Here is a 144,179-nt window from a genome sequence, read left to right on the forward strand (position 1 = left end):
CTTAACGCTAAGGACATTCCGCTCAGTGTGGCATCCAAAAAACTGGCTCCCCGGTTTATTGGCCCATACGAGATTGAAAAAATTATTAATCCTTCTGCTGTACGTCTTAGACTTCCTCCGGCTCTCAAAATTCATCACGACGTTTCACGTTTCTCAGGTGAAACCGGTTGTCACCAGTATGCTGAGCCTTCCGGCCGTCGCCCCTCCACCCCCCCGGCTCATCGACGGCCATCCGGCCTTCACGGTAAACAGGATTATGGACGTTCGCCGCAGAGGTCGGGGGTTCCAGTTCCTGGTCGACTGGGTGGGGTACAGTCCAGAGGAGCGTAGCTGTATTTCGAGAACTCTTATTTTAGATCATTCTTTGATCCAGGATTTTTATAGTGGTAAACCTGGAGGACCGCCAGGAGGCGGTCATTGAGGGGGAGGTACTGTCATGTTTGGGGTTCTGTGTGCTATTCCATGTGTGTTTGTTTTGTTTTCCCTGTCTGTCTACTCCCTCTGTGTCTCCCCTTGCCTCTTAATTGGTGATTGGTTTCAGGTTGGCTCACAGGTGTTTGCACTCCAATCAGCGCACTATTTAAGCCGGCTCCTTCCATGCTGCCGGTGCCAGATTATTGTTCTTCCCTCATGGGTTTGTACTCGCCGTGTCAACACCAGTTCTCTAGTGACTCTGTGAATGCTTGTTTTTGACCTTGTGTTTTTTCTCCTTCTCATTGGTTACCCAAGCCTGCCCTTCCTGCAACCTCGTCTCCCCCCCGTCGTCTCGTTCGTCTACGTCTGGCTCAACTTCACGTGTGTTTTTGGACTCTGGGTTTTGGGATCACTTTCAACTCACATTATATTTCATGTAACACATTATAATCGCATTATATTTCATGTAGCACAGTCTAGTCACATATTTCATGTAGTACATTTACCGTTGTCACTCGCCGTTTAATAAATTGTTTGTATCTTCTGTCTCTGAGTCGTGCGTCTGGTTCCAAATTCATTCTTAACTGTAACAACAGGTATGACAAATGGGATAGAGGGAGATGTGGTAAAGACGGATAGGGATCCAGGTTTTTTAAGAGAGCTCTTGTGCTCCCAAAAAATGTGTGGTTAGTAACCTAGCCTAACCTAGATTCTTAAGGTGTCAGTTACCCGAGCTGTCAAAGCCGATAACAGCAAAACTCTTTGTTTTTAGGGATAAATAACTTCAGTCCAGTCTGAGTTATGTCAGTTCATTTTCTAATGTTCTTAAGGCATGCTTCTAGTTCACTTAACTTATTGGTGTCATCAGGCTTCACTCATACGTACAGTATTGTCTGCATAGCAATGAAAATTTCATTTTATTAACACGTTTCCTCATATTACCCAGAGGAGACGTATATAATGTGAAAAGAATCGATCCAAGCACAGAACCTTGTGGAACTGCCTGGTGAATTTTTGATGACTTGTCATGAACATTTAAAAACTGAGATTAATCTGATAAAAAATAATTTAAACCAGTTTAAATTAGTCTGTTTAGTTTCAATTCGAAAATAAAAGCCATAAAATACTTAAAAATAGGAATTACATTAAAAAGATGATTAAAAGGCAATAAGATATCAAATAAAACATGTACAGAATATAAAATTACATTTCAACAAATGAAAATGCCACTGTTAAAAAAGAAGATTACAGTATGTTCCACAGTGATTTTCAATGTGTCATGGCTTGGTTTTGTTATATTTCAGAGTTTTGACTTCCGTTTTATTTATTTCCTAGTGTTGCGTTACTTTGTGTCCTTTGTCCTTTGCCTCATGTGCCTTGCTGTCTGATTGTTTTTCCTCTCACTGGATTTGCTTTGGTTTTGCTCCTCGTGCATTTTGGACGTTTTGGATTAGTTTTTTAGGTGGGCTTTTGTTTTGCCTTTTGTTTAATAAATATTTTTGTTTGTATTGAATATTTTCTGCAATTGGGTCCTCCTTTCCTGTGTTTTGCACCCGTGACAGAATGTGAGGCGAACCATAGCTTGGGGTTCCGCAGAATAGGTTCCAAAAAATTGTAAAAGTTGAACACTGAAAAAGCATATCTACAAACTGGGACCTCTTGTACCAATAAAATAAGCTTTTTTGTCCATCTATACTCCAACAGTTTTATGCCAACAGATCAACTAGGATATGATCGTGACATGTCTGTCACTTCATGGTGACAATAGAAATGTAAAAAAAAAAAGAAATAACAGTTTGGAGCTAGCATTTTTTTTAAAAGATTATAAAATTACTTGGAAAGTATAAATGTAGCCTAATTCTATTGTTGCAAAGTACTCTATAGTGCATGAATACATTGTATTAACATAATGCTTATGAACGTTACAATATTGAGGGGTCCTTGGAAATACTCGTCACCTGAAAGGGGTTTATGGTCGAAAAAAGTTTGACAACTCCTGCCCTATTAGATGCAGAAGACCCTCATGAAACGTATCAACTTTTCAAAAACATTTAAATTCAAAGCCAGTCATATGTTTTTTTACCTTTCTATTATTTGCAACATGCAACACATTTTTTATTACAATACCATTCTTAAAATGCATCACATGGGTTCATTGAGTTTGTAGCAATATTTGGGGCATCTCACCCATTGAGCAGAAGTCTGAGCTGGAATCACAGCTCTGTATTTGGAAATTGCCTTCACAGGTTCGGTTTTCTTTGCGGCTGTGGGATAGAGAGCATCTGTGCCACCAACTGAGTTGACTTAAGACTGTGACGTGAAGTGTTTGTTTTTGCACTACATGGTTTGTTTCAGTTATATTTCCCTTCTGTAGCTTTTGAGCAATATGTTCAATGCCTGATTTTTTTTAAAGTGTTGCCAAGCAACTAAGGTTGCTGATAAATCAGTTGTATTCATATATATATTTTTAAAGTTTGTCAGGTTGTCGGTCCAGAAAACTGCTATGTGGGGGCTCAGGCTGAGACGAAAACCCAAACAGGGGTGGCATATATTAAATTCATGTAATTATGAATTATAAACTATTACTGTCATAATTGTTTGCAAAATAAGCAATTCCATATGTGATATGAAGTAACAAACAAGTCCCATTGAAGAAGGATCGCCTGTGGTAGATAACTGTCCATTTTGTGTGCATGGGACTTGAAACAACTTGTTTCTATAGATATCCTGTAATTACTAGCCAAATGTATAACACTAACAAGCACTCATACAAATGATGTATAATAATAGTCAACTTTTGAATTGAGCCAACTAAAAAGTAAAATTAGAGACCAAAATGCCACGGCCAAATTTTCTTCTGAGTACAGCAGTGGTTCGAGGGTTTCTTAAACAGTCAGAGAGCATCCAATTTGTTTCAGCCCTTTTCTGACACATCACATCTGTGTTTTTATTCCACATTCCAAAACTATAGTTGTGAGGGGGAGAATGCTTATGAAGTCATCTTTTCTTCATCTATTCTGAGTTTGATCTTGAAGACTGATTAAAAGGTCAATTTACAGGTATCGTCACAGAACACCCAAATGCACAACTCTTGAGACAAAAGGCAGTTTTAAAGGGTGTTTTAATCAGGTGAACTTCGGTACACAGTAATCCAAAACTCCAAGCAAAGGAAACGACTGGCTAAAGACGAGGTCACATAACAAAACAGGTCAAATCAGGATGGTTAGACTAAGAATGGTGGAACATTGACTCAACGGAATAAGATGAACTGTCACAGAGTGAGGGAAACACAGAGGGTCTTTTTCAAACCGTCCACTACACCCTACACCAGGGTTCCCCAATTAGTTCTCACTGAGGGCCAAATTATGTCCAGGTTGCCAAGTCGAGGGCCAATTTGTCTGATATTGTTCTTTTTTTCATTGGACCAGTTTGTTTTATGTGCAGCTGTTATTGTTGCTGCTATTATTAAAATACTATTATTGTAATGATTAGTTGTACCAGTGATAGTTAGTTGTAGTAGCAGATATAGTAGTCGTCATAGCTTGTGTTGAAGGACAGACGAGAAAAAATGCACACTTGAAAGAGAATAAGTCAGTATCAACACTATTTATTTAAATGCCTCGGGAAAATATTTTGATCAAAATAATTATGACCAGTTTGATCAACAACAAAAAACAACAGCACCACAGCAAGTGGTGCACAAGACAAACAAGAGTATCCTCAGCCAAAGATAATGATAACTTTTTTACAGACCTGGAATATTTCTGCAGAACCAATATCAGTAACATGGATGCTGATTGTTAAACAGTGTACCCTTCAGTAAAATGTGCAGATGGCTTTCAGCTTTCCACTCAGACAGTTGTCAGCAGCTTTTCTACAACTACAGTCACCTAAAGAACAGCCAGGTGAGACTTTGTAACAGTCAGACTGGAGGACATCAGAACACACACACACACACACACACACACACACACAGAGACAGACAGACAGACAGAGAGAGATTATCAGTTTGTCCCTTTTAAAAATAGATGAGATAAGAACACAACACATTTTTAGTAAAGCCTGTTTAAAATATGTTTTTACCAAATAACGGGCTGTAAACAACAAATATTTTCTTTTCTTGTGGCAAACAATATAATTTGGTTTTATTTATTTTTTTAATTACAATGATTTTGTTTATTTTATTGTTGCATGACATTTTAACAGTAAGTAATTGTGTTCTCTCATTTTATTAATTTACTCTTTTTGATTGAAAATTAATATATTTTTACTCACCAATCAGTGAGAGAAGTGAGAGCGACGGGATGAGGCAATCTTTCTGATGTTGGGCTTGTACTCTGTTGTTGCAATCCTGAGGCACTGTCCAAGATGTGTATTGGAGAGTCTGTTTCTGTCCTGACTCTTGATCATGTTCATTGAAGAAAATGATGACTCACATATATATGTGGTGGGGAACATTGTCAGTAAAAGCATTGCAACAGCTCTGGTGTTTCTGAATCGAGCTTGTGGAACCATGTTGATCCAAAAGTCACTTACTCCAACATCCTTGTGCTGTGCTTTGAGCAAATCAGAAGTTGCCATTTCCAAGACCTCCATCTGAAGAGCTGCCTCATCAATAGAAGGCACCAGTGTTTTGGCCTCTGCAGTCCACTGGCCATCAGCTGGAACAGAGAACGGCTGTCTCAGGAAGAGGAGGATGTCACTTGAGAGTTTAGGGGAGTTTTCAAATCGTTCCTTGAAGTTTTTTGCTAAACTTGACACAAAATCCTTCATCGCTGGATGTTCCTGCATGTCGTGCTTTTCACAATGCTCCCGCAGCCGTGGAAAGTGCAACTTTCTTCCGTGAATGTCTCTCTCCAGAAGGTTCAGCTATGACTGGAAAGATTCAACTGCCTCGTACATGTCAGCAACAGTGTGGTTTTGGCCCTGTAGTTGCAGGTTTAGGTGGTTTAGATGAGACATAATGTCACACAAAAAATTAACATCTGCCATCACCTTCTTGTCAATTAAAAAGCACCGAAATTCTTGGGCTTTTTTGCTTTGCAGATTGGACAAAAATAACACAATCTCCTCACGCAGGTCGCACACCCTCTCCAACACACAGCCTTTGCTCAACCAGCGAACATCGTTATGCAGCAGAAGATCCTTGTGTTCAGAGGACATTTCCTCCAGCAAAGCTCTGAAAAGACGATGTTGCAGACTAGAGCTCTCACGAACAAAGTTAACAAGTCTTGTCACTGTATCCATCAGCTGTTGCATTTCTCCGCTGAGTTTCCCGCACAACGCTGTTTTGTGAATGATGCAGTGAAATGTCAACAGTGCGGGGTTAGCGGAGGAGAGCCGGCTTACCAAGCCCTTGCGTTGTCCCACCATTGATGGAGCCCCGTCTGTCACCACTGATACGATTTTGCTCAAATCCAAGCCGTTCTTCTCAAAGAACTGTGTCAACTCGTTAAATACGATTTTTCCGGTTGTGCGCCCCGGTAGAGGAAGCAAACAAAGCAGCTCTTCCCGAAATGTCATCCCATCAAAAAATCTTACAAACACAGCCAGTTGCTCCATATCGGTTCTGCCACAGGACGAATCTACTGCTAGTGATATGTTTTCTGCTTTCTTCAGATCGGTGAGTAGAATGCAAAAACACTCCTCTGCTAAAACGTCTACTCTTCTGGTTGCCATGTTTGCCGACAGTGGCACTTGCTTTAACAGCTCCACAACAGCTTTCTTCTGTTTCTCATCATGACTTAAAACTTCACCTGCCATATCAACTGCACACGTTTTAATCAACTCGGCATCAGCAAAGGGCTTCTTAGCTTTAGTAAGGGTCCATGAAACCTGCAGTGATGCAGCTGTGGCGCTCTCTTGTGCGGATGTTGATTTATTTATAGTAGAAACGGACTGCTTGTACGACGTTAGCATGCTTGCTATTTTCAGTTTACGCTGATCTGATTTTGTTGGGTAGTTGGCATTGAAGCTAACTGCATGCATAGTGTTGAAGTGCCGCTTTAGATTCTCGACTTTACTCACAGCAACAGTTTGCGTGCATATTAAACATGTTGGTTTTGCATTGGCATAGTCCGGTAAAATAAAACAAAATTCCTGTGTCCAGTTAGCTTTAAACTGACGGTTCTCCTGGTCAACCTTCCGCTTCTTAACAGAGGCCATGTTGTTCTTGGTCCATTATTTATCGTCTCTTGCTGGTAATATTTCGCTTTGCTAAAGCGTTCGGCTAGCTGGTGATGACTGAGAGAAGGGGATTAAGCGTGTGCGCGCATACGTGTACGCATGCGCAGAAGGGCAGTAATACGGGTCAAGTGTACGGTGAGGGATGAGGTCAAAATACAAACAAACACTATATTTCAACTAATGTCAGGTTATTACATTGTGTCACTGGGTCCGCACGGGCCGGACACTGAGCCCTCGCGGGCCGGATTTGGCCCGGGGGCCGCTAATTGGGGATGGCTGCCCTAGCCCTATCCACTACCCCTCCGTTTGCGCGTCCACGCGGAGGGTCCGCCATATTAAGTCCGTCTCAAACCACTTAGCGGGGAGTGGTAGTGGGCCATAAAACCCTCCGCCAGCGAGTCTGCACCGATGCCCACTTGATGATCACGTGTAACGCCTATTGCGGCCGGTTGTCACGGCAGGAGTGACCTATACAAAAGTAAGTTCTGTGTGTAAGTGTTTGAACAAACCAAAACACTGCTCCAACTAAGATGGACATTTAATATCATCATACAGACGTTAACAACTTCACCTGTTTATTGTTTTAAAGGATCAAATAGAAGCCTCCTCTTCTTTTCTTCCTTCTGTTGACGTGTTTATTTCATTGTTTCATATTTAAAGGGATGTTGCAAAAACTAGAGAATATTAAATTATGTTGCAGACAACTTCTCACTGGTATTTATTTATCATTGTTTTACTTTCGACTTCTTTGTAAAACTTAATTTAACAACAAAAAAATAAATGTCTTATAGCTGTGATGTTCATTTATAGTCTCCTTGTCTGTGCTTTCATTGAAGACAACCTGTTCTTTGATATTATAATAAATTAACTTAACATTAAATTATAAATTACAATAAAGAATGTGGTCTCCATCTGATCGTTTTGCTATAATTCTACGCAAATGTAAATTTACTAGAGAAAAATAATCTACATTAAAACTTTTACAGAATGTATTACGTACATTAATAATAAGCCGTTCCCCCAGGATGCCGCTGAGAAACCATGGTAACACACTTCCTGTTTCCACCTGAGAGAGTGAAGTTTGTCCCAATGCCTGCTGCTGCATTTCTACCCTACACCTGGATGGAGGGGACTTCATTCAGCTGCGAGTGTGACTTCTGACGGAGTGCACTCCGTCACGGAGGGGGAGGGTGTAGGGGTTGGTTTGAAAAAGGCCCAGAGACTATATACTGAAAGGGGGTGGAGACAACAAGACACAGGTGAGACACATCAGGTAATCAGCAGAGTGGGAAACACTGGGGGAAGGGCGTGCAGGAACAAACCTGAAATTAGAGTGATCAAAGTAAAATACTAACACAAGACATGAAGCATGAGGGAAACAGAAATCAAACGTAACACTTAACTCAGGGATGTGTGTGTTAATGACCGTCCTCTCTGGGCCAACATGGAACTAGCTTCTACATCTGTCGCATTATGGTCAGTGGTTTGCTCACAGTTGCCTCTACCAACCAAGCGTGTCGCACAGAACTCTATTGTCTCTGAGACCTTAAAAATTTGGATTCAATTTAGAAAACTACACGCTCTACACGCCCCATCGAAACTAGCCCCAGTTTTTTGAAACCTTTTATTTTCTCCCTCTTGCTCTGACCTAGCATTTGAGTCCTGGTCAAATAAAGGTCTCCAACTCCTTGATGACCTCTATATCGATGGTACCTTCCCTTCGTTTGCGGACTTGTCGAAAAAATTCACACTCCCTCAATCTCACTTATTCCGTTTCTTTCAGATCCGTCATTTTGTGCAAAATCAATTTCCTCACTTTCCCAATAGCCCCCCTGAATCCCTGATGGACTCCCTTCTCTTGCTAAAGACTACACAAAAATCCCTGACTTCAGTCCTATACAATTCAATTTTCAGCATAAATCTGATCTCTCTGAATTCCCTGAGGGCTGTCTGGGATCAAGACCTCCATACAACTTTATCTGACGAACAATGGGGCTACATCCTTAATCTTGTACACACGTCCTCAATCTGCTCAAGGCATAAACTTCTACAATGCAAGATCTTGCACAGGAGTCACTTCACTAATGCAAGGCTAGCTAAGATCTATCCAGACAGAGCTGACTCCTGCAATAGATGTAAACTTGCACCAGCTGATCATATGCACATGTTTTGGTCTTGTTCCAGACTGTCTGAATTTTGGCGTGCAATCTTTGGTACATTGGGGAAGGTCCTTGGTCGCACAGTGAACTTTGAGCCGCTTGTCGCCCTTTTTGGAATACCTCCTTCGTTTGGTTGGTCCAAAACCTCACAACACGTTGTTGCTTTTGCTACCTTGCTGGCGAGGAGCCTCATTTTACTCAAATGGACGCACTCTTCCCCACCGACACACAACAGATGGATCCAAGAGGTTTTGCATTGTGTTAGACTCGAGAAGATTAGATTTTCCCTCAACGGCTCTCTGCTGGCCTTTCAAAAAACCTGGCATCCTTTTATACTTCATATAGATACCTTGCACATTGAGGCTGAAAAACAATGAACTTCTGAGCTTGTTTAGTTAACCCCCCCCCCCCTTCTCCTTTCTTTCCCTCTCTCCGTTTTTAGTATTGTATTGCACTATTCCACTTGTTTATATTTTCAGTCCTCTGTCTGTCTTGTCCTCCTTGTCGTTGTGATGTGATGTGAATGGATGTGAGTGAATGGGTTGTTTCCAGGGAAGGGGTACAGCCCTTTGATGCACTTTGGTTTGTTATTTTATGATTATGCTCCAATGTTAATGTTGATTTACTTGTGGGATTGTATTGTTACGCATCTGGAGTATTTTTGTGTATCCTTTGCCCATCCCAAAGAAAAGAATCAATAAAAATATTTGACAAAAAAAAAAAGAAAATGTGCATGAATGATGATAAGCTGTGTCCTCACGGGCACGGATGCTCAGTAGCGCACTCGGGCCATTGTTGTGCACCGTCAGCTGGCCAGCGCTGTGTGAGATGTGTGGATATATAAGCCCTTGAAAGAGATATCGAATAAGGCAGTACAAGCAGTGGTAAGGTCCCTCTACCATCTATTTTTCTGTCATTCAAAACATGTTGACAGGTGTGGAGGGAACAAAAGCGACCTTTACCCTTCTTTTATTGAGCCTACGTCTCCTCCTAACTACAACAACTGCAGCCTGTTATGCGTAACGCTGGGCTCCTAGATTAGCACGTTCCTTTCAAAGGTGTTACATTCAGACACTGTCTTAATCACCGCCGTTTTTGCCAGGCTTGGTAAATCTCAATGCGTGTCCTAACTTAACTTCATTGCATTTTCTCCTCCCAGTAAAGAGTGAACCTAAAACGTTTAGCCAATTTTTGGCTTATTACATGAAAGGAATCTTTAAGCAACTTGGTTCATCTTTTGGAGAGATTGTTACAGGATTTTAATTAATTTAACCAAACCTCTAGCTCTGGGTTGTTGTCCATCAACTATTGAGGAAAGCATCTGCAAATGTTTACATGTTTACATATAGTATAACATTGCATAGCTACACATATTGAGACAATGTTAATTAGCTGGCTGCCAGCTTAATTTTTCTGCCCTTTATTATCACACTGGGTTGGCTCAACCTGATCATTCATTGGACTTGGCCTGATACTCCTCACTTTTTGTCCTCTCTGTTTCTAAGGACCTCTGTTTCTTCTCACTGCTGACACATTTTCAGCCTGAACCGTTCTTGTCGTTTTGGAACTTTATGATTTAATTTAGGAGGCATCTTTCCAGGTTAAAGTCTTTATACTGCCTGTACTGTATGAGCAGCATAGCTCAGGTTGTACTCTCCCTGTGTGCAGTGCCAATAATACAGAGAATAAGAAGTTTATGTACTGTGAGACAGCATGGTTCTTGGCCAAAACACACAATCCCCATTGCTTTCATAAGATCTTTCTTCAGGGCATTGGTGAAGTAAATATGGTCATTTTCAAGGCTCAATATTGCCTAACCCTAAAACTTTAATAACAACCAAAGTAAAATGTGATCAATGTAAACATTTTATTCACTGTATTTATTAATTACAGTTTAGCAGAGACCTCTTCCATGTTCAGTGTAGAATACATCTTAATGACATTTTAAAAGAAATGCAAAAGAAAGAAAACGTCTTTGTTGAAACATTTATTTATGTAAAAGACAGAGCTGATACAGTGCTGCAGCAAACCCAGATGCTGTGACACAGAGAGCCACAAGTTATTTGGCGCCTCAGCTGTCACATTATGCTGAGGTGTGCTGTGTGAAAGAAGATATCAGGGACATACAGACTTTGGAGGAATCACAGCACCAGTGTCAGAATTATTGTGACAGCAGCCCTTGTAACATTAAGCAGGAAGTAGTTACCTCACAATGTACTTACCATAAGTTCATGAATTTAGTTGGAAAAAAAATAGATCTATTGTACAGCGTGTTACAGTGTAACTATTCACTTATGGGCTTAAATTTGATCGAATGGTTTAATTCGTCATAAGAGCTATGGTCGAATAGTTGTTTTTCTAGAACATTGTACTTGTATTTTCAATTGTGTAAAATGTCTAAATTAAAGAAAAAACATATGATAAAAGATGGAAGATTTGTGTTTTGAGGGACAGTTGAAGCTACAGCAACAAACAAAAAAAGGTTTACTTTGATCCAACAAGGTGATAATTTAACAATAATATATTACATTTGTTGACCAAATTACAAAGAAGAGTCAGTGTGCATAAATTGAAACAACCAACCAAGGTAACGCTGCAAAAAAAAATAAAAAATAGGCCATGCAGTTTAAGCACCAACATTAGCTTAATTTATCACATTGCACATGCCTGTATAGTGACTTCTGCTGCATTCATTTTTCATGAAAACACTTTATACCCATCATACTCAATTTTAATTAACTGGCAAAGAAAAAAAATAATTCATCAGGTGAAGGATAAGGTGTCAAATTTGAAGTGATGGTCCAATGTGTCTTCTCAGCAGGAAAACAACACATTTCAAGAAGTGCAATACAGGGGATAGATTAAATTAACATCCATGTTTTGTTTTTTTACAAAGCCTTTAATAGGATTCAGCATCTTAATTATGACCCTTGAAAAAAAAAATATTGCATTAGGCCCATTTGTAAACTGAAGTATGAAGAAAATCTGCAATTCCCTTAAGAAAAAAACCCCTCTTTATCTCAAAGCAAACAGTTCAGTCATTGCTTAAGGCAATGCTGTTTTATCAATTTAAATGCCATCTGTGCAAACAAAGTTGCTGCACATTTGTTTGTTTAAATGTATTTTTTGTTTGTTCAATTGAAAGACAGCCATTATGTGGCCTGCGTATGCTTGATAGGTGCAAAAGATGTTAATTTTGTGGTGCCCCAAAACATCATAGTGAGCAGGCGTCTTTGTTTTAGCTATTGGTCAAAGGTTATCGATATGAATGTTGTCAGAGAAACTACATAAAAACGAGCACTTTTGTTTCAGAGAGCTTTGGCTGTTATGCAGGAAAAAAGTGCATGTGGAGATTAAAATGAACAAACACAGGTTAAAAATAACAATACTAGGAGAAGGGGAAATTAATAAACATGAACACACACACTTGCATAAATGGGATTTAGCAGACTTGGTGCCGGGACTGGAACTGGCGACCCTTGAATTCCCAGCCCTAGTCCCTCCAGACTGAGCTACTGCCGCCCAGGCTTCTATTGGCTGTCATCCAACAATGATTTGTTTATTCAAAGACACCTATATTGAAATCTACGCTAAAGTATTTCATCACTAACCTCACCAGAAGCCTCCAAAAGTTTGCCATATTTATAGGCTTACACTTGGCTTATATACTTAGCAGCACAGTAGTATTTAGACCAAAGCAAACCCTGAAACCTTTTCACTGATTCCATGGAAAAAAAGGTCACCTGAATGTTGTTACCTTGATAAACACAGTTTCTTAAAAGAAAATAAAACACTCAAACTTCTCCTTAACGGCTGAAATGGGGAAAAATAGGGGGGGGTTTTCCAGTGGTCAGCGGGCCTGTGATGTGAGGCATTGAGGTCTGCTGTTGTAGGTGCTCTATTATCCAATCCATCTTTATTTATTAGGCACTTTAAAACAACCACAGCGGACCAAAGGGTTGTACAGAAGAATAAATATACTACATACAGAATTTAAAAAAAAAACTACATTTGAAATTCAAAATAAACTAAAAGGCACAAAACACTTCATTACTATTACTATTATTTATTTATTTTTTTCCATTTTTTATCATATTCTGGCCTGTGGAGTAATAATAGATGGTAAGGGTCAAATGCAGGGTTAAAGGCAAAAAAATATACTTTACCATGATTTGCTTGCAGAAAAGTGACTACGTTCAGCAAATATTCACCTTTTCGAATTTTTATGTAGCAATCTTGGGAGATCAGGGAAAGTGTGGTTTGCAGAATGTGGTTAATGATTTAGTTGAAAAATGTGATACCTGTTTAGTCCTAACACATTTATGAGATTTACTTTTGAAGGCAATATGAAAAAATAATAAAGTAGGTGATTTTGGCACTTCAACTCCTCAAAGACTTTTAAAGACTGTGCAGAGTGCATAAAAAGATTGAAAAAAAGACATTTATTGTATTGGGATGAAATGAAATACTTATGGCAATAAACTGCTGTTGATGCACTTTTGATTGTAAAATGTCTTCAATAAAAGAGGAGGATAAAGTGATTTTAAATCAACCATAAAATTGCAGATGGTTATCAAGTCTTAGCCAGTAAATATGTTAATTTGACTATCATCATTATCACCTCTCCCTGCCTGACCAATGGCATACATCATTACCTTAGCAATGAGATGGAACTTAATGTGTTTTGGGGGACTGTGTTATTTGAATTTCACAATAAGTCAGCTATTGTGGATTTTGGTTCACATGGCCTTTTAGCACAAGATAGTTCATACAAGATAGGTCAGTCAGACAACTCACGTTTGTCATGGTTTGAACGATTGCTGCAGCGGAACATAGTTTGTGTTTGTTGTGTAGGATCAAACCTCATCACTCCTTACAGAATTATTGTTACATGCAGAATTGAGAAGTGATGAGCTACTATCTCAAACCCCTAAGTGGAAGCCTGTAGGTTGATGCTGGCTTGGTAGCGCTGAATGAGCTGCACTAAGACAGTAATGGCAATGACAGAACATTGAGTAAGACTGGAAATATTGCAGATTAAATCTACGGCCAAATTGAGAGGCTACGTTGAAAGGTGATTGAGAGAATAATGTATTTCAAATAAGAAATCAGTCAAACTCGAATTGTCTGTCTGAACTAGATTATTACAATAAAGATGGTAAAATGTTTGTAAAATTTGTAAAATGGTATCTTCTAGTACCTCTAAAATTAAGGCAATATTCTTATTATCCTTCTTTATTTCAAGAACATTGTCCAGACAAAAATAGACACATCTGGCTCAAATTGATTTATAGACTCAGATCAAGTTAAGATATGTGAGCCAAATGAAAACAGTAGCAGCAGGATTCCGGTCAGTTAGACAATGAAATCAGATAATCTGCTCCAACATCAGATAAGTGTCACCTGTTAGCCCCTCCTCTCATGCAGAGAGGATCAATGTCAACAAGGTCATCATGTCTCAATAATCTCTCCTATTGCGCTGCTTTGTGATCCTTCCTTTGAAATTGTATTAAGTTTTTGGCTGTCATCTATAAAGCAATGTCAGACCCAATGTGGACTTAATACAGTGTCACTAAGAGCTGATGTGAATTCTGGGTAAATAGTGCCAATCACTCCATGTGTGGACAGACTATTTTACTACTGAAAATAATGAAAATGTATGAAAAGACTTCTTTTATTGCTTTGCCTGTAGTGAATAAAGTGAGTTGAATAAACACAGCTTCTGTCTGAGAGGTATTTGTATCAACTCAATTTCAAGGTGGGCATGCTTCTTTGTTTTGGAAGTTCAGTTCAACTCATCTAAAAATAAGTCTGACATCATTCCTTTACATACTTCTCAACTCAGAAGAACCCACTGTCAAAGGAAACGCTTCTTACTGTTGTGTTCTGTTCATGCATGGAACGAGACGACTTGCTCAGCAAAGACTGTTATGCAGTACTGACCAGTGACATAAAATAGTACAGTATTTACCAATTTACTGTGAGGTTTTAAGATGTAAGGTCCTCAATCAGTACTTGAAATATTATTATCTGACCTGATGGTCCTTGAAGGTCACTGTCCAGTTTTAGTCTTTATTCCATGAAAAGTTTATCATAATTTTCTGTCTCAATAAAAACCACAAGGTATTATTCATTGACAAATTTGCACCAAATCACGTTATACAGTTAAGACCAATCTTGAGAGTTTTGGGCAGAACAGAATGTCGAGGATTCGAGGCTGTTGTCATGAGGAATTTTGTATTTCATTTACATAGGATTTGAATTTAAGCAGTGAAATACCACTGACTGTGAACACTTTGTAATGTTTTTAAAACATATCCAAAGCTGTGAAACAGCTTTTAAATTAATAAGTTGTCTTTTTATAGGCATATATCAACCTGCTGTTTTCAATACTCAAGTTAAGACACACACAATACTGGCATAGAATTTATTAATTAAACTGAAGGTGCCCTATAACATAATAATAGACATCCCATTCTTTGTACATTCCTCATAGGCCAGTGCAGCATGAAATATCTAAAATCTCTTTAAAACCATGGCATATTGTCTGGAATTATAAATGAACCTCTGTGAATTTGAACAATTGCGTTTGTGCCCAACATTCATTGGCAATAACGGATGTGTCGAAAGGCACAATAAAAGAAAACCGTGACAGAAGAGATACTGTGCATTACGAATTTTTGGTGGAGAGCAGGGAAATTGGATTTGAATATCTATGCAAGAGATAAGCACCTGACTAGCATATTTATATCAGGTGGAGAAGGTGCCACCTACTGAGGATATTTTACTTTGAAAAAAGAGAGACCAGGATCGAAACTGCCTACAATCTCCCCTCCTGATAAGATTTTTTGTTCTTGATCCGCCCAAAAGGATTTCTGTAAAGGTAAACTCAATCAAAGGTAAAATAATGGATATCAAAACATAACCCATGTATAAAAGTGCATTCATGATAAAGAATATTACATTGTATGGTCTAGTTTTTTACTGAAACATTAATTATGTACGCTTTAAAAAACACACATTGTGTGGTCCTAAATTAATAAGTTTAGATTTGGATTTGCAGGTGCAAGTGTCACGACTCGGGCAGAAAACAGGGAGAAGGACCCAAATGCAGAAAAATGATTTATTTTAGCTAAATAAGGCAAAAAACACAAACAAAAACTTACTATTCAAAACAAGCACAAAACAAAGTAAATCCAGGGAGTAGAGAACACAGGGAAACATCCAACTTTTACAGTAGCATAGAAGAAAAGACAATGAACTGACAAGAGGGTAAGAAAACACAGAGACTAAATAGACAGGGGTAATCAGACACAGGTGAGACTAATGAGACAGGTGGGAAACAGAGAGCAAAGAACACAAGACCAGAACACTGAGGACAACTACAAAGTAAAACCTGAAAATACGAAAATACAACCTAAACCAGATGTTACAAAATAAAACAGGAAACACTAAAAACTAGGAACCTAAAAACACAAGTAAAACAGGAAATACACTTACAGGCAACATAGGAGGAAAGACTCAAGTAAACCATACTAGGAATCATTCAAACACAGAAGGGAAAGAATGAAAACTAAAACAAGATGAAATACAGAAACAAATCCAGATAACCATCATGACAGAAAGACTTTGTTATATTACCTGCAACGGCCCAACATAGATTATTATCATTAGCACAGCACTGAGAAATATTTATCAAACTTACTTTAAGAGGCAGAAACCTCGAGAAAAACCAGGCTCATGTTTGACGAAACTGTGTTGGCGTTGGATGTGGGATGGAGGGACATGCCGAAAGAAGGAGAAAGAAAAAAGATAAAAACAAAGCATCAATAACAACAAAAATGAAAAATGCTCCAGTGAATAAAGAAGAGCAATGTGAGCTTGTCGCAGAGACTGAATCACTGGTATCGACATCTTCAGCAGTAAAGGTTAAAGCAGATGGATCACAAGTGGTGGTGTGAAGACATGTTTCTGTTTTTCTGCTCCATAGTTAATTTAGGTACACAGTTTTCTTACTCAGACTCTGATATTTAGCTGACTGTAGACTGTTTAACACAGGATATGCTAAGATATCACATTGTTAAAACAAAATTGTACTGTCCCAAATTTAACATGGTACTTCTAAAACCTGCTGATGACGAAAGATATTACCTTCAAAAAAGCTTTAGCTTCAAGTTAGTGAGTTGATTTTTATTGTCTTCCTTAAGAGAAATTTGTTTTGGACACAAGAGACTATGACGTTCACATACAGTATAGCACATCACAAAAAAAAGAAGAAAAATAAACACGGCACAACACAAATGTCTGTTTACATACAGCATAACTTCATATCAACACAGAACACGCACACTCTTCATTTCTGCACATGCTCTTTCTTTTGCACATATACCTATACAATATCATTAATTCTATTGCACTGATTATCTTATTGCACTCCTGTTAATGTAAAGCACTTTCCTATACCATTGATTTTATTGCACTTTCCCTTTATGAATCTCTCTCTCTCACACACACTATCGTGCGCTATTTAATAATTTTATGGAGTGAGGTATGAAGGACAATTTATATCTACTTAACTTGCAGTTTGGTACTGGTAAAGGTATAGACCTTTTTCCTGAAGGCAACAACTCATATTCGCTGTAAAGAACATGATTTGGATCTCCAGCGATTTTGGGCCTTGCCTCCTCACAGTCTCTTCAAAGATCTCCTTGAGAAAGGATGAGGGGGGGGCTTACTTTGAGCACACTCAATGAGACATGAGAAGGGCATTTCAGGAGTTAAATATACAGAATACAAGGACACAGAAACCCAACCACCATTGATGTATTTGTAAAACAATGTGTCGTGTTTAATAATTTCATTTTAAAGTGATTACAATAGGCTGCTTAAATGGCTAAAACTACACAGAAGTTATTTTCACACATTGAAAATGGTAGCATTTTTATTGACCTGTAGCAAGGGTGAAGTAGGGCAATGGAACTTATTGATGATGTTTATTTGTAAATCAATTTTTGATCAATATAAATAGAACACCTTTATTGAAATTATGGAGTACAATGTACACCCAATTGGAAAAGCTTTACCTTTAAATGCATAAAACTCAGACGAGATGTGGTGGATGGGTTAGAACAAGTTTGAGTTCAGTGTAATGAGAAAACAGAAATTCGACGACTCATATAGTTACCAAAGAATGTCACTCAATCAGTTGTACATCCATTGTACATAGTTTTGATCTGCTGTGTCAGATTCACAATCTATGTTTATTGTTATGATGTGCATTTCCGCTCAATGCAGTTTCCTCCTATTTTGGTTCTGATTGTGGAGTTGAACATCTCCTCTTTTGGTGCACCGCCATCCTGCAGAGAACAATTCTGTCCACATACAAATGACGAGTGGAAGCGGACACTTTCCCATTTGATTGTTAAGTTAAGTCTTTTTAGATGTGATAGAAATGTCACAGAGCTTCCTCCCTGTTACAAGCTAGCAATACCAACTTGCCCGGTGAGAAGAGAAAACATAAACAGGATCTCCACATTTGTATGTGCCTGGGTGTAGCCACAGTCTAACTCCTGACTAAGCATAATAGGACTTTTAAAGTGATATATACAGACTTTAATTACAGATAAATAACAAATAAATATTTTTTAGATAAAATAAATGTGGAATTGTTGTTATGATAGAAAATGTGCTTGTAACATCCCTTGTAAATATTCTAGTGCAGTTATCAGCAACTCTCAGCTCAGACAAAGGTGCAGCCCTAGCACCAGATAACACAAGTCCATACCCGATTGCCTCAGGGAGAAGAAGACCCTTCTCATCAGCATGCTCAGGCCACTTCATCCAGAGTCATTACTCTTAAACCTTCAATATGTAATATGTTCACTGAATTAAATCAGAAAACAATCTCAATATTTCATTCGACATTAAGTAAATATGCTTTGTTAATAATCAGGCTAAATAAAGCAGCCAATATGTTGTCCTCGTCTGTTTCAATTCTGGTGTGAAATGCTTTGTTTTGGTTTTAAATCAGAATAGTTGTCATGAGTTGGTCTGTTTTAGTTTTGTTTTTAAGAGTTTTAATTTCTTAACTTGTTTTATTTCTCTACTGTTGTTTCCCTGTGTGTTAATGTTTCCTAGTTTGTTCTGTAGTGTTTCCGGTTTTATTTAGTAGTTGGTTATCAATTTGTTTCTCTGGGTGCGTTCGGACTGTCCTCCTCATCTCCTTTCAATCTCATTTTTTCCTTAAACCTGAAAGCATTTATGTGGCGGCCATGATAAAAGCGGTTTGAATTCTCTAAAAGTTAAGGAAAGTTAGTTTCAATGGTTCCTTTATAGCCTCCTTTAGCACAGGAAACACTGGACCATCCTTTAGCAAAGGAGAGGAAAAAGTGCCGCCGCACAATTCCTGAGACTAAATAGAAAGGGGGAATCAAAGATGGTTGAGATTAGCAAGACACAGGTGAGGACATTCAAGACAGGAGGGAAACACACAAAGGTAGGATTTAAGACACATTGAGGACAACTACAAAGTAAATCATGAAACACTGAAGTCATACAGAACATAACAAGACACACTAGAACATAGAGAAACACAAGGATAACTAATTGCTAAGTAAAACACAGACCAAACTCGGAAACATTAACACACAGGGAAACAACATTAGGGAAAATTAAAATTACAGTAAAAAGTTAAGGAATCAAAACTCTGAAATTCAAAACTAAAACAGACTAAATCAGGGGTGTCCAAAGTGCGGCCCGGGGGCCATTTGTGGCCCTTGAGTGGATTTTTTGTGGCCCTTGACTTCAAATCGAAGAATCAGAAGATTTTGGCCCCAGGCCTCATCAGATGGCACATTTCGTTCTTTTTTTTCTTTTTCATGTTAGCGAGGGAGACCTATAAAAGCCTGACTATTCTTTCCAAAAAATTAGAACACAACAGTTTCCCACTGCAATTAGTTATTGTGTATTTACATTATTTTTTGAAGAGGTCAAAATACAAAAAGTTCCTTCCAATATTTAAAGAAAACAAACAAACAAACCCTGTGGCCCGTGAGCCATTCTAACGCCACAATTTTGGCCCGCAAGAAAAAAAGTTTGGACACCACTGGACTAAATCATGACAGAAGTAGGCGGAGGGCTAGTGAACTGGTTCAGATATTACTAATTTTACCCAACCTAAAAAGGATCAGCATTTTTCTTTTTGAGCTCCATAACCAGAAATGTGGTAATACCAGGAAAAATACTGGAGATGGAGAGAAAACAGAAGGAATGTTGCGGAACGAATTGAAGATGGAAGTTTCTATGTCCTTGACATACAGTATCATTGACTGATATGATGGGGTGGGGGGAGACTGCTCTCTCCAATGTTTTAAAATTGGGCTGCAATACCTACTTTAAACACCAGAGTTACATTTTGGTCCTTTAATCTGCACAAAGACCTGGGTCCTCATATGTAAACAGTGTGCACCTATGGATGTGTGTACACACTGCATACAAGAGGTAATTCCTACGCAAAGAGTGGAATGAATCAACTTGGACTTTTATTTAGGACTGTGTGTAAACATGAGCACAGCGCTGACCATGCCTCGGTGCAGAATATTTGTGGAACATTAAAACTACAAGTGTCGCAGCAATCATGAACCAGTCTCAGTCTTTCTTTTTTTTTTCGTAAAAGCACAAAGACGTACACTTTTCTCAGTGTCACATCAATAATGCTTTGTTTGAAAAATAAAATAATAATAATGATACTGTTAGCATCAAAACCCATTTAAATCTATCAGCATTTCACCTCCAAAGATACCTGAGATTAAACTGCCAAAACCCTGAGCAGCTTACAACAATCGATAAAATAAATTAATATTTATTTTCGTACCTTTCCACGGAAAGTCTTATTTGTCCTTTAGCAGACCTTGTATACAGGGTTATAATCATTAAACCAAAATACTCTGAAACAGGATGCAAGGAGCAATTTGGACAGTAAAGAAATGTGTTCAGTGCCCTTAACAGCACTTCAATAAATAATACATGCAGCACTGAAATTGCATTGTTACAGAATATTGCCACAGGCAATTCTGGATAACCCTTTTCCCTGATGTATCAGTTCATACCTTAGTGCATAAACACAGCCTATGGTTCACATGAGATAGGAAATATACTGCGAAAGATTCAATCTTCATTTGACCTTTTTGACTTTAATTATTATAAGAAAAATAAGTGTGCACTTTTACTTATGCAATGGCTTTTGTTTTTATTCATGTGTATTCACCATATTACTAAGGGGTAACAATGTAACAATGAGTAATACTGAAAGAAAAACAAGGGAAAATAACAGAAACTGTTAGATTTCTTTCATAAGCCTAAAAACAGGGAGGTCAAGCATTTCTAAAGATCCAGAATAAAAAAAAATGGCTACTAAGAAGTCTGTTCCACGAGGGGATTGTTAAGGTCAAAAACATATCCAAAAGAAAAGTAGACATTAAACTAGCATTCCAAGACTTAAATTAGTTTCTGTGTCCCCCCACAGTATTTATTTTTTGTGTTATTTGTACGCAGACTGTGAGACTGGGTTGCAAAAAATGCTGTTCGTGCACACAGACCCTTCATGTTAATGTTGCACTGTTTCTGCTGTTTGAGTAAATGCATAATAATATTCAAACACTTAAAACTTTGTGAGCTAAAAATAATGAACTACTCCTAAGTTTCTAAAATACATACAATTCAGCTTTAATTTGAGATTTTATGAGAATGTTAAATGAATAATACAAAAAGTTTCACTTCTTGCTAGAAAAAAAATCAGGTGTCTCAACTTTTAGCTTGCCGATGCAGTAAAGAAAGAAGCATGAACACATTGCTGCAGATGAATGCAGAAGTGAGGTCAAACATGGAGCCACCTGGATCTGAAGAGGCCGATGCTTCACTTTCTGACCTGACAGTGTTTGGGCTGCATCCAGGGAGAAGCAGTGCAATCCGAAGTGTCTAATATAGGCCCATCTGCCGCCCTCCCCTGAGTCCCCAGCTACCTTTGCCCCGCCATGTGTTCCCACATATCCTACATTCCCAAATTGGTGGCAGCCAAGCCCATATTCAGCATCTGTCTGTTCTAAATACATCAGTCCAAGCTGACCGACTCAAAGCCCCTCCACAATTACTGAGAGGATAGTCATGCACTCCAGGCATCCCACACCTCTCCAGTAAATTATCACCTCCTCAGAAAGAAGGTGCTGTGGTGCCGAAGAATTTGGATCACACATCATGAAGTGCGCAGCCCTGGCAGTTGACATCGCTGTGTAATCATCATTACCCCCACGTCTATTTCTCAAGTAGGATCAGAAGGAAGTCAGAGCTCAAGTATTGCACAATAAATGCTATGTAAATGCTTCAGTGTTCAAGCGGCTCCTTTTCTGAAAAGGGGCAAGTGCCTTTTCTACTGAGCTCCAAAGATGTGGAGAAATTATGGTTATAAAGAAAGCGAGACGGTGACATTGGAAAGTTCATTTTTCAGATTACTTGTGAACATAAGCAGTGCATCTCAAAACAAATCAACTGTAATTAAAGGGCATTCACCGAGTGGCTTAAATGGTGTGCCTTGTCTGCCAGGAGATAAATATTTACCTCTGATGCCTTGCACAAACTAGACTCTGAACTACAGATGACAGTATGGCCTAAAGAGGTCATCTGGAAATATATATATATAAATATATATATTTAAAATGAAATCACAATCCTTCAGTCAAATTGTTTATATAAAGCCATACTGAGGAAGGGAAAGGAGACTTTATCCTGCTTTTTTTAACTACACTATTACACATTTAAGTGCAACTAGATGATTTATTTCAGTGGAATTATAAATTCATGTCGAAGTAACTCGTGTCCACAGAAGTTGGAACATTTGTATAATCAGAAGAGATATACCGTTAACTCGCAGGAAGCAGCACATGATCTAGTTCCACTAAAGTTCCACATTGCACATGGATATTCTGTATGCGAAAATTGGGGGTGGGTGCTATATTTCTCACTCTTTTTTTTTTTTTTTTTTTTTTTTGAAAAGCTGCTGCTCACAGCGAAAAAGTGTTGATGAATGAAGCTCTCATACAATGTGAGTTGCTGACAGCTCTGGAGACCTGGGGGACCAATTCATTTACAGCACAAGGGTGATATGTTGAGATCAGTCCCTCAGATGTCCCAGGCGCCTGAGCCCTTTGAAAGAGTCACAGGCCTGTACCAGCACTGCTCAAAATGAATCAGTGCTCCAGAGTACAGAGCCCTCTTTGCCACTGTTCCACAGAATTTCTCATTACCTGTATCAATCACACATTCATTGGTTGGACCTGCACTTAAAATTTCTTATGTGGAATATAACGACTTTCCATGTAACATGTATATCTTTATGTAGTCATTCAAAACAAGGCAACGGCATGCACTGTGAAGGGATAATTGGATTGACTGTTTCTTTTATGTTTGCGATGCCAGCCTTGCAAGCTTTTTTTGGCAACACAGGAAGATTTATATGGCAGAGGATGGAATCCATTTTTCGTCTTTATTTAATGCTTCTATTTTTTAACAGTGCAAGACCTTCAAGGCATTTCTGACATTCATTTGAGTCTTGTTTTATTTATATCACAGATTTCGATAAAGTACTGTTGGAGCACTTTGTCTAAAAGAAAAGGCTCAAACACGTCACTAGAGCTCTCAAAAGTCCACCTTGTGCTTGGAGTCATTGACCCTTCTCCTCCTCTATTCATCACTCAACGAATGGCAATGCCCAGAGAAAGGCTGGCCTCTGTTCCCTGCTGTGAAATCCATTAAAGGAATGGGCACACAATAGAGTATCAGTATTTATTTTAAGACTTGGAATTTGCCATTGTGATGGACTGGGGTCATGAAATCATGTTATAATGCAGGGAATGATACATTGAAAACTGGTTACATAAATGTAACTAAACAGTTTTCACGTAGAAGGAAAAATCCTTTCATTCCATACAGAAGTTAGCCTGAATACATGCCAAATGCAATATATGACCCTTGTGACCCCACTGCAAACAACACAATGGAGCAATGTGTGAGTGGGTTTGTTCCTTTCAATCATCTTAGCCTGTGTCCTCCTGGAACATACACTTGTACAAACAAGGTCAGCGATTACAGATTGAGAAACCGAGGAAACGCTTTGCTTTTAATCCCCTCTGGACTGATCTGCTCCTACATAATAAATAAAACATCAAATGCTCCATAACAGGTAACATACACAAGAATTATTTTCTACAGGTGAGTAAACACTAAACAAAACAAAAGACCTGGTTAAATAAAAAAAATAACATTAATTAGGTTTACCAAACTGACACATTCAACATTTAGTTAGGTCATAATTTTTAGATCGACACAAGTCTTTGCAGCTGTATGGACATGTTTATAGTAGTTTTTTATTATTATTATTGAAAGAAAAACAGATAAAGAAAAGTGAAATCATTAGGGGATATTTTGGACAGGCAAGTACATCAGGAGACGTTAAGGAGGCTGTAGGAGGGCAACAACCCAGTAGTAGGACAGCTACCTCCATCTTTGTTCAGGCCACAAATGTGCATGTCTCTACTCAAACGGTCAGAAACAGACTCCATGAGGGTGGTATGAGGGCCCGACGTCCACAGGTGGCAGTTGTACTTACAGCCCAACACCGTACAATATGTTTGGCTGCTCTTCACAGATGAAAACAGGTTCACATTGAGCACATGTGATCGACGTGAGAGAGTCTGGAGACACCGTGGAGAACGTTCTGCTGCCTGCAACATTCTCCAGAATTACTGGTTTGGCGGTGGGTCAGTAATGGTGTGGGGTGGCATTTCTTTGGGGGGGCTGCACAGCCCCATATGCTTGCTAGAGGTAGCCTGATTGCCATTTGGTACAGAGATGAGATCCTTAGACCCCTTGTGAGCTGTGTATGCTGCTGCGGTTGGCCCTGGGTTTCTCCTAATGCAAGACAATGCTAGACTTCATGCGGCGGGAGTGTGTCAGCAGTTCCTGCAAGATGAAGTCATTGATGCTATGGACTGGCCCGCCTGTTCCCCAGGCCTGAATCCAATTGAGCACATCTGGGACATCATGTCTCACTCCATCCACCAACACCACAATGCACCACAGACTGTCCAGGAGTTGGCAGATGCTTTAGTTCAGGTCTGGGAGGAGATCCCTCAGGAGACCATCCGACACCTCATCAGGAGCATGCACAGGTGTTGTAGTCAGGTTATACGGGCACATGGAGGCCACACACACTACTGAGCCTCATTTTGACTTGTTTTAAGGACATTACATCAAAGTTGGATCTGCCTGCAGTGTGTTTTTCCACTTTAATTTTCAGTTTATCTCCAAATGTAGACCTCCATTGGTTAATACATTTTATTTCCATTGATCATTTTTGTGTGATTTTGTTGTCAGCACATTAAACCATGTAAAGAACAAAGTATTTAATAAATAAAGAATACTTCACTCGTTCAGATCTAGGATGTGTTATTTTAGTGCACACATATTTAGCCGTTTGTGCACTTGCTGTACATATTGTGCTGCGTTTGGGTTTGCAATAAAACATTACCACATTGAGGAAATATTTTCATATTAGACTGCAAAGTATGACCAGCAGACGCTCATTATTCACAGCGACTGTGCAGTATTATTACACAGATAATCATCTTCCTCACAAATAAGACTTACAGCTGAAGAAAATATAGCTGCAAATGAAGCATGAACTTAAATGACACAAAGACAGAAAGGGTTCTCTACTAATAGGATTTGCAGTATGGGTTATCCAGTCAGCAAGCTGGGTCCCAAGAGGAACACCAAATTGCTCTGAGTGAATGAGTGGGATTTTTTTCAAAGATAATTAGATATCATTAGATGCGTTTGGTTGAGAAGTCGAATAACATTTTAATATGATAACTGTGAAATTTTCATTATATTTTTGTAAATACTTTTGTTTGCACACACTTGGAATTTCCAAGGATTGTGTGTTTAATACCTTATCAAGAGCAAACGTATGAACATGATTTTCACGGGTCCCTGGGTAGCTTTGGCATTGTCTTTGAGGTATTTGAAGGCATGAATGTGTGGCATGGGCAATGTATTATAACGCCACCTGGGGGGGGGGTGGGGGTGGGTTGCTCCCAGGAAATGCTATTTACCCCCTGGTTTTCTTTAAAGAGGTTACACAGGTCCGAAAATACCACTGGGCAGAGACCGTTTCACAAAATAAAATTTTATTTAAACCAAACAAATACTTAAATTCATAAAACCTATCAAAAGAGAACTAATGAAATTTAAGAAAAGGGAAGAGGGAGGGGACCAGGGCTGAGGCTTACCAAGCGGCAGGGGGGGAGGGACCAAAACGAGGAAGGGCTCCTTAAAGTAACCACCTGTGACACTACACACTACAATAACAAAAACGGGAGTTGTGAAGAAACGACCACCAGGGGACCGGACTGCCGCCTTGGGTCCTCAGCACCTGATCAAAAAAACAAAAGTTATTATAAAATCAAGCCAATACAAAAGGGTAAACCAATGCCGACAGTAAAAAAGAAAATAACCAAAAGAAAGAAAAAAAAGAAATAAACGAAATGAATTATCAAAGCAAAGCAGGAGACACCAATATTAAGAACAGGAGGCAATGATGATGAAAATGTCCAAGCTCATTTTAGTCTTGTGCCTGCAACCAGTCTCTTATCTTTTGAAGGCCGCGCACAAGCCGAGCCGAGCGCACAGCTCGTTCCGGCTTAATGTGCCAACAAACTGTGCCGCTGCGTCAGGAGTGGGCCTGGTAGACGCACCAACGGCTTACTGTGCCAACAAACGGGCACCGCCAGGCCACAGCAGTCATCCACCTGGGAGGAGAGCCGGAAAAGAGAGATGGACAGGTGTCGAGCCCACCTGCATTTAATGGTGCGTAGGGCATCACCCCCTCATTGGGGTGCGCCAACTCTGGCACAGTGCCATAGCATGGCAGGGAGCATTAGTTACGTACTGTAACTCCAGATTCTGCGAGTATAGGCGCAGCCCTCTAAGGCTATTGTAGCAAAGATCACAAGTTCCCCACAGGTTTCCTCCTTTTTATTTACTGCACCTCACTTCAGAACACTTCCTGGTGTCTCCCTCCTCCCTGATTGCATGTGGTTGCACTCTGTCACTGATTTGTTCAATTGCATTCACCTGTTCACGGCTTATTTAAGATGGCACTCCCCATCACTCACGTTTGGATCTTCACATGGGGTGGCAGTTCAGAGCTGGTAAGGTGTTTTTTTTTTACTGTTTTTAGTTAATTTAGTCTATTTTAATTTTGCTTAAGTACTTTATTTCATTTTAAAAGAAATTCTATGTTGCGCAGTCCTGTTTTAATTATTCTAATATTGTTTTATTTTGTCTTTCAGCACCAACATTTTATGTGTGTTTTCTTCTGTGGTCATTATTATTCAAACCAAATAAACCCTTTTGAACTGCTACAATCTCCAACTCGTGCATTCTAACCGATGCCCATGGTGACAGCCTTCTCCCCTGAACCCCCTTCATAACAGCTATCGCTATTGGGTTTATCCCTCATGCGCATGAGCAGCACTGAAAGAGTTGTAGTCCACGCCCACCCACGAGGTGGGCCCCCTCCCACAGTCAACCTGCCGGTATATAAGCAGCTGGGACCGTGTGTTCTGTTCCCCAATAAAGGGCTTTTCTTCAGCCGTCCACGGAGTCAGTGGGGCCCACTGCTTAGAGGGCTGCGCCTATACTCATAGAATCTGGAGTTACAGTACGTAACAAACGTTCTATTTCGTATAGGCTTCGCCCTCTAAGGCTATCGCTATTGGGTTAGAGGCGAAGCAGGATGTAGTCAATGCCACACTGGGTCCGGAAGGTACCACAAGCACAACATACACCCCGAATAACCGTTTTTCGCCTGACAGCATCAGGGGAAAAAACGGAACATCCCATTCTCACGCAGACAGAGTGCTGAGTACTGAGTGAGACATTGAGAAACGGGAGGCATCCCGTAGATAAAAACGCAGAAAAGAGCACGGAGAGGACCACGAAGCTGCAGTGCAGATGTCGTCCACCGTCACGCCCCCGTGCAGGGCAGCCGAGGAAGCAACTTCCCTGGTGGAGTGCGCCCAAATGCCCGCCGGAGGCTCAGCTCCTGAGGCGACATAAGCCTGTGTGATGGCGTCACACAGCCAGCGTATGGCAGCCGTGCGCGCAACATAGCATGCCAGAGCGCGCACTGGGCACAGCAGGTGGGAGGTCGCCTGCTCCCCAGATGTATGGGGAGGAGGAAAAAACCCCTCCAGCGTGATCACTCGCAACTTGAACCCGCTAGTGATGACTTTTGGCATGAACGCTGGGTTTGGCTGTAACACAGCCGAACTGCCGTCCTCCCGGATCCTGAGGCAGGACGGAGCCACGGAGAGAGCTGACAACTCACTGACTTTGCTGACGTCAGGGCTAAAAGCAAAACTGTTTTAGCTGACAGAAAACGCAGGGGAATCTGATCCAAGGGCTCAAACGGAGCCACTTCCAGTGCATGTAGCACCAGCGCCAAGTCCCATTGCGGGGCCAGGCTGCGCACCACCGGCCGAAGCCTCTGTACCTCTTTCAAAAACCGTTTCACCAGCGGGTGGCCAAACAATGAGCGGTCACCAAAACCTTCGTGGCACGATGAAACCGCAGCCGTGTATGTTTTAATAATGCTAAATGCCAGATTTCGGTCCAATAACAGCTGGAGGAAAGAAAGCACTTGAGGCAGAGGACACGCAGTAGTGGCGAGTCCTCTCTCTTCGCACCAGCGTTGAAACGCAGCCCACTTTGCGGTGAAAGATGCCGTTGTGGAGGCAGCCCGGGCGCCTTGAATAGTGCGCACCACATCCTGAGCCAGCCCCATACCTACAAGGTGTGCCCGTTCAGCGGCCAAGCCCAGAGACGCTGGCCGATGATCGGGTAGCTCGTGAGCACGCCCCCTGCCTGCGAGAGGGCATCCCCTCTCCAAGGGATTTCCCAGGGCTCGCCTGACGTCATCTGGTGCAGACACGGGAACCACACGGCATGCTCGTGCAGCGGGGCGACCAGGATGGCACACAGCTTCTCCTTCCTCACTCTGTCCAGGAAGCTTGGAATCAACGGGACAGGGGGAAACGCATAAATGAGCGTCCTCGGCCATAGCCGGTGCGAAAAGGCGTCCACCCCGAGAGGAGGGTTGTCCTTTGTGCTCAGGGAAAACCAAAGGGGGCACCGTGCATTTTCGCGTGCCGCGAACATATCTACCTCCGCTCTGCCGAACCTTTCCCATAACTGGGAAACCAGATCTGCATGAAGGGTCCATGATTCCGGAAGAGGACCCCCCCTTGACATGATGTCCGCTCCCCGGTTCAGTTCGCCAGGGACGTACAGAGCACGGAGAGAGAGTAAGTGTGTGTTCGCCCAGAGCAGCAGCTTCCTGGCTATGCCGAGAAGCTGGGCTGAATGCACCCCGCCCTGCCGATTGATATAAGCGGCTGTCGCCCTGTTGTCTGTGCGGATCAGCATATGATGATTTTTTAGCAGAGGGAGGAAGTGTTGAACCACTTCCCACACCGCAAGCAGCTCCAACCCGTTTATGTGGAGGGACATGCACGCCGGCCACACTCCTCCCACTGCTCGGGACAGACAGGTCCCTCCCCACCCGGAGAGAGATGCGTCTGTGAAAACCGAGATGCCCTTCCCAGGGGCATCCCCGCTGACGTCACGCGGGGATTCCCCCAGTGGGCCAAGTCCAATCCAGCGGATAAAGGAACACGGAGCAGCCGCATGACAGTGAGAGCTGTCACCGTGCTACGTGGCCTCACTCGGCCTAATAATTCTGTCAGCGCCTCCACCCTCTGCTGGGAGAGCCGCGCTGACATGTCGGCCGAGTCTAACATCACCCCCAGGTACGTAATGGATCGGGATGGGATGGGGGAGCTTTTCACCCAGTTCACTATGAACCCTAAGCTCGACAGATGAGACACGAGCGCAAGGTGAAGTGGAGCCAGAGCTGCTTCTACGCACTTGGAGAAAGTGCGCGGAGCCAGGGAATAACCAAATGGCAGACGGTTGTATTGGTACGATGTCCCCTTGAACGCGAAGCGCAGGTACTGCCTGTGTTTCGGGAGGATGGGGACATGGGAGTAGGCGTCCTTTAGGTCGATGGACGTGAACCAGTCGTCCTGGTGAACACACCAGTCAATGGTCTGACCACAATCGATTTGTTGAAAAGAGACAGGTCGAGGGTGGGCCTCATCCCGCCTGTCTTCTTCCGCACGAGGAAGTAGCGGGAATAATAACCCCGGCTCTCCTCCTCTCGCTCTACTCTGGAGATGGCACCCTTCGTCAGGAGCTCCTGCAGCTCTGACCGAAGAGCCAGGCGCCCCTCCCCGGATGACATGATCGTCTCCACCACCCCATTGAATCGTGGAGGGGGAGACGCAAACTGCAGGGCGTAACCCCGTTGAAGCAGTCTGTCCAGCCAGCTGTCCAGGGAACATACGTGCCGCCACACGGAGTAACGCTCCGAGAGCGGGCGTACATGTAGAGGAGGCTCCGCCATCCTGTCCGTCAGCCACGTCAGAGCCCCGACCGCCACTGCATGAGGAGCGAGCTCCCGTGCAGCCCAAGGGGGGCCCGACTCGAAAGGGCTGTTGGGGAGTCCGCAGAGGCTCACACACAGAGGATGGAGACGGGAGAGAAAGGTCCACACGACGCGCCGAGCCAGCGCTCATGGGCTCATGATGGCCCCCCACCTGTCCGCCGGAGAGCTCACATAGTGAGGAAACACTCCGGTGAAGAGAGGACTGAGGAGAGGGTCGGCAGGGGAAGTGGCAGAGCGTTTTGCACCCCTGCGTGTCTGCGCTGGTGAGGGCTGCCGCCGAGGAGGCTCCTCTGGACGGGAGGCTGCCGCTGCAGCTGGACGTCCCCTTGATCTATCGGCCTGTCTGGCCTGCTGCTGGCCGTGCTGTACGCCACCGCGCCGACGTGGCCCCAGCCTGCTCCAGCCGGCATGGCGGCGGAGCCCCTCTGCCTCCTCTGACGCCACCCGCAGACTATCTGCCAAAGCCCCGAAATAGGGCCCGAACAGCCCTTCACGGCTCACCGGAGCCTCAACAAGCTCCCTCCTGGCAGCCTCGGGGATGGGTGACTGTTGGAGCCAGAGGTGCCGATGCACCTGGGTCTGCCACGTTGCAATCATAGCCGCCGAAACCGCAATGGTGGCACACAGAGAAAGGGCAGCGCTGGATGCCTTTCTTATTTCCAAAGCCTCCTCTGGTGCCATTGTTGTGGACTGGACCGCCAGTCTCGACATGGAATGAGCCAAATTATTAGCCGCAGCAGAGGCCTGGTAGGCACACTGGTGCGACCTGTCCGTCAGGTGCGCTGTTAACAGATCCCGGCTCGATGGTTCGTCAGGTTAGCCTCCAAAGGCGGCACTGGAGGGAACCCACGGTCCGTAAACCCCTCCACTTTTGTGATGGAAGTGTAGGTGGAGACCAGAGCCCTCAAGAGCCTCGGATCCGCCGCTGCCCCCTCCTGATAGGGGATCATAGCCGGGAACCGCGGCCACACCGGGTCCCGCCGGACTGGCCAGAGAAGCAGAAAATCCCCCGCCATCTCACCACCGAGAGTCGCTCGCAGCCTGATTCCCAGGGGAGCCTGGGCAATCTGACGGGGCGACGGTGTTAGGTGCATCCTCCAGCCCTCTCGACAGGGAGAGGGGAGGGATGGGAGACCCTGACACTGACCCACGGATGGAGTACGGTGAATCCGCAGACTCCTCTCCATGGTCCAGCATGTCTATCGCCCATTCCATTGTGTATTCCCCCACCTGCCACACCGGCTCCGCAGCTACAGCGAAGGCTTCCGCTCTCCGCTGCAGGTCATCACGGGGAAGGCGTAGGCAGCTGCTACACGTTGCCCGTGAAGTTAAAGCCAGGCTGCCATGCTCCGGCCCAAGGCAGGCCTCACAGAGACGGTGGGAATCAGCCGGCATGATGTACCCGGTCTGACACTCTGGACACACACGGATGGAAGAGGTAGACATGCTTAATTTGTGCTTCTCTTGCAGGTGCTTGTGCATACTCAACTGCTGAAGAAAAGAGGGAACAGAACACATGGTCCCAGCCGCTTATATACCAGCAGGTTGACTGTCGGAGGGGGCCCACCTCGTGGGTGGGCGTGGACTACAACTCTTTCATGCGTGCGAGGGATAAACCCTATAGTGATAGCCTTAGAGGGCGAAGCCTATACGAAATAGAATGGAAGGACACCCCACTACAAATGTTTTCCTTCTCCAAAACAGTTTTCCTACAGGCACGTGTTCGGGTGATTATTATACTATACTATGAATAGTTTTTTCTCTGCTGCAGCTGTCTGTGAGTTAAGGAGACTGTGTCTTCACCAGGGAAGTCTCAAATGTCCCAGGAATGGGTGGGCAGTGATTTTTTAAAATTTTTATAGGGTCCCCCCATAGTACTTTTTTTATTTTGTGAGGCATGGCACAGTTTGAATATAAAAAAAACACTGCTCTAATTTGAACTTTTTATTGGGTATATTATATCATATCATATCAAATAAAACTTCGACTCAGCAGCTGAAGTTGTGACGGCATGTGTTGAACAAAAAGGTATTGTCTTTTCTAATGTAGGTGATTTCAATATCCATGTGGATGTTGTTAATGACAGTCTTAGCACGGCTTTCATGTCACTATTGGACTCTATTGGCTTCACCCAGGGTGTAAACAAACATACTCATCGATTTAACCACACCCTGGATCTTGTTTTAGCCTATGGTATTGAAATTAATAATTTGTCGGTTTTTCTGGAAAATTCTCTGATATCAGACCATTTCCTAGTAACTTTTGATTTCTTCTTACAAACCTTAACTCCTCTTAATAAAAAAGTGCTCTCTAGAAATTTAAATGATAATGTTGTAGCTAAATTTAAGGAAGCTATTTCAGCTGCCTTTGTTTCAGTACAATCCTCTAACCCAGTTGAAAACTCCTATAATCACTTTAGTCTCTCTCAGCTAGATCAGTTTGTAGATAGTGTGGTGGATTCACTTAGAGTTACTCTGGATTCAATCGCCCCCCTAAAACAGAAGGCAATCAAACGACAGAGATCAGCTCCATGGTACAACTTAGAAACCCGTACTCTAAAACTAACGTCACGTGAATTTGAAAGAATTTGGCGCTCCACCAAAACGATAGAATCTCGTTTAATTTGGCAAGATAGGCATAATAGATATATGAAAGCTCTACGGCAGGCCCGCACTGCCTATGACTCATCTCTTATTGAAGAAAATAAAAACAACCCTAGATACCTCTTCAGCACTGTAGCCAGGCTGACAGAGAGTCATAGTTCATTTGAGCCATCTATTCCTTTAGCCCTTAGCAGTAATGATTTCATGAGCTTTTTTAATGATAAAACTCTAAACATTAGAGACAAAATTAGCAACCTACTACCTTTACTTAGTGCAGATTCCTCCTATATTTTGGATACAGCAGAAACGGTTCCAAATTCTGATACTAACCTCGACTGTTTTTTTCCAATTAACCTCTCAGAACTAAATTCGATTATTTCTGCGTCTAAAGCGTCAACCTGTTTTTTAGATCCAATCCCAACCAAGCTGTTTAAGGAAGTCTTTCCCCTAGTTAGCAGCTCCATACTAGATATGATCAACATATCTTTAGCGGCAGGTTATGTACCCCAGTCATTTAAAGTAGCTGTAATTAAACCGCTCCTTAAAAAGCCTCTTGATTCAGGAACTCTAGCTAACTATAGACCTATATCTAACCTTCCTTTTATCTCTAAGATTTTAGAGAAAGTGGTAGATAATCAGTTGTGTGATTTTCTCCACAACAACAGCTTGTTTGAGGAGTTCCAGTCGGGATTTAGAGCTTACCATAGCACAGAGACTGCACTAGTTAGAGTAACAAATGATCTTCTGTTAGCCTCAGACAGGGTTACTTCTATCTGTGCTTGTCCTGTTAGATCTTAGTGCTGCTTTTGACACAATTGACCATCAGATTCTGTTACAGAGACTAGAACAATTGCTTGGAGTTACAGGGACTGCTTTAAGTTGGTTTAGATCCTATTTATCAGACAGATCTCAGTTTGTGCATGTTCATGATGAGTCCTCTATGTACACCAAAGTTAGCCATGGAGTGCCTCAAGGATCAGTGCTTGGGCCGATTCTATTTACATTATATATGCTTCCTCTAGGTAGTATTATGAGAAAACACTCCATAAACTTTCATTGATATGCAGACGATACTCAGCTCTACATATCAATGAAGTCAGAAGACACCAACAAGCTTCGTAAACTAGAAGCCTGCCTCAAGGACATCAGGACCTGGATGACCAGAAACTTCCTACTGCTCAACTCAGACAAAACTGAAGTTATAGTGATTGGACCTAAGAACCTTAGAGAGACTTTCTCTGCCGATATGACGGCCCTTAGTAGTATTAGCGTAGCCTCTAGTACCACTGTTAGGAACCTAGGAGTTCTATTTGATCAGGATATGTCCTTTGATTCATACATTAAACAAATTTCAAGGACAGCCTATTTTCACCTTCGTAATATCTCTAAGATCAGGCAGATCCTGTCACAAAATGATGCTGAAAAATTAGTTCATGCATTTGTTACCTCCAGATTGGATTACTGTAATTCTATTTTAGCAGGGTGCTATGGTAAATCTCTAAAGACCCTCCAACTCGTCCAAAACGCTGCAGCTTGTGTTCTGACTAGAACTACGAAAAGGGACCACATTACTCCTGTATTGGCTTCTCTCCATTGGCTCCCTATAAAATCTAGAATAGAATTTAAAATCCTTCTGCTCACCTACAAAGCTCTAAACGGTCAGGCACCATCCTATCTTAAAGAGTTAATTGTCCCATACTATCCGACAAGAACACTACGTTCCCAGAATACAGGCCTGTTCGTGGTGCATATAGTCTCTAAAAATACTATGGGAGGTAGAGCCTTTAGTTATCAGGCACCACTCCTTTGGAATCATCTACCAGTTGGGGTCCAGGAGGCAGACACATTAGGTACTTTTAAGAATAGACTTAAAACTTTTCTTTTTGATAAATCTTATAGTTAGGGCTGGCTTAGGACCAGCTCATAGTTATGCTGCTATAGGCCTTGACTACCGGGGGAACTGGCACCAGGATCTCTTATCTCTCTCTCCCTCTTTCTCTCCCAGCTTTCATATCTTATTACTGCTTGTCACTATCTTTATATTCTAACCTCTCCTTTTTTCTGGGAGCTCCTGAGCTCTCTTAGGTTCCTTGGGACTGTTGGTGAGGATGGCCTGCCCAAACCCCCCCCCCCCCAAACCTATCCTATCCTATTCTTCTTTCTGCATCTTGTCACATCTCCCCCATCCCATTTTCAAGCCCAGCACAGTTTAGCAGATGGCTATTCCGTCATGAGCCCGGGTCTGCTGAAGATTTCTGCCTGTTAAAAGGAAGTTTTTTCTTGCCACGCTATGACGGATTAAGCTGGGCTCTTGTAATATAGCCATAAGTAAGGTCCTTTGCCTGCTTTTTGTAAACATAAATGATGAGCATGGTCTTGTTACCTGCTCTTTTGTTAATGTTAACAGTTAAACTGTCATGAGTTGGTTGCTGTATGGTTCCCTCCTACTGGTGTGTGTTGTCTGTTTTCCCCTGTCTGTCTGCTCCTCCTGTCTCCTCCCACTACCCAGATTGGCAGCAGGTGTGTTTTCCCAGGTGCAGCTCATCATCATCATCAGCGTCAGTATTTTAGCCGCTCTCCAAATCTCAGTCGGCGCCGGATTATTACTCTCTCCAAGTGGTGAATACTCTGATCAGGCTCACTCCTATCTTGTGGATTCTCAGTATTTTTGTGGCTTCGTGTTTTGACCCTCCTCTTGTTTTTTTCCCTGCTTCAGTGCTCCCCACCAAGACTCTCCTGCCCCGCCGTCCTGCCTGCTTGTTTGTTCTGCTCACCTGCCTTCACCTCACGCGTTCGGGATTCGGGATTTGGATTGCTTCACAAGATCGTCACCTTATTATTATTCACTGCTCACGAACGAGCAAGGACTCTCACTCATTGTCACTCGTGTCACTTATTCGTGTTTATTAAATATTGTTCACTGTTTAATTGTCTCTGAGTCGTGCGTCTGGGTCCAAGCTACAGTGCATCGTAACACAAACAGTAAGGTCCTTTACCTGCTTTTGTAAAGTGTCTCGAGATAACGCCTGTTATGAATTGACGCTATACAAATAAAGATTGATTAATTGATTGATTGATATCAGGTAAAAGTGATGTTACTGATTTAAACGATAGTGTTCTAGGGTGAAACATTAAACCTTGTGAATATTGTGTACCATTTTATGACCTACGAATTCTCTCTAAGCATTAAATAATGAGACATATATTAAACTTACATTTTTTAAGGGGGAAAAAGCATTCAAACCATCATTGTTTTTATCTACAAAAAGCTTTATCTTGATCATTAGATAGTTATAACTTCCAGACTGTGGAACCTCTAATAATGAATGTTCCTCAACATGATTTTATTTTCTATTATTTTCAATCCATATTGAATTTAAAAAAAAAAAAAAGTATTATTTTTAGAGAGAAGTGGGAGGATAATTTCCCCACATCATATGCCTATGATAAGGCCTCATCCAGGGTGGAGAAGCTGTCAAAACAAGAAAAAGACATAGAGAGCCCTGAGGAAGATATAAGCCATGATAACGTGGAGCCAAATGTCTCCGATTATGATGGATTCAAAAAGCCTTAACAGAAGAAAAATGCTCCACATAAACACCTCATCAAGAGTAAATGTTTTTTAATGGATTCTAGTGAAGTAGTTTAGACCTCTATCTTTACATACAGTAGCTGCAGAGGGAAACATGTTTCAAACGTAAGCTGTTGCTTGATTAATATGAACCAATGAACAGATGGTGGATATTTATCTTCAGGACAATGATCAGCACTTACAGCAACAATTAGCTGAATCTGTCAGTGCTGTAAGATGATCATTAAGGGAAGCAAATACTACAGTTTGTTTTCATCATGTTTTGCACTTCACACAGCAGTTTTATTTCAATACACTCTTGTAGAAAAATCTCTTTTCTCGTCTTCTGACTACTCAAAGATCTTTTGCACCGTGTGTCACCTAATCTAACCATTCACATACTGATGGCAGAGGTTGCTATGTAAAGTGGCCATCAGAAGTAACTAATCCCATTTATACACATTGATGAAGCCAGCCGGGTCAATTTGGGGTTTTGTGTCTTGCCCAAGGACACATGGGACATGTTGCTGCAGGATTGAACCCCCAACCTTCCAGTTGAGAGACGATCTACTTTGCCAACAGAGACACACCTGCCCATATCCCATATCCAATGAAAACATTTGCTCATGAATCTTCAAGTAATATTAATGAAATAAAAAGGAAGTTAATTTTTTTTTAGCCGTAGCACATTCTCATTTTGTTTTTGGTATGTTCTCTAACAGTTTGATCTAAAAGTAATAGTTGTATAACACTGAGGAGTAAATTTTGACGCCTGGTTCTTAAAGGGAATGAGAGCTTAAACTATGATTGGTTGGATTCAAGCCAGTGTAATCATGGTTGAGTTAAGTTTGTGCTAATAACACATACATTTTTGATTATTAGAAATGTACATTAATTAATGAGAAGCATTTGATTTATAATTGTAAATTATATTACTTTTTATGTTGAACATTGGATTTATTTAAGCGTATTTTGGTATTTTGTGTTATGGGTGGAGCTGAGAAATTTAAGTGGATGTGATGACAGATGACGTCTTCTTTGTCTATGGTAAAGGTATAAGAGCTACACAGCAAATGTTTTTGATCGGGTTTAAGTTAAGATTTGATGAAAAATAAAGTGGACACACATCAGGAACAAACAAATTGAAGTTGAAGAAATTGCCACTACACATTACAAAGCTTAATGTTAGGATTATGATTTGTCAATTCACAAATAGATTGTACACTAGCTAAATGTAATCTGACATGACCAAAATCACTTTGCAGCTGGTGTTTTAGACAATGATCTTAAGGCCGTCAAAATAAGGCCCTTATTTTCACTCATTCATAATTTTGTACACATTTGAAAATTGTTCTTCATATTTGCAGATGTGTATACATAAATACTGTGTACTCATTTGTGGATCTATTAATACAAACCTTTATGCAACAAAATAAGATCCACAAGATGTCTTCTGGAAAGAAATCTATTGAAAAGGAGACAGGGGGGTTAAAGGGGACATTTGACTATTCTGGAGCAACAACTGTGCTATTTTGTCTTCCCTGACAACAGACATATTTGTGCAAGACCATACACAACATTAACAGTGTAAAGCTGCCTGAGCTTTCTAAACTCTAAACCACATCGAACAGAGTGAATGCACAAAACATTAGTTAGAGTTGTTATGGTATTTTTATCCATTACAAAATAAGAACAAATTGGACCTTTGTATACTGAGGAAAACTCTCTCTAAACACACTTACACATCTGTGGTCTTGGTCTATTTGTAAGAATATTCATTTTGCCGTATTTCAATTTTTTTGAGATCTTGAAACAACACATACTTTAAAAGTATATGTAATCTTTTTTTCGTCATGTTTCTTTGTCCTCTCTGTTATGTCATTTCAGTATCTTTACAGAGAGCAGTTGTCATATTCTGCAGAATTAAGCTCTATGAGAATCTTCCCTGATGTCATGTGTAGAAACACATCCAGCTTTTTTGAATCGTTGCAAAGAGAGGGAAGAATCTTCTTATAGATGCCTGAGGGTCCATTATCAAAGTATACTGTATGTTAGATCTTCAGCCTGTAACTACTGCAGCTAGTGAAACCAGGCTGAGTGATGACTGAGTATCTCAAGAATATGTGACCCACACCGAGAGAACCCTTACTGTGACACTTCTCACTCCCTACCATCAACCATCAGACATGATTACAGCCCTTGCTCCAGTGATCCAGTACCTGTCTGAGCTCGCTCCTCTGATTTCACATGATTTTCTCCTGAAGGCGACGTAATCAAAGAAAACGCTCAACTCAGACAGAGACTTGACCCTGCCGCAACATTTGTTGAAGTCATACTACAAATGGGAACAATTTGTCGAACATCTTTTTATTCAGAGGGAATGAGGATGTTTCACCTGGTACTGCGTTTCCTCAAGTCATAATGTACTGCCGACTGGAGGTAAAGGCATCGATTCATGGTGCTGTATAAAGCGGTAGAAAGAACATACAATCAATTATCTTCTACTTGTGATGGCTGGGACACACAGGCAGGATGTACAAAAGTAAAGCAATTTAATAACATTGAAAAACATCAATTAACATTCTTAACATGCAATGGCTGAACTTGTACAAATCATTGCTGTTCTGAATATGACCCTAAAATTAATCCTGAACAACATAGTGATTGTGTGTTGAATGGCAGAATATTGAAACTCACAAAGTAAGGCTAAGACTGATGAAACAGTGACTACAGTATATTGTATCTCAGCATAGTAAAAAAGATCTCAAATATCATGCAACCACATTACATTGATTATCAAATAATTACAAGTTTAATGCACTTTCTTCTTAACAGGACACTCAACTGACCTAAATGACAATCAGTGTATTGGCTGCAGATCAAAGAGTTGTACAATTGTCTGTGATTCTCTTACACCTTTGAAAAGTATTGAAAATATCAGATGGTATACTTATGTCACTCACCAATTCAACTTGGTTGGAGATGACAAGTTACAAAGTTGGGGGAAGGAGTTGAACTTTTAGTAGACTTTGGCACTTACCATACAGACCTGAAATGACCAATGACCTGAAATGTGATGAAGAAAAATGCAACAAAACCTAAAATGTAATAACTGTTCGATAATGTAACAATATGCTGAGCCCTATATGCAATAACTTGTTGCCTAAAATGTAACATTTTGGGTCAAAAATATTTTTCTTTTAATAATGTAACAACTTGTTACATTTTGGTCAAAAAGTTATAAGGTTCTGGGCTCAGCATTTTGTTACATTATCAAACAGTTTGCGTTTTGTTAAAAAAAATTTTTTCATCACATTTTGGGTTGTTGCTACATTTCAGGGTCTAACAAGGCCATTTTATGAAACAATGACGATGATTTATTGGGAATAGTTTGGTGTGAGGGGAAATGTGTCCATGTTTTCAAGGTCAATACCACTCTCATGTTGTTGCCCCAAGATAGTAGCAGACAGTAGGGGAGACAGCTAGTCTTAATCTGTCACTGAAAAGATCTCTGGCCCATATATTAACAAAGTATACCTTGTTTGTTTCTGTCCTTCTTTTTCTTTTCTTTTTTTAATGCAGTTCCCGACTTTCGAACTTGCATTTTCTTGGCCATGAATTGTATTTTGTACTGATCAAATAAAGATTTACTGCTCTGATCTGATGCATGTTTCTTTTGGAGATGCTGTGTGGCAAGAACACTGCTACATTTGAACATCCCACTTTAGTGTTTGGTTATATCTACGTTTTGTTCCATTATACTTCAACTGCTTGTTGTGCTTTTATAAAAAACACATTTGCATGACAGTGATATCAATCTTCCCATTTTACTCTTTGAAAAAGATGTATTACCTGTTTACCAACATGTCAAACTATTCTGTTGTGTTTGTTATCAGAGAATTTCATTTGAATACCAGCTGTTGGCAACAGTTATAGATTTCTTTGAACTGGACCCAACTTTTAAAGCACATGTGGTTTTGATACAAATTCTTAAAAAGAGTTATAAATAAATCTTTTTCAAAATGTCTAATTAAATAAGGATGATGGATTAAAACGATGTTTAAACCCTTCCCAGGTTGGGTTTAGCAGTGATGTGTGGTGGGCCATGAAAAGCATGAAATTGTTTTTGTTTTTTTTATCCTTCCTAGTAGTTCTATTTGCTAAACAAGACAAAATAATAAAATTATATTTTTCTTTTTACATTACATCACTTCATGACTCAAAAATCACTATTTATGATATGCAATGATATGTCAATATCCTTGTTATTGAGTCAGGTACAAAACAACCAGGAAAATAAGTTAATAAGCAACTTTTACACATCTGACATAATCTTTAACACATTTATTTCAAATATAAAAGGTCAGTAATATATCCTTTAAATGAAAAATATCAACTTGGTATTCCACCTTATCTGTGCTTCCAAGTGTTGGGCAGTAACACATTACTGAGTGTAATATTATTAATTTCTTTAGTAAGGAGTAGTGTGTGATTAACTTTTTTTAAATGTAATAATATTAATGTTTAATCCACTGTTGCTGCTTTGCCAAATTGGATTAATTTTTTAACTAGGAGGGCCATCTTGTGCTATCCTGTATACACAGCAGGTAATGGAAGGCATATGGCTGATAAGCTTAACCAAGGATAAAGGATGGGGAAGAGGGAAGTAGCCAGAATGTAACATTCAAAAACTGGTAGTATTGTCCTTTTTTGTTTAACTAAGGTAAAGATGCCGAGAAAATGGTAGAGTTGGGGTGCAACAGCGATAAAGTAATATGAAATAATCGGGGATGAATAGGTGATTGTTTACCTTTTGTTAGAGGAATAAGTAAAAAGTAACCTATTACACCTTCCTGAGTAACTCGCCCAACACTGGTGGTCTGCTACAAGATAACATCAGAGGGAAAGCTGCATATAATGATGTGCATTGACATTTGTAGAAAGTGTACTGCAGCTGAAGTCATGGACATAAAAAAGGAAATCCAAGCCCTCCAAACTTGTAATAATAATTATTAAAAAAAGACACCTTGACATACAATATACACTATATATACACAGTATTTAGTAATGGTCATTCTGTTGCAACTTGACAACACAGAGCTATATAAAATATGGGGGCAGTACGCAGTTGACAATGACACATTACATTTGACTCAAAACCCTGTGCTTGGTATGGATATTGTCATTTTCCTTTTTTATTTGTTCCTCCCAGCAGGTTTAATGAAAAACTGTGTCGGGGGGGAACGATGGATGGTTGTTCCACTCCTCATGCTGGGGTCTGAACGGTGGCTTTGATCTCAGTGGAAGCTCTCTTCTCCTTTCGCCCTGCATACTCGCCGATAAAGGAGCCGTCCTCGTTGAACTGAACATCCTCGTCGCCGTAGTCCACGAGACTGTCCCCGCTGTCCCCAGCTTTGATCTCTCTGCTTAGCGAGTGTTGGCTGCCCTTCAGTGGCTTCTCGTCGTTGTCACTGCAAGAGAGCCACAGTGGATTTAAAATCACCTAATTTCATCCATGGCTTCACTCTATGGCTTGTTTGGAGAGGAGGGGGTTGCGGGCTCAAGCTATCACTACCTCTACAATGAGTGTATGTGAACAGCATTTACCAATGGCTGACCAAATGGTAAATAGACTGCACTTGCATTGTGCGGTTATAGTCAATCAACCACCTAAAGCATTTTTTCTTAACAAGCAAGTGGCACACAACTAAACACTGGTGGTGGTGGTGGGAGTGTGGTGGGGGGGGTCATCACATTCTAACTTATGGAAGTTTAGTAGGTCATTGGAAAATGACTCCATATATGAAGGAGTTTCCTCCTGTTTTCAGTGTTATCTGTTGAGCTAAGCTAACAGGCTGCTAGAGGTTGTTTTATATTTATCATGATAACATAAGAATTTGTTTTTCCCTTTCATTCAGGTGACCTAGCTTTACTTTTTGCTTGAGATGTACTGTTACAACCGAACAACATGACTAATTCGTCATCATTTGAAAGTAGCTAGCAGTATAGTAAGCATAAGCATTTCTTGTAGGCTACTGTTTCAATTATTCTGATGCATAACCACACTGAGGAAATATTGCACTTGACAGTTATTAAATGGGCAGCAAATAAAGGATTCATAAAACATGTCCAGATTTGATTGCCCTGTTTATTAGCACAGACTGGTTTTAGCCTCCTGCTGTGTCCTGGGTCGTCTGTGTTGAGCTTTATCCAACACAAAAACAATATCTGAACTGAACTGTGCTGCAGCTCCCTTTATGATGTAATGTTGACCGCCAACAAGAAACTGCTTCAATGACAGTTATCTCTATAATGTGATGCTACCACTCCAACAACACTGATGTGTAAACAGCCAATGTTGTTTACCACATACTTTTCAGTTACTCAGTCCATCAAATGTCTTGAATAGAAGGATTGTAAGGCTCCACGTGAACCTCATGCGAGCTGGGTTGTCTTTTCAGTGAGAGGAGAAATGCAGAAAGAATTACTGAGAGAAGAGGATGGAATTTACTGCCAGCAGAAGAGAAAGTCATCACTGTTGTAAGTCAGCTTCAGTGATGTGGTGAAATAGTGTTCCTAGTATTATACTTACCTGTATTCACAAAATGTGTCATCATTCATGCCCTGGGACTCCACATCTGGGTGAAGGTCTTCTTTTTCTTTTACTGCTCACAGAATAAAAATTAGATATCAGTGATTATTTCCACAACTGACGGCTGCCAATGAAGTTCACTTTGGTTAATGACTGTTATGTTGTTTTAACAAGTTCAGGGCTGAGACTCAAAAGCTATAGAATTATTGGAATGTAAAATAAATGCATTCAAGCAAGTTCAAAAGCATTTTTATAAATGTTTTACATGTATATTTATGTTAACTGTCAAATTTACTAATCACGTTTGTTTAATACACAACAGTATGCCAAAATCAATGTTTAGTTCTATATTGCGCCAGCAAATATTTGAGTGACATGTTGTAATTGGAATTTAATGAGTAACCAAGAGACCAATCGGCAGTTTGCTGGGGGTTTTTTCTGCTGACAAGTGAACTGATAACCGCGACGACAACCTGATATCCATTAACTCTGAGTAATAAAGATGAGAAGTTTCAAGCCTCTAACAAGAGAAATAACATTGAAATACCGCTGAGCTTATGTCATCATATTCACTCAGCCACCCCATGTGCAGCATTTGCATTTTGTCTCACTATGGTTTGCACTTCATTTCGATTGCTGCTGGAAAAAGCAGGATGTCTAAATACTTTAAAATGTAAATGTTGGACAACCAGTAGAATAGAACTAAATGATTTTAGGTCATAGAAAGTGTATATATTTCTCTCTTTTCTGTTATTTTAGAGCAACAAACAAGCCAATGTAAAAACATGATTCTCAGATTTTTAAATATTATTCAAGAGAGCTATTAGTATTTGTAAGTAGGCACCTACCAGAGTATTTTCCTCCTTTATTTCTGTTGACAAAGCAGGCAATCAAAACAATGAGTGTGAGGAAAGCAATGGCACACATCAGGCCAATAAACCAGCCCTGGGTGGCTATTCCTCCATGTATGCTGGCCAGACCTGAAAAGAACAAAACCAGGTGACTTTGACATGCCTTGGCATTTCAATCAGGACACTAGACTGAGTGTTTACATCGACAGAGCCTATCTGATGCAAAGTCACAAGGTGCCAAGGGACGCTGTTGATGGATACGGTCCAAAATTAATATTAAACAGCTAATCCTGCTTGTCTAATTAATCAAGTAAGGAACGCTGTACAAATGTAATTCCTCTCAGCGAGTCTGTGTGGCTTAAACAATGACGTGGCGAAAGACCACACGCTGGTACATGAGTCACTGCTCAAGGACATGCAGGAGGCACCTGCCTTCTGTTCAAAGAGAGGCCAAATAGATTTGCCTTTTTTTTCCTTTTTGGTTACCCCCCTAACATGTAGACCCAGTTGTGATAACATCTTCAAACATGAAATATACTAGAATTATCAACACAGCTGTTGGGAATTAGTCACACAATGTACTCAGGACACAGTGCCAGGTTCAAGCCCTCAATGACATGGAAAGTCTTCGAGGTGATATTTTCCAGACATCCTCCCCTATGCAGGGCTGTACGATTAGGATGGTTAGGAAGGTTAGATCATGACAATAAACAACTACTGAATCGTGAGGACATAAAAAATAAATTATCTAATTTCATCATAGGGATGGCAATTTACTAAAAAAAAAAAAAAGCCTGGTTTATTAATGCCTGTAGATGCCTGTAAAATGACAAACATTCAGCATATGCCTGTATGCCTGGTATTCCTGTAAAATGACATAAACATACAATACAACAACAGAAAGTGATCGTCATGTCACGACAGCAGCGTAGGCTATATGTACTTCGTACTGTGTTGCTAACACACTCAAAGACCAGCCTCATACCTGTTGTTCTCTGTGATGGTAGCTTGTTCTCTGGCTCGAAAATTTTATGTGAATATGAAAATTAAGTCATGATTGGAGCCTGCAATGCTAAGATATCTACAGATGAACGAAGAATATTTTCAAATGATGTGATTGAAATTGAACATTTTATGGTAAATGGACTTAAGCTTGTAAAACGCTTTTCTCGTGTTCTGACTATTCTACACACCTAAACATTCACGCCCTACACATCCATACACTGATACCATTAATAAACATTCATACGCCGCAAAAGAAGTGGGAGCAATTCGATTAGAATTGTCTTGCCCAAGGACACATAGGACATCTTGTTTCAGGAGTTGGAGGTCAACCTCTTGACCTGCCGGTTGAGAGATGATGACTCCACCAACTGAGCAACAGCCGCCCACATGATTACATCTTTAACATTTTCTCCATACTAAAACATAAATGTATATTTAAAACTGGTCAACAATTGTGCAGAAATGGTCTGTTTACTCAAACCCTTAGCCAATATTAAGAAATAAAATATGATGTTCAATTAAAATTGAATAAATAGGTTTTACCCAAACAAGACGAAAAAGGCATTAATATTTTCAGTTCAACAAGTTATATTTAAATCCAATAAAAAAATAATAATAATGAAGCGATGAAAACACTGGTGGGGTTGATGTGATCAATTATTAACAATTTGATACAATTGTTTTTCCAGCATTGTCATTATCTTTGGAAACAGGATAAAATATTCTGATTCATCTAAGAGGACAATATAACATTCGCAACTGAGATGGAAAATAATGTAAAATGTCGTAAATGATGTGCATTATTAGTATAGGAAAAGAATGCTTTGATAGCAGCTGTCTGAGCTAGTCAACAAAGCCAGATTTACTTCATTTCCTCATGGCAAACATGCAAATCTTCTGCAGTGTCTTCAGCTCAGAAGCATTATTTACCCAGGTGATAATTCAGCATACAAGGACACCTGCGTCTGTTCTGCCCATCCCAACCATTGCAAATGACACTCTCTGACTAATGTTGATGGATTAGTCGGCAACTATGGTAATTCCAGTCATTGGAACTGCACAATGACTTTGACTGACATAGGCCCCTTAAACTAAAAATATCCCAGGGCTGGCTGCTGTGTTTGTCACAGTGCTTCTCAACTTGCTATTAAATGCTGCAGAAAGCAGCTGCTCACCCAGCAGGGAGCTGATGCCCTGGTATACGCCCCTTCAAAGTCAGGAGGCTTCTTTATAAGTAGAGGCCAGAAAATATTCTGATATAGGAGCTTTCAACAGCTTTCACTTATCCACTTATCTCAGTGTCCGGTAAATATCACCCTCCCAGTGTGAGCTCACACCTAGCAGGCATTGCCCAGGAGGATGTTCCTGCACACTGTTTTCTCACAGCTCAGACTCTGCCCACTTGTCCCAGAACAATGTTGCTGTTTACCCAGCTGAAGATTACATGGAAATGTCAGGTGACTGTCGGGTCAATACACAGGCGTGTACAAGGAAGACTGGGGCCCAACAAATCAATCATTGACAATTAGACATATTTGTCCCCTTCAAGTGACTCCACTCTACAGCGACACAGCTCCGAATATAGATCTAGTAACCAAGATTCCCCTGTGGTGAAGCAGAGAAATTAAAACCAGCAGTTTAATCAGTATACACCTGACTCATAACAGACAATAAGAGCTTTTAGTTTGCTTTCCTAGACCTTGTTTCCCCATAAACAAAACATAGAAAATCTGAAGCCTTTTTACTGGGGGTATTTTGTGTATTTTTTGTTATCAATGAATTGCAGCCCACAGAAAAAAAAAAAAAAAAAAAATACACCTACAGAGACCATAACATCACCTCCATGGCCAAACAGACACACTTATTCAGGTTCATAAATTCCAGATTAACTTGAGTGTTTCGTTGTCTCTGTGGTGTGATGCAGGTTGTGTCAGAATGTGCTGCCGCTCTACCTATGGTGGAACGAGTGGATTTGGTCACTGGGGACTTTGGAGTGCTTGGAGGTGAGGGGGAAGCTGACTTGCCTGAAAAGAAAGACAGATCTTTTGATTATCTTCTGGGACAGTGCTTTAGGGTGCTGCAATCTAATGTTAGCACACTATTTCAAGCGTAACTCTAAAGTTAGTAACTAATTAGATGACTACATGTCTACTATGAAACATCATGTTAAATTAGCAAAAAAACATACTTAGGTTTATACACAAGGTGAGATATAATGAGGTTTTATTTATCTTGATCTTCTCTTTCAAAAGTTTTTGTTTCTTTTATTCACATTAAATGAAGAAGAACTAATGTGTGGCATGACATTCTTTCTGTGTTTGGCTCTTGAACATGATTTATTTCCTCTGCTTGAGCTAGTCAATTTGCTCACAAGCTAAAGGTGCTAAGATACAAGTGGAGCTTGGCTAAAAGTCACTAATGAGGCGAGATTAATGGGAATTTATAATTACATTAATCATTATCTACAGGAAGCATCAAACTTTATTCAAGAAGAAGTTGACATTTTTTCTAATAAAAGGAGACATCAGAGTGCTCTCTACTGATGACAAGGGCAAACAGCCGACAAGGTCAATTACCTACAGAGGAGCTGAGTGTTTGGAGCTGCTCAATTCTGCGCTGGCAAAATAACATTTTTCCAACTCTTTCAGTCTCAAAACCTGATGATTTATTCAGAACTCTAACATCCACATCTGTCCACATTTCTAAATCTAAAGCATGCATTCAACCACTACCTAAACAAATAAACATCACTGTAAAACAAGTCATACCAACATACAGTTCATTTTTACAAAATGAATCAACTGTTTTCAGCGCAATTTGAGAACACGTGTGTCGGTATGATGTTTCACAGTGTGCATCCACACAGATCTACATACTGAGGCCAACAGTGGAAGCCAAAGTGGACGCTGGGGGAAAAAGAAAGAAAGACAGAAAGAAAGAAAAAAGCAAAGCATTGCTAAGCAGACGTGTACATACATTGACATTCCACACAGTATCCAAGGTAAGCCTCAAAGCAGTGCATTTAAGTGGGGTCTTAACAGAAAGCAGCAGCCAGCAAAGGACTCTTAACATAAATACTAACCCATGCACACATGTGGCAGAGTTGAAAATAAATAACCTTCATGTTCACGTGTTTACAGTCTCACTCCAACACACGTGTAATTTCTCCACAGAATAATTATTTGATGAGAGAAATCCTGTAGAATCCTTCTGCCTGTAATCAATAGGACTAGTGCAGTGCCTGTTCAGAATGTGCTTGTTAGTAATGTTTGGTCAGAGCGTGGCTGCTCAGGAAGGCCTACGTGTAGTGTTATGCTCAGCGAAACAACTTCACATGCAATACAGCACATCTTTAGGCGTTAAGTCACCTGTCATGACATGGTTGTCTGTTCTTGCAGCAGTCGAGGCTATGTATTATGACAGCACAGATGATTGGGGTCGTGAACATTTCGGAGCAGTGATTTAGCAACATTAGTCTTGAACTGCATTCCAGTTATCTTACACACATAGGCAAACATTTAACGTCATTATGCACATACATGTAAGTTACACAATTCTGTGTAGGACAGCAGAGCTGTGAGGAAAATGTTAACATTATGTTGTTAATGTTAAATCTCAGCTAAGCAAAGTGGAATCACACAAAATGCCACACGGACCTAGTACAATGTCATGACGCAAAGAACACTGGCCGTGGCAAAGTCTGGGTGAACACATTTTTTGTTAGAATCTTTTACTAAACGGGCTGTAAATGACTCAGTACATTAAAAAGAACTGCTTTGCCCCTACTCTCTGTGCATGCGCTGTGCGTGTTGTATCAGGAAGAGTACGCCTGAGTAGGATATCACCATAGCGAAACTATAACAAATATTTTAGCCACAGATCTGAGCTCACCCTCACAATCATGAGGATGCACTTTCTTGGGTCCTCAGCAACACACCAGCCAAGTGTGACGTCCATCAGACAGACACACACAGATTCCTGGATGGCCTTGATGGCTCAACAAACATATAAACAATCTTTAAGTGATAATTAAGTTGCTGTGATTGTTAGAATTCTTCCAATAAACAAAAAGTAATCGCTTGCATTTCAACACCTGCTGTTGTGTTGGGTTTTTTATGATGGAACTTGAATGACTTACTTTATAGATGTGAGATGCATTTGTATTAAAAAGCAACATTAATTGATTTGTGCTGATAGTATCCGTTGATGCTGTCTATTTTACTGACACTCAGCTGTTCCAAGGATGGTTTCCTGTTTCATTTCCCTCTAATCAATGCTACCATTGCCTGAAGACTGAAGCCTTGAGTGTGAGCCGGCTGAAATATGACACGGAGTCTTCAACAACTAATATGTAATTGAAAGAAAAGATAACATACTATAGGCAAGCTCATTATGATTACTTACCCATCAACTCTGTCATGATTACACCATTCAGCCAAAGCTTTAGTTTTCCTTCTGCTCAAAGCAATTTTCTTTCTGAGGTAGTTGTTTCATGGCTCAAGCTCTCTGTCCAATCAATAAGCACTTGCTCTCTCATGACAATGACAAATGAAAACCTCTACTATGTCCATATGAAATCTTTTATCCACAAAAATTACTTACATGGAGATATGAAAAGCTTGGTTGCCCAGGCGTTTATCTTAGTCCACAAGTTCAAATCCATTTTGTTACATTAAAATGGCTCTGTCAACGGTTTTACCAAGCCTGAATTTTACCTGCCAATTCTGCACCTCATTGCTTGTTTGTGTTCTTACAGAGCTCATATACAGTACATCCAGTTTCTCTACTTACTTGTCTCTAGTGTAGTAGTGCACTCCTCGCTGACGACAGGCCCACAGCCCACTGTGGTGCATGAGCGAAGGTAAAACTTGTACTTGCTCACAGACTCCAGGTCGCGCAGAATCCACTTGGTGGTGTCAGGTTTGGTGATGTCTACTGTCTGCAGTGGCCCTACTTCCTCTGTGTCATTGACTAGATTTGAAAAATCAAAAAGATCAAAGGTTAAAAATATTGCAGTCAACAACTATTTATTTTACTGGTATGATATGTGTATATGTATAAGCTATGTTTAAAAAATTCATGCAGAAAGATTGCTCATTGACCCGTGATTAAGTGGTGCTTGGGCCTTACCAAAAACACAAATTTAACTTATTTTTATCTTTATCTTATCTTTTGTCTTCTGACAATTAAAGCACTTTTACACTGTAGGTCACTCCTACTCATTCACACACAGATGGCAGAGGCTGTCAAGTGCCCATCATTATAAAAGAATCCTAGACAGACAAATGTAAACACCATTGATGTATCGATGCGGCTGCTGTTCAAATAGAACACATACTTTAACAGAAATCTCTACTGAGAATGAAGAGACACAGATAATGTCAAATGCCACTTTTCATCATTTTTCAATATTAACCTTGCATTTGATTCCCTGGACTTATGAAAACAACCTGTTATTTGCAGTGCTATTTGCATTAACAGACAACAGATTGTGTCCATGACATTCAAAATTAGAATTTTCTCAGTTGTACCAGTCTACATGGTGAACTTATTTTTCATCACATAAAGCAGCACAGTTGGTAGGAAGGTGGCATTTATGTTTATTCTCACAAAAGAACACCACAGCAGGCACTCAGGTGACCTTTGCTGTGAAAAAGGTGATACTAACTCTGTCAGGAGACAACATAAACAAAGACAATAATGTATTTCTCTGTTTGTTTCTTTTTTCCAAGACACATTGGATGCTTATCAACCACTGCAATTTTCATTTTGTTTAGTTTTCTTTTGTCTCTTGGAACAAAAAAGCTTACATTTTGGAAAAAAATGATGCAAGGGTGTCAAGGCTGCAAAATACAAAAGACCACAAGCGTCATGTTTCTAACCTTTGGAAGGATACTTTCACACTCATTCAGAAGCTTTAAACTGGAAAACTGGCTGAAGCCTGTAGACGTTGGCTGTTCTACTTATTTCAGACACCAATATTTCCAAATCTTCTACAGCCTTGGTGAGCGAAATATAGTTGGCAATATGTCTTGTGAAAGAGGTTGAAGCCTGCCAACACTTGAACCCCAGACTAACCTGACGTGTGTTTCTGTCTCTAATGAGAAGAAAACCAGAATGATAAAAGCAAAAGGTCTTCAAACTGTCACTTGTGTAGATATTTCAGATAAGAGCAGACTTCATACAGCTGCTTTTGATAAGTTAGTCTACTCTAAATGTATATATATATATATATATATATATATATATATATATATATAGATATTTGAAAGCATTCAGAGTGTATACATTATACAAACAGCTATGCAACCACATAAACTACGTATGTGTAACATGTTTAAGAAAACACTTCCCTGAACAAACAAGGGAAAGTATTTACACTCAACAAAAATATAACAATATAGCAACACTTTTGTTTTTGCTCCCATTTGTCATGAGATGGACTCAAAGATCTAAAATTCATTCCAGATACACAATATTACCATTTCTCTCAAACATTGTTCATAAATCTGTCTAAATGTGTGATAGTGAGCACTTTTGCTTTGCTGAGACAATCCATCCCACCTCACAGGTGTGCCACATCAAGATGCTCATCAGACACCATGATTAGTGCATAGGTGTACCTTAGACTGTCCACAATAAAAGGCCACCCTGAAATGTGCAGTTTTTGCTTTATTGAGGGTCTGGGGACTCAGAACCAGTCAGTATCTGGTGTGACCACCATTTGCCTCATGCAGTGCAACACATCTTCTTCGCATAGAGTTTATCAGATTGTCAATTGTGGCCTGTGGAATGTTGGTCCACTCCTCTTCAATGGCTGTGCGAAGTTGCTGGATATTAGTGGGAACTGGTACGCGCTGTCGTATACGCCGGTCAAGCACATCCCAAACATGCTCAATGGGTGACATGTCCGGTGAGTATGCTGGCCATGCAAGAACTGGGACATTTTCAGCTTCCAAGAATTGTGTACAGATCCTTGCAACATGGGGCCGTGCATTATCTTGCTGAAACATGAGGTGATGTTCATGGATGTATGGCACAACAATGGGCCTCAGGATCTCATCACGGTATCTCTGTGCATTCAAAATGCCATCAATAAAATGCACCTGTGTTCTTCGTCCATAACAGATGCCTGCCCATACCATAACCCCACCACCACCATGGGCCACTCGATCCACAACATTGACATCAGCAAAGCGCTCACCCACACGACGCCACACACGCTGTCTGCCATCTGCCCTGAACAATGTAAACCGAGATTCATCCGTGAAGAGAACACCTCTCCAACGTGCCAGACGCCATCGAATGTGAGCATTTGCCCACTCAAGTCTGTTACGGCGACGATCTGGAGTCAGGTTAAGACCCCGATGAGGACGACGAGCATGCAGTTGAGCTTCCCTGAGACGGTTTCTGACAGTTTGTGCAGAAATTCTTTGGTTATGCAAACCAATTGTTTCAGCAGCTGTCTGAGTAGCTGGTCTCAGACGATCTTGGAGGTGAACCTGCTGGATGTGGAGGTCCTGGGCTGGTGTGGTTACACGTGGTCTGCGGTTGTGAGGCCGGTTGGATGTACTGCCATATTCTCTGAAACGCCTTTGGAGACGGCTTATGGTGGAGAAATGAACATTCAATGCCCGAGCAACAGATCTGGTTGACATTCCTGCTGTCAGCATGCCAATTGCACGCTCCCTCAATGCTTGCGCCATCTGTGGCATTTTGCTGTGAGACAAAACTGCACATTTCAGAGTGGCCTTTTATTGTGGGCAGTATAAGGTACACCTGTGCACTAATCATGGTGTCTGATGAGCATCTTGATGTGGCACACCTGTGAGGTGGGATGGATTGTCTCAGCAAAGCAAAAGTGCTCACTATCACACATTTAGACAGATTTATGAACAATGTTTGAGAGAAATGGTAATATTGTGTATCTGGAATGAATTTTAGATCTTTGAGTCCATCTCATGACAAATGGGAGCAAAAACAAAAGTGTTGCGTTTATATTTTTGTTGAGTGTAGATTGAGAGTGAATGTGAGTATTCACTTTTGTGAAACTTTGTCAAGTGGTTAGACTAATTTCCTTAACAAACAAAAGATTATGTTGAGCATACAGCTTTTATTATCACTACAGGGAAAAAAAACATTTAACATATCCAAATCCATCATAGGTATTGGTCCATATCTATAAACAATCCAGAATAGTGATTCACCCACAGATATGTTTGGTGACAACTTCATACAATATAATTCATGTTGCACATAGAAAATGTGAAAAACATTAATGCAGCTCAGTAAACATCCTGGTATTCCTTAATGCTCAGTGTGCAAAACAATGTAACAATAGGCCTTCCTGTAAAACCTGTGAGGTGTGGCGCTATTAAAGGCTACTTTGAATATCAGCGTAGACCTTCAACAGCTGCTGTGGCGTGCAGCTTCAGATTTCACTCGTGTCATTGATGATACACTGACAGCTGGCTACATTATGCACCACATTTCACACATGACTTCCTTCTTAAAGACTTTTAAAAAAAAGACACTTTAAGAGTCCATCAGCTTTATGACTTTGGCACAATGAAAATGTCCTATCTTGAAATACTTTGTAACACTTGGCTTTCTTGTGCAGCTGCCAAATCAAAAGCAATTCACTAGGAAATGCAACACAAAGATGTTGTTAGAAGTTAGTCATGAACGTTGTTGTGACTTCTGTTTAAGGACAGGGAGGTGGTTGCATACGTACGATGTGTTCAGTAATGGCACTGTGAGCTATGTTGGAGATGTAACCTGGAGACAGGATGGGGTCAGTAAAACTGAGCCTTAACAGATGGTGACACATTGGCCTTGGTCAGCACTGGCCAAACCATGATCGTGACACATAGGCAAGACATAACCCTGACATGTTTCCTATACACACACTCTGACCTCATTCTGACCTCGACCCTATTAGTGCTGCAGGATAATTTTCTTATCCTAACTGAGGATCATGGGTCAGACAAACACAAGCAGGCCAAAGATCCTCCTCTGTTCTTTTACCAATAACCTCCTTTGCTGTACATCCTAGTCTTTTTTATCAATACAAAACAATGCAAATACATATAGTTCTGCATTTGTAACTTATACTGAGTATAGAGTCTCATGGAAATTTACAAATGTAGAATTTTCTGCATTTTCTGCGTTTCATATTTAAAAGACAACATAAACATATGACAACAGACAATCAACAAACAAAAAAATACATATGTCAGATGGCTCCAGTGAAACCAGCTGGTGAAGACAAATACACTAAGGGCCTGATTTACTAAAGGTTGCATGTCTTAGAACGTGTGCAAACTTGATACCACCCGCAAAAAATGTGCTATCTGAGCTACTAACAGTGTGCAGTGAGGATTGCTTCTTTCATATGAGCAAAACAACACGTACTATCCATTAAGCATGCAATATGGGTCGTTTCTGCCCTTGCGTACGAAATACTGGAAGGAGAAAATGCAAAGAAGTTAAGTTAGTACACGCATTGTGATTTACCGAGCCTGGCAAAAACTGCAGAGATTGTGACGGTGTCTGAGTTTAACACCTGACACTAACACCAACAAAAGGAACGGGCCAATCTAGGAGCCCAGTGTTACGCACAACAGGCTGCTGTTATTGCAGTTAGGAGGAGACGTAGGCTCAATGAAAGAAGGGTAAAAAAAATTTAGGTTAACATGTTTTGAATGACAGAAAAATAAGTGGTATGCATTCATTTTTGATTGCTCTTCAATAATAGTTCAAGAGAAACACCATGATTAAACTAATATAACTAAACATTCACAGCCTCTGCACACATTGACATTTATGCCTTGATATTTCGGTCTTTACGGCAACATTACATTTTAAACTGGGCATTTCCTTTTTCTCAGGTTGTCTCCTTTCCTTAAAGCCGCCTGCAGCTACGCTGTAGGATGCTTGTACCCCCTTCCTCAATATCTCTTTACCAGAGCATTTAAGTCCGATCAAACACAGCACTGGACAGCTGTCTGCTGCGCAACAATGGTCCGTGTGCCGGTGCCACAGAGGACACAGCTTGCACCTCCAGCGCAACGTATGAAAATTCATTCAAAAGATGAAGGGAAGAAAAGAGAGGCCATGTTTAATGCTGAGGTTTTTTATAAACCAAATGTTGTTTTTTTTGTATTATTATATTCAGATTCATCTGCAACAGCTCGAAAATACTGTTTGTTCATTTGAGCCTCCCACTGACTATTTTGCACTTACTGTCATCCTGATTTCCTTCCAAACTCTCTGTGATGTAAATCAGAAGAAGATGCAAAAGCCTGACTCAAATGCTACCGACTCCACAAGGTTTGCACCTGTTATCATTACCACAAGTATTCTTAGTAGTTCACCCGCAAAAAGCCCACAAACCAAACATGCCATCTTTTGGGTTGAACACAAAATTTAGTACTCTTTAATTGGTATCTTATTAAATCAGGCCCTCGGAGCCTTATCCAAGGAGAGGGTGAACCATCTCAATACAAACTTAAGGGTAACATAATAGGAGTATGACCTCTGAGTTTACTGTTACTCCGAGGTTTTTACATCCCAATTATTGTAGAGAGGATCAAAACAGGAACTGTTGAAAGGAACGCCTTATTAAAGAAGAAATTTAAAGGAAATGGGGAAAAAAACATTTTGTTACATGAATTATGAGGGATACATACTCAGCTGATACTCAAGGAGGTACCCGGTGAGAATTCCATTAGGCTCCAATGGCGGAGACCAGCCCAGAGAGACAGTGTGCTTTTGTACATCCATGACCCTGAAAACAGGATTTTTCTCAGGGACTGTAGGAGACAAGAAGGTAATCCACAGTAAGTTGTTCACTTCTTCAAACCTGTTTCCTCGGCTATTATTAGATTTTCCTTTCAGTTGTTGTGAATCAATACACTCCATGCTGTTTTCCACAATCTCACCTCCCTCTGGGGTTTTGAAGTTGACGGGATGGCTGCCCGGGCCGTTGCCCCGCCCATTGAAGGTCATGACGATGAGGCTGTACTCGGAGAAGGGCATCAGTCCTGGTACCGCAGCATGGTTCCGGTCCCCAGGGACTGTCAGTGTTTGTTTTTCTCCATGGCTTTTCTTTGACTCCACCAGACTGCGCAAACGCCACCAGTTTATCTACACAAGAGACATCATGAGCAGCTGTAACAAGACACCTTAAATTGCACATCACACTTATTCACATGTGTCAGACAACAATGGATAAGCAATTGTCTTTGCAAATCTGTGCAGGGAAACATTGAGCTGACCAAATAAAGGACACATGGTGGAGTTAAGGGGCAAATGTTTAAGAGCAAGGTCAGGGTCAATCCTTTAAAGCTGTGTCTAAAAACAATGGTGTTTTTTGAAGTATTACCCTGTAGCCTCCCAGATGTCCATGCAACTTGTCCTTGTGTACACGCGTCCAGCTAACCTTGACCACAGAGCCGTTCATCACCTCCACAGCTACATCTTCAGGTGCTGCAGATGGAACTGCAAATGCAAACAAACATGAGAGTGAGCAGAACTCAGTTTAGGATATTATGAATACACCTCCAGCTATTGGATATTAAAGATACACGTGAAGAGAAATTAACAAGAGACAGGATGTGCTAAATATGCTATATAACTACCAACATTTATTGAACACCTCTTCACAGGAACACCTACTAGGGTTTTAAATTAATGGACACTACATAATTGAGCTAAGGGGAAATATTGTCTTTGATGACACCACATTTGGGTGAGGACACAATTAAGGGAAGAGTCATGACCTGAGGTGATTTCCTGGGGGCAAGTCCAGAAGAAAGCTAAACACAGGACATACAATCAACCTGTTTACTGACTTCTTTTTCCTAAAACAAGCTTTGCTGCTCTTTTAATGCTTAAAGGCAGGGTAGGTAATTTTCAAAAACTGGCATGATTTTGAAAGAAGCATACGCTCTTCGTTCTCCGTATTCTCACACCCCCTCCCCTTTCTGCTCCCTTAAAAGCCACGCCTCTCTCTCTTACATGCATTAGCGTCATTGGTCCAGAAGCGGATTTCAGCTCATGATTTGAGTGTGGGCTCATACATGCATGGGGTAGAGAGGCTTGATTGGTTTATAAAATGTGGTTGAGTGCAGACATTTGTTGAAGTTTATGTGTTTACAACTGCAACAGGTCACAGATTTTTTTCATCTCTTTTTCAGAGCACATGAATTATTAATTAATGTCAGGCCCGAAAGACAATTTCATCCAAAATCCTAAAAAGTCTAACTGAGAAAATTACTCACCCTGTCCTTAAGTACAAATCGATAAAACTAAAAATTAAAAAGTCAAAGTCAAAGTTAAAGTAATTTCAAGTATATCATATTGTTGTAAAAAAAAAAAAAAAAAAAAAAGCAACATACACATCCTAAAGCTACACAGGCAGCTTTTCACTCAGTCGGATCCAATTGGCAGAGTGGGCTGAGTTGAGGTTTTGATATCTACAAAACTCGATACAACGTGTCAGCTAGGAAAATCTGCAGTTGAGTTGGCTGGATAATTCTCGGCAGGATTCTTTATTTAGTTTCTTCGGCCTTTTGCTAATAAATAAACAATGATGAACAAGTACATTTTACATATAACAACATGAGGTAAAAAAAGATCACTACTCACAGTCCTCTCCTGAGTAGCCAGTCACTATCTTGGGGTCAGGGCCCCAGCCCTGATGGTTCCTTGCTTGGATCTTGATCTCATAGGGCACAAAGGTTGGAGTGTTCTTCACCACAAAAGAGTGTCTCTTCACCATGTGTTCCTTCCAATCCTCCTCCACATCCTGTCTCCTGTAACTTACTTTATACTCCAGACCAGGACCGTTGTGCTCAATGGGTACCAAGGGCTGAATAATGGAAAGAAAATCACAATGGTTTGAAAAGTTTCACAGAGACATTCAAAGTTACATAAGACACTTGTCACTGACTCAGCGGGGTAAAAATGAAAAGCAAACCCAGTGAAGTGTGGTTGTTGAACAAAACAATGGAACAATTGACCTGGTCAAGCAGCGTGGCTTTTCTTTCACATAGAGCTTGCTAAGACATCATAGATGAAAAGATGCATCATCTCAAAGAAGTGAGACAATGGAAAGTCGAATAAGACACCATTCTTCACAAAGGCTAATCATTAGCAGTTGGAGAGCTCATGAATCCAGCATTCAAGGACCTATGCTGCCATGACAGGGCAACCAGTTAATAAGTGAAGGAGAGATTTATCTTTCTACAATAAAGCAGAAAGTATTACTGTATGTGTTGAAAGAAAAATGTCATTCTTTGGCTTTCCTTTCTCTTTCTAATCAAAGGAAAAGCGCAGTTCAATGGGACTCACAGTGAGTCCAGAAAATGAAATCTTAACATCTGTGCCACTGTATGATATGAATGGCCTTTTTCTTTAATTCCAAATTGTAATTGCCTATGAAAGACGGACTGGAGGAGTATTTGAGAGTCTGTCTATTGCAATATTTCACAAAAGGCAAAGGTAGCCGACATTGCAGGATTGCTTTGAGGGGATAATAAAGGTCCAAATTCAATTTCTTACCTCCCAGTTGATATCCATTTCATGTGGTAAATGACCTTCGATTTTGATATTTTCAGGGTTTTTGTCAGGAGCTGCAGAAAAGAAAGAGTATGGATTTTGTCGGTGTTGTTAAGAGGTGGAAATCTCAAGAGAAGCCGGCATACAAGAGCAGATTTTTGCGCAGGTGCTTTGTAGCATTGTTAGAAGCTCAAGTGGCCTGGAGGACCGTATAAAAAAAAAAAAAAAAACTGTAACAAACAATGACAGAAGAAGATCTTCGGACCTGCTGGTTGAGTTTTGTATCTCTCTGTGAACTTGCTTGGAAGACCCCTCCCTACAGCGTTAACGCCATACACACGAAAGCGATAGTCAACATGGCCATGAAGTTTGAGGACGGCCATGTTGTGGTTCCCAGGTACTCGAAGAAGCTCCTTCCAGATACCTGGCTCCCACTGGCTTTCTTCGTACTCGATAATAAATTCTGTTGACAGGCAGAAAGACAATCAGAGTGGTCCCACACTGTTATTGCTCTAGCTAAAGGATTGCTTATCTAACCACCAGCTGTGCAGAAAACTCCTTAAGCCCTGCTCTTGGCTTGTTAACCGAGAGGGAGACTAATCATAATTCATGCTTGGAAGAATCAATAATAGATTTAGATTGTACAAGGTGGTATCAAGTAGATCTTTCTACATGCCAAAGAATATGTATGTCATACAAATAATTTTCACTGCCAGCAGCCCTGATTCATTACACACTTTTTGTATTTTCTACGTGCTGACAGCTGCTCACACAGATGCTCCACTTACCTGTTGTTGAGCTGTTGTGATCGTCTCCAGGGATCCATTTCAGTTTCACACTTTTGTTCTTGTGTTCAGATAGTACCAAGTACTCGGGTGCATCTGGGACATCTGAAAACCATCAGAACAACATTGCTGTGCAAACTCATTGACACATAAAGTCAGTGCATGGGAGAAAGGGTCAAGAGAACAAATGTAGAATCAAATCACCAATGCCAAAGGATGTGGAACAAGCTGCGACTATTGTCAGTTACAGAACTCTTCTGCATGCCCACGTTTCTCTTCTGCTGTCTGGCATATCGTTATTGTTCATATATTAACCCACCTAACACAGTGAGGAGTGCTGAGGCTGTCTGTCGGTCCACAGGAGTTCTTGCCACACATGTGTACACACCCTTGTCCATGTGGCTTACATTGATAATCTGGAGAATACCATCCTCCACAAAGTATCTGTTAACAGAAAGAAGGAGACACATTATTGATTGATAAAATTGAAAAGTAAAACGACTTTCCTGCTGGGATTTATTCTGAAATCCTTTTTTTTAAATTCAGTATCCTACCTTGAGCCCTCAGTGTAGTTGAGGGCTATCTCCATATCATCTTTTTCCCACAGGAGCTCAAAGTCGTTGCTGAAGGACTTGTCGTACTCTGCCAGGCATGAGAGCTGGGCCGTGGTTCCTATTAAGATCTGCAGGTCCACTGGGGGCACGACTATTCTTGTGGGATCTTTCAAAGGCACAAACATATTAGCTACATTCCAAGGACTGGAAAACATTGAAAAAACTTTCACAGCCAACTGTTTACCTTTCACAAAAAGCATGGCTTCAATGGCGGATAATCCTTCTGTGTTTTTGGCTACACATGTGTATTGCCCATTGTCTTCTTTCTCTACACTGAGGATCTCCAGAGTTCCATTGTCATGAACAGTAAACCTTAGTCCCTCCAATGACTCAGAGGAGTCATCTTTGCTCCTGCAAAACATTAAAAACACCCATGTAGTTCTCTTTGGCCAATTAAAATAAAGCCGTTTATAATGACAGTGGTAAAACGTTTTTTAGCTTGGGTTACTTTGATTGTGTAATAAAACCACTACAGCCCATCAATAAAGAAATACTTTTGATACAGCTGTACTTTATGCTTGGACCAGTTGAAGTCTACTGCTCTCTGCTGGTGTCTGACAGACTAACACAAACTGCACCCTTACCAAGTGATAGAAGAGGGAGGAGAGCTGAAGACCTTGCAGTGCATCATCACTCTCTTCCCCTCCACGGCAGAGTAATCCTCCCCCTCCTTAGTCAAAATGACTGGGGGCACATCTGTAAAGGCCAAACAACATTCGTTATATAAATAAATCAACATTCGTAAGAAAATAAAGTGTCTTGTACAGACATAACCATGTCGCCTTAGCATGGCTCTTCCCTGCTAATACATTCCAATTTCTTTGGAAGTTAAAACGAAATTGAGCAAAATCAGGTTTGCATTTAAAACTGAAAAGTAACAAAAGTGATCATTGTGGGTTGAAGAGGCAAACAACACTGCTGGCTTCTCTGGGCATTAACCGTAGACTCCTTTGTGTTCAAACATAATTCAGCTGTCAGGTTGTCAGAAATGTGTCAGTGTGAAAATTAAATCAAAGAAGAAAACAATGGATTCATGAGTTATTTGTGTGCCTGTACCTTATCAGAGTTAGCCAAAGTTTCTCATTAAAATGCTCTGTCTTTCCTAATTGTTAACACAACCAGTTGGGACTTAGCATTCAGAGCTTGTCCAGCTTTATTAACTCCTGTGTCACTGAGATCAATCTACCCACTTTTGTGCAAAGCAATGGAAAGCAACATTCTGTCCTTTCATTTTTATCTGCACTTGTAAAGCAGCACATGTTTGTCTTATGGCCCTGAAATCAGTATGGAATTTAGGAGGAATTTTTTAGCATATAAATAGCAGGGAACAAGGCTTGTTCCTCCACAGGCAGATGTGCTTGTCTGAATAAAGGAATACAGCTTGCAGAGAGCTCTGCTTCCCTGTGCTCCCCTTTGCTTTGTGGGCATATGCAAACGTCACTGATAGCTCTCTAGCTTGACACATCAGTTAGCAGTCATTAAATGACTCACTGGGCAGGCTCTTCAAATACTTTTTCATTACAATCCTTTAGATTGCGTTGTTATGGAAAACACAAAGTGAAACTAAAAAACGTGTTATATAAAAGGCTGTATTACTCACTCATAATCATGATGTTTGCATTGGACAGAAGGGTTCCATGTCTGTTTGACACCTCACACTGATAGACTGCACTGTCAGATGCTTTGGCGTTATGTAAAACTATGGTATCGTCTAACACCTTTCTGTTGGCAGCAGGAACATCTGTAACAGAGAAGAGATATATGTGTTAAAGACACATTTATTGGAAATGTTCTGTTTGTGGTGCAACGCTGAATTTAGATTCTTTATATGTAATCTTCAGCTGCGATGAACAAGCTGTTGTATAATAGTTAAGTGTTTCAATACAAAGTAAAACAAGAAAGAGCCCCTCTCATGCTACTCATGTAACATGAGCATTTAACATTTGGGCTTCTACCAAACAGCTGTAAGGTAGAAGCAAGCTGTATTCATCTTTACAATTTATCCTGAGTGAAACCATAACATGTGGTGTTTCCTCTTTATTAGATACCCCGTTGGTGTCCCACAAGATGGAATTCAACTCAAAGATAACCAGAGTTGGTTGACAGCTCAGGAGCTCGGTACATTTTACAGCAGCCTCACAATCCACCGAGAACTAAAAGTGTCTGCCTCTCCATGCCTGTTTAAACACTTTGTCATATTATAGAAGGAAAGCAATACAACTAAGACTTTTTGTTTACTCAAAATAGCTCAATGATCCGGACTAGGCTTTAAAAGAAAGGCATAATGAAAGGCTGTTCTCAAACTGACCCTGGAGAGGTACACCATTCACCCTCCATATTACAGTTGGCAGAGGAGTCCCACTGGCCAAGCACTTGATGAGCACATCTGAGCCAATCATTCGGAGCTGACTCTCAGGCTCAGACACCCACTCTGGAGGACCTGGAAAGACACAGGTATTGTATTATCAAACTGAAAAAGGTCTATCTATGCAATTTAATAAACATCTAAAGAGAAAAGTAATTACAAACACGATTCAACAGAATGCTCCGCTGGTTAGTGTCTCACCAAAATCACTGTAGACGAGAGACATTTACCCTATTAAACTATTAGATGTCTTCTTTAAATACTTGTTTGAGATGCAAGGGGTTACCATATGCAGTACTAACTAATTTAACTTTAAAGCTAATCCTAATTGAACATGGTTACATTTCATGACAGTTAGCATGGCTTGAAAATATTTGTTTTGGTAAAAAAAAAATTAAACATGAACAACTGTCATCTTCAGTGTCTTTTGCTCTCCAAGAAACAACGTTTAGATGAATGTTTGCAAATAATATATTAAAAGTTGTTGGAGTGCATTTCATGAACCTTAAGGTTTAAAAAAAGGTTAAAACAACAAACAAAGATGGAGCCTAAGGTTAAACTTAAGGTTTTTTAAAATGTGACCTTGAAGTGGTCTTATCCTTAGGTTAGGAACTACTATGGAACAGAGTCCATGCTATTGACCCCCCTCCAGCAGTGTAAGTGTCTTATTGTTTCAATAGCAGTAACAATAAAATAAAGGGACATGTTTCCATAAAAGCTGAAGAAATACTACAGTGTAAAAAAAACAGGAAGAAGTCTCTAAAAAAAAAATACAATCTGAGTATTCCATTCACCTGCAATAGATTAATTTACATTACTGTTTCCTTTTTTTAATCTGTGAACTGTTTTAAACTAAGACTCAACACTGCTGTGACTTATTCTGCTTTCTGCATATTCTATGCTTAAAAGCATAAAGGGTTTTCACAGAAAAAGAAACTGTAACGGATCAGTCTGTTTCAAATGACAACTATAAAATGATTACAAGACATAATGACACTCCAGTAAATTCAAAGCATGCTCAAATTACCTTCTACTGTCACTGTGAAGTAATGAACAGCTTCCCCATGTGTGTTCTTTGCCTTGCACATGTACTTCCCGCTGTCTTCCAGTTCAACGCGTTGTACAAGGAGCAATTTCCCATGATTCTCCAGTTTTGCTTTGATGGGGAGTTGATAACCTATCTTCACCCACTCAACCTGTGGAGTTGGACTGAAAGAAATGGGACAAAAAGTTAAATATAATATATGCATAGAAAAAAAACATTTTTAATAAAATGTAATGGATTTTGTTTTGTTTGAGCAAAACGTGCCCAAATGTGTCAGAAACTCAAGCCACGAAATAAGCAGTATTACTCACAATCCCTCAGCAATGCACTCCAGCTTCAAGTCCTCGCCTTTGACAAGCTGTACCTCTGATTTACCACCACCAGAGGGCATCATAAGAGAAGGTCTCCTCTCAGGGATGGCATTAGCTATGGAGGAACAGCAGACAAATAGACAGCTTAATCAGAGGTGTGGCTCTTTGCACACAGCTGTTTAAGGATGAGGCACAGCACAAGAGTATGTCACTCTGGAGGATTCAAACTTACCAGTTTCAGGACTAATGAGACTTTTTTCTGAAATGGAGGTGGATCAGACAAAACAAAATGCATGAACATGAGGATAGCGTGAAATCAAACTGACAAAACGTGGAAGATCATAATCACAACATCAAATCAAGCGATGCACATTAAAAGGACACCATGACATCTGGGTGGCTTTTGACATGTAAACATGAACATGAATGTAGTCATATGTTGAATATCTGTCAGGATATTATTTTTATTGTTTTGTAATAACGTTTGATTATTAAAAGCACAACACAATAAAAATAAGAGTGAAAAAAAAAAACGTGAACATGAACACCAAAAAATATTACAAATATAGAGAAACCTACTTGTCTTCACAATGACAGACATGGCATTCTTCTGAACGATTGTTCTTATTCTTGGGAATGCAGCGAAACAGCAGTAGTCTCTTCTGCTGTCCTTTTCCACGGCATGAGAGAAGTAAAGGTCCCCATTTAAGCCCATTGACACTCTCTCATCCTGCTCAATATGCTGAAGACCTGAACACAGAAATACACTGAGTTCATCTAAATATCAACCTGTATGGGTGATCATTGTTCCTAAACCGAGATAGTTCAGGCTCAACTCTATTTTATTGATGAGGAATTGAGAAAAATGAAACATTTGCTACATGAATAAAATAAAACATTGGAAGAACATCTGCATTATTGACAGAAATCCTAAATCTGTGTTTTGAAACTACTTCTAAAATATTGGTTTCACTTACTGATAGTCATCCAGTAGATCTGCAGGGGAGGAATCCCTTTAGGTGGGTCACATTTTAAAGTAAAGGGCTGGCCTTCCTCCACCACCACAGGATCCAGCGTCTCTTTTGGAAACTTTGGAACATCTAGAAGAAGGAGATAACACAGTGATTATATAATACCAGATAATACATGAATACAATTCTTCAGTTCTCCAAGACTCCAGAAGATGGCAGTATTATTATTATTCTTGAAATGAATGGGAGGCACGTTGGTATTGACTGAGCTCTGTATCATTCAGTAGATTCTATTGATTTTTTTGTTTCCAGTTCAAGCACTGTACACACATTACAACTATGATAATGTGTGGTTGTCATTGAAGCTGAGTGGTTGAAACCTAGCCAAATAAAGTCAAAGCCCCTCCCTTAGCAGTGCATTTTCTTTGGGAATTTATCTAATTGTGCTTGAGATCAAAATGAAAAATATATCAAAAGAAATAATGGAGAGGCCAGATGCAGTCGATGCTTCCTTCAATACAGAGGTACGGGTGAAATGCTGTAAGGGTGGGGGTGCTTCGGAGCCTCAGTGACTTTCTGCCACATCCAATACAATGAATAGCTCACAATGGAGAGGTGCAGTCATTATACAGGACTGCTGGTCCTGAATCAGTCTGAAAGAATTGTAACAGAGCACCACACACACACACACACACACACACACACACACACACACATTCAGATGTATGATACTCACGGGGCACAATGAACTCAATCTCCTTCGATATGGCCGTCCCCAGTTTGTTTGAGGCGTAACAGCGATAGGCTCCCTGGTACTCTGTAAGGTTTCCATTATTGGGTATCACAAAGGTCCCAGAATTCTCCTCTTTCATCAGCCGGGGGTCTAGAGAGGGGTCGAATTCCTGACCGTTCTTCGTCCATTTGAATCTACATAAAGAAAGCCAGTGATAAAATGTGAAATCTTTCAGCTATGGGTGCAGCATGTTCACTTAAACCAAAAATCCACATAAGGATGTTGATGTGAATGTTGTTGTTGTTGTTTGTTACTAGTGTCTGTCTGGCTGCTAACAATCTTCTCATGGTTCCATCTGAAGAAACGCAAGGCTCAGTACTCACTCTGGCTCGGGATTCCCTTTGGCTTCACACATCATGGGGAAGCTCTCGTCAAAAGGGAAGGCGATAAGAGAGCTCGGTGACTGGGCTGTGATGGTGGGCAGCTGCTCAACTGGGAAACAAACAAACAGGCATGAGAATGTGAGAATCAAAAAAATGCCTCATCATTCTAAAGTATCTCATGCTCAACAGGACGCTGAGTCAGTGGTTCACAACCTGTTTGGCCAGTGACCGGGCACGGCAATGTCTACTGTAACCCCTTACATGGCTGAGAAAGAACCAACCTGTGCACATTACACATTTTATTTCCAGTATTGTTTGATTTTTTTTCTTTGAATTTAAAATAGCCTGAATTTGCAAAGGGGTCCAGAATTTCATAAGAAAAATAAATGTCTGGCATAAAATAAACATTTCCTTTTATTCTAAACCCCCAATACAGTTGTTTGACCGTAAGGGGAAATACAAGAGATAGCTCAGATTCAGAACCACTGACCCATAATGTTAGGATGGTGTGGAGAGTTCTATCCCAAAACATTATTTATCAAACATATTGGGAATAAGTTTAATGATGATAAGTAAGAGATAAGAATTCCACTTAATGATTTGATTTAAATTATCACTGACATCAGTTTTTGGCATACAACTCTCTCATTTGACTTTGTTAAACTTTATGGTAACAGAGTTTGACATGTGCTGCACATGGAAAAATACACAACTGGCTGAGTATTAAAAATATGAAGAGACCAAATGCAAAGGAAAAATGGGAAATGCCATGACCATGCTTTCGTAAGTGATGACACATGATATTCAGATTCAACACATATGGCTGTAGTAAAGCTGCAGCTTTGCTCAACAGTGAGCCAAGAGATTAACAGGAACGAACTGAGGATGTCACTAATACCAGCTACAGTGTGTCACAGAGAACTTACTGTTTACATGACCTAAAACTACAAAATCCAAGGAAGCGAGGGAAAATAAACAAAACAATAGAAGTCAGCTGTTTGGGAATAATTCCTTCATGTCACAAGCGTTCAAGTAAACCCTTTAAACACACACGAGATATGCAAAACAGAGAGCTGAATTATAAGGATATTCTGACATCTGGAGACCAACATGTTTCTGCCTTTTAACAAAACCACTTTGAAGTTCTTTTTTTTTTGTTTTTTTTCATCAAGCCCTTTAGAGATTTTTTTTTCTGAATAATTTAGAGGTTTGATATGAGTTTCCAAGGAAACTGGGATACAAGCAGATCTAAGACAAAAGAAACAACATTTTAGATACAAACACGATAATAGCTGTAAATTTATTCCATTCAGAGAATGCTTGATGATTGTAACAGTTCTCTCTTGTGAGGTTTATTCACTTCTAAATTATTCAGATAACCCTATCTGTCAGAAAAAGAAGCACTTCAAGTTTAACTGGGTACAAGGTCCTTGTAGGTAAACAAGGACCTTGTTTACCTACAATAAGAAGACTCTTTATACATTAAGGTTTTGTGTAACACTGTTATTTTTTGCTTCATTAATGACCCTGAAGTAGCCTCTTATGTTGTTTTATCAAAGTTATATCTGTTCAGTGTGATTCTAGTTTGAACCATCAAACAGCAGTGTAAATAACACACAATTCATCGTTTAAAACAACCTATTTTAAGTGTAAAGAATAGACTACTCAATTGTTTTTTTTTACATTCATTAGGGACGTTTAAATATCTTAATATAAGTGTTGTTACTTGTAAAAATGATTAAACTAGTGCAATTTTAACTTCAACCATGAAACAGTTCTTATTCGACCATAATATATATCGGCACACTTTTCAATACATTATTGGAGGTTGAAAGTGCCCAGACGCGTATTCTACATTTCTCCTCTATTTTTCAAAAAAACATACATGGTTGAAACTTGCTGTCCCATTGTTTTTGATAAGTCAATGTATGTGATAACATAAAACCACACAGTATGTGTGTCACAGTGTTTGAGAAAATAGACTTCTGCCATGTGATTTGGCAGTCCCTTCACGTTAACCCCAGCAGTCATTGGAACAAATGTGGACCCCTCCTTCATAGAACAAGTCTCCACTCACCTTCCAGTGGAATGTCAATGGCTGTAGTCTTGTAGAAGGCACAAAGACAGGTGAGCAAGCACAGGACAGGGACAAATCCTAGGCTAGTCTGCAACCTCATGGTTTCACAGGGAATCTTGGAAATCCTCAAGAAATGAGTGGTCCTTCCTCAGTCTCAGTTCATCTCTCTGGCGCACCAAAGATGCGGTACCTGTGAAGGAAGCACAGACGGAGAAGGCCCCATGAATTCCACCCACGCACAGACAGACAGAAAGGCAAACCCCAAACACAACAAATCCCCCGTGACTGGGAGCCCGGCTGCTCTCTACTCATCCAGGCATAACCAGGCACACCGCACATATTCATTTGCATCAACAGGGATTCTCTGCTAGTTCAATTTTTGCTTTGACAAAGAAATATTCTCATTAAAGCTTCCTATTCCTTCCCCAGGGACTGAAATAGTTTTGTAGTTTGATGTCTGTGGAAGTGTGTAGTAGAGGGTGCATTCTAAGAGCAAGCATGAAAACAACAAACAAAGAAGGAGCCTGTGGATTTATTGATGCACAGCAGATGTTCAGCATTACTGCAAGAAAGGGTCCGCTCAAAATCCAAGCAAGGATTTAAAAGGAATTCCAATCAAATTACAGATAATATTCAGCGGATTGAATCATGATGTTTTGATCTGTGCCTGTATGTTTCTGATAACAATGACTGAAAAGATTAACAAAATAGTGCAGGAACAGATTTATCTTGTATTGCCAGAAATACTGCCTGAGGGATGTTAAGCATAAACAGCATACATAGTTAACAGTCAGAGAGAGTAAGCTGTCTGCACTCACACACTGACAGGCTGCAGGAAACAGAGCACTGGATAATTTTCCAGCCAACAGACCAGAGTCTGGACTATAATGAGCACATGATCGGTTCAGAGTGCAGGGTAAGGAGGACTGAAAAGTGCAATGTAACAGAACTATAGTGTCTGCAGCAGTGTTCTGTAAATGCTCTGGGGTGTCAGTTAATTAGTTTCCTTGTGCTGGCGGTAACCCAGCTCAGCAGGCCACGCTGGAGTAATTAGCGCGACAGCTAAAGCACAACATAATAACAATGAGAAAATTACAGCAAAACATTATAGCATTTTAGAGAAGAGTTAAATCCTCAGGTTGTTGGTCCACAGAGAGTTAGTGTAATTGTTTAAAAATAAATGGAATTACACCCTGGTGAAGTCCAGTAGTTGCAAATACTGCATTAGTGTTGTTTAAGCGTTCAGTTGTTGCTATGAGAGGCATATATTACCAGGCAGCAGAAACCCAGACATGACCTTTACAACAACGATTAAAGTCTAAAAACTGTTCAGCCTATAGAAAGAGCTTCCTGCTCAGAATAGTGTTTGAAGCCAACTCTGGGTTTTTTATGTCTTTTTTTCCATTTTCCTTCCAGCTTAACAAATTTAAGAGGATACACTGAAGTCAAACTTGTGTTCGGCTGGTGTGATTGAATTATTGACTCAGGAACAAGAGTCAAATAAATGTATGCAGTGGCTGTCTGTGTTCAGATGACCCTTCACTCTGAACTTTCCAACCAAGCCTCTTAAATATAAAATATTAACTCTCTGTGTTACTCAAACTGGCCTTTTTGAAGGAACTTGTGACCCCGCCCCACCAACCTTAAGCACTGCCAACATCGTTTGAGACTTTGAGGTAGCTATACATCAATCCCACTCAATTACTAAGAGACCGACAGACTTTTTTTTCAACAGAAGATTTGTGCCTGAGAGTTATAAGTCAGACATTAAAATGCCTCGAGCCTTTCCCAGACATGAAGATTTATGTTGCTCGATGGAGATTAAAATCAAAAGTTAAGGGCTTTGTATTGATTGGCTTGTGCTTTGTTGTTAAGACTTTGCTGGAAAGGTTAAGAGAGGGAAGAGGGGGTTACAATTCCCACATGACAATGGATTCTCATTGTTCAATTGTGCTGGCCTAAAATCGTTTCCCTTAACACTGCATTGGATGGATTAAATGTTATTCAAAGTGTGCCTGATCATTTGCCTCATGACTTAATTCATTTGGTTTTACCTCGATAAACTTTCATTGAGATCTCGCTCAGCCATCTGCTTAAGGGAGGTCTGCTCTGAGGACTTTACTGCCACAAGTAGTGTTGTCTACATTGTAGTCCTAGGTTTAGTGCCCGTAGGACCTATATGGCGAACACAAGAGGGGCCCTCTTAAGCTCGCCTGATTTACGGACCACAGGCTGTTCTTAATCCCCGCCCCTTTAAGCAGCAATCACACCATCCTGAGATTGATGTAGCTGGCAGGAGGTTAAAAGCTGCTCACTGTGGGAAGGCCAATATGAACCCTCACCTTACTTAACCAGGGCTCAGAGGGGGACAGAAGTTCTATATGCAGGCAATCTTGTTCTGCACTCCAATACTCTTTCCTGTAATGGATGGAGAGCACTTTCTGACTTTCTCATTGCCAATCTAAACCTAAAAGACTTCTTTGAAAACAAAGGCATTGTATCCTTACTGTTCCCTTTCTCATTGCTACAATTGGAAGAGATGTTGACAGTAAGTTAAACCCTGCAAAGCTAGCACACACCAGAGACAGGTGGTGCAACCAAAACAAATGTGTGACAATAGGAACAGAACTTAGGTTGCATTAAAGCCACGCAGATCTAAAAGCATACAAGCTCTTTTCCACTGAAGGTTTTTTTTTCTATCAGTCAGAACAGTGCTTGAGACTTCCTTCAGGATTCAGGAATCAACATGGTGAAAGAAATACACAATGAGGACTGCAAAAATAGCAACACAGCCGGTTGTTGTTTTTTGTTTGCACATGAAGAAAACACTTCAATGAGCACCGAATGAATAGCATTGTTTTAACTGCTGTTGAAAAAACTGTCCTGGCCTTTTTAAAAAGAAAGCAGAGCTCAGGGCATAATCCTGAAAAGAGAAGGAAAGGGGCAACAAATGGGCAACATAGTATGAGGACTATGAGGACAGCAGTGCTAGCTTGGCTAGAAGCCATCTTAGCAGACAACCTGTGTATCCCCCCTGAGGAGTTTCAGAGAGACTGATTTCTAATCAAAGACTGCATTATTTTTTGTTTGTTTGTTTGTTTGTTTGTTTTTAAAGTAAATGAATGAATCAATGAGTTTACCTGTTGAAAAGACAAAAATAAAGAGTTGCTTCCTGGAGCATTTTCCACACTTCTTCATGTGTTGTTTAGTAAAGAGGAGGGGTCAAAGCACTCCCATTTCAGTTGAAGGCAGTTAGGGTTCTTGAGCTGGCACCATCTGCTCCCTTCTCACTCAAAGAAAACAGGCGGAGAAGTGTGGGCCTACTGTAGTTTAATGTGCAAGCCTGTAATAGGATTAAGCAGATCCTCGTCTTGTCAGGCTGGATTAAAATATTCTCTATGCTAAAGACCTGAGATGTGAAGACAGCAGATCCACACTCCCCTCTCACAGCTCTGATAATGCCTACTACACTGAGTCCCATTTGATCATTCAAGAGCAATTAAACCAGCGGCCGAGCTGATTAACACTAAGCTGCAATTCACTCGCTTTGCTTCTGATGTGTGTAATGAGTCCAGTTTTTTTCATTTAGTCTTTGTTCTTTTTTTTCTCCACAAACTGCTCATTTACGGAAGTAGATGGCAAAATAAACCAATTGTAAAACATTCCCCTCAAAATTTTGATCTAGACTTTTTTTAAGCTTTGGCAATGTTTTCTGTAGAACTGTATTCCACTACACCTAATTAATTTAGTATTGAAATATTGATAGCGTGAGATAAAAGGAAACATGATGCTTAATGAGATTAGAAAGAGGGTGCAATAAAAGATAATTTGCTTGTCTAATTGAGATTTGGCTTGACTTTACAGCCGTTCAAAAAGCATGACAGTTTAATTATAACACCATCAATATTTCAGGGGTCTGCAGCTTTAGCAGGATGAGGGGACTGGAGTTGGCCAGAGGAGAGACAAGAGACAAGTGGAGGGGGCTGAGGGGGGGAGGAATAAGGAGAGGCTCTCAGGTGTGAAGGAATGAGGCTCAGTCAGAGAGAGATATAGCGCCTGAGCTGATGAACTGTGTGCTATGAACTAATAAAAGACGACCTTCGTGACCCCGCAGAACCTCTGCTCACATGGGAGAAGCAGTACGCAGCACACATAACCTGCAGTGACCCTGCAGGCCATCCACTAATATTCAGAGCTATAGGGTGATCATCACGTCACTGCTCCGACTTGGAACAGGTAGTGTCATTAGAAAACGTGTTTTCAGTCTTCATATTAACCTATGAAGACGGAAACCAGTGTCGGCCCACATAGTCGCGGCGGATCGGTCTTGACCTACGTAATCTCGTTGTACTTGTACCTGTACCTGTTACAATGACAATAAAGATTAATTCATATTAACTTATATGTAACTTGTATGGTCTACTTGTAATGTGTGATGTCTTGTGAATTATGTACTCTTTTGTATCTGTCTTGTTGAACGTTCGCTATACCTGCCTTAGGACTACGGATGAAAATTAGCTCTTGTGCTCCGCCATTTTTACATTGCTGCTTTATGCTGACATGTTGATGAATATGCATTGTCCTAATTCAAATAAATAAATAAATAAATAAATGAAATGAAAATGAAATGAAAACACTGGAGGGTTTTATCTGCTCAGAACAGTGCATGTGTCTGAATTAAATGTTACAAGAGTCCTTCATGACATGACAATAAATAATGCAGAGTGTGTGTTATGTATGCTAAAAACTAGCTAACAGCAGCTGTCAGTCCTTACTTTGAACCTTCCTATATTTATGTGTAAAGCAAAAGGAAAGGTTTCCAAAAGTGCACTGCACCTGTCGGCATCACAGCTTACAGCTTTTTTCATATTCCCTCTGATCTGTTCTCTTTGAAGTCCCACAGGAGTAGCCCTCACCAGGACAATAATCACATTAGTGTGTGATCCCGGCCGAGTAGCTGGCAGAGAGATGAATTCACAAGTTGGACAGCAGGGACTGGAATAATATTTTGTCAGATCTACTCCTCTCCACATTGGTTCACTTTGTTTGACTGATGCTGGCAATTTCCCCCAGACGAAAGTGTGCCACAGCTAGACATGATCGATGGCTCTTATATCCCAAATCCTCACCTCCATCAGACCCAGAAGCAATTTATTTCTGCCATGTACCAGGAATTTCTGATGTCAGCACAGAAGACACAGAGTGCTAGCTAAAAAGGTTTTTCACCCTTATTTTTTTTTATCTATTCTTTTAATTACTCCGGTGTCCAATATAAAAGCAACCTAAATTATAATTTAAGATTGTGAAATGAGAGGTTCTCTACTGACTGCAAATCAGAATTAGTATTTCGTGTCCAGTGCTCGAGCCCAGCAGCTGGACAATGTTACTCTGTGTAAGTTGTTTGACACAGCTGTTGGATATACAGTCTAGTTCCTGTTCCTCTCCATCACTCAGGGTCAATCTGAGGTTATGTTGAAACAAATGGAATGGTAATAGCCATAGAACATGATATATTTGTAAATTATTGCACAATAAAGCAAATAATTGAATCGACTTTTGACTCAATGCTCAAAATGTCAATCTTGTGAGATGTGATGCTCAGTCCTCAGATTATTTCTAAGGAGCTACTTTTAGAGTAAAGTGTCAGCCGGTGCTTATTAATTTTTATTTTTCTCATATTTTAAAAATTAGATTAAAATGACAAAACAACAGTTCAAATCAGTTGTGAATCAGTTGAGAAAGAATGGGACACCCTTGGTGAGTGTGTCCCCTCAAACAAAAAACAAATCACATTTTTAACAACCAGATAACTGATGTCCACATTATATTGTGTCTTTGACAAAGATTTTACCTACACCAACAACATATTGAGATTCATTTTAGATTTTCTATATTTCATAAAAAACTCTGAAATATAACCATCATATTTTAAACAATACATGGAAAATAAAAGTTACTATTTAAAAGATGTCCACAGTGCGGCTGTGTATTGGCAAGGATCTCAAAATGAGATATGCATGTACATGGGTCACTTCATGATAGGCTTGGTGATACTTTGCAATTTTCTTAATAATTTACTTAGAACATTTAAATTGGAGCAGAGAATTCAGCTTGATGGGTAACTCAGTAAAAATATTCAATTCATAAAAAGTTTTAACACCAGTTTAAAACACACAAAATTAGTTACTATTTAAAAATATGTTTTTCGTAACCATGGAAACAAAAACATAGGCTGTAGTCACCCAAAACTGCCAACTTGTTTTTGATTTACCAAGCTGCACACGATGCTGGTACAAAAAAAAAAAAAACCTCAGGCACAAACCCACTCATCTAAAATCCTGTCAACAGTAACATGAGGTAAAATAAGGAGGATTTCCCTATCAGACCAGATTATGTTATCCATGACCACAGCCACTTATAATCTGAAGGGTGTGTCTGTGGTCTGTATCTGTAACTGTGGGATATATAAGGACATTTTTAATCTTTTTAGTGTAACGCTGGGGGCGGTGAGAAAACTGAATTATCAGTGAAAACAAATGCTGTGATACTTTGCTTGTTTGATTCTTTGGAAAAGAGCCTTAGTGATGCACTTATCAGTCACAGTTATTACAGCTGGATTCCAGTTTGATGAAAATTAGCTTTAGCATGTCAATTTTACTTTTTAATTATCATAAATCTCCAACAACACATCGTAAATATTCTAGAGTGCAAGCTGTTTCTCATTCCCACCAGACAGTAAGGGCATCATAAGCAGCAAGCATTTGAATTGTGACTAACCTTTATTTGGTTGCTCAAAACCAATACTATGAATATTCATACTAATAATACAAACATGTATACTCGTTGTTGTGGTCATACACATTTGACATGATCTAATTTTTATTTGGGTAAAATAAAAAATAAAATATTTAAATTTGATCCTAAAAGGCTCCTTCTTTGGTTAATTATATATACTTTTTTAAATACAAGAGAACAATCTTGAGTTGTGTGAGTCTGTGAATCTGCAGCCACTGATTTGATGTGTCCTCCTTACTGAGAGACCACTCGACTCGACACTATACCCAAATCTGCTGCAGCAGCTCTATATAAACATCCCTTGATACTGAAGCGTACTTACAATAATGTTCGTCATTCTCAGCTCTGGTGCCCATGAGAGAAGGAACTATTCCATTCTAGGTAATAAAATCCACAAGAAAAATGAAAGCACGAGTTTGGTCGGATCAGCAGAAAAGTGGACAGATCCGTGCACGTTCTGTGTTGTGTCGTACAGGCTGGAGACGGCGAGGAACAGAGGCACTGTAGTCACATATGTTGCCAAAGCCTCTAGCTTGGCAAAGACGCTCATTAAGCCACTGACAATCATTCCAACAAAGCCCGATCTAGAGGCTATTCACCGGCTGTGTACAAAGGAGAGTGGAGGAATGCTGAAGGCTCAATGAAGAGTGTTCATTTGCAATGATCAATTGGAGTAAAATGTATGAAAAGTAAACCAGGCGGGAGCACAGATCACCTGCCGAGTGAAAGTCTGTTAATATTTTCCCCTCTTCTTCTGTAGTCTCCCTACTGCCAGAACAAGTCTTTCATTGACCTCGCTTTCAAACATGTTCCATGTCCCCCAAAAAAATATCAGTGTATTTTATTTAAAAAAAAAAAAAAAAAGACTCATTCCTGCTCATTCTTTAGTATGAATTTGTACTTATGGGGAAACCTGAGAGTTAACACTCAAGGCCTTTTCTTAAACACTGCAAGGATGGAGTTGGGTGAAAGCTAGTTGACACGTCCGGATACAGCTCAGAGCACAGAGACTGCTGAGGCTATCTATAAGAGCCTTGCATCAGCCCAACGTAAAAAAATAAATAAAAAAATCCTGCAGTCCCCCCCCCCCACGCAACGCGAGGGGGAAGGGAGGAAGCAACCCCAGTCTGGATGATGTATGGTGTGGACCCTAGGTTGAGACGTGGGTTTTAAAAAGGAAAAAGGCAGAAAATGAAAGGGGGGAGGAGGGTCATGCTTGAATTATGCTGAGGGGATGGTAACAGCAGCCAACGACCAACCTAAAGCATGGTTGTTTAGAGGGAACTTGCACAAATGACGTTGTTATCACTCGGGCCTCACAACAGCTGACAGCTGGGAAATAGAGGAGGGAAGGTTTTGTACCTTTTGTACTTAACAGCTAAATTTGGTCATGAAATAGCTTCCAGCGGTTTATTTTACCCCGAAAAATGTAATTAAACTGATAACAACAAATCATATTTTAAAAGAGCTTAAACTTTTCCCATGAAGTGCAGCTTTTATGATGAAGTACACAGATTGGCTTTACAACTAGAGAAGAAGATGAAGGAAAAGCAGATGCTGTCGGCTGAGTGTCTTAGACTTCAAAAAAGGGTTGGGAGGGGGCACACTGATCTTTTCATGATGAGAGCAGTCAGCCAAAGTCAGTAACTGAGAACACTCAAACGCCTCTGCAGTGCCAGTGCAAGGCCCTTAGAGCCCATAAGCACTCTTTGAGCTACAACAGGATGGAGCTGCCATTATGGCCACACAAACAGAGGGAAGCCTTATGAACTTTGCACAAATGCTTAGTGCTCCGGGGCTGGACAGCTCTGGAAGTCCGGAGAGATGGGTAGGTACCGGGGCGGGCTGCCAGTTCCGAAGAGCTTAGTGTTCGTGCACTGAGGCCAGACAAACCTGACATTGTCCTGGGCACTGCCCCGGGAAAGCCTCTTCCCCTTTATCCGAGCCACTCTGACTCATTCACACTTCCAGTTGAGTTGAATCACTGATTTAGACATGACTTACAGAGGCAAAAGGCAAACATGCATTCACACTTTAAACCAATTGTTTCAATGTGACAAAGGATCACAGAGAGAAAGAGCGAGCAGATCCTGCAACTCAATCAACTCTCAGAAACTTGCATAAACTTGCTTATTTCCTGCTGTCAGTTAGATTCACAGGAACCAGATGTGTCATTTGTCACAGTCATTTCCCAGTCTGATGTTTGGAGCAAACTCACTTCGTTGAAACTCATTGAGAAATGTAATTTGTTCATGTATTGCATGAATGACAAACCTCTTATCTTCCTTATGCAGAATCATTTAATGTTATCGGACCTTTGCAAGATGTAGGTCCATGATCGTATCATGTAAACGAAAGAAAAATAATGACCTACTGCCCCTCCCTTTTGCACAAACAATGCCAGGCCCATTGAAAACTAAAGCCATGTAACCCTCCCACCATCAGTGCCACCACACTGTGAGCATTTAGAGCAGAGAAAAAAAATGCAGGGGGTGTTACTCACTTCAATCCCGCACAGAAAAACCTTCCAATATGTTTTGAAAGCAGGTGCCAACTCGATACTCATAAATCTTCTTTAACCTGTCGAGATAAAAAAAAAAAATGTAAATACTGAAAAATAGAATTCAATAAATGAGTTAAGGCTGAGCCATAAATATCCCTGAAGGACAAACAGATTGATGAGCAGACACAATGACTGATTTACACGTCTTCCATCTTTTGGCAAATGTGCTGGCTCCACACAGTGTGGGGTATTTAATTGAACTTTGGGCACATGGCCTATTTCACACAAAAAAAAGTCTGTTACTCAGTCTGTCAAAAACGGTCAATAAGCCTCTAACCTGGCACTTGCTGATAGTCGCAGTCAACCTGCCTTTGGCTGATACCATTTTCTCTGTTTTCTGAGCTCTGAATCAATATAAAAACCTCTGCATACCTCTGTATGTTTTTCTTATAAGTTACCATGGTAACAGGTGCCTCTATCGTCATACTGATCACTTAGGCGTTGATGAAAAGTTGTCCTGAGCTGATGCATTTGTGGACAGCTTTTCCTGAAGCATCCTTTCACCATGTGAATATATTTCTTTCACAGACGCAGTTTGTGTTTTCATCACAAACTCTATTTGAACTTAGCGAAAAAACCTGTGTGATACCGCCAGAGCTGTGACTGGTCCTGTTTATGATCTGTGACTGCAAATGAAAAACAGACAGATTTCCAGCCCACATGTGCATTTCTCCATTATCTGCGGCACTTTAACAGCCTCTTCAATTATTTCCAGATCTGCGCTGACAGCTGATTTATTCAGTGCTGCATATGACAGAGAAACAGATCAAACAACAGATTAACAGCAAAGGAGGGCTGCACACGTTCTGTGGTTAATCTCAAGTCCTGTAATTAACACTGTCTTGATGTATAGCTTCAAACAGGTCAGCAAGTTAGGGTTTAAAGTCTCAGGTCTTCTAGGACAAATAAAACAGAACACTCAGCAGTGTAAAGACAGACTGCAGGACATGGAGAGAACAGGAGAGAGAGACTGTACCAGACAGTCATCCAGCACTCTCAGCCAAAAGTGCCGGTCATCAGAGCTACACAGATGGCGCGCTCAGTGATCATGGCAGTGTTCAGGGGATCTCTACTCCTGATTAGCACACCTACTGAACACAATGTGCACAACAACGTCTGTCCTGTCCCTGCCTGCAAATGACTGGGAGTAAGCACACCACTTTCACAATCAGCCGCCATAATGCAAACGCTCAGTCCCGCTCCTTCTGAAAAATCATCATGATTTAAGTTATTTCTTTTTTTGCACAGGTCAATGAAGGTGCTGAGACAGGTATTGAAGTAAAAAAAAAAAAAAAAGACAAGCCACAAAAAAAAGACCACAGACCAAATCTTACATTTCTGTTTGTTTGTTTTTCCAAATGGAAAGTGATCATCGTATAAGCAGCAGGATAAAAAACCCCTTGTTCAGCCTAATCACATGCACCGTTATTCACTCATTACAATAATGAAAATAATGGACCTGAGCAAGAGCAAAGTAGTTCCTCTGCTTTTATCTGCCTCTCTGTTGACAAGTTCTGATGAAGTGTCCACTTAGGCGTCAGTTTAATCATGTTTCCCCCAAGAATCAATAACCTATTCCCCCCAGGTCACTTTTAGCAATGGAAAAGTCCTCAGCGCTACAGCCATTTAGAGTGTGTACACAGCTGACAGAGAATACAGAGACAAACATGAGCTTGAAAATGAATTCACTGAGATAAACGCAGTGTCTCTAAGTAAAATGTGTAGGCATGGTAACCAGGCTTGGCTCTGCTATGTGATACACCCTGGACACACAGCCTTCCAAGTGATTGGAGGGATCAGCATACATATTGGCACAAACACATTGTGGGCAAACGTACTCACACATGCAGAGACCTGCTAACACAAATGAAACTCTAGCCTGAATCAAAGCCCTTTCTCCAGAGAGGGTACTCAGTATGAATATGACTGTGAGCTCCTGCAGGCAGGAAGCTAAATGAAAAGATAATCTCCATCAACAGCCATCGAGCTATCATAGAACATGGTTCATCAGGCAACATGTTCTCCTTAATATTATTATGCCAACAAGTGTGTTTCATTATTTTCAGACATATCCTTTTTTTTTTCGCCTACAACTTTTTATAGCAGGCAGTAAGAAGCTAATAGCCTTTTAAGGAGTGTCCAGCAGGCCACCTCTTCACACATTCATTTGGGGGTCAGACCTTTAGGAGCACTGAGGCACATCAAGCATGTCGCGCTACACAGCTAATCCTGCGGTGGAAAATGTTGGAGGGACCCGTCTCACATGAAAGCACAGCAAGAGTCGAGGGGGCAGACCAATATTTGAGACAAATTAAAAGTGTGTGTGTGTGTGTGTGTGTGTGTGTATTAAAGTGTGAGAGAGGGAAGTAGGGGTGTGTTGAGGACAAGGCCTTTTCCCTGTGTGTGTGTGTGTGTGTGTTTGTGTGTGCGTGAGTTTTTACAAAGACATGCTCGTCAATAGGTTGGCTGTGCAACTTTCAAGCTTCATCCTGTAGGCCAGGGGTGTCCAAAGTGCGGCCCGGGGGCCATTTGTGGCCCTTGAGTGGATTTTTTTGTGGCTCTTGACTTCAAATCGAAGAATCAGAAGATTTTGGCCCCAGGCCTCATCAGATGGCATAATTCGTTCTTTTTTTCTTTTTCATGTTAGCGAGGGAGACCTAGAAAAGCCTGACTGTTCTTTCAAAAAAATTAGAAAACAACAGTTTCCCACTACAATTAGTTATTGTGTATTTACATTATTTTTTGAAGAGGTCAAAAAACAAAAAGTTCCTTCCAATATTTAAAAAAAAACAAAAAAAAACCCCTGTGGCCCGTGAGCGATTCTAACGCGACAATTTTGGCCCGCAAGAAAAAAACTTTGGACACCACTGCTGTAGGCTATTCAGTAAGCATGCAAAAAGAACACTGAGTGGTCTACTTCAGTGTGTGTGTGTGTGTGTGTGGGGGGGGGGGGCTGACAATGTGTCCAGATGTTACTTTATCTTGTAACATTGAGAAATGTCGGATTTTCCAACATTTACCTTGAAACGTGTTCTTTCTCATGTGCAACATTACCATCCACATCTGACCATGGGAAGCATGCAGTGTTGGGAAACTCATGGCACTGTTAATCTCAGAGCCTCTCTCGATAGCCAATTAGCCAATGTCAGGAGTCGTAGCCCACAGGCATGATAGTAAACTACATCAGGAACCACACTAACATGCATTTAAATACAATTTACCTTCTGGCTTCACTTGATGGATTTTACTTGTCAGCAATAAGTTATATTTTGAATACATCATATGCTACGTCTAGTGATGGCTTGTTAAAGTTTAAATCAATATAAATTATTTCATGTGTCTGCAAGGGCCTGTCGAGGAAGAGGAAATGTATTAAGTTACATTAAACCTTGTGAACGGCAGGTACAGCTAAATAAATTGCAAAGACTGTGAGAAATGTATGAAGGCACCCGGTAACCTCAGGGAAGCCTCAGGTAGGCAGGTAGCCTCCAGTTTGTTGTTGATAAATGGGAGGACAAAAAACAAAAATGTCCGGGATACATCTATTTTTTTACTGCTTTATGCCCCAATGCATACGTGCAATCAACAAATCAAACAAATTACGTCATCACATTAAATATATATATAGGTGTGCCGGATAATCTACCCAGCATCAGATCATTACAGTGGATGTGGGTTTCTTAACAAATGAAGAGCCTGAGGCTTTTAGTGTTCCTATGAGCTCTTGCCGCTTGAAAAGATTCTGGAACATTCTAAACAAATGCCTGCTTCAAACTGAAACACAGGGCACACCCAGAAAGTTATCTTTTCACAGCTTCAAAGGACACATGGGCATTAAAAAAATCCAGTGAAAGGGGCTTTTGGAGTTGGTGCTTTTGTCAGGCTAACATCAAAAGCTCTGCCGGAAGACACAATGTAGCTTTGTGTTGTCCGTGTGGGTGGAGGTCTGTATTCACTGTAGTAAAAGTCACTGAGAGGAGGACTAACTTTTATGTTTAAATCCAGTTCCAGTAAAGCAGCATAAGGTTGTTTGGAGAAGAAAATATCTGTATTCAATGTCCTTATAACCCAGTTGTTCATGGCACTATCAGATGTGGTTTACAGTGGTCGAGGTCCTTTTGTACCAAGGACAGACTAGAATACTCCACATGTTATGGAAAGAATGAAAACAATAAAGCCCAATAAACGAACATTAATACAAACCCTTTGTTTGTTTTTTTTACTGATATGATAATTTATCTATTTGAATCTAAGATCAGAAGTAAAGAAAAGCCTATAATGATTTTTTTTTTTTTTTGGTTGTGACCCAATCAAATAAATGAAATCAACACATTGTTCGCACGTCAGCTGTGCAGACATGCTGCATGTCACTGATCAATAACCAACAGCACAGTGAACTTTGGAGGAGACGATTATAGCATCCCTCTGCAGGCCATTCAAGACTGAGGTCAGATTATGAATCATGAATGCTGATTTTGGATGCAACTTCCATCTCTTACAGATTTATTTTATTCATATGAATTGACAATTCAGATCACACAAACATGTAAGTCTTGCTCTAGAGCTCAGAACATGTGCAGTTTATTTGAGTGAGGGGTTGAGCTTCAGCAGGTTAAGGGGCCAAAAAAAGAGTGGTTTTATTTAGTTCTCAGGAAGTAATAGGTGGAGAGAGTTTCCTATAATATAGTTTTAAATACTACTGCTGCAGTCTAACGTCTATGGTGGGATCAAATCTAATTTGCTTAATCATAAAATCGAACACTCAGTAGGGCAGAGTGAGAGGTGGAAATGAAGATAAAAATCCACATGTTCTATTCATATCTATGGACTCCACCCTTGGAAATAAAGGTGTGTTGTCATCATCCTTTAAACACTGGTACATTTTGAATTTATTTTGTGGTTTGGAACCCATCCCAGAAAAAGGTTGGCTGATCGTGAGCTTGGCAGGCATTTGAACCTCGCTTCATGTGGTAGCTAAATAATCCGGTTAACTGATGATTTATTACTTAGGAGTATGCGCTGCATGGCAGGCAAAGGCAAACAACTTGAATAACTGTACACTCAGTAATACACAAGGACATAACTTTCACACAATGGTTACAAAGGTTGGTCCTCAGAGAGGATATAACAATATCTAAGCACTGAGGAAAAATACATTTTCACAGTTTGAATCCAGTGTTCCTGTGTTAAATGTAAATATATGTCATTATCTGGGAAATATATATTTTTAAAGGATTATCTGATTATTTTTACAACAAAATAACTATTCTTATTTTCTTTAAAATGTCTGAGTACTCATCCTACACTCAGGGGTGTTTATTAATTTTGGACAAATTAAAATGCATCGCTTAAAACAACAATTCAATCAAATTCATCCCAATGTACACTATGTCCCGCCTTAAATCTCGTGATGGGTTCTTTCCTGTTTCAGTAGGATATAGGTGACAACACAGCAGTTAGATAGTCACAAAGTTCTGTTTCGTGGGGACTTTAAGGTTGAGGTGAAGGATTAAATAGTCAAATAATGCATCACTGGGCTGGGAAACGTCTGTCGTTCACTTTTTAAAAAGTAGCATTGTTGACAGCTTGTCAAGCTGTTGTAGTATTCCAAAGTCCATAGACGAAACATATTATCATGTACTCTATCAAAACATCAATAACACTTTTAAGGGTGTTTCTGAGGAGTAGTTCAATAAACAGCCCAGTGTTTGTTTGAAACACCTGGACGCCAACGGATGAGTCAAAACTTGGATTTGCTTGTCTGATCAATCAAACCAGTCAATGTAAAATTGAATGTGTTCCACGGGTTAACCAGAATGTCACTCAAGAAATACTTTTGGAGCAGCTGACATATTATCAATGGACTGCCTTTCAGCACCAATCCAGATAACAAATAATTACTTTCCCAATCAATCACTTAAGCCTGCCTGCATACTATTTATTATTTTGCACAGAGTACAGGTCCTAGTGTTGCCGTCATTTACATATCGGACCACATAGTCAATGGCATTTAAAATTACCCACAAGAATGGCTAACACTTCCAATGACTGCGCCAGGAAACTTTTTTAGCTCAAAAAGTTCACAAAGTATGATGTGATCTATGACGGGCTGCTTAAGTAACCACAGAACGGAGATCTTTTTATAGATGTTTTAAATGTCATGTTCCATACTTCGTTTCAAACAAAGGTCTGAGTGACTCCAGAGAATGGAAAACAACCTCGATGCTCAGCGTGACATAACATGCTTGTGTACATCTTCCAGAGGGGGAAAAAAATGATTCAGTTGCCCTGTTCCCCAGAAAACCAGCTGTCTTGTTGTCATATTTGTCATGTCCTGTAATGTTGTTGGCTTCTGTATGAAGACTCCAGCCACAGCCAGCATTAGGGAGGACTATGCCATGTCGTGACATGGGAACCCTTAAAAACGTGTTAAGAGCCGGAGGCATTAGCATTTTGGACGCTACTGAATAGGGCCATTTGTTCCTCTTCCTGTGCCTCACTGAAAGACTCTATTAAGGGGAGGTTTAGGAATTAGTCTGTTTAGGATATTGAAGTTGGACAGCATACAGAGATCATTTGACAATAGATGTTCGCAGAAAACATTCACAAGAAGGAGAAAGAATTGAAAAAATACGATAGAGCAACAAAAAGCATTGTTTTCCTGTGCTCGAGTATGTTTTAAGAAAAACAATGTTGCTGACAGTCCAAAAGTAAGTCATGTGTTTGTAAAACTTGTTTTCCCTGAAACCCTTGCGTGACACATACAACAAATCAATAGGAACGAACAGTGCGTCATTGATGAGCCTTTCTAGCTGTGACATAGGACTAAATATTGACCACATGTAAAACAGAGCTTACGTTTTACATCCGGCACACAAAGTGTCTCTCACTTCGAAAAAAACAAACAAACATGCAAACGAAGAATAAAGTCATAATGACAGAAGTGTAAATTGGATTTCACTTTGATGGTTTTTTAGTACGCTGGTGACGAACTGAGCAAAAATTGTCTTTGCTGTTGCCTCCATTTACAAAATCTCTGATTGATCTCTGAGTCTACCTCATGCTGTGTTCACAGCAGGATCTGTGGTCAGTCTGAGTCAACGCGCTTCACTGTCTGACATCCCAGCTTTCATCTCAAAGCCTTTAACAGTTTCTGTTAAATTTAGAATGACTACTTCATCCATAATGCATATTCTCCTGCCTAACGATCAACAATGACTAGTACACTGCATCTTAGCAACAAGCGTTCTACTCTTCAGTTTGATTCACTATCACCATTTTTCTGCTGTGCCAAAACGCTACATTGCTAATACCAAATGAAAAACTAAATGGATAGTGAAGTTCACTTGATACAGGGTCAATCTCTTACAAGAAATCGAACAATCTTGACAGTATACTTAATTTAGTTTGAAGTTGTGATTCCCAAGTGCTTGAAGTCGTAATATTTAGATGTAAAATAACCTCTTACAGGTCCTCAGTGTTAACTTCAACACGGCTGGAATTTGAATGTAGAGTTGTGGGTTTTGTTGTACTGCAAATAATTTGAATTCAACAAAAACAGAGCACTGATAAAGCAGCAAACCAACTAAACATTTACATTGAGGTCTTAAAATTAAAGGGGTGTTTTAGCCAAGCTGCTGGAACTGACGCTACGAATAATTGTGTACAAAATTCAATGTAATTAATTTAAATCTTTTGAAGATAATCAGATACTTCAGTTTGTAAAAGGAGCTCCATAACTGGTGGAAAAATATTCAAGCTGGTTTCCGAATTCAGTTATTTACTATCCAAACTATCCAAATGAGACGGAGAATGCCATTGATAAAGACACCGATGTGAACAGTCAAAGCTATTTATTAACAATAGACTATTGTTAATAAATAGCTTTAACTGACAAAACTATTAAATGTAAAAAATGAAGGGCATGTTTACAGATAAACTTTGAAAAATGCTTGTTCGCTTACTAATAGTTTATTTCTACTTTTGTAATACCCTCCTCAGAGCCTTTGACACTACAACTAAGATTGGATTTCATCATGCAATCACAGGTCTCCTTGTCTCAGACACCTCCTTTTCAATCCTATACACTTAGTTCTCTAAATTGCGTACTTTATCCATTAATATTTTGTAATGGCCTCTCTTCTTCTATGCTGCAAGGTGACCCTGAAATCAATCTCGTCCTCTAATGACAGATCTAATTGTGATAAATGTAGTTTATTGCTACAACAGAAGCAAATGTTTATTGAATACAAAACTTGGCTCAGCTCCCATAGCTAGTGTGGGTCAGCCTTTCGTAGCTCATGCTAAATGTATGCAGGTAGCACATGTGCGAGCAAAATGGTTTCTCCCAGGAACCCTGACTGGGTATAACAGCCGCTGCTTCGTATGGAGGATTGATCTCCTGCAATGAGTATTGATCAGGAAGGAAAGAGCTCAGCCATTGGGATAATCATCATCAATGACCCCCCTCTATCTGCCAGAACAACATTAGAGTAAGAAGTTTAATCATACATCATGCAATATCAGGGGAAAAATCCTGACAAATCCTTCCCTTTTAAAGAGAAAATACAGAATTATCTAAGACCAGAACAAATCTTCTCCATGACATTATAACTGATCAGCCTGACAAGGATAAAAGTGAACCACATCATTTTAATTCTATCGATCAATGGATTTTATTGCAAGCACTGAGATTCACAATGGAAAATTTATCTGAAAGCTTATTGATTTATATTCGTGCTGTACCTTTGGAGGAGGGGATACTGCGGCAAACACCAGGAATGGGGCAAACACGATGACTGCAGGCTCTTCAGTAAAGAGTTCATTTGGCTGGCTAAAAATCTATACTGCCTTCTAAAGGGGGGGGGATACTGGATCCGCCTTTGCATGTAATTGGAAAGAGATGGCCGTGTAAAGCTTTTATCATGACTACAGAAACAACTTGATGAATGTGCCTGGTCATGGGCCTGTATTGATTTTAAAATACTGCATTTAACACTTTATTGCCAAATAGCACTGATTTATAATATCAGCTTTTAAAGCTAGAATATTTGTGGTTTGTATATATTTATGTTTATATAGGCATTAAAAATCTTGAATTATTGCACACCCAAAGCACATCAATTTAACCACACCCATCCCCCAGTTTTATACTGCCATTGCTGTAGGTCTCCCTCCCCATTCCTGCTTCCCTACACTGAAATGAGAAAACAGCACTGTCTCTCCCAGCCTTTAAATGAAGATAAACAAAGACAAACTCTTCAATTAGCGACCTCCTGTGATTTAAGGCTCGTTGAAAGAGGATGGAATAACTAATGCTGTGGTGATTGCGCTTCAGCACAAACGTTTTTTGTAAGGCCTACACCCTTCAGGAACAAGACCACAAATTCATCTCTCTTAAATTAATTCATGTGTTCACACTCTCGGGTCTCAGATGAGCTCTCTGAATGTGCCGAGGCAGCAAAACCGGGACAGCCATTAGTGTCTACAGCCGTACTGCCTTAATGATGATGGCTGTGGACTTGCTGTGGTCTGCATTCTGGGACACAGAGCTCCTGGCTCTGGTCAGACAAGGAGGGATTTCCCAACCTGCTCTAATGTACTATGTAGTACGGATAGTAGCCCGGCTACATTCACAACACCAGGACCAAATGGCTCTGAACAACATCCCTTTTATTCACTAAACTAAAGCACATACAGCATTGATCAAAGTGGCTTTTTTCCCAGTTTTGTCTTTCATGCTTTACACAGCCTTTTAGGTTTGAAGTCTTTTATCTCTTATTATTAAGAAAAAATAAGCCATGAATAAAGGCTTCATAATTCATCATCAAAAAAATCACAACCTTAATTCATACATACATGTGCTCTCCTTTTTAAATGGTGACGATTAACTTGCTTATATTTCCCTATGCATTCAAAAACACGCTCTCTGCGTTTTTTGCTTAAGAATCCCACTTGATATATCAGTCCCACATAGCATTAAGCTAACCACACATTTAATTCAAGGATTAGGCCATAAACTAGCCTAAAAGGGCCCCATACCTCTCTCATTTATTTTCCTCATTTACACGCTTCGCTGTCAGTCACTGTTACTATAGTAACCACAAACGTGGGCAGTGGCACACAGAAAGGAAATAAATTGGAGCAGCATTTTTTGCTCAAGAGTTGATTAAAGAACGATCATGTGAGGGAATCGTGATCTCAATTCCCAAGGAAGAAAAATCGTGATTTAAATTTCAGCAAGAATCGTGCAGCCCCATGAATAAGTCAAATCCAAGTAGCAGACTCCAGTCGCCGAGCACAGAGTGCACGTTTCCACCGACTTTTACCAATTGTTGAGCAAAAAAACAAACAAACCCCCCTGGCAATGTTCCCTCTAATTTTTCATGTGTCTGGGCATACACACAAGCTCCCTGAGCACACTAAGGACCACTGTGAGCAACATCAGATGTGCACGCTGTGGCCACACACCAGTATCATACCTGTCCAAAACCTTGGATCAAAGCAAGTTACATGGCTTATTAAAAGAATCGAATTACAGCAGCAATTTTCACTAGTTTACTTTTTAAAGTGATTTGACAAACTTTAAAGGAAAAAGACAAAAATCTTGTTGTTCATGAGATGTGTAGTATGTTTTATGTGAAGAGTCTTGCTTGGCCATGTGAAGAGTCTTGCTTGGCCATGGGAAGAGTCTTGCTTGGCCATGGGAAGAGTCTTGCTTGGCCATGGGAAGAGTCTTGCTTTGGCCATGGGAAGAGCCTTGCTTGGCCATGGGAAGAGTCTTGCTTGGCCATGGGAAGAGTCTTGCTTTGGCCTGGGTGAGGTCCAGTTGTGGCCTGGGTGAGGGTCCTGTTCTGGAAGAAGTGATACATATACACCTTTCAGACATAACATTTTGTTCACATTAAAACATTCACATTTTGCACAATGACGTGTGCTGTAGCTTGTGATACAGTGTAAATTCCTGTAACTCTGTCTGTAAAATATGTAATTACTCAGTTTTTTATTATCATTTCTACTACCCATACATTGTCTAGTAGTAACATCATTTAATGATTAATATCCATAAGTAAAAAATCTTTGTAAATGTCACTAGAATATGCACAAATCTGACTTAAATTTTACCTTATTTTTCACGTCTGTCCTTCTCACTTCTCCAATGGTTGTACACTTTGTCCAGGTTGATGGCTTCGTCTGCTTCTTGCTTTGACTTTATGCGCATCAGCTGGTCCAAATGTGCCACTTCAAGACGATTTCTGTCACCCAGTTTCACCGCTTGTTCTTCTATTTGAACATATTCCGACAGCCATTCCATCTTAAAAGAACCGCATTTCTTTTTCACAATGGCTTGGTGAGTGGATGTGTCGCTGCCCGTTCGTTTCGCCATGATAAGGGGTTAACATTTGCTTATCGTAACTCCACCGCACTGTTGTTAGCTAGCTAACCTGCGTGGGGCGAATGGGCAGGGTTAATATGCAAGCACTGTCAATGATTGGCTGCGTAGCGTAAGTGAACCGAATCATATCATTGGCTGGACACCTGTCACTCACTGAGTTACGTTGCAAAATGGTACAGAAAACAAAATTATTATTGTTATTATTATTGGTTTAATTGATTCGATAAGATTAGGACTAATATTAGATATTAATTAATACGTTTATGTTGAATTTTATTTTATGCGCTGCATAGATTTTCTTGTGCGCTGAGAATGTGCGAGCAGTGCGCGATTGCACAAGCGCGCAGCTTAGAGGGAACATTGCCCCCTGGTTCCTTTCAGTGCAGGTTTTGGGCATATTAGACTGAGCATCAAAATGGAATCCAGTGCTTATGGCTGTCTGACCAGCATCGGCCCCATTTCACAATTCACAGGGCTTGGACAGACTAACGTGACTCTACTAGTAATGCCTATGCTCCTAGCAACAGTATGCTCCTCGAGCTACATGAATCACCTCACAGTCTCTACAGTAAAAGAATTTCAATAGTTCCTGCAATCACAGGTGTACTACCATTTGTGCTACTATAATGATGATCCAACACAAGCCAGTACACAGAACATTATGATTTCAACACACCTCATACAAACCCAGAGATACAATCGAGATGATGACAATTCAGAGAACATAAAGGGATACTTCACCCATTTACATGAAGCTGTGTATCATTAGAAACATGGTAGTAGTGTTGAATGGTCATGAATCCAGCCCTCATTTTGCCCTGAGATGAGAAAAATATATTTTTCTTTGCCTGGAAGTTTTCTTCATGTGATGCAATATGACGCTTTTAGCATCATATGAAGAAAACTTTCAAGCAACAGCAAAATAATTGAATTATATGTCTAAAGGGTGGTGAAATAATGACATTGAACATTTCATCATGAGAAGATATGGTGTATGAGGAGCCTACTGTAGGTTATACTGTATCTCCCTGATGCATTGGTTCCAAATACCACGCAGTGATTGCTTATAAATCCTCTCTTCACTTTGATAGAAGTGCCTCTGTGAAAGCAAGACACACTCTGTGAAAGCATGACACACTCCTAAAGCTACAAAGGCTTGACAGAAGTTCCTTTTTTAGTTGTTGAATAAATCTTTACATTATTTTGCTGTTACAGATAAGATGAGGGCTGCTATTTACTTCTTGACTAAGGCTGATTCACACTAACAAAGTTGTCCCGTACCACACTTAAGCACTATTGACTGACTGCACGATTTAGAGCAATTTTTCTCTGACTTTGAGGCTAATTTTGAGTCATTTTAATCAGATACAGTCGTGATATAATTTTTTTTTTAAAAAGAAAAGAGACATGATGTCGAGCCCACGTCCACACTTTAAAGAACTACACAGAGAACATGACAGCTACTTTGTATCTTATTTTGAGTCACATTCGTCAGAACACTCCAGGTTTCTCCATCATGAAGGCTGGAGCCACGTGCTTGAGCACAGTACAAAGCGATCACACAGGTCAAACAAACTGGACAGTGTGATCGTGCCCTGAGTTAGCTGAAAGAAAGAAGGAGCAGTTTTGGTTTGCTTTACAAGGTTGAAATTCAAGGGTTGTTTAACTGGAATAAAATGTATAAAGAAGGGTTCTTTAAAAGTCACAAATGAATGTTTGTTGTCACTGGAAGCACTGCAATCTGTTCTATAACGCACACAGGAAATGTCTGCTAAAGGACTGGCCTTCTTAAGAAGACACAATACACAGGGTTAATAGCACTGCCTCGGCACACTTTCGACCCCAGCTAAAATCCCACCTCACTGCAGGTGGTAAAGAAAAAGAGGGGCTCAAGTATTAAAGAGGCCTCTGTGTGTTAGTAATGACATTCGACACGGTACAACAGAGGAAGACCTGCCTGTAACCTTCAAACCCCCCCCCCACACCTCCTCCACTGGTGAACCACAGGAGGAAGTGAAGCCATCTGTAACACAGGTCCGGCTACAAACAGGGAACCAGGGACTTCTCCCAGCAGAGGGATATGATCCAAATGTTTCAACAGCAGGTGAGTTACGCCACACAGCACAGCTAAGGGCCCTAAACAGCACCAGTTAAAAAAGAAGACACACCCTGGGGGAATAAGACCTGTGGAAAAAATCTTTGCCAATGTTTTGCCCACTTTGCACTCTGAAAAGCATAAAAACCACTGAATGACACAGGCGCGAACTGTGGCTCAGCTGGGGCAAGATGCTGTTAGAAAGGGATTACTGAGGTGTAAAACAGGAGGTATTAATTTTTTGTATGTCGCGTGAGGGAAAGCTCATGTGAATCCATCAGCTGTCAGAAAGCTGTCAGACCTCAAGGCTAATGGTGTCAATTATATGTGCTTTCTGGGGGGATCTCGGTGAGCATCCTGTGTCAAACTGTCATCCCATGCACACCGTGGTTCCATAAATTATCATGACCCCTGCAGAGACGTCAGTCTCTTGTTTAGACTATATTTGTTGGATGGATAAATTACAGAAGTGACACCACGTGACAATAAAGGGATAGTTGCGTATTTTTCAAGTTGGGTGTATTATCCACAGGAGATGCCTGTCAGCTCGCAGACAGGGCCATTTGCATCATACATTTTAGTACATTTTAAGAAAAACTGCTGATTTGCTACACTTAGTAACTGTTCAATGCATAATTTTACTGTCAACAAGCCACTTATTTATATACTACTTGGGTTCCCTCTCTCTTTCAGACCTGTTGAGATTAGATTTGCAAAGGGGTGGAAAGTTTCTGGAAACTTTCAATGAGAAGTTAAGCTTGGGAATTTTGAAAGCATTCCAAAACAGAAACTTTCCATGGGAATTATGAGAATTTATAGGAATCAACTTGAGGGTAATTTAATCAGCAAGTATATCATATCCATGCATAAATGTTAACACTCTGTCCTAGTATAAGCAGACATCCAAAAAAAAGACCTCCAAAATTTTAATTTAATTTAAAAAACAAACATTTCAATAGATTAACATCACATTTTTAAATTGCATTAACCCATAATATCATCCAAACTCACTTTCCTTTATGTAGTCCACGGGCTAAAATGTGTGGCTTCAATAGTGTTGTGCTCTGGGCTCAAAGTGTGGTCCACGGTTCTAGAACTCATCTGTGTATGTGATGGGGGCGCGGCCTCAATAGCCCTGCAGTAAGCAGTGTGCTATAGCATTGATATATGCACTTACTTCAAATCTGGTTGTTTTAGTCAAGCTGATGCTAAAATACATTTTCCCCAATTTAAGATCCCTTCAATTTTGTAAATTCTCGGTTTATTTCCGTTTATTCCAATTGAAAGTTTCCAACTTTGAAAATTCCCAGAATTATGCAACCCTAAAGATCCATCAACACTGCACCCCAGGGAAATTGGAGGAGCATTTTATCATGCAAGGATATGTAATAATGTGTTGGAAAACTTGTCAGGCTGCATTACAAGCCGCTCTACATCCAGGTCACCATACTGTGTGGCAGCTGAGCCCTGTTATGCTGACATATATGTCTTGGTTTTATAAATATTCAAAGTCCTCAAAAACTGACCACCTTTCTGAATCTTTTGAGTCTAATTCTCTTTTCAATTTGAAGGTATTTTTTCCTACTTTTAATTCATGAGAAAAGCCATCACGCATGAGCAACTATAGAATAAAATCCCCAGTTTTGAGAGAATTTGTGAGTCACAAGTGGTCTTCAGCTGGTGTGTGGCTATTGCACACGGTGAAACCAGACTATTTCACCGAATAATAATCCTGCTTCTCTTATCATTCTTTCTGCAAATGCAAGATAATTAGGAAGCTGTCGACAAAACTCTGTCACTCTCTCAAGAATAGAAATAACAGTTGCATGAAGTCAATCTAAATGCAAATGTCAAAGTTTAAGAAAACAAACTACTACTGTACAGTATGTTATCTCCAGCCGTTGTGCTGCTGAAGTTTAAGACCACCATCCTGCCTTCTTTGCCAGGAAGATGACACATTGCCTCTGGCTTGTGACACACTCAATGAAACCGTAAGGATCAGCAGAAAGCCATAGGGAAGTCAGCATCCATCCAGACAGAAAAAAAGCCTGTGTTATATGTCACATCAAAACAGATTGGAGTATTTCCAAACTAAAGCCTTGGATATCAAAGTAGGATTTCTCCAGGATCACCTCTATTGATCTGTTTGTGTTTCTCTAAGCCATTGCTTTGTGCCTTTAAGCAGTTTCCAACTGGCAAAGACTCTCACACTGAAATGTTGCGGGCTTTGTTCATACACAGACTCGAGAAACTGAGCTAAAGATTCTGGCTCAGAACAATGTGGAGTCTGTTGTAACCTAACCAGTGCCTGAACTCTTGCGGCATGTAGTGAATCCAAACCGCACTCAATACAGATTCTAAGATTCAAGGGGTCTGCAGTAGAGATGCAATTTAATTTTCTCTGATGAGAGAAAAGAATATCCAATATTCTTGTTTTGTGGTTTTTTCAATAGACTTTTCATTTGTTGCGAGCATAAAATTATTTTTTTTTAAAGGTGAAGAATTGTAGTGCAAGTGTTTCCCTAGATAGGATATTCTACCTTGATTAAAGCATGATGAAAAGCCAAAATAAGTTAGAACTGAGCTGGAAGGTACTTTGTTATATGTAAAAGCATTTGTCATCTTATTTACAACAGGATAAATCTCAGACAAACATCAGCTGCTGTTCCCCATACAGATCTGCTTTTATCCCAACATAGCAAATTACCATGTGGCTGTTTAGTACACATTGCCTCTGCCACAGAACAATGTTACACTTATTTCCCTACATCACTCATTTTCAGAGAGTCCCCTTTAAGGTTGATAACTATTGTAATTCTTCTTCTTTATTCTGTTCTTCAAAACATGTCCTTCAAAAAATGACAATGCTATCTTATTTTGGGTCAGAGCCAATAGAAAGACCTGTTTTCTGTCAAAGTAAAGAAAGTGCATGGAAAGCTGTGTTTCGAGAAATGATTACAAATATTTATTGGAATAACATTTGGTAAGTTCAGCCATGGAACTAAATATTTTATCATTATGAACTTTTGAAATGTTAATGCAAATGCAGAGAAATGTTGAAATAAACCAAAATACACAATTACATAATGTCTTTAAATTATATCATTATAATGTAAAATGTGCAATACAATAAATAGCCTAACACTAAACGTTGTACTCAGGAAATGTATCATGAAAAGGGTTAGGTAAAACAAATAAACAGTAGCTGCCCCTACCACTGGTCTCTTGTATGAATAAGTCTGAAATGCACCAAGTGGGAGTTTGCACCAATCTCTCCTTCTCGCCTCAACATCTTAAAAGCTCGACCAAATGAGAATTCTACCTTAATACTGGTCTTATTTTGGTTCTCCCAACTCTCATCAGAGCTGTAAACTACAGAAAATGTGAGAAGGTTAGACTCTTTGTACTCAAATATGTGGCCATAAAGTCTAGTTGCACAAAAGTCTTGGTTTACACCCAAAAAATCTTGAGCTATAAAAATGATGAGGTCAAGAAGGTCGGCAGTTCAGAGCTGGTTTGCGGGTCACGCTTGTAAAAAGAGCAGACCTCCCCCAAGCTGATGAATTAATTTGGACTTTTACAAGCTTGGCAAGACCCACCTCAACATTTGGTCTCTCTGGAGGAGGTAAGGGCTTTTTTACAGGTGACCCTAAAGGACTATACAAAAACGGTTTCTTTCACAAAATAAAATGAGAAAATGCTAAATATAAATAAAATATATGACACAGTCAAATGCTCAATTACCTCATAAGAGTCTGCAGTGGGAATGGCAATCTATAAATTCTTGTTTCCCCACGAGAACCAAATAATGAGGTCATTTGTTGTCTGCATACTTCCCAGCTATGATCAAACCTAAAGGACAATTTGTGACCAATCAATGCAGAAAAAAAGGCTGTACTTGCACATGTGTTAGCCCACTTAGCAAATTGACCACTTAGCAGGGCATCCTCTTTGTTTCTGTATTCTAATCATGCTTGATCTGCTCTCTAATCTTCCATTTGGAGGATAGTGCAGTGCTTAACTCAGGGGCTCAGTGGGCCAGTAAACAGGCTCTTACTATGCAAAGCCGAGACTGGGCTAGCATGTTTACACCAAATCAACATACATGGCGCTGCACTGGATTGGGGCTCCCAGTAGTCCAGTTACAGGACCCAACGCAGTCCAATACTGTTTAATTAGTTCCCAGGGGGAAGCCTCTGGACAAAGAGCACAGCTGCCCTCACTGTCTCCTGTCACAGCAACTCATATTATTCACCTACAGAGAGACGGAATGCAACCCTTAAGGGACACGTTGTCACATTCAAATGATCTAGAACAGACTTGTACAGCATAACATCACATTTTTGAATCAGGTGTATTTTTTCAAAACATGCAAAGGCCATTTGGGGTTTGTATGAAATTGTTAAATTATGTGTCACTTATTTCCAAAGGTTTTGTTTTATTGACAAAATAACCACATTGCCAGTGGAACACAGACTGGAATCTTTTTTTACAAGTGCATTAAAGCACTACTACTTATTGCTATCCTCTATTTAAATACTTCTTTTTTTTTCAGCCATCCACACAATAAATCTCTCTATAATGAAGGGCTCAAGTTGTTGGGGTTTTTTTTCAGATTTTTTGGAACAAAAATGGAAAAATCTGAAGGCTGTCCATCTTTATGACTGATTAGAAATCTAAGGACTACCAAGCGTATACCATTTAGTAATCCTCTCATTGTATTTCCTGCAAGTCTGCCACTCATGAGCTCACTCTTTCCCCCCTACACATTTTTGGACTTCATTGTTAGTAATGTACACTCAAAACAACAGCAAGGCAGTCTCTAATGTCAAACTGTCAAAGATTTCCTGTCTTTTAATCCCACTTTAAGAGAATCTGACTAAAACTTATTCATCACAACTGTTCAGTGAGCTAACGCTTCTGCGAGCTAAGGCTAACTTGCTTGTGTTATTGAGCTTGTGAGGTGGTGCAAGCTGAAGTAATGTTGCTCTCCAGTTGAACTGGGAAGTGGGAAATTTCAAGTTCCTTGTCAGAAGTGTCAACTGGAACACCCTCTGAAGTCATCTTTACAAATCAGAGTAACCCAAGTTAGACTCCAGGGCTGCTCCATGCATCAACTGTATGTAAAAGCTGTAACTATAGTGTTTATTAGCCACTTGCTGCTCTTTTTGTGTAATCAAATCTGTGGACATGTTGTCATGTTGTTTTTGTGTACAAGCTATCACGTAGTGTGTAGTTATCATCTGGTATTAGCTAACAAAACAAAGGTACTCCTGTTATTTTCCGACTTGCAACTGGAACACGGTCAACTCGGGTGGAACGTCATTCCCAGCTCCAACTTCCCAGTTCTGAGGTAAATGGAACACAGCACAACTTTACTTGGGTATAAAGGCACCACAGTAAATAACCACTGAACTATTTTACAAGGTGGAAGAGCTTGTTAGGCAGACGTTTCTTAGAATTTTCAAGCTCCTGTCTTTCCATAAGCAAAAAAGTCCAGCAAACTCTCCGCTATGACAACTAAATGTTCACTTCTTTTTAATTAAAACACTCTTCATAAAAAAAAAAACAGAAATAAAACCACTGCAATAGTGTACTGGCACAAATGGAATCAAAGCGATGTGAACCAATACTTCATCACTGATTTTTCTTTTAAGAATTGTGTGAGAGGCAAAATTAGCAACAAGTAAACTCAATAATGTAGCAGGCTTGCAGATGATTTTTTTAAGCCAAATGTCTATAGAAGGGAGCAGGTTGTTGGTGCTAAGGCAGAGCAAGAGAGAGGTTTTGACAGGACTGATGACAAAATAACAGGCAGGGGAAGACCTGCAGAAATGCTGTATCCGCAGCTAAATTATAAATTACAGTGAAAGCTACCATGGCTTTTGTCTTGAAGGCCAAAATTGTTGATGTTTTCTCAGCATACTGTAATGTTGTTGCTGCCATAAGCTGAAAGATTACACTCCTGTTAAAGAGTTTTCCTGGCCCCTGGCATTACATGTTGAGTGAGTTAAGGTTAGCACTGCAATGAAGAGGACTCTGTAATAGCTCAATTTTGACAGTATTAAATCAATTTTCACACAAACAAACGAATGATATGGTAAATGTGGATCATAATGCCAAGAAAAGTCAGGGTCGGATGAGTGAGATAAGACACCTCCAGAAAAATGACCTTTGCAATCCATAAAATCATCCCCAGGTAAATAGTACAAGATGTTAAAATGTAACTTCCAATGACTTCATTAGTTTCAGACATTTTCAATGTTAAATTGCCATTGATAGAAAAGCGTTAAGGTTCAATGAATGACGGGCTGTGCTTGCATAACATGTGCTTGGAGGTTAATAGAGAACGATTCCATGTTTGCCAACACAGCCTGGGCGATAACGATAAATATCTCAATATAATCTTTCTTACAATAAATAAAAAATGTTCAATAAAAGTTCGATAGAATTTATACTGTAACACTGGGAAAAGGGGGTATCAAGGACGTATGAAAACATGTCAGAACCCTTGTGTCCATTTCAAAACATTCGGTGTGTCCACCTCATCCAATTCGAGACCATCCAGCTCTGATCATGAATCAGTAAGTGTGAGGCTTTCCACTGCTATCTTTACAAAATGAGACATTTTAGATGTAGAACACTGAGGTTGTACTATTTCATCTAATGAATGGATAAAAATTACAAACATCAAAGCAACATATTGTGAGGGGTTCCTTCTGTCCCAGTTTGTCCTGTGTGTCCTCAGCTTGTCACTTGTGTCCTCCCCTCATCCTCTTTGCCCTTCACCTTCATGTCCCAGGGGTCCCCTTGCAACGTTATCCATGCAGCCTCACACAATACCCTTCATGGGACACAAAGCCAGTGATACCACCGTCTTCTGTTCCATTCTCTACATTTGTCACTTTTATTTCGATGTTCTTTGTTCATCTTACCTCTGTATGCATGACTTATCCCAAATTCAGACCCAATTGAAATGGAAATCACCCCTGAATCCCAGTGACTACAGGGCAATAACTTCTTACTCTTTGAGGCATAACTGTCTCTTTTGTTGTTCTTATTCTTGTGTTGCCCATTTTCTCCTTTTTTTTTTCCAACAAGAACCTTGGATGTGATTCAACAGTGACGTTATAAATCTGAGGGGGAAAGCAAGAATCAGGGCAGTAAAATCAGAAAATGACTTTAAAGCTGGCAGCAAGTCTCTGTGGTGTTATCATTCTTATCATAAAATGTCCTCTTACGGCTTTCCTGTTCTAAACTGATCAGTTTAACCCGGCCCCAGTCCCAGTAAAATTGATTTATTTAAGATACAAAATACTATTCTCAAGCCATAAGAGACAGAATACCAACACACATCGCTGACTTTACTTGAATCTGATGAAAAGCGTATTCATAAAAATGCTGGGAAGGGGGGGGGGGGGGGGGGGGGATAGCCCAAGTGGAAGATGTGTGTAAATGATGCTGCCACAATAATCATATATCTTTTCTGAAATAATAATACTTAAACATCAGGAACTATAATAAATGTAAAGACGGTTTTAGCTGACAGATAAAACATGTCGGAGTAAAAATATTCCCGCGTTGGGAAACAGCCTTTGTGCATCTTGAAAAAGGACAATGACAAGCCAAAATACAAATTCAGGCAGGTAATCTGCAAAGCACAGTTTTGACAACTGACCTGTCATGCACCTTGCTTGGAAACGAAGCACTGAACATTCATGATAACCGTGACCTTAGTGCAGGTTTGTCCTTCTGCTTTAATGTCGCTGATTAATTGTGTGTGCAGCGCAAAACGTCATTGATCATGTTCACCCAGAGGCCAAAATGATGCAGCAGCCTGTTAAATAAGGAATAAAACCTTGATTCTTATGATAAGCACCTCTTATCTTATCTTTATGTCCTTTACTCCTCCATCCGTCATCACCAGCTGTAGAGTGATTTATGTTCAGTACTCCTCAATCTCTACTCTGAACTGGTCACAGGTATCATAAAATCTCTTTTGAAAAATATGCACACTGTCTGAGTGCAGGCAAGCAGATGAATTTTTCATGGAGCCAAACATTTCCAGAAAATACTGGTTGGTATATATGCCTTCCCGTCTGTCATCAGTGTCAAACATGAAAGAGGAGGGTTTCAGGTATGGCGGGGCTGCAGCACTCTCAACTCTGCCCACAGCACAAGGAGCATGAGTCGTCACTGTAATTGCTTGTAGCGCTCTGGTGCCTGAGCTGAACCTCAATTAGGGCCTTGGGTTTGTACTAGGCTCCACACCCCATGTCTACCATCAAACAGCTCAACCCAATCCTGGTATTTGTACAGTTTCATTATCAGCATACATACAGTACACTGCTGACCTGCATGAGTTTTAGAGCTCAATTTTTCCCATTGCCAACAACAACGAATTACAAAATGGAAAAAAAAAAGATTCAGCACATCACTCAACTCATTGGAAACACTGAGACTGTGCACAGCTAAGACGTACATTTACTTTTTAATGTGAAACATCGTAACATCACATGTTACTTCGACGGAGACCTCAGCCACACTGTTTCTGATACACCCTTTGAGTGGGATCACAAAGTCTATCATGCTACTCAAGATCCCATTGCTCTTTTTTTAGGTTAAAAATCCCTCAGTGAAACAAAGCATGGACTGATAAAATGCTATTTAACCATTGTTTTTATTCAGCTATGTTTTGTTACACAAAAACAATTACCACACCTCACCACCTGATGGCCTTGCGGGAATTTGGGGGATGTAATTTTGAATTTACCTAAAAACACACTTGCTCATCTCCTTTGCAGACTACCTGCATACCCTATGTGCAGTAATTAGTTGTTTGCAATCAATACTCAACTTATATTAAAGAAACAACCATAGTTTATAGGGAAAGAAAATAAACAAACTTTTAGCATAATTTCCATCTCTTTTTTACTTCTTTAAACACCAGTAAAGATGTAATCTGAAACCCTTCCACAACGAAGATTTAAAACCAATGTGTTTTATGTTCACTTTGACTGAAGCTGATAAAAAAGATCTATATTCACATTTTGACTCCAAGGCAAAGAGGAGTAAAGACAAGCACGGCTGTGGATTAGAGGAATAAAACATTGTGTTTTCTAAGTGTTTTTGGACTATTACGTGCAGAAGTATGAACACGCCCACACCTTAGAACTGCAGGAAAGCATATATCTGAAGTACACTTCAGTCCATTACAAGACTGTGCTGTGTGTGCGCCCCGCTCTGACCTCAGTAAAATGGACACACCTGTAGATTTTATTTAAATCAACAACACAGAGAGAAAGCTGAAGCTACACAGAGGAGAACAGCAATGAAACCTCATGGCTTCCCTTTTTACATCCTAACCTCACTCCCTGTGCACTGTTGTCTGAGTGCTCCAAACTAATGTCTGATTGATGATGTCATGACATATCCTGAACACAGGAAAACACTGTGAAGACAGACAGACAGACAGACAGACCGACAGAAGGGAAGCTGCAGATATATTTCACATTGGTTTACACACTATATAATGGAAGACTGCTGTGATAATGTATTTTGTTACAATTAACATCTTTACAGCATGTGCTCGAATTGACTAGTTCTGTGTCAGCACGGTGTGCAGGTCGGAAGATTATAAAATAAACACATCCTATTTGGTGTACCTTTGTTTTGTTTTTTTCTTCCAACAATGTTATTGTGTTGACGTTCTAAATTCCTGTTTTTAAAACGCTTTTTGTCCCAGTGTCTTTGTGTAGCAAACAGCAAGATTAATGTGGAGGTTGCAGTCTGATCTTAACTTGACTGTTTATTTCTGTTTAGTACTGGCACAGCCCCAACTGGGGTTAAGATGATGATGTTTCTGTTCTTCTTGAAAAAAACAAATAAATAAATAAAAGTAGTAGAACAGTAACATGTGTGGCAGGTCTTACACATGCAAAATTGTCTCCCACTGCAGATACTTAGATGTTCCTACAAAGCTTACATTTTCCCTCTTAGTTTTTAGCTAAAAAGCTATGTCAGCAGCAAACGTGTGTGTGTGTGTGTGTGTGTGTGTGTGTGTGTGTGTGTGTGTGTGTGCGCGCGCGCGCGTGTGTGTGTCTGTGCCTGTGTGACTGGTTGATCTGTATTTAACTGTCGCTATCATCTGCCCAAGGACAACAAATGCAAATGTGCAAGTTATCATCTTTGATGTTCTGAGACAAATGTTATTTTGTCCACTGTCCCTGATTCAAATAAACTAAACGAATGGACACGACAAGTACCCACTACTTTGTTCATTTAAAAGCAAGCAGCTTCCTTCTGTCATGTTTTGAGAACAAGTTCAACCAGCTGTAGATTAGGAAGTTAGAACAAATGAAAGCTCCTTTCCTTAATGTTAGCTCATGTTCTTTCTTTATTGGAACCAAGCTGAAACACTGTTAGTCTCATGTTTTACATCACACAACTATACAGTCCAATGTATGATGCCAAAGGTTGACAGTTTTGACCTCTTGGTTGATCTTAAAACGTTGAATACAACTTTTTGTTATAATGAAAAACTTTAAGGAGAGTTATTGTTAGTTATTCAACAGCTGTGTGGAACTCACCCTTTTGGTTGGTCAAACAGCATTTTAAGGTTTAATGTGGATAATAACATCAGACTGATTCTAAAGGTCTAAAAGGTTTCCCTCTCATTTTCAAATTGAAGGTCCAAGGTGAAAGGTTGTCATATGCTGATGCTATAACTCATCTTTCTGGTATACAAGAAGAAATATAGCTTAGTATTTGTAGCTTAGTATGCCAGCCACTAACATATGAGGAATGAGTCTATATGCAGCTACAAAAGAAGTTCTGTTTGCTGCATTTTGTAATGTGAATGATTAAAAGGATGAGAAAGGTCCATGAAATGCGTCCGGTCAGAGCTGCATATAAAGTGGTGAGAAGGCTGGCTGCTGACATGGACCAGCATGGGAGACGGTCGACACTTTGCTTGTCCAATTACTGGCTCTCACTCAAATTGTTTGGTGAGAAGCATTCGACCTACTTCTGGACACAAAGCACCACTGCCCTGAATACAGAGAGGCTGGGGACCACGTGTGATGACAAGTGCCATTAAAGGCTCTTGTCTTTGGCCTAGAAATTAAATGCAGGCAGCTACCTGATTCCTGATCATTCTGGCTGTGAACATATGCGCTTATGGTCTGACCTGATGGGATATGCATAAAAATGGGCTGCTTCACTTGAAGAACAGCAAGAGATGATTTCAGTCACTAATCACAGTCTGACCTTCAGAAGGTCTTTTGTGATTGACATTAAACAAGCGCTGCTTTATTAAAAGGAGTACCAGAACTTCTAGTCCGACATGGTGTGGTGGTGGGAAGGTATTTGAGACAATCGTATTTGGGGATATTTAACTATTTCAGACAATTTTGTCAGAAGCGATACAAGAGAGGCATCCGAAGGAGCATAAATATCATATTACAATAAACTATGAACCAATTTTCTGTTTCCTGGGATTCCCTCAAATGCATAATAATCTGCTATAAAAACACAAAGGAAGCCAGCATTTGAATGTGAAGCACACATTGTGTGATACATTTGTACAGTTTGTAAATATTCATATTGAGAGAATCTCAATGCTTACATGATAAATATCGCTTCTGTAACTGCAACATGTCAGGCACACAAAACTATTCCTTCCACATCTCCATAATCACAGCTATAGGTAACGATGAGAAAACCAACTTTTCTATGTTAACATCATTGTTCCGTGATTTTAATATCACAGATTGATGCTTTAAAGGTTATTCTAATCTTGTCTTGGCATAAAGAGAGAAAAAGTAGTTGATCTTTGAAAACTTATCCTTCTTAACTGTAGGCTAGTTTAAGTGCTTGGAGGGTATCATCCTTCTCCTTGTCTTATTTTCTAGCCTTTAACAACCATGCATATCTCTGTCTGGAGTTACACATGACATGGCAACCCTTGTGTTTTCACGCTATAACAATAAATCAACAGATATGGCATATGCAGTGTAATTGTGTTATTAACATCTAAACTTGCAGAGCTTCTACATACTAGCATCACTGTTTCTCTCTCCCTGCACAATAAAACCATTACTGTCTGTCACATCACAGACCAGATATAAGTGTACAGTATTGCCAATAGAGAATAAGATAATAGGCTGCTACTCACCATATCAAATGACAAGTCATGATTCACTGTTGCAGTTCAGTATTCAACATGATAGTCATGGATAAGCAGGCTGACGTTATCACTGGGTGATGTAGTGGTAAATTTAAGTGTGATCTCCAGTCAGATTATAATCAGGCATTTGGCTACTGGCACTCATAAAGATAAAAAAAAAAAAAAAAAAAAAAAAAAAAAAAAAGTGATCTGCTCTGGATTTCTGTCATTTAAGGCTACTACCCATCACCATTTAGTTAATCTCAAAACAGTCTGACAGCTTCATCATGGCTAAAGGCAAGGTAAGTAGTAAATCTGGTTGAACAAGGTTAGCCCTCATCTGATTTAACATTTTTTACATTTCTGTTGGTGTCTAATTTAAGGTCTTGTTAATAAAATGAGAATGGCAGTCCTGACTGATTTCACTGCCCATCCACCTGCCTTGCACAGGCTCGGTCCTCGCAGGTGTCAGCTCAACTGAAAGCTCCGTGATCAAGACTGGCTGAATTTGTAACAAGTGCAACAACAAACAACACTCAACAGTGTTGAAACGTTATTCAAAATCACATAAATAATGAAAACTCACCTTCAGGTACAACTCTTGTCGTGGCAGCCGTTCAGAAAGTTGAATTTCCTCCACCGCTGGAACAGAGCAGAGGGAGGTTTAACTGTGTAACGTCGCTTCGCCCTGCAGTTGGTCTGAACCGGAGTACCTCCCTCCTGCCTTGGATGCTACTATTGCTTCCCCCGCCTCCGTAAGAAAAGTAATAGCGGGTTTTTCTCCTCCACAAAGAGACTCAAAGAAAAGAAGGGACCCGATCGCAGTCAATAGGTTTTACAAAACCCCATGGCAACGCAGAAATACCGTGAGCAACTTCCCCACGTTGTGACCGGGTTAAAGCGCTCCCCAGCCCCCAAAACGGTGACAGCGACATTATTCCCAAGCTTGCGAATGAGCAGGTTTAAATGGGGGGAGGAGGAGGACAGGGGAGCACCGAAGCATGCTTGAGGATGCTGGTGAATGAAGGGAAGCATTTATTTTATGCAGGTTTAATGCTAACCTACAATTATTTCCCCAACTTTCCAGACTTCTTGTTCATTTTTTTTTGCAGTTATATCCCAATTTAAATGTATAGTTATTTCATATAAGCGGAGGTGGAAAAAGTGTGTAGCCTTTAGCAAATCATACTGAATTATTTTTTAAGTGGCCAGTCCAGTAGGGTAAACCGCCTCTGTTGTAAACAGTCACATGTAAGAGGGGATTTAGAAGTGGGTATCTATGGAGACTAAAAAATAAGTGGGTATTCTCTGTATACCTGCGTATACCTCACTGTTTATAAGTTTACAACATTTCAATGATATATTTCTACAAGGCCAAAATCTTTGTATCGTTGAGATGTCAATTTTTATCCAGTCGACTATAGCACATACTCTGCACTCTACACATTATATTCTCTTTTTGGGGCACTGGGAGCTGTAATGTTCATGCCCATTTGCTGTTAGTGACCAAGCAACAAAGATATTGGAAAAAGTAAACACCTTCCTCAAGGGCTCCTGAATCTGCTGTGTTACCAGAGGAGTAACATTTCTTGTACACCTTGCCCATTTTGTCTTCACATTCAGTCAAGTTCAGTACTTGTTAAATGATTTAAATACTGGTAAAACATAATGTGAAAGAATAGACTATGCCATAAAAAAAGCTTCTGCTGTAGTTATTACAGAGTGTGGTTAATGAGTATCAGTATACATCCTTTTTAAACTTTAAGACCACTCCACTAAGAATGTTCTTCATGTTTGTCACCAAGGTTAGCTTTTTGAGCAAAGCACTGATAATATGAATGGCTAAATTCTACTATCCCTGAATAGATCATGATAGTACTGAACCAACATTCCAGCCTAAAACTGAAGATTCAGGTATCATTCATAATTAGGCAATTTTTTTTATTACATTACAATTGTGTTGGCTTGCAAATTCTGCTACCGAGAAGTGAAACTGAAACTTTAAACCTCAAAGCCCAGATGTAAATTTCCGTCAATAGAGGGCAATGAAGTAAAGAATAACATTCATAGTTTCTGTATCTTTGATATTCCTTAATGATCTCTTTGACCTTGATCATGAAAGAGTTATGTCAATTGATCTTATTTGTAGAAAATAAACGTCTCAAAAAAAAGAACAAAGGAATAAAAATGTAACAACAAAACATCTGGGTAGACTTAATTTTCAGTTCTGATTTATTACAACAATGCAAAGGATAATAGTATGAACAAAGATACAAGAAAAAAAAGCCAGTATGTCAAGATATGACGCTTAATGATCTTAAGATTCATACGTGAAATAACTAATATCAAATATCGTCTGTGTAGGGATCTGTGATTTCAGCTCCTATGACAGCACTAGATCATCATCATCAAGAACTCTCTCCATCAGAGGGGTGGGCAGTGAAGGTCAGCTGAAATCAATTTAGCCTATAACCAAAGACCCTCAGACAGAACTGGCGTGGGTTTCCAACTAGAAAATTACGAGGTTAGAAAGACCCCTCAGCCTTTCCAGTCATGTTGAGGCACTCAACATGACAACAACTAGACAACTGTGGACAACAAACACTCAGGATTGTAATCAAAATTAAATCATTTCAAATTGTGAACTCATAATACGCATATGGGAATATCTCGAGATAGTCTTACTTGCAGTGCTTTCACACTTCCACAAAACTCCTGAAGTTTTCAGGGTGAGCTCCCCAGTATTTTTTCACATGAAGTTCAAGTGAGCTGAAGTGAGAATGCAGCAGAATATCATCATGTTAATTCACCTTAAACTAGCTGGAGGGTTAGAAACGTTTATTCTCAGGGATTGGTTAACAAGACTGTAAGCATTTGACCAGTATGATCTCAGTGCATGTAATTATGCTGTTGCATTAAGTTTGTTATTCTCTACTCTTTTGTTAATATTGTAATTCTGTCAAGCTACAAATTTCATCGAGATAAAGGCACATATTATCTTTATAGCATTGTAAAGTGGACTCTGTTACATCCTCCACCACTTCCAGGTACATTTTTTTCATGTCATGTCTTGCCTCAGGACACCTCTTGCCCCCCTCCTGCCTGACCAGATTGACTCCTGCTGTGAGGTACACATGTGAACAAGCAGATCAGGAGGATTTTAGGGGCTGTCCTTTCTGAAATTCTAGTGCTTGTAAAAACATTGTTACTCTCCTTTCAGATTCTCCTCCTCCTCCAGTCTAGAGCTCAGTTCACACATGCACAAAACACCTTAAAACTTTCTGAAATGTTAAGTGTATATATTTAAATGTATTTGTGTTTGTTATATTATTTTATTTGTTATATTATATGTTTTGTTATTTTCAATTTAGCCATGTTTTCCATGCTAATAAAGCAGGTAGGTAGGTATGTAGGTCGGTAGAGATATCCATAGATAAATGCAAAGGTTATAGTTTCAGATAATGTGGGAAACCTGTACAGCTTATTTTTTCATGAAACTGCTGTGTGGTTTGATTTATTTTGCTTTGTGGTATTTGGGGTTTCTTTCGAATATTATTTAATCATTAATCATTCAATTATTATTTAATCATTAAAAAAGGTTCAACAGAAAATCTTCTATTCCAACAAATGTAGTCTCTGTGTTAAGTGTAACAGTACCAAGTTCTGTTTTAAGTTATTTTTCTTCCTAATATCATCAACAATTATTTACTGTATTATATTATTTGAAGTGTTGTTAAATTAACACATGAAGAATGGTGATTTCAAGTGTCACATCAGTGGAAAAGAGAGACAAAGTACTGAGGATTTAAAATTCCCTGAGCGCAAAACTAACTTTCACGAACTAAGAATGAATTTTAGGATACACACCCATACAACACCTAAAACTTAGAGACTTACTCTTCACCTTTCTTTAATGATTCATTTGACTTCCTGTGTAGGCACGAAACATTAGAAGTATGACTTAAATTGTGAGAAACCCTCATTTAAGGGGCAGCAGTAGCTCATTCAGTAGGAACCAGAGGGTCACTGTTTCACACTAAATAGCCTGTCCAATCCGCTGTCTTTTTTGGAGTTGGATTAACTTTAGTCCAGGTAATTAAATTATTGCAAAAAAAATCTCAAAAAACTGAACAAATATTGAGTCTCCTGTGGCTAACTTGAATAAATATGCAGGCTGTCTGAAGTGTGGGGGTCATAACAGGGATGAAGGTAATACAATAACACTGTGCAGAGGTCGAAGCTATAGGTCATCTTTTTCTTCTGTACACTGTGGATTCATCTTCACCCAACTGGCACCAGGGAAGGCAAAGTCCTCTCTGTTACACAAAGAAAGGAAATGAGCAGATTGACTTGAATCCAAATAACCTAATTTAGGGTATCATAATCCAACTGAATAGATTACACAATGGCTTGACAGAGCAATAAGTGTAACAAGATATCTTTGTGAGGTGCTCGGTGTTACAGTGAGTGCTCTTTTCAAATTTGATTTGGTGGAACATCTGCTTCCCTTCTTTTTTCAGCAGGAACTGCCTTATCTTGTAGCGGTAAATTTGAGTAGCGCATGGGCCTGTTCTCAGCTGACCTGCAGAGGCCCAGGTTAAAATGTAATTATATGTAAATTGATGCACTGTGACGTAGACTCCTGTTTAAGGCATTTCTAATGAAGGCCATCATGAACATACTTTTTATTCTGGAATTTTACACTATATAATTTATGTTGGAGATTATTGATTGGTTGAAAAATAGTGAAATCTCATCTTCCTTTTTTCAGGTATTCAGGTATTTTCCATCATAAAAGGGTTATAATTGAAAGTTGAAATGTTCAAATTATTGCTCAGACAAGGTTTTAACGATTTTAATTAAAATGAAATCAAACTTTAAATCCCCAGCAATATTTAGAAAAACACTTTTCAAAGAGATGAGATTCCATAGTACGTCATCTTTAAAGTTTTCATTTGTTATTGTGGCCCCGTCCACAATATTGGATATAAATTGCCTTGGCAAATAGTGCAAACCACAAGACAGTGTTATCAGTGTTAGTTTTACTTTCTCACCAACAATAGAATAGTGTGGAGCTGCTTATTGTCAACTGTTGCTGTTGCATTAAAGCATTCAAGTGGTATAGCATGGTGTAGCTTAGAATATGAAGGACCCAAGGAAATGCATTTTCTCTATGGTTAGTGCGGACAGCATCACAGGAAAAGAGATAATAGCATTGTTTTTTGTCCAAAAGAAAAATTACTATTCTGAATAAATTGTCAACAATGTATTAAAAATTAAGATTAAGAATATACATAAATATATATGTGAATATACATATGTTATTATGCATCTTTAAAACAGTTTTTTCTCCCACGTGTTCCTTCCTTCAGAAATAATGAATAGACTTCATCATTTTTCTGGTGACATGCTGCTGGCCATAAAAACCTTAATTACTGCAGAGAGGTAGATCCCAGAAATGAAATCATGGCATCTCCCCAGCTAGACAGGGCTTCCCCTCATTACGTGTCAGTGAATGTGAAAGTTCCAACGGAGACTGAGCAAGGGGAAAAGAATGAGCTGGTGCCGTCAACGTAGACTCTGAAAACAAACCCTACGTTGTCAAAGGTGTCAAAGTTCACGGGCAGAGCATGAATGAATCCACCCCCCACAGCCCTGCTTCCGTCTTGTTTTTACTCATGTGATTCCCCCATCTCTCTCTCTCTCTCTCTCTCTCTCTCTTTACTCTCCCTCAGTATCGGGGAATATCACTGTGGGGCAGAAATCCCCTCATTGATGTCTGCAGGGCTGCATAATGAGAATAAATGAGCTGGAAGTAAATATGCAGGCTGTGTGCTGTTTGCCGCTCTATACCAGTCAGCCTATAGCCTTTCATCAAAAATTAAGATGGATTGTGTTGCCTTTAGTGACACAATGCTGCACAGTGTTTTATTTATCTAAAGTGGAGCTCAAAGCCTTTTACATGGACATTCATTCCCATTCTGGACCATTTTGTTTATATGCTTTTATCCTTTTTTCTGTGAATGAGATGGTGATGATCTAATATGAGAAACTGCTTTTGCAGTGTCATTTCACACTTTGCCAAACAAACAGTTAACATGTGTTTTTGACTACAATTGAGGCAAGACTAGGGACTCTTGAGTGGCTGTGATGGTCTATTGATGTAAATTTTTGATTACTTGTGTTGCTGCTCACCAGGTCTCCATTAGATGGGTAGCTTTTTTTTTAAATCTAATAAAGGTCACTTTATACAACAGTATTTCACAGGTTACCTATTTTAAGGAACTTGTCCGAAAGCATTAATCCAGTTGACGCAAATTCATGGTTACTGGACTCCAGACATGGTCGACTTATTAAATTGTAGTCTGCAGAGTATTTCGTATTTCGTTTACCATCAAATTTGATGCCTTCTTTATGCATGTTAACCATCTCAACACCTACAAAAAATCCACTGGCACCCACAGTTAGAACACAAAAGAAAGTCGGCCATCATTTCTTAACCAAGAAATAAAAACCCAATTTTGCATGTTCAAACTTCTTATTTGAACATACTTCCTCAAGAACCTGTTCATGCGATCATTACCAACTCAGTGCCAATGTGTTCTAGACATGTTTAAGATCTCCCGTTGAGCTCCACACAACTATACACTAAAGGTCGTGGCCTCGGTGCACTGTCAAACTATCACTTTTACACACATCAATCTGTAAGCTCTGCTGTACTCCTGTGGTCGCATTCCTGTGATCACAACACACCCCGACATGCAACGGGGGCTTCGGGCCCTCCATCACGTGGTTATAATTTTTTCTTCTCTTCTCTCTCTCTCTTTTAAACACATACTAGTAGTATATGTTTATTCGTTGGCTATTAATTTCCATAATTTTCATAAAATTTGTTTACCCAAGCTTAATAAGGGGTGGGGGGAGGAAAGGGATGGGGTCAAGAATGGAGGGACAACATATTATATTATTGATTAATGTGTAATTTTACCTCCATTATTGAAAAGAAAAATATTTCATCACAACCACCAAAAAAACGATGTTAATGCCAAGCTGGATTACAACGCAGGTTGTCTGCTTTAACACCACTGCAAACAGACGTTCAAATATCTTGTTTGTCGAGTGTGTTGTCATAAAAGCGCTCAATGCTTTTTTTTAACAGTTGTTGCTCTAAAATGAGATACACAACAAGGATGGCCTGCCCAAACAACCCCCACCCCCCACGAGGATGGCCTTTACCTGCTTTTGTAAAGTGTCTCGAGATAACGCCTGTTATGAATTGACGCTATACAAATAAAGACTGATTGATTGATTGATGATTGATTTGTTTGGTCATTCATATTTACCTAAACTCCCTCTTAATTGTTACACTATTTAGATAAATCGTGGGTTATTATCACAAGGAGTTCTTCGGAGCAAAATGGCTCATTAAAATTACTACCTTTTCATGCATGTCCTGGTTAGGGGATATAGTTTATGTATGATTTTTTAATGTAATTGTTTTCCAGTACTGAAGCAGACTTTAAATCTACTTAGATGTAATGCTGCTATGCACCAATGTACTTGTACTTTACAGAACTGGACATTTCTTGAATTTCCCTCGGGATCAATAAAGTATCTATCTATCTATCTATCTATTACAAAGCTAAGCTACAATCTTTATTTCAATGAGGATTTTGTCAGGGCAGCCCCTACACCTTTAGTGACAGAGAAATAGTGCAATCATGTTGATTTATATATTAGAATTCAGAACTATGAAGAGAATGAAAATGTCTATCCAGATGTCTAAATGTCGATCTTAGGTTACTTTGGAGTCAGTTTAACTGTAGCCTGTTTCCATGAATAAATGGAATATATAGTATATGATAGGATGATGACATTTTTAAATACAGTGTCATGTGATTGCTAAATGAATAAGCAATGAAGATTTAAGAAAGACCCCTCAAGAAAGCAGTTTACAATCAATACAGGTTCTATATTACAGGAATGGGCCTAAATCGTGCAAGGTCTGCTCTTACCACTCAGTTCATGCTTTTACCATTCACCTGCAGCAACGATCTGAATAAACCAAAAACCTCTCCCACTTTCCCTTCTAAAAATGTGTGAGCAACGTCTGTAGCTTCCTAATGTCTCCTGTCGAGGCAGCCTCGTAGCCCCTCCCTGCATTGCACAGGAACTGCTGGAGGCACAGTTGAGGCTTTCCAGTCGTAATTAATATCAGCAGCAGGTTGGAAGAGGGCGTTTTCCTGTGGCAGATTGCTCTGTGTGGAGGCGCTATCCCCTGAGACATTGCATTGCTGTGCGTGTAGTGCTTTTTCATACGCCTTCGTGGAACCATTTATTTGTCATGAGAGCATCAAGAAGCATCTTTTCACCTAATAAAGGCTGGGAGAGATACTGTGGTGTCTGGATGATGGCAGGAGGGGTTGGGCTCTCACAGTATGAAAGCTGTTTCCATGGCAATCCAAATATTGCAGCTGTGAAACTTGAGATGAGATGTAAGATTGGTGCCAAACAGCCATCAATCATTGGACAAAAGAGTAAATTGGGGAATAAGCTTTCCTTCTCTTCCTACAGTAATATAACCACTGAACCACTTGATGAAGACAGAGTGCAATCATTAGATATGTGCATGTGTGGATTTTACTTTGGGAGAGTAGCTGTTTAATTCAGAATTTCTAATTGTGACCTCTTAGATGACACATTGGATTAAACTGTAGCCCAGGATTTATGCTCCGAATGTAACATTTCACACATTTCATCATTTACTGCTAAACATCTGAAACAAATCAGGCAGAGGAGAAGCTGTGCATTTCACACATGTATAATAAACATGAACAAATAACTAACATGCTGAGAGCTAAGAGTTTATGCCCTGAATCTCTCATTGGAAGAAGCTTATCTTAATGCACAAGACTTGAGTATGCAACAAACCATGCTGTGCTGCGAAAGAAATAAAGCCCTATGGCAAGAATTGAAGTGCCAGATTCACTGCTCATCTCCTGTGAAAGAATTTACCATTAGATAATTAAATTTCTGTGTGGTTGGATGCAACACAATGACTGTGTGATCATGCAAATAATTGCCTTTCCGCTTGTATTTGGACAGATAGTTCGACAAGCTTGGCCATATCAGATCTCTAAGAACACAAGCTGAAGCTTAAATTTACTCACAACAATGTTTGTATATTAGTTCATTATTGTGTGAATGGAGGCTGAGGATAAACAACACCATCACGTTACTGATAAGGAAGATGTCATGCATTGGTATTATTATAGTAAAACATCTCTCAATCTCTGACTGGCCATACAGGCTGCATAATAATTCTTAGTTGTGATTTGAGAGTGTGTATGATGCATCAATGTTACACTTGGTATGCGGCTGCACACAGCTCTCATGGGAGAAGCAGAAGAAGGTAATAGAATTGGGCCCACGGGATAACAGGGGTGTTACCTTGTCTGTTTCAATTAAATGTTTTCAGGAGCCATCAAAGGGGGCTGTACATGTTTGGTGTAGGGGCAAATGCTGCCCACAGGGGATGGAGGAGGGGGTTATAATAACCTGCAGAGTGGTTTTAAAGGAGTCTATCGACAAATCAATAAGTTTAGATCCAGAGCCCTATCTAATCAAGTCTCAAACCCTTGGGCTAATTAAAAACAAACAATAGAAATCAATAGAAATAATCCATCACTTTCTGTCTTCCTTTCCTTCACATGTTCCCTTTATTAATTGGTCTAATTTTATCTCAAGATCCGGTTTAGACTTTACCTTACATCCTATAACTTCTAGAATGACCTGTTATTGTTTTCCTCACAGCAGAATATTGAGAGATCTACACTGGTTAGCACCTGCTGCACGTAGGTTTGAAAGTAGCCAAGTTTGAATGTAACTTCTAAAATAGCACAGGCTTGATACACGCCTAACATTTAAGCTTAGATAGTTCTACGGGCATGAGTTAGAACTTAAATCTTACTATTAGCTCGTACGCAAAGTCTTCCATAAAATGGGCCTGTCATGATGCGTCATTGTGGAATACCTTCGATAGCTTAGTATTGGTAGTATTTCCCCCCAAGTAGATTAGATATTTAGGATGACTTGGATTTACACTTGAAATAATTTATTCGAAAATAGCCACTTAATGCAACTTACTTTTTTTACTGTACAGTTGCTTCAGATAAAGAGTGTGGGTTTTTAAACCCTCTAATCATGATGACTCATCATATTTTAAATTCATTTTCACTTCCGTTTTGAGACAATCAGCATCAGAAGCATCCTAAACATCGTCATCATCTAATAATAAAAGGGAATCTACCAAATTTTTGTTTTGGTTTGCCTTGAAGTCTCCTGCAAATACGGTATTTTAACAACTACATGGCTTCCAAACACCAGGGCTCAAAAATCTTCATAAAAATTAAATTTTTTCTTAAATATGAAATATGATAGATAGTTTTTCTTAAATATGTGTTTAAACTAACGTCAAAGTCCAGAATGAGCAGAGGAAGCTAGCCTAGAATATAAATAACAAATCAAGAGTTGTTTGGATGAGTCGGTGCCTGCAGTTTCTCCTCAGGAATTCTGCATCATGTTTCTGCAAATATTTTTTCCTGTGTCCCCCTAGATGGACACGACATCCTGGTTCTTGTTACTCATCTGATATGGACACATGATCTGATCTATGGAGGGGTCAGCGTGTCAGTAAGGGACAGGGATTTACAGAGTCTTTGTCAGAAGGCCAGCGGCAGTGATTCAGAACTGGTTGATGTCATAATGACAGGGAACAGGGAAGGCCATGTTAAAGTCAGCAGGGAGCCAGACACTCCGACAGGCTCTGTTCCTCCTCTTACTCCCCCACTACAATCCCTCTTTTAATGGCCTTACACATCCTTTCACAGTGCTGTCTTGTATCTAAGTCATTAATATTCTGGCTCCTAACAGATATTATCTGTGTAATCATGTATAGCTTTCATTAAACCTCATTCTCCCTTAATAACATTAGCAGTTCTTAGTTTGGAATGATTACAGAGAAAAATGTAATCATCATGTATTATTAGGAGTAGAACAGAGAAAAGAGTGAATGGAGGTTTACACAAAAAAAACGTTCTCCCTTTCCTGAGTATGAAAAGAAATGACTGGTTTAGTTGCCATGGAGATAAAGGCTATGTGGAAACCTGGAAGTCAATTAGAAATCTGGCTGCATCTCATTAAATGTTGTCTAGCAGCAAGAGTGGGTGAGTTTAGGATTTACTCATGGAGAATTACTCTCTTAAGCACTGAAGGATGTCTCATCCTGTTTTTGCTTCTACAAGCAGGACATTTTAACAATCTCTGCATCTGTGACCTGTCAACAGCGTTACGTTGGACGACTTGGGGCTCCATTGAAATGTTCTATGTGGCCATTGTATACCTCCAATGAGGTATAATCTGGAGAGACCATGTGTTTGTCTCCTCTCCCTGTGCTGGTGCTGCAATCTAAGGACAGTCACAAAAGGCCCTGCTGATAAATCTGTCTGTATAACAAAGTCCTCAAAACATACACACACACGCAAACACACACACACATTCTGAGTGTGTCCTGATTTGCATTAGCCTCTATAAATACTCTGAAGAAGTTGCTTGCTTTTCTGTCTTGCAGCTCTATTGTGTCTCTGAGGATAAAGGGTGGAGAATAAGCAATGAGCAACACAACTACCAAACCAGCCTCCAGATGCACCAGAGCAGCTTCTGATATTGCAGTGAGAATTCCAAATAGCATCACCCCAACAGTAATGAAAAGCAATATGGATTCATTAAATGTCGTTATCATCAACACCTGATAGGCTATATCGTGGCACATCAGGTCTCAAGAATGCAGAAAAATGCTAATGCATTCTCAGTCCATTACTGCCTTGACCAGTTTTGTAAGACCTGATGAATTCACCAGCAGGTTCCATTCATTTATTCATTCATTTACAAGTGGTTCCTGGCAGCAGCGAGACTTGGTGTCATTGTGTCTGACAGGCAGATGACATCAGCATGCCCTCGGGAAGCTCTGGGTATGCGACATCTCTTCCTCATCAAGCAAAATAAAGGAGGACTTTGATGGTATCTCTGAGCCCCCCTCCCACTCTTCCGACACTGTCACTGTCACACAGGAGACTTCCATTTCCCAGTAATCAAGTTTCTGTCTCGCTTCTTTGTGTTCAGATGAAGATCAGATGAAGTCTCGCTCCCACAGAGCCTTTACACCCCCCCCCCCTCCCCCCGCCCAGTAAAGAATACCACCCCCTAACCTTGTTTTGTGTCTACTTATTTCCCACTTCACTACACATACTAAATATTTATGATCAAACTTAGCAGTTAGAACTCTTGTTTTTCAGTGCATGCACTATTTATTTTCTTCTTAAATTTTAAAAATTAAAATCAATTTTAAATCTATGACAAACAGATCCAATTTACTTCTAATGTCTCTCTAATAGGATTTGAGAACAATCCAGACCCTCTTTGACAAGACATCTATATACTAATTTTTAATGCCTTTCTATGCTGCCACCAACTTGCCTCAATTTATACTGCACATGATACAGTGTATGTTTTATATACACATTTCCCCACACAATTAACATCATTCAATATACGAAAACTGATAATTACAGTTCACTTGTTTTCAGAAAAATGTTGGTTCCAGCTCAGTTTTAAATATAAAAAGACATGCACATCTCTGAGTGGGAGCTGGAACCAAAATCACAAATAGGTAATCGAAACAAGATCTACCCACCAAGAAGTTCTGTTTAAAGGATTTATTGATAAGTGACGTTTCGAGCCAACATGATCTTCCTCAAAGCAGAAGATCCAGCACAGTGGGACATTGCCTTTTTTAATGAGTCCTTTTCCCATTTTTAATAGTTGAGTATCTTTGAGTTTGGACAGCTGATGGAGCAATACATTTGGTTATGTCACCTTGTCTGCCCGAGAAAGACATTTAGGAACACTTTGAAACATTTTCTGTTAGCCCCACTTCTGTTTCAAGCAATCCTTGAATTGTTATATTTCATGGTGTAGTGGTCACCACTGCTGACCTACAATGAACACATTTGCTGGATTAAACCCAGGTTTGAGAACTTTGTGTACCTATAGTGGAATTTGTAAGGGAAGCAACTCAGGGGAAGACACTGACCATATGATTAAACTTGATTCATTCTCTCTCACTTGTCACTATATCGTAAACTCCCTGCAGATGTTTCAAAAAAGATGAACAAAAAACTGCCAGATTAAGCCTCCTCTTAGTTTAACAACAGCAACAATGTCAGTTATTTCTGCCTAACACACTAGCATCTTCCTTTTTAGTACAATAATTCTGGATATGCTACCAGCAACAAGCAGGTTTACAAGTTAGCCCTGATTTTGAGCCTGAATGTTTATGTTGTATTTTTAAAGGATTATCATCAAAATAATCTGTTGTCATATCACAATATCACAGGCTTTGATCAGTACATTTGTTACTGCACTTTGCTTATACTTTGTGAAAGTGTGATGTTGCATCAGTGGTTAAATCTGGGTTTTAGGGATTATTGTTAAGCAGTAACTGTCACGAACAGCAACTTAATCCTAAAATGATGAATATAATTATGAAGCTGAATGTTTCAAAAAAGATTATCTCAGGTTTTTAGTAGTCAGTCAATGTAAAAGGGATCCTCTTAAACCATCAAAGATTTCAAATGCTGGCTTTTTTTCTGAGCATGGGTTGACTTGCAAAAGCTGTGTTCTGCTTCCCTCTGTTGGTTGTATGGGCAATTTCATGTTTTTAAGCAAAACCTATTTTGAATTCATGTTTGTAGTCTCATGCACCCTCTTGTAGCTGTCCTGATTTAAATGAGTCCTCTTGGAAAACCAGCAGTCTTATTGAGAGCCATATGATTAGACAGTGGGGCGCACTGTTTTTACTTTTTATTATCACAGTTCAATGTTAAATCCCCTGGTGTCAATCTGCTCACATTCCTGGCAATGATCAAACGTCATAATTTAACATTTGCCTACAGAGGGGTAGGATAATCTCTTGACATCAAAAATATGATGTTTATAATTCAGTATTCTTGTCAAGCTCCTCTTGACTTTGAGATCCCCTTGCCACAGGGGTATCCCATTTTCTCCCACCTTTTCTCTTGAATATGTAATTAAAGTCCTTTTCTTACTTGTCAGCAGGGTTGTTTTTTTTTACACAGGGTCAATAGTCTAGTGATTTAACACTTGAAAGATGAATCCAAAAAGACACTCATATTCATGCCCTTGGGCAAGGTTCTTGTCCTTAATTGCCACAGTAAAAATACACTTGTTTCAATGTGTTCCGGAATGTATAAAACACATCACATTACTCAAAGAAATGTATGAGCTAAAGTTGTTAATAATGGTTGTAATATAACAGCCGTACCTTCCTACTTTATAGTGGCAATAACATAAGTCTATTTTCCCCAGTGCGACCGTATGCAAAGTAGGGCTGGTCAGTGATTACTTAGTAATTCATCCTGTTATATATAAACTTTTGGCACACAGCTCAGTCCAGAGGGAGAAATGGAGCATAAAAAGCATATAGCACTGTGCTGACGGTTTGGATTCTTCTAAGAGAATGTTGCATTTAACATTTTTCCCGACGGTAACAGAGGAAAAAAACAGTCTGAGCCCGAGCTGTTCATACAGACACAAATGCAAATTTACTCCTCCTCAAACCTTATGCTAATACCCACTGAGAAGATCTCTGAACTCCACTTTCACCCTCAGCAACCTCACACCAGCACAGCCTCCTTCCATGTGTCAATGCCAGTCTAATCTCACACCCAACACCATCTGCTGCCAGCCCACAAATTTGTTATTGGTTGCTCTGGGGAAAGGCTAAACATACAGTTCACACATCTGTAGCTATGGACCACTTTTACTGATCTGACTGGAGCACACAGGTAATGACACAAGCTGCCCTTCTTACAATAAGTAGTATTGCAATTTAAGCTCTTATGGCTAGTATTCAGTTCAGTATTCAGTCAATGTGTTAAGTAGCCAAAGACAAAAATGTATTTTGGAAGATGCATTTCTTTTTTCCTAAATTTGGTTTGTGAACCACTGGACATGAAATATTTGGTAAGGTAGCTTTGCTGGAGTGTTCCTTCTAGTTCCAAGAGGTGAGCATGTGTTCCTTATTTTTACAGCCTCACCCCATCAAGTAAACTCTGACTGTCTTTATGGGAAGTTCAAGTAAGACCCAAGACTACAGTAGTGCGCAATAAAACTACACAGGGGTTTCGAAACCCACCTTTACTTCAACCATTGCTCATTCATCTAACTGGTATGAATTGTACAGATAAGTGAAGTATTTTCAGTATCTCATTATAAGAGGAAATGAAACAAAAAGAAACCCTTATGTTTGCCACTATCTTGTTAGCAAATGCATAGAATAATGTGAAGTGATACGTAAAGTGAGTCAATTGCATTCCTTTAGCAACATTTTCAACATCAGTTAATTTGTTAAACAATTTTTTAAAAATATGTTAAACATTGTGAATAATCTATGTTTCCCCCTTTGATGCCCTGTCTAGGGGACTTCTTGTTTATCATGTGTTTTTACCAGTATATGTTGTGTTACTCTCGTATTTGTATTCTCGTATTTATTTCTGTTTCTAAAACTGTGTGCTGTCTTTTGGCCTGTCCTCTGAGATGTCTGAGATGATAACTGGAAAATGTGTTACATTTATTTGTAAAGTACCAGCCATAGGATTATAAATTAAATTAACTGTAATTATAATATATAACTGAATTGTCAATGTAAATACAGTATATTGCTGCACACTGACATTTTTAATGAATAGCTATTTTGTAGTTTGTCTGAAGGCCATTACTGGAATTTGTGCAGTCATTCTGTAAAATCCAATAAATTATTGCTCAGTTCAATTTCAGTCTGAAAAAAATAATAAAAATAAATTAAATGGTTTGCACATATAAGAACTGAATCCTTACAAAGAAAAGAAACAAAATCAGAGTAACATGGCAGCTGGTTATGATATATTGTAAGTGGACAATTCTTAGTCAAACACAGCTTCAGTATATAGACTATAACAACACTTAAATATAATATATAATGCGTTTTTTATTCAATCAATACTGATGTACATTGAGTGGATAGCAGGGATATCTTAATTGTTTTGTTCACACTGAGGAACAAATGTTTAGAATGCAATATATGTTGCTCTTGACAGTTGATAGAAAAAGGACTGGCAGGCCTCAGGCTGCAGGATGAGAACTGTCATGAAAGACAGCACAGCCTGTACAGTACTGTCTTGGCAACAACATGTGCCTTCAACCTTGCACTTGCATAACCACCACTGCTTCTGCAAATATTTGATTATAGCATTAGAGCACAGTCACCACCCAACTTCAGCCTGCTAACAAGGCTAGCCGAATTCCCAATTATTACAACCGTCAAGACCACTTCTCAAGGGCTGCAGTCTGCAGAAATGTAAAAATGAGCAGCAGAAGGCCCTATTTGATTAATTGGTGCAACCAGTGTAAAGTGTGTGGCAGGCCTGGAGGGAGCAGGGCAGCGGGTAGGGAGCAATCACTCTGGCTGGCTGGAGAAGCACTGGGAAAAGCTGTTGACAGTCACCAACCTCATTATAGGGTTAGTCAGAGGTGGCTAGTTGTTGTGCAGTCTGCTGGAATGTGTCTCCATTGAAATGCTGGAAGGACTCAAGAGCCTGCTGGTGTGTATCAACCATGTCAGGCCTTGAGCAGAACCAGAGTGCATGTACAAATGCACTGATTCATCGTGAATTGTTTACCCACAAACTGCAGACTGACAACTTTACGATAGACTTGGAGAACTACAATGCTGCCTTATTTTTCTCATTTAGTCTTAAATAGTTCATTGGAATTTTTGTTTGGGAGTGAAGCAACATAACTTTTTTGTTTTTTTGTTTCTTATCTTACTGTCTATATATTTCCTGTCAAAATATGTCTTAAGAATGTAATGCAGTAATGCATAATTGCAAAATATAAAGACAATCCATAGAGGAAAGAGGAGATACTGGAAGGTGTACTTTATTAGCACTAGCCTCACTCAAGTGTCCCAAAAACTGGGTTAGGATTCTGAATTGCTGTTGACACACTGTATATATCAGGAAATGTGAGATAAAACTGCCAAAGCAATAACATACAGTATGTCCCTAAATAGCTGCTATAAAAGCAAAGCTTATTCAGTGTTTTCATCCAAGTAAATGTATTCCTAGGAGCAGACAGAGAGGTGAAAGCATCACTATGGTACTTGTTTATTCCAGACCTCAATAAAATTGGTTGGAATCTGTCATGCCTACCTCATATACTAGCAAAACCATTTAATGTACAGAGAAGAGACATCGGCAGTGAATAACCTGTTGCAGGATGAAAGTACTGTAAAGCAAAGACAGCCAGGCATTCTTGAAAAATAGTGTTGTGATGCTCCCAGATTACAAGAGTGAATACAACAATGCTTCAGTGCTCCCTGGAGAGAGAAGCATCTCACTATTTACAGCCCTGCGCTGTTCCAAGAAGCAACTTGAAAAACAACCTGTGTCACACGCCGATAGAATCTGGGGCCCAAGTGATTGCAATGCATGGTGCAATTATCAGAACAAAGTAACATGCAGAGGCAGCCGGGAACTACAGCAAAGCTCTCCTCAGCCATTCCGAGTAAACAAACTGGACTTACTTCAAGTAGACTGATTTGGATAAATCCAAATGTACCCCCTACTGCTACTTGCCAACAAAGCCCTACATGAATTCAGTGTGCAGTTACATGTTCACTTACAGGGAATTTTGTGTTTCTGTATAATGATGTTAGCCTTCATGATTTAAGTTAAATTCAAGTAATTGTTAAACCCATTGTACATTTTCTAAGACAGCACTCTCACAATCTTCAATGTCACATCCATTCTGTAAGGATTTATGTGTATTCAAATACATTAGATCCAGTGAAGTGTGCACCGACCCCAGATGTTATAAATTCATGACTCCCTCATGTGAACTTGTTGATTGGATGATTCAAGGGTTTGAACAGCCAGTCTGCAAGACAGGGGAAGTCTGAACATTGTATTCACCCTTCTTTCTATTGATGAAATGGTTCAATAGAAAATTCAGCACTCTTCATGATTAACATGCTCTTTCATAATGAATATACCACTATAGCGAGTTCACCAGCTGTTTGCAGATATCTTAATTTGTAAATTCATGACCCGTCCTTGCCTTTGTATTGCTGAGCCAGTAGAGTATAGCAATTGGTCAAACTCTGTTTAACCTTTTATTTAAGTGTACTGTTAAGCTATATAATGAGAAAGTGTGAGATCAGGCTGCCAACTCTGCTGGCTCGAGATGTGCCCTTGCCAGAGGCTGTATGTTGGTTGCCAGGTTCAGGTTTTTGAAGTGTTGAAGGTTAGAAAGATCTTCGATGAGATATCCATATTAAATATAATTATTTGACATCTTCTTTACACAACACCACATAATTTAGTGGAGTCACATATGAAAAAAGCAAATGCACTCCTACCCAAACATATACATACACACCCAGTCAGGGGTCCATGCCAGTCTCTCTAATACAGTCTTTGCTCTATGTAAGATACTGTAAATGATAAGATGTTTATAGTTTTCATCCCAACTCTGCAAAACATGAGCACAAGGTAGCACATCTACAGTATGCAAAAAAAATAGAATGCTGTTTGTCTCTTGACTTTGGCTGATTGAGGCTGTTCTTGACCTCAAGTGACTGACCTATTTTTTGCAGCAGTGACAACTTCCGAGCAGAGCCTGTTGACCCTGTTAACAACCATCACATACCTTTATAAGCTGCTTTGCATTCAAACAGTGTGGGAGTTGATTAATGCCCCTGGTGCTTGAAAGAGACCCTGTTTGCTGCAAATGTTCTCGGTAAAAGTTCCTGCTTTGCTAATGCAACAATAAACTCAACAACTTTTACACAGATAAGCCAACAACTATTGTCATCTGCCTCTAGGAATTGAGGTGTCAAAAAGCGTGATGATTTAACGCCTTATCTTAACCTTGCTCCTGCTGTTTCAGCATGTTAAGCTAAATGAGCACAATATATTTTTTGATGCTGTTGGCGGAAGAAGCAAACTGTCTCACTTCCTTCTCAACTTTGTTGAGCTGAATATTGGCAGTTAAAATCGGTTAGCCTGTATGTGCAGTCAATAGCAGTTGGAATCAATATAAAATGGATATTCATAAGTTAATGGTAATCCTATCAAAGCAAGGTCAATTATAAATCTAACTGTTAAAAAGGCTGTTTTGTTGAGCAGTGTTCAAGATAAAGCCCTAAGAGACAGAGTGGCTTATACACACACATGCAGGCACACAAACACCAAAACTGGAAGCAATCAACACATGAACTCTAGATGTATTTCCTCTTCATGTAATGAAAGGATTTTTTATGTTGATCATCACAACGCAGATTATAGCATTAGGAATCAAACAAAAACATCATGGAGATCAACTACTATTACCATGGCTGCTGTTTTTGCCGATGAATGATCAAACCGAGTGCAAAACAGCTAAACAGAATTCCTTTTACACTTCCAGTAAATATATGCTCTTTTTTCAAGTCTCTTCATGTCCTGTCTTGCACCTTACTGTGTTTCACCGGTGCAGGAAACACAGAGAAAATAGACAAGGCGAGGGCTCTCCTGGAGACTTGATGCTGCACATCAATATTTTAACCAGGTTTTCCACCTTTCCTGTCAAAGTTAAGTCAGAAGTAGGAAAGTTGACCAACATCAGAGCATTGCACAACTGTGAAGAAAGAGACTGAGGTATGAGAATGTACTGCACAGACTTCATTGAACCAGGGGTATGATGAACTGGAGCCTTCCATGTTGCTGCAGCATTGCTAGCATTTTATAGCATCATCTATATTACTTATCTACCAATCTCCATCTTGTATACATAATGAGAGTACACAATGTGCAGCACAGCCGTGCTAAGATAAAAAAGCATGCAGCACAGGAGTGTGAATAGTGTCGTATCATAACAGTCTCACGAGACAGCTTTCTTTTCACAGCAGAACTCAATGTTCTTCAGGGTTGTGTGCACATATCAATGTGTCAGGCCCTTTGTCCTTGAGTTGCACCATGGAACTAATTTGCAGCTGGTGAAGAGCATGCAACCAGAGCTGCAAACACACCAATTAAACTGACATTCAGCGTTCTGCTTACTTGTCTTTCAAAACACACAAGGGCTATTGCTCCAATACCCGATGAGAGAAAGTTCACGAGTGAAATCCCTCAACCCCTGAGAGAGCAGAGCAATAATTACTGTCCAACATAATTTGATTTATTGTTGTGCCACATTCCCGGGGCATGGTTATAAAATACTCCTAAAGCCTGCCCGAGTGTGATGCAAAGAATGATAAATCTTATATATATATATTATATACTTTGGTGTTACAGTCTATTTCTGATCTTAATATCAAACATATTTGATCAAACTTTAGGTTTACCACAAATTAACATGGAGTTGCCCTTCAAAATCTGGTACAATCTTTTTTGAGTATCAAATGAGAACTAAAGACAAGAAGACATCGGTAGGATACTAGATTGACAACAGAAGTTGTGCATAGAGAAGGAAAAAGATTGAAGACAAACCTGATATCCCTTTGATATCTGTGATTGACTCCCATCTCGGAATACAGTATGTCAATGGCTCAGCCACTCAAAAGCTTTAAATATCATTCAGTCAATAGGATGTTGACATTATGGAATAAAGCAGCAACAAAATATGTATAAATGTGCAGAAGTACAGCAATGTCATTTTGAAAATATGATACAGACTCCCTGACTCAGTCAAATTCGAGATCACAATAAAAATCCTTTCACCGCAGATCAATCCTGAGCCATGAGGTCAGATCACATGCCTATAAGAGCTGAAAAATGCCCACCCATGGAGGATCAGTCCTTCCTCACAGAGCTTGAATACCACGACATACAATATTTGCATTAATACTGAGCACAACCCACAGCTGAGCCCCATCACTTTATAAAATGGGTTTATGAGGGTAAACAGACTCTAACAGCAATATGCTGAAATGACAAAACGGCTTTAACAGACAGTAAATAACTATAATGAATACTCCTAATGTAATACTCCAGCAGCCACATCTTGTACCTTTATATACTATTTTATCGTTTGACTGCCCAAAGTGTTTTTTGTTTTTGTTTTTTTTAATTACCAAATATAGGTTGTTGTTTTTTTCAAATAAAGACAGTGTAGATACTTATATGTTTGTATAAGGTGTTTGAGGCATAAAGCAGAAACACACGCAAACACAAATTACTCTATGCTATACCAAAGAAAAGCACAACCTGCAGACGGCCCTAGAGGTCAACAGCTCATAAATGATACAAAAAATATAGTTTGCTAGAGTTCAATGTTAACAGACAGTTACAATGTTTACTTGTGTGCCACATTAAAAATAAAAAAGTTGTCTTAATCCACATAGGTTACACAAAGTTTACAGTGCTCATAACTAAGTCTGGGAAACTGGAAACGTCAAGATTTTATCTGTTTATACAGCATGGATTTATGTTTTAGCTTATGTTTTATAAAGTTTTTAAAACAACACATTTCATCACACTATAATCTTATTATTTGTATAGGTCCATCTCAATTATGATTATGATATTTTAATTTCTATGATATACTTTATGGTTGTCCCCTATTAACTGTTCTGATAGAGCCAGCTTATCTTTCTACCATGACAAATCTCATTTAGGGTTGATTGAACAAAACAGTGTATTTTTAGGATCAAATACAATGGTGTGTCTCAAAAATAAGAAAACAATAGCAATGAAAAATGCAGGTAATGTGTCTTAAATACTAAGAACAACATATAAAATACTAACAATAATATACTTAGAACAACATATGAGAAGAAAAACAAACGTGATCACTGTTCTTATTATTGTAGAATGTCTTTAGTGTCAACAGTTTAACATCTTTCATTAAAATGTTTAGTTATAGAAGCTCTTTTTGCATCTGTGTTACATCCAAGAGCCATTTCTCATGAAAGAAGAAAGTAAAAGCCACAGTGCAAAAGACTGAAAGCTTTATGCACATATCAATGTGAAGTTATCTGTATCTCAGCTTCTTGTTACAAATGATGTTTTCTGGCACCTGTTTTGTGTTGTGTTATCTTGGCTTCACAGAGAATAAAAACAGCTGTCATCCTTCACAGTAGAGCAGTTTCAGAAGTGCAAGTTCATTTCTTAAGAGGGTGGATGTCCTTGGTTGAGAGTGACTAGAAAGCCACAATGATACATTGGTTGGTTTATATTCTTTAGTTATAGCAAATGTATGGACAAAACAGACTTTTATTTACATAGATGAGAGGCTCAGAGATAGATAAAAGGCCACCCAATGAATATTTATTCCCTCAAAGTTTCATTACTAGCACCAAATTGAAAGTCTCTTTCCTGGGGTTTTGAACATGATCATCCTTTTAAACAAGACGTGTCTATTATGCAATTTTTCACCCAGCTCCTCTATTCTCTATTGATGACCCCTCAACCATCTGAGTCTTTCCAGAGTGAGCGCCTCTCGAGCTCTCAATCCTGATACAGTCTGGTTGACATCTTAATAAAGGTTAGTTGACCTTTCCCTCCATGCATGCAATGTATCATCCACACACCTGCCTTGTTTGTTGTGGAGGACCACATGTGCTATGGTCCGTGTTATTATGAGCTGGCTCTATTTGATACAAATTAGGAATGAATACAAAGACCCTAGCCTGTTCCATACAAGCTAATGACTCATTTTAACGGGAGATATTTGCTTTATCATATAAAAATTGCATTTATCCTGTGTAAGTGCTTGCTATGAAAATAACACAAATGGGGCACTGAAAGCCTAGCGGGACAACAGTGTGCAGTGGGCGAGGGTTGGAATCTGGTCTAGGCCATTAGCTGCATGTCATTTCCCGCTCTCTCCTTTGAACAATTCTCTTAAGCAGCAGTCTTTTCAGCTGTCCTCTCAATAAAGGCAGAAAAGCCCAAAAAATAATTTAAAGGAAAGAAGAGGACATTAGTATGTTGAGATTAAAGACAGGGATGGTAATTTTCGAAAACTAACGTGATTTTGAAAGTAGCATTCTAGCATTGCTCCGTCTTCACCCACCCCTGGGTTCTCTCTCAAAAGCAACGCCTCTTACTTACATACACTAGCACTATTGGTCCAGAAGCCGATTTCAGCTCATACTTTCACTGTGGGCTCGTGCATGCATGGGATAGAGCATAGATATATATGGAACACTGGATGACTCACGTGCGCTGTTCGTCGATGGGAGCGACGTAGCAATGTGGCGGCCATCTTGGGTCAGCCAGCTGGCCCCGCTCAGTACATTGATGTCAATGGTAAATGTACTATTTAAATAACCATAAGTCGCTCAATTTTCAACCGATTTTCAAACGGATTAATTTTTAATAAATGTCAGACCCATACAGTAGTTGTTAAATATCCCGTTTTGGCCGGGAAACACCCATTCCTTAACATCCAAAACTTGACCGGTATGACCAGAGATGTGTATTTCTGCATACTCAATGCATAATTTTAACCATGATCTTTCATAAATATAAACAGATAGCTAAAGCAATGGCTACACACACAAGGCATTTATATTAAATCATTATTTCTAACATTTAATTGTCCCAGGTATGTTACATTAGTAACCTCTAGTATAATTATAACTAAATACATAACAGTGAAATACAACCTCTGTATTTATTTTAGATATACACATCGGTATTATGTTACCGCTGGGTGGAGCAGAGAAGGAACAGTATTTGTTTCTAATACCTTTAATGAAATAAAACAATTCACAGAGATATTGAATAATGTACAATCCATTAGCTGAGTTTTTTTTCAGTATCCAACCAAAGCATGTCCATGTTCTCCTGCCGACTCCCTAAAGTAAACAAATAAAACTAAAACAAAACATTATAATTCCAATAATAATAATGTAAATGACAGCTAACAATGCACACATACACTGAAACATGTAGACAACAGATTAAAGATCTTTAATCAAAGTTGACTCAGCTGACCTCAGACTTACATCTATGTAAGCTGAGTCAACTTTGTAATGTCACAAGGTGCACCCACAGGAGCCTCTAAGCCAAGTTAGACAGCTAATAAATACAACAACATCCACAGAGACAGTCAGACAGACATCAATGAGGTTGTATAAAAATGTTATTGGTCTTGTATTAGTAGATAAATTGCTGTTGTCTCAGCCGTGATAACCTGCACAAATAGGCTGGAAAACAACTATGTTTCACAATTAAGTTTTTATGTTTGTCAAAAACAAAAGCAGCAATTTCAACATGTACAAACTTCATGTGTTGTATCCTCGTATAATACGGTTTGTAATAAAGCAAACCGTTTGTAAATCTGTCTATATTTCATGGAGTTAAGAGTATTTTCGTTTAAGCTTATTACTTACCGTCCGTCTGCGCCCATAGAGTGCAGCACGTCAATAGCCTGACCCAAGATGGCTGCCACTTTGCTACGTCGGAGAATCCCACCCTGCCTTTAAGTGCTTTGAGAATTGATTGTGTATGTTCATGTGTATCTGGCATGGGGGACCGCAGGAACAAATTTATGTATCACTTTACTTTTTAAGAATGTTTTCAAATGTGTTGGATATTTTGTATGAAATGACAATGTGAAAACACTGTTAGACTCATCTGAATCCAGAGCTTCCTCTGTAAGCTTAGCTGCCCTACCCCAAATGTACTCTCACTCAGATTGTTTTGCTGTGCTGCAGCAGGAATTTGTTTTTAGGGAAACAAACTCTAAATACACAACTCTGTAATTACTGCTTGGCTGAATACAGCAGGCAGACATAAAAGAGTCAGACTTTAAAGCAAAAATTTAAAGATATATTCAATTAACATTATTTGCAATGGGGGATGTGAATCGTGAAAGAGCAATGATGTACATCAATGTAGTTTAAACTTAATTTGACCTCCACACCTTTAGTCTTTCCCATTCGATGAAAGACAGTCAAATCATTCACATAATCAATCAATCAATTAATCTTTATTTGTATAGCATGAATTCATAAAGACCCTGATGATTGTTATGTTTACAAAAAGCAGGTAAAAGATAATGAATCTCTATATTTCAGAGGTGTCACAACAATTTCAAAAGTAGAATAATTGTCCAAAATGCAGTATAAGGAAAAGCAATTTCTTCTAAACAAAGAACCCATATTTGCTGTCAACATTAAGGGTAAACATCAGGCACAGCTGGAATGAGGATAGGAGAATGGAAAAAAAACCCTCTTGTTTTGTGTCAAATACTGTCAACAACAACATTTTAAGTGTTCATTTGAGATCTGCAGGTGTATTTATAACTTTACAGCCACTAAAATACTAAAGAATGAAATCAGAAATATCATCATAAAGACAGTTCACCATTTTTTTTTTTGTATTATTCAGTTGCATCATCGGTAAATACCATAAAACTTTTACAACTAACCTGTTTTTTCTCCCTCTTTGATATTTCCTCTGATTTTCAGTCTGGTACATTTCCTCGGAGCTGTGATTACCTTCAACTCTGGAACTGGGGGTACATGAAGTCTGGGCAGGGCTTTAATCAGGCTACCAAAAACCTTGATGAGTTACTGATGATGCTTGGCAGTCTACTTCTCTTTTTAAGTGGAGCAGGAGGAGCAGCAGCTGCAACCCACCTCATCTAAGTCTAAGATGGCTGAAAAGTCTGGCTGCTGTGACTCTGCACAGTCCTGAACTCCTGACCATCTCAAACTTGAGCCTGATTAGATGCTATCCATTATCCAGCTTGAATATGCTAATGCATCAAATATGATATAGAAAACCAGTAACAACTGATGATGATGATACCTTCTTACACTCTTATGGAGGTCTATGGATATACCAGATTTAAGAGAAGGGCTCATAAGTAAAAATGCAGTTGGCAAGCTACTATGATGAATTGGTGGACTATTTTCAGCTGTGAAGCAAAAACTGGCGAGGTTCCAGGGAGGTTTAGGCCTAAAGTCTGGATGAGCCCTTGAGGCAAGAGGGACGGGCAGGGCAGTGTGCCTAGCTTGCACTGGGCCTTGAACAGCACTCTTAAGGAATTCCTCCAGGATGGCAGATGGAGGGCTATCTGAACTGGATCTGCATCCCCTCATTTCAGTTAGCTGCTCCAGAGGAATCAGCCAGCTAGGCTTTGCCTCATCCCAAATCATCTGGCTTCTGTCACTGCAGTTCCCACCAGTGAAATCAAAACGTACTCCTCCAGATGGAAAGACAGACATTTCACAATATGGCATGGTGCTCTTTGTGTGACAACTTATGCCTGACACAAATAAAGCAGGAGGAGTAGACTTCAGACACAGAACATTAGAGAGTGAGCTAGTGATTTTTCTCTGATGGCATCAAACACACAGTAATTACTCGACTGTCATGTGTCAGCACGGATGGCATGATTTATTTGACAGCGTGTCTTCAAATATCACGCTACACAGTCACATAGGAATTAAACTTGGCCTCTTTAAGGAAGCAGTTAGCCAACAGTAATAATTAATGTGTAAAAATGAATTCTCCACTGTGAGAAAGAAGTGACAGCTCAGGTTATAAATTCCTCGTGAGTCCTCCTCAGTAGCCAGCTAGTAAAGGGCGGCACAAACTTTGCACAAAACTGTACCTGACATGCTGTGTATCTGTGTGGGTGCAGTGTTTTGTGTCAACTGAGGTCCCAGATTTAATGTAGAACACCTGGTCCTCATCTATAATAAAAGACAGACTTAATATTAATAAGGAGGGGGCTCTCAGTGTCCAGGGTTATGTTGAACAGATGTAACGATACAGCACTGCTGCATAATGCATAAGACCTCACATTTATTTATATCCGAATGAGTTTTCATTGTTCCTGCAGTGAGCACAGAGGTTACTGATTCATTTAATGCGAACTTAAAATTATTTAGAAAAACAAACCGCACAAAGAAAATGTCTTTGGAAGATTAAAGTTTGTGGACTCTTTTTGCCAACTGGAAAGAATATTGTTGCCCTGGTGAACATTAGCATGTGCATATCAAAGGTATCACGACTCTGTGTGAAAATGTGCAAAGATCATGTTTTTTACTCGTAGCAGGAAGTTGTGGCTCTCTGCCATGATTTGGTAAATTTATATAATTCATATAATAGCATATGATAAGTTATTTGGTTGTCTACCTTGCTACATGGGATTTTTTGAAATACTGATTCATAAGATATACCAATACATTCTTTAAATAGAGGCTCTGTGTTACCTACTGTACATTATATTATAAATGTTGAGCAGTATAAAATGTGAAACTTTGGAATAGTAGATTTAATTGAAATGCATGTTTCTAGTAGAATGCTGATTTGATTAAAAAGATTCCTAGATTAAAGAGAACAAGGGACCAGAGAGGCAGGCATCCTACTATTTCCAGCTAGTATCTTTTTTCTGATGCTGAAAGTAGTTTTATATTCAGTGTGAAGGCATTTAAGCTTTTCATTGCATTCTTTGAAATGACTACATCATAATACAAATGTTTTCCCTTGAAAACAAGTAAGATTTAACTTGTGATTGAGTGACATATTGTACAGTTCTGTATGCATTTTCTTCCACTTTACGCCTTTGTTTAGTGTATCGTGCATGTCTGTGCTCAAGAACGAACTCACTATTTCATTTGTGGTTTGGTCTTCATGAACAATTCGCAGATGCGCATTTTATAAACAAAGCCACAATGTACTCTGCTTAATTTCAGTTCTAAAACTCTACAATTCACTGAGCAGATGCTTTTATTCAAAGCAAAGTACATCAAAGAGTAACTACAACACAAGCAAGGATCTAGAAAAGAGGAAACAATGTCAGTAACTGCAAACAAACAGCTTTAAGTCCGATTGGACACACAGGCGCTGACAGGCAGTGCACAGAGGAGGAAAAGCACAACATAGACGGCAGCTATTGAGAGCTCTAATCAGTATCGACACCATCTTTAAATCATTGTTATCAAACAAAACCATTGTTATTACCATCATCAAATACTGGTTACTAGTGATGAAACTCAGATGGGTTCTGTTCAGAGTTCTAACAGATCTTATAATGCTTCGTGGGCATGGACTAATCGTAAAAGAGCTCAAATTAGAGACTTAAAATATTTGAAAGTATCAAAAAGAAGGTGGTGACAGGAGCATGTGGTTGTTTTTTTTGAAAACCCGACGCTGTTTGTGTAGGTTGGCTGTCTCTTACAGAGATATTTTAACCTCAATGGGACATCCTGTTAAAAAAAGGTAAAAATAAATAAATAAATGAATGAAAAGATATTCAATGTAACTAAAGAGTTAATACACTAGTCGTAAAAACCTGATTAAAAAAAAAGTGTAGGTCCCATGTCATTACGGTCCTGTCTGTTTCTATTATCTAAGTCAGAACAGTGTTTTTCTTAATGCGCTATAAAGGCTATTTTTAACTTGCCCCAACATAAATTATTTGAAAGGAACATCTGGATAAATCTAAAAAACATATATTTACTTTGCAGTGACAAGTACAAGTGTTTCAAAGTATAAATCTTCATTCACTTTAAGGGGAAATGTATACAGCTGGAGAACACAGCCTTAAAGTCAAATTATTAAAATACCTGAATTAAAGATAAAGTGTCCTGCTTTGGTACCTCTGTCATTGAGTGCAGCATAACCATAAATAAAGGTTTGTAACAAAACAACCCTGACCACACTGAGATTCTGATCTGCTGGAAATCATCTGGGCATGTGGGTGTGAATATGTTTTATGTCACATTTGCTGCAGCGCTTGTGCTAACTTCACAACTATTTTAAGACTTGAGAGGCTGCAGGGAGATTATGAAAGGTGTGATTATTGTGTTTTTGTGTGAAAGGAAAAACTACATCCATACAGCCCCAAATGTTCTCTGTGACCTCAAAGTGTTGATAAATGTGTGAAGATGTTCCTTAGAGCACACGCTAATGCATTTTCTGTTCCGTGTGGAAGTTACGTATTGTCCCTTCATAGACATACTGTACATTCTGCTTACTTACTGTGTAAACTTCCACTTATTCTGGATTATCAGACAGAACAATACTCTGAGCTGGTACTCATTTGTCATACAGGATGTGTACTTATATAAATATGGACCTGCTTTATCCAGGATTCATGTGAAAGTAAGCGGCAGGTTATCAAAACAGACAGATGGCAGTACACTAACAACTTCAGATTGTGATAAACAAGTTGATTTATTCAGCCATCACCAAAAGATCTTTGAAATATACTGTGTGACAGCATGAACAACAACAGCATGACTCCATCCACAGAGTACGCCAAGTTAAACTGTCATGTTACACAGTAGCCCAGAATGAACAAACAAAGCACTGGCTCTAACTCTGATTTTCTCTCAAGTCTGGCAGCCACTGTCGATTCTTTATGTACTAAAAATCTGCAAAACAAACTGCCAGATGTCCCTAATCTTAAACTGCTCCTTTAAAAAAAGATTTGAGATAAAGGACCTTGGGAGGACATACGATTCTTTTTAACCTGGTTCATACATACCCTGATTCAATTTTGGTACAGTTCTGCTGGTATGCACAGAAGAAACCAATATTTTCAATTTCAATTATCAATTTCTTTCTCTAATTTTTAAATCGTCCCATGCACATGCCTAATTTCATTTCCTGTAGTAACTACAAAATCTGCCCTCAATCACCTCAAACCATTGCAATAATCTAAACAAAACAAGGAAAAAAATGGTGCATGATTATGATAATCTAGTGTAATGTTTACTCAGGAAGACTATAGATTTTCCTTCATGGAGTGTATTTGTCATTTATCCCTCTCACCAAGGATTACTTACATTTCTACTGTCATTCTCTGGCACTGTCCTTCATAGAGCTGTCAGTTCTCTGGTCAGATGGCATCATTTAAACTCAATGTCATTTCCATGACGCCCTCACTTTAAATATGATTCTTTCATACTGATGTTTCACACACCCTCACCCTTCCCATCACTGCCTGTCATCTTCTTCACCACACCAGTGTTTGGACTCCATGGGATAAAATATGCTGCTGCTTAGAGGTGACATTCTCCAAACTCAACAACCATCCCTTGAGTCCAAGTACCAAAGACCTTCCGTCAAGGTCTATTTTAGTAAATAATTGTCTTTATTCCCTTTTCTCACCTGATTGATTTATTCTTAGTAGGCTAGATTATTGTAACACATAGGTATGGCAACAATTCATGAGACAGCTACAGTTTGTCCAGAATGCTGCTGCTGCCAGTGTTCACTGACACCAAAAAGATGGAGCACATTACACCTCTTCTTAATTGCACTGGCACTGTGTCCCAAAGGATAGATTTGAAAATCCTATTACTGGTCCTATTCTATCCTATTCAATAGTCTTGGACCTAAATACCTTTTTAGACTCATACTCATACTGTACAAGGCACACAGACCCCACAGGTAGTCTCGGGGTGGCCTTCTAACTGAGCCCACAAAAATAACCGAACAGACTCAGTGATTTGTGTAAATGGTGTGTATAAATTGAGTATTTTCAATATGCACACATGTTATTTTATGAATTGAATGAATTGATTTTAATTACGATGTGTTGCCTGATATAAATAACTTGCCTGAATTAAAACTTGAAGGGAGAGATTTAAAAAGTGTATTCATAAAAAAAGCTGATGGCTTGCCACCTCAAACATGCCTGGAATGACTGCATTGGTAAACCCTACATATAAGATATGTTACAGGTTTGAGATTTATCAGTGTTGTTGCACAAAAACCTACAGGCAGACTCAAATAATAGGAGCATATCTTCCAAGAATAAAAAAATGGTCCTAGACATGAGAAGAAGCGCTTAAACTGGCTTTCATAAAATCTGGGAGTTAACATTATGTCTGGCTTGAAATATGAGAGCAAATCTGAGCTCAAACGGCCTGTATGAGAGCTAATGCATAGTTTGAGAGGAAGCATTATAAAATCACAAATCCATTAGTTATATTCTCAAATTAACAAACCAAGCTCTTGTGTTAATATAGCAACAACAACACAGCACATTAACTTTTCCTGTGGCCACTTCAAACACCTGGTGTCTGAAAGGTATTTTATCTTTAACAGTTATGCTTACTCGCTTTGACAGGTTAATATTTCAGGCAAGCCTAAAATGATGTGGATAGAGATTAGGCTCTTGCCCTTGTGACCATAATTGCCTGATGAGGAAAAACAGAGCTGCGGCAGCGCACTTATTTCATTGAGTTATAATCCTCTGAGCTCAGTGTGGAATTTGTTGCATTGCATACCGCCACATACCAGTTTAGATGTTAATTTTGTTTGTTTTGCTCTTTGTTTCTGCTGCAAAGAAGGTTGATGTATCAAAGGGCTGTTCAGTAACTATGGATTCTTCATATTGATTGAAACTGCATGTGTCAATCCGTTCAGAAAAAAGAGAAGACATTAAAATGGTTACCCTGACAGACTTATAGTCAACATACCAACTGCAAACACATTTGCATGGAGATTAAATATAACTAGCAAAAAAGTACTGAAATATCAATTTATAGCCCTGATAAGTGAATTTATTTGGACACTAGTATAATTGCATTGGATGCAGTTATTGACATGTCCTTGGATCCTTTGTAACTTGGAGCATATAATCAGTCTAAATGACTTATGTTACTGAAGTAAAATCTCATGTCAATTGTCTTTGAGCAGGTTCATTGATATATCTTCTCACAAGCTCGAGCAGCTTGATTGCAGAGACGTATTTTTGTCTCACCTTTAGAGTAGCTGATAGAAACTGTGATGCTCTGCTGCCTTCAGATGCAAAAACATTTACGGGATCATGTGAGAGTATGTATTAAATGGATTCACACACATACATACACACACACACACACACACACACACACACACACATACACACAAACAAAGGGCCAGCGGCTGGCAGTTGAGTCCAGCGTCTTTATACTGGAAGGCATTCATGTGAACCATACTTCTGAACCTTTAGACATTTTTTATGTTGTTAATAGTTTTTCTTTATGCATTTTACAGGAGGACATGTGCTAATCAAAAACCAGATTATGTCAAAAATATCCGGTCATGTCCCAATCTTGGTAGAATGGCTCCCATCCCATCAAGCTCAGTTTATTTACTTTTTTCATTTGGACAGTCTGTTGGCAATATTAATAACAGTGTACTTTAAATAATTTTTCATATAGAAATCTATTGCTTTAATCCCAAAAAAATTATCACTAAAGGATGAAACATAATTATTTTCCCATTTCAATTGAAGTCCTTTGCAGAAAGTTTTATTTTTTGAAATTGCCATGGCAAGCATCACACACTTGAACCTGAAAGTTACAACTAGAACTCTGCCTTTCCCACAACGGTTAGACTTGCATTCTCTGGCTCTAATGTCGTTTGATTTTGAGATGGCTGCAGTGCGCACATTGTACATTCAACCAGCAAACAAACACCAAAACTGATATAGTCATCTTTAATAATTTATTTGTGCGCTATCACGATTCCCACTCTCGTGTGCTCCCATTGACTTTTTTCCAGTTCCGTCTCAATCCAGTGATTAGAAGTGAAATCGATTCCTGTCCTGTCGGAAACCTACAGGCATCCTGTGACTCACAGTACTCCTGAAAAGATGTCAGCCTCCAATCCACATTTTTGCATACTGTGACCTTTTAACCATAATTGTAAAGATGCACACTGCCATAAAATACAGCATATCATTACCTACTCTTCCAAATAGCAGTTGTTGTAGGGCTAGCCCTGTTACCCTGCACACTGTGAGTTTTTGCACTGGCATTGTAAGGTTAAGTATTTTAAGTTTATGAGAACCTAACAATAAACAATCTCAGTGAACATCAAGCTTTAATTCAGACAAATACAGCTCTATTATAAGTTCACATCATGTCAGTATTACTGCTTCTTCTAGCCCTGCTATAGTCATACTTCTGGGTGTAGTTGAAATCCGAATGTGACCCAACATTTCAGGAAAGATGCCTATCCAAAGAAGGATTCTCAAGATTTGTGCCTATCAAAAATTTAAAAAATCATTACCCTCAACAACTGCTGGTCTGATTACTGAATTTTGGGTCTTGTAGATAATATTCAAAAGAGTATGGTTTAGAGCTGCTCTATTAATAGAATTTAATACCTTTTGCTGTAATTTGTTATTATAATAATGGAATTCACATGGAATGACAGGATTTCTTTAGCTCCAAGAGAGTAGTAAATCAATGATCCTTTAACTGTTAATCAATCACAATCTCCTGCTATTCTCACAAGACCATGTTAGCTTCATTACTGTGCAACAATTAACCCTGCCAAGAGAGTGATCGTTCTCTGGCTGCCATGATTAATGTGACTATAAACTTGGAGGGGTCCAAATAATTAAAATGTAGGTGTCAATTAATTACAAAATAGTAATTAATAATTATAGAACAAGGTTATAGTGTTTGATTGTTTCCATTAACATATATCAACATGACTGACAGCAGCAGCAGCAGCAGCAATATAATAAAAAAAAGGAATAACAAAATTCACTATTTACGCTGTTTTTGCTGTTTAAATATATCTTAAACTCTTTATTCACAAGGTGTCTGTCCCTTTTGTGCTATTTTTGTTGAATTTGCTTGGCCTTTTCAAATCACAATACTGCTGGATCTGTCCTTTTCTGTCCTAAATCCTGTTAAAGTCTGTCACAATTCGGTGAGTCTGGTAATTGCTATTTATACTTGCGCATGCCTGTTATCAAACTGTACACTGTTGGAGGCTCTGGACTGTTGCAATTGATTTCTTAGTAATCACTTGTTCATAAGTAAACAAATGTATGGCTCCAAATGAGACCGTAATTGAAAATGATTAAGACAACAATGGAGTAACAGCAGGTTGCAGCTCAATGGTGCATTGAAATTAGAAGACTCAAGACAGAATCACAGCACCTCCAACACATGTGTTCAAGATGACAAATATATACACAGTAGGGTAGGTTTTTGTAAATACAATGGTATTTCCTTTGTGCCTTCACTCCAACTAGATTTTAGAATTAGTTGTTTGTTTTCTTTGCATTATTTCTTAGTTATTTATTATTATTTAGTTATTATTATTGATTTATTGGCGTCTTTTGCATCTGCTGGGGTCAGCATCACAGAACCTAAATCTCTGAGGGAGATCTCAGCCAATAAAGAATATGAATTGTCTTATCAAGAGTCGTAGTCATCTTTCATGAGATCATATATTTGACATACAGTTAAGGATGCAGTGGACAATAAATGGAAAAGGCCCCAAAAAAGCCCCCCCCCCCCAAAAAAAAAAAAATTAATTAATTAATTAAAATATTAATATTAAATTATGTATATATATATTTATTTATTTATTTATTTATTTTATTTTATTTGTTTGCACAGATACTGCTTATCAATTATTTGTGCCAAGAGCAAACCAAATGGGAACAAAAGTTAATACATGGTGGACGGTGTGTGACAGCTAAAGGGTATTTTACTGCCATTCAGAAGGACTCAAACTCATTTGTGAGACTAGACCCAGATCTACAGGTTACAAAACTTGGACGTGCCACCTAAATGTCCTTTGTTGGGTTATTACTTAAGCAACATTGCAGCAACCAGCATTGACATATTATAAATTAAAAGATTATTACTTATTTTACATCTATATTAAAACAAACAAAAAAAAGCCATTGTAGCCATTGTACCTTAATAATAGATTTGGGGCCTTTCCAAATGACCTTCCCTTAATCCTTTTGCAGCCAGCCTCCAGCAGCCAGAAGCTGTCTACCACAAATTACTGTTATTTCTCAAAGCATTTACTAGTTATGCTTGCTAACAGTATGGATGTTCTGTGCTGTACTCTGCCATTATAATAGGGTGTTTGTGTTTAGTATTTCTATACAGGTCCCTGTGGAGATTGTGCATGCTTTTTTTCCCCCTCACCTCAAGTTGCAATCAGATAATTGTTTCTCAGAGCAACCATCTGAGACTGGAAAACCATGCACTCCCCCACACTGCTCTGATGGTGCTTCATGGCAGGGGACTGCTGGAAACTCTAAAGGGTTCTTTGTGAGCTTACTTCTTATAAGGATGCCTGTCAGGATTGCTTAGGTTAACATAGGTAACACATGTATTGGTGAACATTGCAAAGACAGGATGCACTACGTTTGCACACAAGAAATTCTACTTAAATATCTGAGGAAAACAAAATGCCAACCTTCAACGTTTGCTTTGCCTATATGCAAGATATAATTCACTACAACACTACAATGTTGTCATCCCCAATTACCACCAAAAACGTGTTAAGATTAAAAACCTGCTTTTTGGAATCCAATATCCAGCCCCCCAAAATGTATCATAACTATTGTATATTACAAGTCAGCTCTCTGTAGCTGTCATGTCTTTTCTACAACATTTGTATATTTTAGTATCCATGGTCTTCTAAACCATGGAAGTGTTTTCCTGTGTTAGCTTCTTTCAAAATACAAGTGCAACACTGCAGCAGATAAATGTCTAGGATCTGAAGCAATATGATGCCTTTCTCAAAAAAAGATGTATACTTGAAAACACTGGAAGTCAAAGAAATGAAAGGAAGAGAAGAGAAGAGAAAACGAGCGGATAAAGGAGAATAACCTTTAGAGTGACCTTTGGAGACTGACACTGGAAAATCACAGTCATGGCATTTCAACTAAGTCAAATTATATTTAGAAATGAAATGACTAATTGCAATAGAGAGCTCTAATTCCCACCTCTCATTATTTATTTCAGCTAAATAATTACTGAGAGAAAAGAATTGATTAAAATGTATCAAGGATTTTCCCCTGCCTAAGAAACAACAACCCCAATATATTCTGCTGGGTATGTTATCAATCCCTGAACGCCTCTATTGTTGGATCAAGGAGGAACAACAACTGTGACAGCTTGAATTCAGGTGTTGTTTTCTCTCAGCCTTCTTTAACCCTAGAACACTTCGCTTAAATTAGTAACACCATCACTAACACCGGGTGATTTCTACCCAATATAATATACCCAATAAAATGCTTTTTACTCACAGACAGCTGCAGGAGAGAGAAACTATTGCTCTGCCTGTAGGAAAAGTATGTTTTGGAGAAGGGAAACACCCATGCCTTCAAATACCTCAAAGACAATGCTGAAGCTAACCAGGGACCCATGACACGCAGACAAACACAACATAATGAATATCATGTTAATACATTTGCTCGGGTGAAAATCACCTGGCGATTGTGTTCTAGTGTTAAGATGAAAAGTGTTCTTTTTTTTTACTGACTGCCTACTTTTCAGTATTTTTTGTAGATCAAAGTGTTTTTATTCCCCATAGGATATACATTTTTCATTAGAACTTTTGGTAGCAGCCATTAATGCCTTTAAAAGCAATGGAACAAAAAGCTTTCAAGCAGGTTACCGTTTTTTGTAATTCCAAATTTAAAACAGGAAAATGTGCTGACTACTTGCAAAACAAATATTCAAAATAAGTGTGAGCATCACTGGCATACAAATGGTTTTGGAGCACTTAGTATATGGCAAAGCTAAAGCACTTTTGTAGTTTGTGTGCATTTGACAATTTGATGATGGTTGCTCACTTCCTTTTTTACTACATGCAGCTGATAAGTGGTAGCCTCCAAATTGAAACAGTAGCAAGAAGTCGAGGCCAGGTGTTTGGGCTAGTCAGCAGCTAGGATGAGAAAGAATGGTGTATGCCTATCGCAACTGTGTCAGTCATGTTAGAAAAAGAGACACTCTCTGAATGGCTTCCATTCAAAACTAAGGTTTTGTTTCCTGTGTAGGAATGGTTGATGGACAGGTGCTCTGCACATGGGGCCAACTTCAAACAAAAATCCTGAAATAGACAAAAGGCAGGAGTTCTACCAAAGAAGGTAATTTGGCTTCTTAATTCTCAAAACACAATCCTTGAATTAATTAAATAATTCATATATTAAAGATATATAGCTACTAAGGCCATATCAATAGAAAACATAAGCAAAATGCAAATAAACTTTGACTATTTTTTGTCTCTTAATGTGTGTAATGCAGGGTGAAGCGTGACAGAGACAGCCTGACTGTCTGAGAGAAAGGGAAAATAAGGTACCGTCGTGGGTGGTGCATGCATGACATGTAGCAGTAATGACCTTTCCCTTCACCTCTAACAACACACTCAGGCAGCAGAGTTGGCATCATTCCCTTTTTAGTACTGTGGACTCAATGTCCTGTGAGGCAGGAAGTAGACACATTATAATACAAAGTGAAACAAAAAAAACATGAAAGCAAACTTCAACTAGCAAAGAAGAAGGTGAATTAAACTTACCAACCTCTTATAATATATAATGAAAATTTGCTGCAAATTGAAATGTGTGATCTGACAGAAGAACAAATTAATTTCCAAAGCATAACTGGAAAGAAAATGTATAAATTCTGCAATGAATTCTGTTCATGACGCAGTTCTATCATCTATCTTGAGTTGGCTTTACCTTTTTGTGTGGGCTATGTTTTTTTTCTCCGACTTCAAAATGTTAACAACACCATTGTACCCTGTGATTTATCTCTGAACAAAATCTTGCAATGAAAGAGTTGATAACATTAGCAACACTGAGATGTAAGAAACCTACATTCAATCAGCAGAGGCTATTCAATGTTTATTTGAAGTTCCATGTGGGTGTAATATTTAAAAATTCCACTGCCAAGAGTTTAGCCTTGTGCTTGTGGATAATTCCAGTGAGGTATTTTTTTATTCAAATATGCTTAGAGAGACAAACATATTCAGATGCTTTAACAAATCTTGTTTGATAACATAAAACAGCATGTTACCATCAGGATCATTTCAATGAACGAGATCTGCCTCCAGGAAAAAGAATCACAGGTGTTTAATTTTTCAGGAAACATGTCATGTCGAGAGTTTCTTTGTTGCAGGGGCTGTGCTTGGTAATAAAATTCATGTCAGCAGAGTCAGTTGTGATTTGTCAGCTTTGTGAAAGATTTGAGGAATAATACCATTGAATGCTCCTAACAGACAAACTAACTGTACCATGCAAATCTTTCCAAAAAGTCCTGAATAATGGCAAAGCCATATATTGCAAGTAGGCATGGCATTGGTTTCATTACAAATGCTTTTCTATCATTCTGTGTTCTACCTCATGACGTTTGCTTTGAAAGGGAAGACAGCTCTGCAGGAAATGCAGTTTTTACTGCAGCAATACTTATTTTCCTGCCATCCAGATGAAATTGCAGAGCTGTTTCTCTATTCCAGCTTTCACTGTAAATTCATGTGCATTGACCGGAAGGCAATCTTGCCCCAGCTCCGGGGGCAAAGATTGTTGTCTGCCGATCTAATTCAGGCCACACTACTTGCTGTACATGGGAGGAATAATGAGCAAATTCTTGGCTGGTGCTGTGAGCATGCCAGAGGCAAATCTGCCCAGCATGTGTAACTATAAGTATGAACATTGCAAACAGGGAGATCCCAAAATGTTCACCTATTAACAGAAAGATTTGAAGTTCAAGTGAATATGATGAGAGAGCACACAAATGTTGGGACATGTTTTACATTTTGGGGTTATGTTCCATGATAACAAATGTCCTTTAAAGAAATATATAGCGCTTTTCTTGTTTTCTGGTGTTTTTACACCACAGGTCACACCTTCACATTCACACCAATTCGAACACCAATGGCAGGATATGCTTTCTCTAATCCTGTTTTAAAATACAGATCATCATAACCTTTTTAAATGTTGTGTTTTAGGAGTCCTCTATTCCCATTCTTTGTCACTTTAAGAAACAAGCCACACAATAGCCATAATTTACAACTTTACTGCTAACATGGTTTACTGTTCTAAGTCTTGGGCAGGAAGAAAGCATATCAGGGTCCTTGTTCTAAAAACAGCTTTTCTTTTATTTTGAGGTACAATGGGGGAAGCTGGGGATCCAACCCTCAACCTTCCGGTTTGAGAGACGACGACTCCACCCACTGAGCCACAGCTGCCAGCTTATGTTAGAGTGCATATAAAGTTAAGTGTAGAATAGTCCTTTGCACCTAGCTAAATAGATTGCTCTGGATGGGATTTCCCATTCTAATGGTTGGAAATCAGAAACATTTTGAATGGAAATTATGTGACTCAACATAGTGGCAGTGATCTTGATGGATAGACAGGATTGGACCCCAAGATTTTGTAAAATCTTCTTATACCATGATATTCTTGAGTCTCTGCTTGTGGTGGAGTGATTTAGAAAATAAACTTTGTCGGGATAATGGAAGTTTTACATGGTAGAGGAAGCGGAGACAAGAGCAGGTTTGTGTCTCGGTTTTACATTTCCTCTTTAAGATTATATGCCATTTCATATGCGCAAAGAGCACAGGTGGATGAAAGTGTCATCATCTTCTATCCTCCAGATGCCAAAAAGAGAATTATGTGCTGTTTAAAAAAAACTACATTTCTGAGGAACTACTTGTTAATAGCTCAAGCAAAGTTTTATGTGCTATTTTCTCTGAGGGAAAGAGTGGAGAGGGGATTGAAGATAGGAATAATGCACTATAAATACAGGGGGTGCATTTCTATATGGTTAGGAGGTTCTTGCAGTTTTAAGATACTGTATATTCCTTTGATCAAAGGGTCAAAAATGGTGTTTCTCCAATTTGACAGCACATCTCCCTCCACTGGCTCCCAGTCATTGCTCTCATTAAATTTACTAAATTTACTAAATTAAATAAACTCTCCTGCTTACCTCCAAAACAGTGATAAAAAGGGCTCCTCCTTACCTAATCTCTCTCATTGAGGTCTACATGCCCTCCCAACCCACTCTGCAAAAGAAAAGCATCTGATCCATTGATGATAATAATGATGTTGATGAGGACGATAATGGTTTTGATGCTGATTAGAACTCTCAGGAGCAGCCATGTTGTTGTTGTTGTTGTTGTTGTTGTTGTTAATGATGATATGTTTAAAACATGCTTTTCCTCCTCTGTGCACTGCCTGTCAGCACCTGTGTCCAATCGGACTTAAAGCTGTTAGTTTGCACTTACTGACATTGTTTTCTCCTCTGTAGATGCTTGTGTGTGTTGTATTTTACTCTCTCATGTATGTTGCTTTGGACTAAATACAATAAATTAATTCAGGAATTGTAGAATGAAATGGAGCTCAATGAAAAGTTAATCCTATTACAGGCGAGCCTGAATTGTTAAAACAAGGTTCCATTTAAAACTTTTTTTGGTTGTAGTAAGGAGGATGTAAGATTTGAACTAAAAGTTCTGGTTTCCTAATTAACACAACTCATTACACATAGAACAGTGATAGTCTAAAATTTGCAGGTTAAAGAAATTTGTTATGATTTGGGGTGTTTAGTGTTGTCCACGTGTGTTGTTAGTTTTCCCTGTCTGTCATCTCCTCCTGTGTGCTCCCTTCCCCCCTTGATTGTGAATGGTTTCAGGTGCGCACCCAGGTGCGGCTCATCTCATCAGCTCCTGGTCTTAAGCCGGCTCTCTGCATGCAGCCGGCGCCAGATTATTGTCAACTCACCGTGGTATCGTACCTCCTAATCAGGCTCGCTAGTATTTTTGTATTTTGATGTTCTCTGTGGTGTCCTCATATTTACCCTCTCCGTGTTTTCTCCTCGTCAGCTCCCCGTCCAGACTTACCTGCCCTCTCGTGTCCTGTCGTCTCCTCATTGTCACTTTGGATTCACCTCACGCATGCTGGAATTGGGTTTTTGGATCGTCACCTGGATTTTTGTGTGCACTGCTCACCACTGAGCTTGGACTCTAGCTCATTGTTATCACTAGTGTCACTACCCCTTGTTTGAATAAATTATTGTTATTGTTTATTTGGCTCTGTTCCCTGGTTGTGCATTTGGGTCTTATTCTGAACCCTAACAAAATTGGCTTAAATTTAAGTGTAATGTAAAAGTTTTTGTGGTATGGGACAGTCTTGTGTCTCAATGTTTATTTATGGATCTTAATGATACAAAGCATTGTAATGGGGAAATACAATGTCAACCTGAATTGAAACATTTTGAGACACTCTTCGCTTCTTTCTCAGAGCAATGGTTGCACATAGAAGTCACTAAAGTTCCTCCCGTCCAATGACAGTTTGAATAATCTCCAGCCCCCTGCAACACTGAGTGGGATTAGTGGTTGAAGTTTTCATGGCTGTCTAAAAAGGCCATGGCAAATAAATGGGAGAGACAGCCAAAAACACTAAATTTAAAGGAATTAAATTACCAAAGGAAT

The 144,179-nt window shown here is 39.5% G+C and overlaps 1 protein-coding gene across 8 annotated transcripts; it reads right to left on the reverse strand.

Moving 5' to 3' along the window:
• Positions 1-39,852: 39,852 nt before the first annotated feature.
• chl1b (cell adhesion molecule L1-like b) lies at positions 39,853-103,803 on the reverse strand. 8 transcript variants are annotated; one of them, XM_079342335.1, is made up of 30 exons: positions 103,451-103,803; positions 77,149-77,225; positions 67,851-68,040; positions 66,700-66,717; positions 65,774-65,882; positions 65,394-65,584; positions 64,664-64,786; positions 64,266-64,436; positions 63,919-63,945; positions 63,687-63,801; positions 63,358-63,539; positions 62,274-62,405; positions 61,566-61,706; positions 60,550-60,661; positions 60,150-60,316; positions 59,906-60,071; positions 59,671-59,795; positions 59,355-59,456; positions 58,832-59,029; positions 58,570-58,640; positions 57,655-57,877; positions 56,390-56,505; positions 55,947-56,151; positions 55,695-55,817; positions 49,795-49,974; positions 47,880-47,909; positions 46,956-47,027; positions 43,996-44,127; positions 43,148-43,220; positions 39,853-42,026 (listed from the first exon to the last, which is right to left on the reverse strand). In XM_079342335.1, the coding sequence occupies exons 3-30, from the start codon at positions 67,948-67,950 to the stop codon at positions 41,822-41,824; spliced, it is 3,609 nt and encodes a 1,202-aa protein (XP_079198461.1). In that variant the 5' UTR covers positions 67,951-68,040; positions 77,149-77,225; positions 103,451-103,803; the 3' UTR covers positions 39,853-41,821. The 8 variants fall into 8 exon arrangements, with proteins under 8 accessions (XP_079198461.1, XP_079198463.1, XP_079198464.1 ...); XM_079342341.1 differs by lacking the exon at positions 39,853-42,026 and adding an exon at positions 42,054-43,008; XM_079342337.1 differs by lacking the exon at positions 77,149-77,225.
• Between the last annotated feature and the right edge of the window lie 40,376 nt (positions 103,804-144,179).

Source organism: Symphodus melops, assembly GCF_947650265.1.
Source record: "Symphodus melops genome assembly, chromosome: 4".
Taxonomy (NCBI): Eukaryota; Metazoa; Chordata; class Actinopteri; order Labriformes; family Labridae; genus Symphodus; species Symphodus melops.

Bases quoted from the DNA above. Each gene is read 5' to 3' on its own strand.
- chl1b (XM_079342337.1), bottom strand. From the start codon at position 67,950: ATGAGGTTGCAGACTAGCCTAGGATTTGTCCCTGTCCTGTGCTTGCTC. The intron at 58,641-58,831 runs GTCCGAAGATCT...TCTTTTCTGCAG, and splicing joins ATACAAAACTCAACCAGCAG to CTCCTGACAAAAACCCTGAA. The intron at 42,027-43,147 runs GTAAGTATAATA...GCTCTCTTGCAG, and splicing joins GACACATTTTGTGAATACAG to TGACAACGACGAGAAGCCAC.